At 39.9% G+C, this 121896-nt stretch overlaps 2 protein-coding genes, 1 non-coding gene and 2 pseudogenes across 13 annotated transcripts; 4 read left to right on the top strand and 1 right to left on the bottom strand.

Annotated features, from left to right (window-relative positions):
* The first annotated feature begins 2176 nt into the window (after positions 1 to 2176).
* LOC118637731 (SLAM family member 6-like) lies at positions 2177 to 44832 on the top strand. 11 transcript variants are annotated; one of them, XM_036273279.1, is made up of 9 exons: positions 2177 to 2339; positions 9408 to 9508; positions 35640 to 35963; positions 39611 to 39874; positions 40321 to 40422; positions 40764 to 40796; positions 41675 to 41754; positions 43246 to 43320; positions 43930 to 44832. In XM_036273279.1, the coding sequence occupies exons 2-9, from the start codon at positions 9409 to 9411 to the stop codon at positions 43948 to 43950; spliced, it is 999 nt and encodes a 332-aa protein (XP_036129172.1). In that variant the 5' UTR covers positions 2177 to 2339; position 9408; the 3' UTR covers positions 43951 to 44832. The 11 variants fall into 11 exon arrangements, with proteins under 11 accessions (XP_036129172.1, XP_036129171.1, XP_036129170.1 ...); XM_036273278.1 differs by having other exon boundaries at positions 9360 to 9508; XM_036273277.1 differs by having other exon boundaries at positions 9331 to 9508.
* Positions 11281 to 11387, bottom strand: LOC118638097. Its single transcript, XR_004961054.1, has one exon. It is a non-coding gene; the product is annotated as a U6 spliceosomal RNA (small nuclear RNA).
* An 18334-nt stretch (positions 44833 to 63166) lies between the features above and the next one.
* Positions 63167 to 65156, top strand: LOC118637580 (integrator complex subunit 9-like). The gene is given in 2 exon segments (XM_036273153.1): positions 63167 to 63753; positions 63755 to 65156. Coding segments are annotated over 2 exon segments (1962 nt in total). The 5' UTR covers positions 63167 to 63193.
* A 13254-nt stretch (positions 65157 to 78410) lies between these two features.
* Positions 78411 to 79751, top strand: LOC118637723 (annotated as a pseudogene).
* A 4864-nt stretch (positions 79752 to 84615) lies between these two features.
* LOC118638032 lies at positions 84616 to 85490 on the top strand (annotated as a pseudogene).
* Positions 85491 to 121896: the final 36406 nt, after the last annotated feature.

Raw genomic sequence — 121896 nt, 5'->3', positions numbered from 1 at the left:
ACCTCAAAAAATTAAAAATTGAACTGCCATTTGACCCAGTGATCCCACTTCTATGAATATACCCTAAGAAGCCTAAAACACCAATCAGAAATAATATATGTACCCCCACGTTCATAGCTGCACTATTTACAATAGCTAAGATCTGGAAACAGCCCAAGTGTCCATCAGTAGACGAATGGATAAAAAGCTGTGGTACATATACACAATGGAGTACTATGCAGCTGTAAGAAAGAAAGATCTCTTATCCTTTGAGACTACATGGAGGGACCTAGAAAGTATTATCCTAATCAAAACAAGCCAAACAGAGAAAGACAAGTATCATATGATCTCGCTTATTTGTGGAATATAATGAACATATCAGTCTGAGGAATGGGATAGTCCCAGATACGTGGAAGTGGGGTACAGACTGACAATTCTCAAAAGAGGGGGAGAGATAAACCACAGAACTTATATGCATGTATGCATGAACAATGGACATGGACAACAAAGCTGGGGACAGGGCAGGGAGGGAGGGGGATGGGGGAATCAGTGGGGGGAAAAGGAGAAACATCTGTAACAAAAATAAATTAATTAATTAAAGAAAAAAAACTTTTCTTCCTCTTCTTTGTGTTCACAGTGTCTAAATGAACCTCAGATTGTCAAAAAAAAAATTCAGTGGATTGCCCTGGCCAGTTTGGCTCAGCGGTTAGAGCGTCGGCCTGCGGTCTGGAGAGACCCGGGTTCGGTTCCCGCTAAGGGCACGTACTTCGGTTGCAGTTTGTCCCCGGCCCTGGTTGGTCGTGCGGGTGGCAGCCACTCGATGTGTCCCTTCACGTCGATGTTTCTTTCTCTCTCTCTCTCCCTTCCTCTCTCTCCCTTCCACTCTATCTGTACAAAAAATGGAAAAATATCCTTGGGTGAGGATAAAAAAAAAAAATTCAGTGGATTAATTATTATGAACATGAAGCTTATATTTTTTGGTAGATAATGCTGCTAAATCAATTTCGGAAGATAGGTGCATGTTTATAACAGGTATCTTATCTTCTCTACATGGTATCACTTATTCTATGCATTTGTAAATTTTCATTAACAAAGCATTTTCCACAAATTTTACCTTGTGAGTGCTTGAGAAATGAGACTACCGGCTCCATTTCAGGTGGTAAACACACAAAAAATATTTAAAATATAATATTCTTTTTGTGTCTTTGTTTCATTTTTCATAAACAAAGAAGATATACAGTAAGTAGCTGAAACAGCAAAGGCTCTATCGACAACATGATAAGGGCTCTGTGTAATTTGAAAACTCAGGCCCTGAGAGAGACCAAGGGATTGTGGGTAATAAGGCAGCGAATAAGGAAATGGAAGTCTGACATGAGAGGGATAACTAGCACCCTGAAAGAGGATGAAAAAACTAGAGACAGGGAGATACCAGAAACAAGAAACCAGAGACAGCAGAAGCATATGATAGAAGTAGGGCAGGGAGTTCAGCCTTGATCAATAGAAAAATTGGGCCCTTAAACCTGTGCTTCGGGGTCCATCTCCCTTCAGACCAGTTTGTCCCATTCATCTTTTCATTCTTAGCACCCCATCACACAAGCCAATGCCTAGTAGAACTTAATAAATATTTGTTGAACTGAACTTGGACTGGGACCCAGATATAGGGAGAAGAAAAGATGTCCTAGAAACCACTTTCAGAGTCTGGGTCTAGGGAATTGGAGAATCTGGGTCAACCAAAGAGCCACCTAGAGGAAAGGTAAAATGACCTGACTTTTCTTTTCTTTTCTTTTTTTTTTTTTTAACTTTATTGATTTTAGAGAGAGAGGAAGGGAGAAGGAGAGACAGAGAGAGAAGCATTAATGAAAGAGAACATCGATTGGCTGCCTCCTGCATGCCCCCATTGGGGATTTGGCCCACAACCTGGGCATGTGCCCTGACCAGGAATCAAACCGGCAACCTCTTAGTGCATGGGTCAGTACTCAACTACTGAGCCACACCAGCTGGGCAAAAGACCTGACTTTTCAATGAAGAGAATGAGACTGTGGTTCTCTCAGATACGAGGGTGCAGGGCCTCCAGATGTTTCATAAAACCCTGAGGAAGTGACTTGCTATGAGGTGGTATGTAAGGTAGCAAATGGAAACATCTAGATCTGAAACCACTTCCTTTACTCATTGTTTATCAAAGAAGCGCAAGGTCTGCTCTGAGCAACTCTTTGCAGATGTACTTGGGCTCCCAGCTCCCCAGCTACATCTTTTTATCTGTTTTTGTTGTTGTTGTTTAACTGAAATTGAACCACTAACCGGAAGAATTTCAGAGCCCTGTGTAGACACTCTGTAAGCTGATACAGGAACTACTTGAGAAGGTAAAAACAGGTTTTGATTGTGTTTTTTCATTGTCCTCTGAGGTTCTGGAATATTTTATTTAATTTACTCTCCCTTTGCCTGAAATGCCTTAAATATTATTGTGATTATTTTATAAGTGTCTTTCTTTCTCCTTTAGATTATGAGCTCCATCAGGGTACAGATTATGTCTGGTTTGGCTCACCATTTGTATCCAGAGTGCCTGACCCTGTACAAGTTACAGAGAAAGTCCTCAATGTTTAATATTTTGATTAATTAATGAATATATTACAGTTTGCAAAGCCTTTAACTGGCTTACCTGGAATGCGACAACCCTTTGGCACCTATCTAAGTAACAAAGGTATTTCCTCCAAAGTATATTATCTTAAAAGGTTTCCAAACTTTGCGTAAAATGCAGAGGAAATATATCAACTTCATTTCCTGTGCAGGACACATAGTTAAGAGTTAGAAAACACAGAGAAGAGTTAACACTGTAAGTCTAAGACTGCTATCCTTTGAAAGGTATGCTTACAAGGTTGGCCCTTGACTAGTGCCTGGGAACTTGGAGTTTGGGAGAGTTATATCATTCCCTGATAAGAGTGGTTCACTGAACTTAAACTATTTTTACAAACAATTTGTTTTGTAATAAATATCTACTTTCCCTCAGAGATTCTGAAATTTTGGTACATGCAAAACAGAGAGTACATACATTACTGACTGTTAATAAAAACCCTGGAATCCTAGGTGCAGATAAGCTTCCTTAGTAGACAACATTTCACACATCTTATCATGACATGTTGCTAGAGAAATTAAGCATATCCTGTGTGACTCCACTAGAAGAAGACGCTGGGAAACTTATATCTAATTTCTTCTGCACACCACTCCGGGTCCCTTTTGCTGAATTTACTTTATTTCTATTCACTGTAATAAATCATAGCCAGGGATATGACTATAAGCTGAATCCTATGAGGTTTCCCAGCAAGTCACTAAACCAGAAAGTGGTCTTGAAAACCCCCAACACAACTCCTGAATGGTTTTACGGTCTGTCCATCTTTTCTTCTTTCATCCACCAGTAGCTACATCAATCTAAGCCACCACCATCTCTTACATAGACAACAGCACTTTACCTCCTGCAGCCAAACTTGCTCCAGTCCAATCCATTCTCTACACCACAGCCAGAGTAATCTTTCCAAAACACAAATATGATAGTGTCATCTCATGGCAGAAAGAATCAATTAACTTCTCTGATGTATATCTTTATAATAGTTCATAAATTGAAAGTTTATAACTAGAAAAACTTTTTTTATTGTTGAAAGTATTACAGATGCCCCCCCCCTTTTCTCCCATTTAACCCCCTCCTCCCCACTCCCACTTCCCTCCTGCTTTCCCCACCTACTATCTGTAGTTTTCTGAGAACAGGCCTTTTACCTCCTGGGTTATGTTTATTCCTAAGTATGTTTTGTTTTGTTTTTGTTTTGTTTTTTACTGCAATAATAAATGAGATTGTTATTTAGTTTGTTTGTTACCCTTTCTGAGTGTTCTTTTAGTGTACAAGAATGCCATTGATTTATGGATGTTAATTTTGTATCCTGCTACTTTGCTAAGTTCATTTATTAAATTTAGTAGATTTTTGATGGAGTCTTTAGGGTTTACTATGTACAATATCACATCATCTGCAAATAATGACAGTTTCACTTCCACCTTTCCAATTTGGATCCCTTTATTTTTTCTTCTTGTCTAATTGCTTCGGCTAATACTTCTAGTACTATGTTAAATAAGAGTGGTGACAGTGGGCATCCCTGTCTTGTTCCTGTTCTTAAGGGAAATGCTTTTAGTTTTTGCCCATTGAATTGATGTTGACCATAGGTTTTTCATATATGGCCTTTATTATGTTGAGGTATGATTCCTCTATTTACACTTTGCTGAGAGTTTTTATCAGAAATGGGTGCTGGGTATTGTCAAGTGCTTTTACAGCATCTACTGATATGATCACATGATTTTTATCTTTCATTTTGCTTATGTAGCGTATTACATTTATTGATTTGTGAATATTGTACCAGCCTTGAATCTCTGGAATGAATTTGACTTGGGCATGGTGAATAATTTTTTAATATATAGCTGGATCCAATTTGGTAATATTTTGTTGAGGATTTTGACATCTATGTTCATCAGAGATATTTGTCTGTAGTTTTCTTTCTTAATAGTATCTTTATCTGGTTTTGGAATTAGGATTATTCTGGCCTCATGAAAAGAGCTTGGAATTCTTTCCTCTTGAATTTTTTGGAATAGTTGGAAGAGAATGGGTATTAGTTCTTCTTTGAATGTTCAGTAAAACTCCCCTGTAAAGCTGTCTGGACCTGGGCTTTTGTTGCTGGAAGTTTATTGATTACAGCTTCAATTTCTTTAGTTGTTATTGATCTGTTCAAGTTTTCTGTCTCTTCCTGGTTCAGTTTTGGGAGACTGTGTAATTTTAGGAATTTGTCAGTTTCACCTTGGCTGTCCAATTTGTTGGCGTATAATTGTTCACAGTATTTTCTAATAATCCTTTGTTTCTGTGGTATCGGTTGTTACTTCTCCTGTTTCATTTCTCATTTTCTTTTCTTTTTTTCTTGGTTTTTTGTTGTTGTTGTTGTTGTTGTTGTTTTTGTTGTTTTTTTTAATAGAGCAGGAGGAAGAGAGGGAAGAAGAGAGTGAGAAAAAAACATCGATGTGAGAGAGACACATTGACTGGTTGCCACCTACATGACCCCAACCGGGGCTGGGGACAAACTGCAACTGAGGCACGTGCTCTTAGCAGAAACTGAACCTGGGACACTCTGGTTCACAGGTCGACACTCTAACTGCTGAGCCAAAATGGCCAGGGCTCATTTCTCATTTTCTTTATTTGACTTTTTTCTCTTTCGTATTTCTGTGTTGTCAGGTCTTACTTCACCTCTTTTGTTCTGATTTTATTTATTTGGGTCCTCTTTGTTTCTTGATGACTCTGGCTAAAGGTTCATCAATCTTGTTTATCTTTTCAAAGAACCAGTTTTTTGTTTCATTAATTTTTTGTTATTTTTTTAGTCTTTATGCCATTTATTTCCACTCTGAACTTTATGATTTCTTTCCTTCTACTTGCTCTGGGTTTTTCTTTATGTTTACTTTCTAGTTCTTTCAGTTTTAGGATTAAACTATTAAAAATTGAACTTCCCTGCCCTGGCCGGTTTGGCTCAGCGGTTAGAGCGTGGCCTGCGGTCCGGAGAGACCCGGGTTCGGTTCCCACTAAGGGCATTTACCTCTGTTGCAGTTTGTCCCCGGCCCTGGTTGGTTGTGTGGGTGGCAGCCACTCGATGTGTCCCTTTCACATTGATGTTTCTCTCTCTCTCTCTGTCTTTCTTCCTCTCTCTCCCTCCCACTCTATCTGTACGATAAATGGAAAAATGTCCTCGGGTGAGGATAAAAACAAAACAAAACAAACAAAAATTGAACTTCCCTCTCAGGACTGTTTTGATGCATCCCATAGATTTTATGTTGTTGTGTGTTCATTTTCATTGACTTCCAGGAAGTTTTGTATTTCTTCCTTGATCTCCTTTGTAATGCTTTCATTGTTTAATAACATACTATTTAGCCTCCATGTGTTTGAATGTTTTTGAGTGTTTTTATTATAATTGAGTTCTAGTTTCATGCCATAGTAATCTGAGAAAATGCTTGATATGATTTCAATCTCCTTGAACTTATAGAGACTTAGTTTGTGTCCTAACATGTGGTCTGCTTTGAGAATGTCCTGTGTATACTTGAGAAGAAAGTGTATTTTGCAATTTTGAGGTGTAATTCTCTCTAAATATTTATTAATTTATTTGATCTCATGCATCATTTAAGGACTTTGTTTCCTTGTTAGTTTTTTTGTCTAAAGAATCTATACAGTGATGTCAGTGAGGTGTTGAATTCCCCCTGCTATGATTGTATTGCTATTGATTCCTCCTTTGAAGTACTCCTGAAGTTTTAAAATATATTTTGGTGCTCCTGTATTGGGCATATATATATATTTACCAAGGTTATATCCTCCTGTTGGATAGATCCTTTTAATATAACATAGTGGCCTTCTTTGTCTCTAGTTATAGCCTTCATTTTGAAGTCTATTTTATTAGATATGAGAATTGCTACCCCAGGTTTTTTCTTTTTTTTCTTTTTGATTTTAAAGAGAGGGAGAGAGAGATAGAAACATCAGTGAGAGAGAACATCAGTTGGCTGCCTCCTGCATGCCCCTCACTTGGGATTTGGCTCACAACCTGGGCATGTGTCCTGACTGAGAATCAAAACGGCAACCTCTTGATGCATGGGCCAATACTCAACCACCGCGCCACATCAGCTTTTTTTTTTTTTTCCATTTGCTTCAAAAAAATGTTTATTTCCCTTTACTTTCAACCTGTGTGAGTCCTTTGTTGTGAGGTAGGTCTCTTGTAAACAACATATATATGAGTGATGCTTACTTATTCATTCAGCTACTCTGTGTCTTTTGATTAGAGCATTTAATCCATTTACATTTAAGGTTATTATTGATATGTACTTATTTATTGCCATTTTTATTTATTATGCCTATGTTTCTCTATATATTTCTTCTGCTTATAACTGCAGTTCTTTTAACAGTTCTTGCAATGCTGAGTTAGTGCTCATATATTCCCTTAGCCTTTTTTTTGTCTGAGAAACTCTTTATTTTACCTTCTATTTTGAATGATAGCCTTGTAGGATAGAGTAGTCTTGTGTTCAGATCCTTGTTTTTCATTACCTGAATACTTCATGCCATTCTTCTCTGGCCTGTAGTGTTTCTGTTGAGAAATGAGCTGAGAGCCTTATGGGGACTTCTTTATAGGTAGCCTGTTGCTATTCTCTCACTACCTTTAAGATTTTTCTTTGTCTTTTATTTTTGGCATTTTAATTGTGATGTTTCTTGGTGTGGGCCTCTTTGAGTTCTTCTTGTTTGTGGCTCTCTGTGCTTCCTGAACTTATGCCTTTTTTTCTTCACCAAGTTAGGAATTTTTTCTGCTGTTATTTCTGCAAATAGATTCTCTAACACTTGCTCACTTTCTTTTTTTTTAGTAATGTAGATGTTGTTATGTTTCATGTTTTCCTACAGCTCTCTTAAACTGTTCTGTTTTTCAATTATTTTTCTTTTTGGTTCTCTGATGTGTGTGTGTGTATGTGTGTTTGTTTGTTTTTTCTACCCTGTCTACTAATTCACTTATCCAATCTTAAGCTTCCTCTAATCTGCTGGATATTTCTTTCAATGTGTTCTTTATTTCTGGTATGTTATTCTTCAGTTCTGCTTCTGTTGTTTTTCATTTCCAGGTGGTTGATTTTTATTGTTTCTATATATTTACTCAAGTTGTTGAGCTTTCTCATAACCATTACTCTGAATTCTGCATCTGAGAACTTGCTTTTCTCCATTTCATTTAGCCATTCTTCTGTAGAATTCTCTTGTTGTTTCCTTTGGGATTTGTTTCTTTGTTTTACCATTTTGGATGTCTCAGCAGAGTTTGGAGCCTTCCAAAATCTCCCTGTGAGTACTGATGTTGCACAGATTGTGGTTCCCTCTCTTTGGTTTGGATGAGTATGGAAGGGACCACACTGAACACCAATGGCTAGTCTTACTTTGCTGGGTAGAGTCACAGGCCAGGAAAAGATTAAATTATCCAACAGCCTTTGCCTGAAGGCTAATTTTTAGCCTCTGTTACTTAATATGCCCCAGTTTGAAGCCCTCAGCTGAATAAAAAATCCCTCAGGTGGGTAGAGTAAGAAGATTTCCAGCAGGTGGGGCAATTGCTTTCCTCCAGGCTGAAGCTGCTCTGAGAAGAAAATGTTTTCTGCAGCAGGAGTTAATGACTCAGCACTGGAGCCCAGGCAGCAACCTTCTCATCTCTGACCCCAGATCCTAAAAACCCAATGACCAATGGCCATGAGCCAGGCCTAAGTGTCAGAGTGCCCAGAACTTTGTCTTTGCCTGCAGTCTGGCTGATAGTCTCTGGCAGTTAATATGCCTTGGACTGTGCTTCTCCTAGCTGGGTAGGGCTAAATTTTTAAGGGAGGGGCAGTTGCTTCTCCCTAAGGTCACTCTGATGTGAAGGAGATACTTGTGAAATATAGCTACTGCCATGTGGGGGAGTGACAGCATAGGGCTCCTGATGACCTCCTTCCCAGCTCTCTCCCCAAAGCCATGAACCCCTGGCTCTCCTCATGCAGCTCCAGTCCAGTTTGACCTCCTCTGCCAGAGCCCAAGGTGAGTGGCTGCAGCTGTAATTTAGTGCCCCGCCCTTCAGGAAAGTGCTGATGTTCACATCGCCTCTCCTTGCCAGAAAGAACCTCTGCTCTGGTGATTTTCTCAAGCAGGCATTATGTGGGCACCTTTCCCTGTTCCACCACTCTGTGCTGGGGAGCCGGCTTGTGGTTTAAACCCCCAACTTCTCAGAGGAAGCTTTTCATAGCAGAAAGCCCAGAGCTGCTGTCTATAGGAACCCACCTAGCCCTCTCATGCCTCCACACCTCCTATCAGTCTCAATTTGGGATCCTATTTACATCCCTGGTTATAAGGGTTCTCTCCAGCTGCTCATCAGTTGGTTCTTCCAGATGTCTTGTGTTTGTTTTAGTTGTAATTACAGTTTGGTCCTGGAAGATGGTCTGTGTAGCTTTCATTTATTCCACCACTATTCCTCAACCCCCAAGTCCAAATATACTTGAGAATATTCTTATAAATCATAATACTATCTCAGGTAATGAAAACACTTTGGAAATTGGTTAAGTTGGTGGTTGTACAACATGTGAATATAGTTAATGCCACTGAATTATATAGATAAAAACACTAAAATTTAGGTTATGCAATCACAGTGTATTTTGGTTATTTTTTCACAATAAAAAATGTTTTAAAAGCATATAGATGGAAAGCAAAAAAATTCAAATCATACTGCACTCTTAAGGTTTTGGTACTTTGCTCAGAAAAAAGTAGTAAGTAGAATAATAATAGAATTAAGACTGTTGGTTTAGCCTGAACAAACTTACCACACCTCTAAGAGGAAAAGGAAGAAGAAGTTTCAGTAAGAAGCCCTTTCAAATGACCTCAGAATGAAGTTCGCTGAAATGAAGTCTCCAGCACCAGTCTCTCATTCGAGGAGCATGATCTCGCTGTTGCAGTTTCTCACGCTGGTCGTCGGCCTTCACCCAGGTAAATGCCTGTACAAACCCATGTAGTCACCGAGTAACTCCCTGGTTTTTTACAGCTTGTTCAATCTCTATCACCTATGTAGAGGCGTCTGCCTGTGTCTCCGTGAAAGATCTGTGAGGGGCTCACGGATCTGCTTGATAAGCTACTATCTCGGTTCTCTCGCGCCACAACACCTCCTCTCAACTTAGCAAAATGGTTTAGTTACCATCTCAAATTGTGTCTGCTGCATCTAAGGTAATTGTCTTCAGGGGTATGGGAAATGAGCTTTTCTAAGACAAGACTCTTCAGGGTTTATCGCCAGCATGGTGTAGAATAAGAAGCACTAAGATTAGGAAAATAAATAATTTTGCCCAATTAGCTACTGTCTTGCTGTGTAACATCAGGTACATTCCTTATTCTTCCTGGACCTCAATATTCTCATATAAAATATTGAAAATCTATGAATCAGTTTAGCCAATATTTCTAGGCCCAACAAAAAACACTAGAAATAGTCATCTTAGTTTCTGTTTACTATATTTTTTTTTTTTAAAAGAGAGAGAGTTCTCCAGCTCTCTCTTCCTTGGTCCAGCAATACTTTATATGGCAGAGAAAAAGAAATAGCTAGCTGATCATGCCTGCTTTTCATCTCCTGCTATTTATTATGTATAAAAGATAAAGTTGTATGTCATATTTGGATAGCCTCAAGTGATTCATTGGAGCCAAAGTGTAGGATTCAGGGACATATGGGGCAGAAGACAAGACAGGAAAGCTAAGCCAGAACTAGCCCAGGGTAGAGATAACTAGTTAATATTCTCTGAGTATCTATTCTGCTTGACCACTGGGCCAAGCACTATACACGCATTATATATGTGCCTAAACCCCATGACAGTCTTATGAGTCTGTACTATTATTATCTCCATTTTTACATGAGGAACTATGATGATTTAAATAACTTGCCAGATTTTATTAGCTAGCAGGTGGCAGGCCCTTGTAATAGTTCTGAGAAACCATGAGAGTTGAACAAACATGGCAGCAGCTTAAGAGAAAAAAGGACAAAAGCAAGAATCACCACAAATGTAGAATTAACTGGCAGTGGAAATGAGGGGAAAGGTGAATTCATTAAGTCATTCTATAAATATTCATTAAGTACTTACAGAATGCCTGGCACTGTTCTGGTTTTTGGTGATACATCATGAACAAAGCAGGCAATAATTTCTGCCTTCATGAAGTTAACATTTGGCAGGGGAGACTGACAGTAAACAAGATAAATAAGTGAAATAATACATTGTATAGTGATAAATGATAAGAAGGAAAGAGGATGGTGCAGGGTGGGACAGTGAAATTTCAGAGTAGCAAAGAAAGTGTCAAAGTTGGGGGTGGGGGACAGGAAGCAGACATGGAGAGGATGTTGAATTTAATAAAATCAGTCTTGAAAACAAGCATGAAGGAACATGAGGATGCTCACATTCTCTTGAGTGGTTTAAACACCATAACTTGATTCTTTTAGAAAATTTAGCTGGAAAGATGAACGTGTTGAGAAATAATCCCAATAGGTATAATCAGAATCAGGCATCCTCATGCTCTGGGCAAATGAGTCTCATTTGTCTCTCAGTCATTCTTTCTAGATGGGAGGTTATCAAATGTTAGTTAACATGCATACAAATTACTAGGAAATCTTATTACGTATAATGCTAATTCTGAGGCTAAGATTCTGCATTTATAACAAGCCTCCAGGTAACCTCAATGCTACTCCATGGACCTCACTTTGTTTTTTGTTTGTTTTTTGTTTTTTTTCTTATATGGAATGCGTCACGAATTTGCATGTCATCCTTGCACAGGGGCCATGCTAATCTTCTCTGTATCGTTCCAATTTTAGTATACGTGCTGCCGAAGTGAGCACATGGCCCACACTTTGAGTAGCAATGTTCTAGATTTTGTGGGACTTAAATCACATTGGGGCTAGAGGGATGGAAAAATGGGAAACAATTCTCTGAATGTGTTTGCAAGAAGAGGACACAGGTAAGTATTCTGCTGTCCAGGAGAAAACAATGGTTGGGAATGAAGGCGGAGCCAGTACATGTGGGCTAGCAAATGATTCTGAGGTTTTGAGTGAAAACCTGCAAGCTCCTCTGCTAAGGGATTGTAATCCAAAGACTTTCCCCTGAGCAGCATTATCTACTTACCAATCACCCATGCTTTCTTTTGTTTTCTTCGATTTTTGATATATCTTTTTTTTAAAATAATTAATTTATTTTTGTTACAAACATTTCTCCTTTCCCCCCCACTGATTCACCCATCCCCCTCCCTCCCTGACCTATCCCCAACTTTGTTGTCCATGTCCATTGATTCATGCATATCAATTATGTGGTTTATCTCTTCCCCACCACCCACTCTTCTGGGGATTGTCATTCCATATCCCACTTCCAAGTCTCTGGGACAATCCCATTCCTCAGACTGTTATGTTCATTATATTCCACAAATAAGTAAGATCATATGATACTTGTCTTTCTCTGTTTGGCTTGTTTTGCTTAGGATGATACTTTCCAGGTCCCTCCATGTAGTCTCAAAAAATAAGAGATCTTTCTTTCTTACAGCTGTATAGTACTCCATTGTGTATATGTACCACTGCTTTTTTATCCATTCGTCTACTGATGGACACTTGGGCTGTTTCCAGATCTTAGCTACTGTAAATAGTGCTGCTACAAACATGGGGGTACATATATTCTTTCTGATTGGTGTTTCAGGCTTCTTAAGGTATATTTCTAAAAGTGGGATCACTGGGTCAAATGGGAGTTCAATTTTTAATTTTTTGCGGTAACACCATAGTGTTTTCCATAGTGGCTGCACTAGTCTGCATTCCCACCAGCAGTGTACTAGAATCCCCTTTTCTCCACACCCTTGCCAACACTTGTTGTTTGATGATTTGTTGATGGTGGGCATTCTGACAGGTCTGAGGTGATACCTCATTGTTGTCTGAATTTGCATCTCTCTGATGTTTAGTGATGTTGAGCATTTCTTCATATGTCTCTTAGCCATTTGAATGGCCTGTTTGGAGAGGTGTCTATTTAGTTCTTCTTTCCATTTTTTAATTGGGTTCTTTCTCTTCCTTTTGTTGAGTTGTATGAACACTCTCTATATATTGGAAATTAACCCCTTATCTGCTATATCCTGGGCAATTATGCTCTCCCATAGAGTGGGTTGCCTTTCCATTTCGATGATTGTATCTTTTGCTGTGCAGAAGACTTTTAGTTTGATGTAGATCCATGTGTTCACATTCTCCTTTGTTTCTGTTGCCTTAGGTGATGTATTGGTGAAAATTCTGCTGCATATGATGTCTAAAATTTGAGGCTTACATTTTCTTCTAGGATTTTTATGGATTCATGAGTCACATTTAAGTCTTTTATCCATTTTGAGTTTATTCTTGTGTAGGGTGTAAGTTGATGGTCTAGTTTCATTTTTTTGCATGTAGCTGTCCAATTTTTCCAACACCATTTATTAGAAAGGCTGTTTTTACTCCACTGTATGCTCTTGCCCCCTTTGTCAAATATTAATTGAGCATATTGCCTTGGGACCATTTCTGGGTTCTCTGTTCTGTTCCACTGGTATACATGCCTGTTCATGTGCCATTACCAGACAGTTTTGATTACAGTGGCTTTGTAGTATAACCTGAAATCGGGTAATGTGATCCCTCCAACTTTGTTTTTCTTTCTCAAGACTGCTGTGGTTATTTGAGGTCTTTTTTGGTTCCATATGAACTTTTGAAGTATTTGTTCTAGTTCTGTGAAATATGTCATTGGTATTTTGATGGGGATTGCATTGAATTTACAGATTGCTTTGGGTAGTATGGACATTTTAATGATGTTAATTCTTCCAATCCATGAACAAGGTATGTGCTTCCACTTTTTTATATCTTCCTCTATTTCTTTTTTCAATGACCTGTAGTTTCTGCAAATAGGTCCTTTATTTCTATGGTTAGGTTTATTCCTAGGTATCTTAATATTTTTGCTGCGATGGTAAATGGGATTGTTTTTTCAGTTTCTCCTTCTGTGAGTTCATCATTGGTGTATAAGAATGCCATCGATTTCTTGACATTAATTTTATATCCTGCTACTTTGCCAGATTCATTTATTAAGTCTAGTAAATTTTTGATGGAGTCTTTGGGGTTTTCTATGTATAGTATCATGTCATCTTCAAATAATGACAGTTTCACTTCCTCCTTTCCAATTTGGATCCCTTTTATTTTTCCTCATGTCTGATTGCTGTGGCTAAGACTTCCAGTACTATGTTAAATAAGCGTGGCGAAAGTGGCCATTCTTTTTTTTTTTTTTTTCCATTTTCTACATTTATTTTATTTATTTTTTTTTTTTCTGAATCTTTATTGTTGGATGTAAAATGTATTACAGATGTTCCACATTTTTCCCCCATTGACCCCCTCCTCCCCACTCCCGCCCCCCTCCCACCTTTTCCCACACTACTGTCTGTGTCCATTGGTTATGCATATGAGTTTTTTGGTTTATTTCTTCCCACCCCCCCAAACCCCTTTCCCTTTGAGGTTTGTCAGTCTAGCAATGAATTTGTGCTTCTTAATCCCTTCACCTTTTTCACCCATTCCCTCAACCCCCTTCCCAACTGGCAACCAACAAAATGTTCTCTGTTATCTATGAGATTGTTTCTGTTCTACCTATTCATTTTATTTGTAGATTCCATTGTTGATAGATATGTATTCATTGCCATTTTGTTTGTTCATACATTTTATCTTTTTCTTCAAAAAGACCCTTCATCATTTCATATAATAACGGTTTGGTAGTGATGAACTCCTTTAGCTTTTTCTTGTCTGGGAAAGGTTTTATATGTCCTTCGATTCTAAATGACAGCTTTGCAGGATAGAGTAATTTTGGTTGTAGGTTCTTGGTTTTCATCACTCTGAATGTTTCTTGCCACTCCCTTCTGGCCTGCAAAGTTTCTTTTGAGAAATCAGCTGATAGCCTAATGAGAACTCCCTTGTAGGTAACTAGCTGCCTTTCTCTTGCTGCTTTTAAGATTCTCTCTTTGTCTTGAACCTTTTGCATTTTGATGATGATGTGTCTTGGTGTGGGCCTCTTGGGGTTCATCTTGTTTGGGACTCTCTGGGCCTCCTGGACTTTTATGTCTGTTTCCTTCACCAAGTTAGGAAAGTTTTCTGCCATTATTGTTTCAAACAGGTTTTCAATTTCTTGTTCCCTCTCTTCTCCTTCCGGCACCCCCAAGATGCGAATGTTGGCATGCTTGAAGTTGTCCCAGAGGCTCCTTACACTATCCTCATTTTTTTGAATTCTTTTTTCTTTTTGCTGTTCTGATTGGGCATTTTTTGCTTCCTTATATTCCAAATCGATGGTTTGCTCCTTGGATTTATGTACTCTATTATTGAAGCTGTGTAAATTATTATTTAGTTCAGTTAATGCCTCCTTCAATTCTAACTGTGTATCCATGATTTCTAACTGGTCCTTTTTTATGCTCTTGAGGCCCTCCCTAAGTTCACTGAGGTTCTCACTAAGTTCATCGAGCATCCTTATAAGCAGTATTTTGAACTCAGTATCTGTTAGGTTGCTTATCTCCCTTTCGCTTAGTTCTTTTATTGGGGTTTTGTTCTGTTCTTTCATTTGGGACCTGTTTCTTTGTCTCCTCATTTTGGCTGCCTCCCTGTGTTTGTTTCAGTGTGTTACTTAATGAGAGGTATGGGGCTCGCTGAGACCCAATGCTGCTCGTTTCAAAGAATTTAGGAATAACCTGAAGCAGGATCCAAGACAGGCCAATCCTATGGTTAAGCAAGTGGCAACAGCTTGGGTGGGCTTGAAAGTTGGGTGGGGCGGGGCAGGGTGGAGCCTCAGGGAGTCAGCAGGGCGGGGCTCCCAGTGTGAGCCAGGTTGCTAGAGTCCCAGATATGGAGACTGTCTGCCGCCCCAGGGAAGGGCTCACCAAAGGAACAAAGGCCTCTTAGAGCACGTTTGTCCCCGAGAAAGCCCCCTCTCCAGCCCTCGCTCCAGTGCCAAACAGCTCAGTTCTTCCCTGTATGTCCCTGGCGCCCCTCGAGCTGCCTCCCCTCCAAGCTTAGAGGGAGAGAGACTGATAAGTCCGTGCACGGGCCCTTTAGGGAGCTGCCTGGGGCTCCAGCCGCTTCAGCTTCCCTGAGCCTCAGTTTCCGCTGGTTTTTCCAGCCAGAAGTTATGGCGACTTCTCTTCCTGGCACTGGAACCCTGAGTGGGGCACCTGGTGTGGGACAGGGACCCCTCAGTCCTCAGGAAGGACCTTCCCAGCCGTGGGAGCCTCCTGATTTTTATCCGCCACACTTGGGTGTGGGACCAGCCCGTCGCGCCGCCACAGCCACCGCTGCTGCTGCCTCCCCTCGCGCCGCCGCCCCTCCTACCAGTCTGGGTGTGGCTGCTTTTTTAAATTCCGTAGTTGTAGGACTTCCATTCAGCTTGATTTCAGGCGGTTTTGTATGATGTTTGTTCTGTAGTTTAGTTGTAACTTTGATGTGGTTGTGGGAGGACGCGATACCATGTTTACCTATGCCGCCATCTTGACCGGAAGTCGGCATTCTTGTTTTGTTCCTGTTCTTAAGGGAAATGCTTTTAGTTTTTACCCATTGAGTATAATGTTGGCTGTAGTTGTTTCATATATGGCCTTTATTATGTCGAGATATAATCCCTCCATTCCCAGATTGCTGAGCGTTTTTATCAGAAATGGGTGCTAGATTTTGTTGAATGCTTTTTCAGTGTCTATTGATATGATCGTATGATTTTTATCTTTTATTTTGTTTATGTGGTATATCACATTTACTGATTTGTGAATACTGTATCAGCCTTGCATCCCGGGATGAATCCCACTTGGTCATGGTGAATAATTTTTTTTGGTGTATTGCTGGATCCGATTTGCTAGTATTTGGTTCAGGATTTTGGCATCTATGTTCATCAGGGATATGGGTCTGTAGTTCTCTTTCTTTGTAGTGTCTATTTCTGACTGTGGAATTAGAATTATGCTGGCCTCATAAAACGAGTTTGAAAGTCTTCCTTCTTCTTGAATTTTTTGAAATAGTTTGAGGAGAATGGGTATTAGTTCTTCTTTGACTGTTCGGTAAAATATTCCCGTGAAGCCGTCCGGGTTTAGGCTTTTGTTTGCTGAGAGAGTCTTGATTACACCTTCAATTTTTTTTGTTGTTATTGGTTTGTTCAAGTTTTCTATCTCTTCCCAGTCCAGTTTTGGGAGACTACGTGTTTCTAGAAATTTGTCCATTTCACTTAGATTGTCGAATTTGTTGCCATATAATTGTTCATATTTGTCAATGATCCTTTGTATTTCTTTGGTGTCAGTTATTATTTCTCATGTTTCATTTCTGATTTTCTGTATTTGGGTTCTCTCTCTTGGTTTCTTGGTGAGTCTAGCTAAGGGTCCATCAATCTTGTTTATATTTTCAAAGAACCAGTTCTTTGTTTTATTGATCCTCTGAATTGATTTTTGGTCTCCATGTCATTTATTTCTGCTCCGATCTTTACTATTTTCCTCCTTCTACTTGCTCTGGGACTTTCTTTTTGTTTGTTTTCTAGTTCTTTGAGTTATGAGATTAGATAGTCTATTAGAAATTTTTCTTGCTTCTTGAGGTAGGCCTATAGTGCTATGTACTCCCCTCTCAGAACTGCTTTCGCTGCATCCGATAGATTTTGTGTTGTTGTGTGTTCATTTACATTGGTTTTCAAGACGTTTTTAATTTTTTCCTTGATCTCCATCATAACCCATTCATTGTTCAGTAACATGCTATTTAGCCTCCATATTTTCAAATGTCTGTGCATGTTCTTGTTGCAGTTGATTTCTAGTTTCATGCCATTGTGATCTGAGAAGATGATTGATATGATTTCAATCTTTTTGAAATTGTAGAGACTTATTTTGCCCCCTAACATGTGGTCTATCTTTGAGAATATCCCATATGCACTTGAGAAGAATGTGAATTCTGCAGTTTTGAGGTGTAATTCTCTGTGGGTATCTATTAAATCTTTTTGATCTAGCATTTCCTTTAGAGTCTGTGTTTTCTAGTTAATTTCTTGTCTAGAAGATTTGTCCAGTGATGTCAGCAGGGTATTGAAGTCCCCTGCTATGATTGTATGCTATTGATTTCTCCTTTGAAGTCCTCCAAAAGATTTTTAATATATGTTGGTGCTTCTAAATTGGGTGCATATATGTTTACCAGAATTATATTTTCCTGTTGGATAGATCCTTTCAATATAATGTAGCGGCCTTCTTGTCTCTAGTTATGGCCTTCATTCTGAAATCAACTTTATCAGATATGAGTATTACTACCCCAGCTTTTTTTCCTTTTTGTTTACTTGAAAGATTTTATTCCATCACTTTGTCACTTTCAACCTATGTGAGTCTTTTGTTGTGAGGTGGGTCTCTTGTAAACAACATATATGTGAGTCATGCTTTCTTATCCAGTCAGCTACTCTGTGTCTTTTTTTTTTTTTTTACAAGATGAAAAACTCTTTACTTATTTTTTTGTTACAGATATTTTACCTTTTTACAACATTGGCACACCCCACCCCACCCCACCTCTGCCCCATCCCCGGCTTAGTTGTCCATGTCCATTGGTCATTCATACATGCATATAAGTTCTGTGGTTTATCTCTGCCCACCCCACCCCACCCCCTCTTCTGAGGTATGTCAGTCTGTGCCCTACTTCCATGTTTCTGGGTCTACTGTATTCCTCAGACTGTTATGTTCATTATATTCTGTATATAAGTGAGATCATGTGGTATTTGTCTTTTTCTGCTTGGCTTCTTTCACTTAGGATAATATTTTCCAGGTCCCTCCATGTCGTCTCAAAGGATAAGAGATCTTTCTTTCTTACCGCTGCATAGTACTCCATTGTGTATATGTACCACAGCTTTTTTATCCATTCGTCTACTGGTGGACACTTGGGCTGTTTCCAGATCTTAGCTATTGTAAATAGTGCTGCTATGAACATGGGGGTATATATATTCTTCCTGATTGGTGTTTCAGGCTTCTTAGGGTATATTCCCAGCAGTGGGACCACTGGGTCAAATGGGAGTTCAATTTTTAATTTTTTGAGGTAGCACCATATTGTTTTTCATAGCGGCTGCACCAGTCTGCATTCCCACCAGCAGTGTATTAGAGTCCCCTTTTCTCCACACCCTTGCCAACACTTGTTGTTTGATGATTTGTTGATGGCGGCCATTCTGACAGGTGTGAGGTGATACCTCATTGTTGTTTTAATTTGCATCTCTCTGATGATTAGTGATGTTGAGCATTTCTTCATATGTCTCTTGGCCATTTGTATGTCCTGTTTGGAGAGGTGTCTATTCAGCTCCTCTGCCCATTTTTTAATTGGGTTCTTTGTCTTCCTTTTGTGGAGTTGTATGAGCACTCTATATATATTGGAAATTAACTCTTATCTGATACATCATTGGCAATGATGTTCTCCCATACAGTGGGTTGCCTTTCCATTTTGATGATTGTTTCTTTTGCTGTGCAGAAGCTTTTGAGTTTGATGTAGTCCCATGTGTTCATTTTCTCCTTTATTTCTGTTGCCTTAGGTGATGTATCAGTGAAAATTCTGCTCCGTATGATGTCCGAAGTTTTGTTGCCTACATTTTCTTCTAGAATTTTTATGGATTCACGGGTCACATTTAAGTCTTTTATCCATTTTGAGTTTATTTTTGTGTATGGTGTAAGTTGATGGTCTAGTCTCATGTTTTTGCATGTTGCTGTCCAATTTTCCCAACACCATTTATTAAAGAGGCTGTCTTTACTCCACTGTATGCTCTTGCCACCTTTGTCAAATATTAATTGAGTGTATGGCCTTGGGTTCATTTCTGGGATTTCAGTTCTGTTCCACTGGTCTATATGCCTGTTCTTATGCCAGTACCAGGCTGTTTTGGTTACAGTCACTTTGTAGTATAACCTGATATCTGATATTGTGATCCCACCTACTTTGTTCTTTTTTTTTCAAGATTGCTGTGGCTATTCGGGGTCTTTTTTGGTTCCATATGAACTTTTGAAGTATTTGTTCTAGTTCTATGAAATATGTCATTGGTATTTTGATGGGGATTGCATTGAATCTATAGATGGCTTTGGGTAGTATGGACATTTTAATGATATTAATTCTTCCAATCCATGAACAGGGTATGTGCTTCCACTTTTTTATATCTTCCTCTATTTCTTTTTTCAATGACCTGTAGTTTTCTGCAAATAAGTCCTTTACTTCTTTGGTTAAGTTTATTCCTAGGTATCGTAATTTTTTTGGTGCAATGGTAAATGGGATTGTTTTTTCAGTTTCTCTTTCTGTGAGTTCATCATTGGTGTACAAGAATGCCGTCGATTTCTTGACGTTAATTTTGTACCCTGCTACTTTGCCAAATTCATTGATTAAGTCTAGTAGATTTTTGATGGAGTCTTTAGGGATTTCTATGTATAATATCATGTCATCTGCAAATAATGACAGTTTCACTTCCTCCTTTCCAATTTGGATCCCTTTTATTTTTTCTTCATGTCTGATTGCTGTGGCTAAGACTTCCAGTACAATGTTAAATAAGAGTGGCGAAACTGGACATCCCTGTCTTGTTCCTGTTGTTAATGGAAATGTTTTAGTTTCTGTCCATTGAGTATGATGTTGGCTGTAGGTCTTTCATATATGGCCTTTATTATGTCGAGATATGATCCCTGTATTCCTACATTGCTGAGCGTTTTTATCAGAAATGGATGCTAGATTTTGTCGAATGCTTTTTCAGCATCTATTGATATCATCATGTGGTTTTTATTCTTCATTTTGTTTATGTGGTGTATCACGTTTATTGATTTGCGAATATTGTACCAGCCTTGCATCCCTGGAATGAATCCCACTTGGTCATGGTGAATAATTTTTTTGATGTATTTCTGGATCCGATTTGCTAATATTTTGTTCAGTATTTTGGCGTCTATGTTCATCAGGGATATTGGCCTGCAGTTTTCTTTCTTCGTAGTGTCTTTTTCTGGTTTTGGAATTAGAATTATGCTGGCCTCATAGAATGTGTTTGGAAGTCTTCCTTCTTCTTGAATTTTTTGAAATAGTTTGAGGAGAATGGGTGTTAGTTCTTTTTTGAATGTTCGGTAAAACTCCCCTGTGAAGCCATCTGGGCCTGGGCTTTTGTTTGCTGGGAGAGTCTTGATTACCTCTTCAATTTCCTTAGTTGTTATTGGTCTGTTCAAGTTTTCTATCTCTTCGGGAATAGATTTGGGAGACTGTGTTTCTAGAAATTTGTCCATTTCACTTAGATTGTCGAATTTGTTGCCATATAGTTGTTCATAGTAGTTGTTAATGATCTTTTGTATTTCCGTGGTGTTGGTTGTTACTTCTCCTCTTTCATTTCTGATTTTGTGTATTTGGGTTCTCTCTCTTTGTTTCTTGGTGAGTGTCGCTAAGGGTCCATCAATCTTGTTTATCTTTTCGAAAAACCAGCTCTTTGTTTCATTGATCCTTTGAATTGTTTTTTTGGTCTCTATGTCATTTATTTCTGCTCTGATCTTTACTATTTCCTTCCTTCTACTTGCTCTGGGGTTTTCGTTTTGTTTGCTTTCTAATTCTTTAAGTTGTGAGGTTAGACAGTCAATTAGAAATTTTTCTTGTTTTTTGAAGTAGGCCTGTAGTGCTATGAACTTCCCTCCCACAACTGCTTTCGCTGCATCCCATAGATTTTGTGTTGTTGTGTGTTCATTTTCATTGGTTTCCAGGAAGTTTTTAATTTCTTCCTTGATCTCCTCGGTGACCCATTCATTGTTTAATAACATGCTATTTAGCCTCCATGTGTTGAAATGTCTTTGCATGTTCTTGTTGCAATTGATTTCTAGTTTCATGCCATTGTGATCTGAGAAGATGCTTGATATGATTTCAATCTTCTTGAACTTGTAGAGATTTAGTTTGTGTCCTATCATGTGGTCTATCTTTGAGAATGTCCCATGTGCACTTGAGAAGAATGTGTATTCTGTAGTTTTGGGGTGTAATTCTCTGTATATATCTATTAAATCCATTTGGTCTAGTGCTTCATTTAGAGTCTCTGTTTCCTTGCTAATTTTTTGCCTCGAGGATCTATCCAATGCTGTCAACGGGGTGTTGAAGTCCCCTGCTATGATTGTATTGTTGTCGATTTTTCCTTGGAAGTCCTCCAGAAGATTTTTAATATATTTTGGTGCTCCTATATTGGGTGCATATATGTTTATCAAGGTTATATCTTCCTGTTGGATAGATCCTTTCAATATTATGTAGTGGCCGTCTTTGTCTCTAATTATGGTCTTCATTTTGAAATCTATTTTATCAGATATGAGAATTGCTACCCCAGCTTTTTTTTAGTTTCCATTTGCTTGGAAAAATTTTTTCCATCCCTTCACTTTCAACCTATGTGAGTCTTTTGTTGAGAGGTGGGTCTCTTATAAACAACATATAGATGAGTCATGCTTTCTTATCCAATCAGCTACTCTGTGTCTTTTTATGGGGGCATTCAATCCCTTTACGTTTAAGGTGATTATTGATATGTACTTATTTATTGCTATTTTTGTTTAGTGTGGTTCTATTTTTCTTCCCATTTCTACTGCTAATTACAGCAGTCCTTTTAACATTTCTTGCAGTGCTGGTTTGGTGCTAATGTATTCCCTTAGCCTTTTTTTGTCTGGGAAGCTCTCTATTTGATCTTCTATTTTGAATGATAGCCTTGCTGGGTAGAGTAGTCTTGGATTCAGATTCTTGTTTTTCATGACTTTGATTACTTCATGCCATTCTCTTCTGGCCTGTAGTGTTTCTTGTGAGAAGTCAGCTGAGAGCCTTATGGGGTTCCCTTTGTAGGTAACCTGTTGCTTCTCTCTTGCTGCTTTTAGGATTCTCTCTTTGTCTTTAATTTGTGGCATTTGAATTACTATGTGTCTTGGTGTGGGCCTGTTTGGGTTCTTCTTACTTGGGACTCTCTGTGCTTCTTGAACTTGAATGCCTTCTTCCTTCACCAAATTAGGGAAGTTTTCTGTCACTATTTTTTTGAATATATTCTCTATCCCTTGCTCATTTTCTTCTTCTTCGGGGACTCCTATGATGCGAATATTATTACGTTTCCAGTTGTCCCATAGTTCTCTTAAGCTGTCTTCCTGTTTTTTAATCGTTTTTTTCCTTTTGTTTTTCTGATTGGTTGATTTTTTCTACCCTGTATTCTAATTCACTGATCCAGTCCTCAGCTTCCTCTACTCTGCTTTTTAAACCTTCCAATGTCTTTTTCATTTCTGATATGTCATTTTTTATCTCTTCTTGTTGGTTTTTAATTTCCAATTGGCTTATTTTCAGTGTCTCTATGTCCTTACTCATGCTGTTCAGCTTCCTCAAGATCATGGCTCTGAATTCTAGCTCTGTTAACATGCCTAATTGCTCCACATTGATCTCATCTTCGGTGGAGGTCTCTTGCTCTTTCATTTGGCTTCTGTTTCTGTGTTTCACCATTTTGGCTATCACTGTGGGCTTTGGAGCCTGTCAAGTTTTCCCTGTGGGTGTTGGTGTTCTGCTGTTTGTGGCTCCCTCTCCTGTGTTTAGAGGAGTGAGGGAGGACCCATGTTGAACACCACTGTCAAGTCTTACTTTCCTGGTTAAAGTTGCCAGCCCAGGAAAGGTACTGTTATCCTCTAGCTTTTTGCCTGGAGGCTAGCAGTCTAGGTTACTTGATGAGTTTTGGGTTGTCACTTGATTGAAAAGCTCCCTCTTGTGCTTAGCACAAGGGGATTTCCCGAGGGTGGGGCAGATGCTGGTTGTTAGTGAGCCTCAATTAGCACTTCAATGGCCCACAGGGTGGGGTTGGATCTCCGAGGGAGGGGTTGCTGCCTCTCTCAGAGCCCTGGGAAGGAGCAATGTGGCCACCGTCCTGAGTTGCTACACTCAGCCAAAGCTCTGAGCACCCTCCAGATCCCGAATGTCCCGACACAGCTCCAGTCCAGTCTGCCCTCCCTCTGCCAGAGCCCAAGGTGAGTGGCTGTGGCTGTGGCTGTTTCAGCCTCTGTCCCGGCTCTTCGTTGTGGAGCCGCCTGGGAATGTAACCCGAGGGCGCTGCTCCCAGCTAAGGCCACTGCTCCCAGCTAAGGCCGCTGCCGAGCAGCCGACAGTGGGCTCCCAGCCCCCGTCTCAGGCCTTCGCAAGCCTACCAGGATGGAGTCAGTGTCCCTCGTTATATGGTCCTCGCAAGCTGCTTTTCTGTTGGTTTTTCCCGTTGATTTGTCTGTTATAGTTGTAATTCCAGTTTGGTTCTGGGAGACGGTCTTTGTAGCTTCCGTTCACTCCGCCACCATTTTTCCTGCCTCCTACTCTGTGTCTTTTTACCAGAGCATTCAAACCATTCACATTTAAGGTGATAATTGATATGCATTTATTTATTGCCATATTTGTTTAGTGTGGTTCTATTTTTCTTCCTATTTCTCCTGCTAATTACAGCAGTCCTTTTAGCATATCTTGCAGTGCTGGTTTGGTGTCAATATATTCCCTTAGCCTTTTTTTGTCTGGAAAGCTATTTATATGACCTTCTATTTTGAAGGATAGCCATGCTGGATAGAGTAGTCTTGGATTCAGATTCTTGTTTTTCATGACCTTGATTACTTCATGCCACTCCCTTCTGGCCTGTAGTGTTTCTGTTGAGAAGTCAGCTGAGAGCCTTATGGGGTTTCCTTTGTAGGTAACCTGTTGCTTATCTCTTGCTGCCTTTAGGATTCTCTCTCTGTCTTTAATTTTTGGCATTTAATTACTATGTGTCTTGGTGTGGGCCTGTTTGGATTCTTCTTACTTGGGGCTCTCTGTGCTTCTTGAACTTGAATGGCTTCTTCCTTCACCAAGTTAGGAAAGTTTTCTATAACTATTTCTTCAAATATATTCTCTAATCCTAGCCCATTTTCTTCCTCTTTGGGGACTCTTGTGATGTGAATGTTATTACCTTTCCAGTTGGCCCACAGTTCTCTTAAGCTGTCTTCCTATTTTTTGTTTTTGTTTTCTTAATTTTCTCTTGTTTGTTTTTTTTTTTTTTCCATATTCCCCCGAGAACATTTTTCCATTTTTTGTTCAGACAGAGCAGGAGGGAGAGAGAGGAAGAGAGAAAGAGAGAAACATTAATGTGAAAGGGACACATCAAGTGGCTGCCAACCGCAAGACCCAACCAGGGCCGTGGAGAAACATGCCCTTAGCAGGAACCAAACCCGGCTCTCTCTTGACCACAGGCTGATGCTCTAACCGCTGAGCCAAACCAGCCAGGCTGTCTTCTTGTTTTTTAATTTTTTTTTCCTTTTGGTTTTCTGATTGGTTGTTTTTTTTTCTACCCGTCTTCTAATTCACTGATATGGTCCTCAGCTTCCTACTCTTGCTAGTTAGTCCTTCCGACGTGTTCTTAATTTCTGCTAAGTCATTCTTCATTTCCACTTGGTTGATTTTCAATGTTTCTATATCTTTACTCATGGTGCTAATGTCCTTACTCATGCTGTTGAGCTTCCTCAAGATCATGGCCCTGAACTGTACCTCTGATAATTTGCTTAGCTGCTTTTCATTGATCTCATATTCGATAGAGCTCTCTTGTTCTTTCATTTGGGATTTGTTTCTTGGTTTCACCATTTTGTCTATCTAAGTGGGTTTTGGAGCCTGCCAAATTTTCCCTGTGGGTGGTGGTGTTCTGTTGTTTGTGTCTCCCTCTACTGTGTTTGGATGAGCCTGGGTGGGCCCACATTAAACACCACTGTCAAGTCTTACTTTTCTGGGTAGATTTGCAAGCCCATGAAAGGTTCAGTTATGCTCTAGCTTTTTTCTGGTGGCTAGTAGTCTCAGTTACTCAGTGCCTTGGAATGTAGCCCTTGTGTTCTGCATAGGAGGATTTCCAGATGGTGGGATAGAGGCTGGTTATTAATGAGCCTCGGTTCACATCTTTGCCTCACCTGGGAAAGGCTGAATCTCTGAGGAGGGGAGGGGCTGCTGCTTTTCCCCACAGCTCTTGGAAGGAGCACACTGGCCACTGTCCTTTGTAGCCACAACCCAGCAAATCCTGGGTGTCCCCACAGAGTTCTAGTCCAGTCTGCCCTCCCTCTGTCATAACCCCCAGGAGAGTGGCTGTGGCTATTTTAGTGCTCTGTCCTGGCTCACTGCGCTGTTGAGCAGGCTTGGTCTTTATTCCCCAAGGGCACTGCTCACAGCTAAGACTGCTGATGTCCATGGGTTCCCAGCCCGCCATCTTCTTGCACCTCTGCAGATCCTACCAGTGTCCCTGGTCATAGGGTCCTTTCCTGCTGCTTTTCTGTTGCTTTTTTCTGAGGATTTGTCTTTATTTTAGTTGTAATTCCCATTTGGTCCTGGGAGATCTCTGTGTAGCTTCCATTCACTCCACCTCCATTTTCACATCCTCTATGCCTATCTTGTGCACAGCTGGGTCGCACAGGCCTCTGTGGTGCTTCTGCACCCTGCAGGTTCTGCAGGTAACTGGATTGCACAATCCCTTTGGGGACCCAGCTCTATGCCTATCTTATGGGCTGCTGGGTCACACAGGCCTTTCTGGTGCTTCAGCACTCCACAGGTCCCACAGGTAACTGGATGGTATAGTCCCTGCTGGGTTGCACAGGCCTCTCTGGTGCTTCAGCACCCCACAGGTAACTGGATCGCATAGTCCCTGCTGGGTTGCACCAGCCTCTCTGGTGCACCAGCACCCCACAGGTCCCACAGGTGGGCAGCTGGATCACACCAGTCCCTCTCAGGCCCTGGCTTCCCACCTTTTTTATATATATATATCTTTATTGTTGAAAGTACTATTACAAATGTTCCTCCCTATTCCCTTTCACATTGAAAAACCCATCCCTACTTCCCACCCCCCTCCCACTCCAGAGTGCCTTCACCACATTGTTATCAGTGTCCATTGGTTATGCCTATGTGCATATTCTTAGGTTTTTCTATTTCCACTCCCCCCCCCCCCCTCTTTCCTTTGAGTTTAGTCAGTCTGTTCCCTACTTTCATGTCTCTGGATCTATTTTGTTTAACAGCTTAATTGTGTTCCTTATATTCCACAAACAAGTGAGATTGATATTTGTCTTTCTCTGACTGGTTTATTTCACTTAGCAGGTCCCTCTATGTGGTCTCAAAAGTTAGTAGATCTTTCTTTCTTATAGCTGCATAGTATTTTATTGTGTATATGTACCACAGCTTTTTTAAACTACTCATCTACTGATAGACACTTGGTCTGTTTCCTGATCTTAGCTACTGCAAATAGCGCTGCTAAGAACATAGGGGTACATAAATTCTTTCTGATTGGTGTTTCTGACTTTTTAGGATATATTCCGAGTAGTGAGATCAGTGGGCCAACTATTTGTGCTTTCTAATGTTTATTCTTGCTCACCACAGGTGGAGGGTTGTTTTACATTTTGTCATTATCCTCAAGTACAGCTGTCTTTCTGCCTCTCAGAATCTGCCATTTGTACCACTCTGACCTCCAGCCTTCCATGCCTTACAGTTTTCATCCACATTGAGCTTCAGCTGTGTCTCTATCCACACTCAGACTCTTTTTCTTTCTTTGTTTTTCATTAAAATGAAATTCAAAAAACAAAATGATAATTTTAAAGTGTACAATTTAGCAGCATTTAGCAAATTCACAATGTTGTGCCTCCACAACTTACATCACTCCAAAACATTTACATCATCGCAAAAGGAAACCTTTTTACCATTAAGCAATCACTCCACATTTCTCTTTCCTCCCAGGACTCCAGAAATACCAGTCTACTTTCTGTCTCTATTAGTTTACCTATTCTTGATATTTTGTATAAATAAAATCATACAATATGTGACCTTTTGTAGCTTACTTCTTTAACTTAGTACAGTGCTTTTGGAGTTCATTCATGTTACATCATCCATCAGTAATTCATTCCTTTTTATTGCTGAATAATATTCAATTGTATATATTACTACATTTTATTTATCCATTCATCTATTAATGGAAATTTGTACTGTTTCCACCATTTCACTTATGTGAATAGTACTGTTATGAAGATTTGTGTACAAGTATTTGTTTGAGTACCTGCTTTCAATTCTTCTGGGTATATACCTAGGAAAGGAATTACTAGATCACGTGATAATTCTATGCCTAATTTTTTGAGGAATCATTAGTTTTCCAAGGTGTTGTACCAGTTTATATTTCTACCAGCGTTGTATAAGGGTTCTAATTTCTCCATATCCTTACCAACTATTTTCTAATTATTATCATTACTACCATTTTAGTAGATGTAAAGGTATCCCATTGTGTTTTTTATTTGCATTTCCCTAATGACTAATAATGTTGAGCATCTTTACATGGGTTTATTGGCCATTTGAATTTATACCTTCTTTGGAGAAATGTCTGTTCAAGGCCTTTGCTCATTTTAAATTAGATTTTTTTGACTTTTTGTTGTTAAATTATAAGAGTTCTTTAAATAATCTGAATACTAATACCTTTTTAGATATATGATTTACAAATATTTTCTCCCATTCTGTTTTCTTTTCATTTTTTTGATAATGTCCTTTGATGAACAAATGATTTTTTTAATTTTTATGAAGTCCAATTTATCTATTTTTTTGTTGTTGTTGCTCATGCTTTTGGTGTCATATCTAAAAATCTATTGCCAAATCCAAGGACATAAAAATTTAAACCCATGTTTTTTTCAAAGAGTTTTATAATTTTAGCTCTCATATTTAGGTCATTAAAAGATTTTAAATTTTTGTTTAGTGGTGAGTTAGTGGGTTCAACTTCACTCTCTTGCATGTAGATAATCTAGTTGTCCCAGCACCATTTGTTGAAGCAACTTCTTTCCCCATTTAATGATCTTGCCACTGTTGCCAAATATTCATTGTCCATAAACAATGGGTTTATTTACGGACTCTCAGTTCAATTCCACATAGATATCTATATATCTATCCTTATAGTCAGCACCACACCATTTTGATTACTGTAGCTGTATAAATTTTGAAGTTAAGCTCTGGCCAGTTGGCTCAATGGTGAGAATGTTGGCCACCCAAAGAGTCCTGGGTTTGATTCTGGTCAAGGGCACATACCTCTGTTGCGGTTCATCCCTGGCCCCAGTTGGGGTCATGCGGGTGGCAGCCAATAGATGTGTCTTCTCTCTCTCTCTCTCTCTCTCTCTCTCTCTCTCTCTCTCTCTGTTTCTCCCCCCCTCCCACTCTGTCTGAAGATAAGTGTAAAAGTATCTTCAGGTGAGGATTAAAAAAATTTTGAAGTCAGGAAGTATGAGTTCTCCCATTTCGTTTTTCTTTTTCAGTATTGCTTTGGCTATTTGGGGCCCCTTAAAATTCCATATAAATTTGAGAATTGTCTTCTCCATTTCTGAAAAAAAATTAATAAGTATCATTGGAATTTTATTAGAGATTGCATTGCTCTGTAGATTGCTTTGGGTAGTGTTGCTATCTTAATATTAAGTCTTCTGATCCATAAACATAGGATGTTTTACATTTATTTTTTCTTTAATTTCTTTTAGAAATGTTTTATACTTTTTAGTGTAAAATCTTGAATCTCCTTGGTTAAATTATTCCTAGATATGCTATTCTTTTGTATGCTATTGTAAATGAAATTATTATTTTTTAAGTTTTTATTTATTTATTTATTTATTTTTATCCTCACCCGAGGACATTTTTCCATTTTTTTGTTCAGATAGAGTGGGAGAGAGACAGCGAGAGAGAAACATCAACATGAAAGGGACACATCGAGTGGTTGCCACCCGCATGACCCAACCAGGGCCATGAACAAACCGCAACCAAGGTACGAGCTCTTAGCAGGAACCAAACCCGGGTCTCTCTGGACCGCAGGTTGACACTCTAACTGCTGAGCCAAACCGGCCAGGGCTAAATGGAATTATTTTAATTTCCTTTTCAGACTGTTCATTGCTAGTGTGTAGGGCTACAATTTATTTTTGTATATTGATCTTCTATTCTTCAACTTTGCTAATTCATTCATTAGCTCTGGTGATTTTTTGTGTGTGAATTCCTTAGGATTTTCTATCTATAAGATAAGAATAATTTCACTTCTTCCTTTTCAATTAAGACAACTTTTTTTTTTCTGCCTAATTGCTCTAGCTAGAATTTCCAGTACAATGTTGAAGAGAGTGGTGGAAGCAGGCACTGTTATCTTGTTCCTGATTTTTGTGGAAGGCCTTCAGTCTTTCATCCTTGAGTAGAATGTTAGCTGTGGGCTTTCAAAATGACTTTTATCAAGGTAAAGAAGTTCCCTGCTAATCCTAGATTCTTAAGTGTGAAGTGGTTTGGGATTTTGTTAAATACTTTTTCTATATTGATTGGGGTGACTGCATGTCTCTTTTCTTTAATTATATTAATGTGATATGTTGCATTGATTGTTTTTCATATGTTGAACCACTCTTGCATTCCTGGGATAAATTCCACTTGGTCATGATGTATAATCCTTTTACAGTGCTCTTGGATTAAGTTTGTTGGTATTTTGTTGAGGATTTTTACATCAATATTCATAAGGGATATTGGTCAGTAGTTTGCTTTTGGGGGAGAGGGGAGATGTCTTTGACTTTGGTGATGCTAACCTCACAGGATGAATTAGAAAGTGTTTTCTTCTCTTATGTTTTTGGGAAGAGTGTGAGAAGCAGTGGTGTTAATATTCTTTAAATAGTTGGTAGAATTCACCAGTGTAGCCATTTGGTCCTGGGCTTTTCTTTACCAGTAAATAGTTGATTACTGATTTAATCTCTTTACTTGATACAAATCCTCTCAGATTTTCTATTTATTCTAAAGTCAGTCTTGGTAATTTCTTTCTAGGAATTTTTCTAATTCATAGTATTCTCTTATAATCCTTTTTTATTTCTAGAAGGTCTACAGTAATGTTCACGCTTTCATTTCTAATTTAGTAATTTTAGTATTCTCTATTTTTTCCTAATTAATCTACTAACTGAATGTCGAATTTGTTAATCTTTTAAAAGAACCAAATTTTGGTTTTGTTGATTTCCCTACTTGTTTTCTATTCTCTGTTTTGGTTATTTTTGCCTGATCTTTGGTATTTTCTTTGGGGCTTTGGGTTTATTTTGTTCTTCTTTTTCTAGGTCCCTAGAGTACAAAGTTAGGTTATTGGTTTGAGACGTAGCTTTTTTTTTTAATGTAGACATTTACAGCTATAATTTTCTCTCTGAACATTATTTTTCATTGTGTCCTTTAAGTTTTGGTATGTTGTACTTTCATTTTCACAATTCTGCCCTGTTTTTCTTCCTTTCTCTATTAAATCTCTTTAAAAAATCAGCCCCAACCATCCTTCTGAACTTGTTTCATGCTGAGCTGAAACAGCCTACTATGTCCCTCTTTCTTATGGACAGGCCTAAACCAGTCCCCTAGGTTAGAAATCCAAAAGTTTCTCTGACTTTTCTCTGGTTTTCAAAATCAACTCAGTCCGACCTTTCTCTTCTCCTTTCTAAAACACTGTTTTCTTTATACCTTCCCAATTTTAAAAAATGCTCCAAGCTTTGTAATACCTTTCAAAAATTATTCAGTAATCATTTAAGACACTACATTCTAATCTCAGTCTGATTAGCATTCACTGAGTCCCTTGGGTCAGGTTCTGGGACCATAAAGATCTAAGACATTATTTATGTTCCCAGAAGCACATCATCCAATGAATAAAACATACCCCAAATGTCTGCTGAATTGGCATCTTCATCAGAAAATGAGCAGGACCTCTGCACCACCTTCATGCCCCAAGAGGTCTCCCAGTGACTTATAAGGGTCTCCAAAGGGATGCTTCCTATGGGCCACCTAAGCAGCCTCAAGATGCAGTCATAAGGCATCTTCCCAATTCGTAATCTCCTCTTCTGTTTCTTGTCCTTCATACCTGCTGCCAGGAGAGCCACTTAGAGTAAACATCAATGGCCTGCTTACTTGGATAACATCAACATCTATGATAAGGATCCTGGCACCAGGACATTCCCAGACCTAATTTCAGGGAAAGTAAAAGGTCTTCTTATGTCCTCTGGGCCACACCACATCACCTGTGTCCCATCCCAAAGCAGCTATCCTTGTGTCCAAAGACTCACAGAGGAGCTTTTGAACATTTACAGTAACTTCTGACCTTTACCTTCTTTAAGCACAGTGGCTCAAATCTTTTTTACCCTTAGACCTAAAGAGAACTAGTCTATCATGGTCTTCTCCTCCTCTACCCACTTCTCCTATTCTCCCACTACAAACTCCTTTCTTATCATCCTTTACCAATACAAACCTCCCACAAATATAAGCAGAGGAAAACAGATATTTGAGCTCATCCTTGAAGGATCAATAGGAGTTCACCTCTTGGAAAAGGTGGGGAAGAGTATTTCAGACTAAGAAAATAACTCAACAAAGAAGAAGTAGGGCATTCTTGGAAGAATCACAAATAATCAAACAATGGAAAACCTCTTGTTTTTATTCAAAACCCTGCTACAATGTTTTCTCATCTGTAAAGTGTTTCCTGACAACCCTCAACTCTCCCTGACCATCATTCTCACTGTGTGTGCTCTCATGGAGCACATACCTCTATCAGATCAATATTTATTGAGCTAGAAATTGTACTAGATGCTAAGAATACAGAAATAACAAACATAATTCCTACCATCAACATTATGGAATGGAAAAGAAAACAATCTCAAAATTTTAACAAAGAGAAAGAAGTACTTGATATTGAGTGCACAGGGTAAAATTAGTGGTTTGTGGGCAATGTGGAGGCAAGCTCTATCCTAGATCAGTCAAGGCCTAACTCACCGCACCATAACTATTATCTACTAATCAGACTCCTCTACCTCATGCTTAGCCCAGAGGACCAATATGTCTTATTCATACTTGTATTCCCAGTCTTCAGCCCAGAAACTGGTATATAAAAGGAATCTAGTAAATACAGTCTGAATTCCATAATTTCTAAAACTTTACTCACTAAATTGGCATACAACTGAGTAAATACTAGAATAACTTTTTAAATAAACAAATAATTGCAATCTATAGAAAAAGAGGAACCTTAAAAGAATATGTTAGATGAGGGAGGAACAGTTTTCAGGAGTCCTTGACTCCTTACAAAAAAGGAATTGGTACCTAATATCTTAGACAAAGAACCTTCAAAAGAAGGGATGAAACTCTGTCCATTTACTCAACAACTATGCATTGAATACTTACTGTGTGCCAAGCACTGTTCATAGGTGTTCACAATAATGGATAAGACAAACAAAAATGTTTGCTTTCATGGATTTTACTCTCTAGTGGAAGGAAAAAAGAATTTTAAAAAACCAAATATACAAATTATAAAGTATACTAGATAGGAAGTATGATGGAGAAAAACAAATTCAAAGGCAGCTGAGTGTATAAAGGTAAGGGCTGGTGATGAAAGAAGAGTGGACACAGAAGGCCTCTCCGAGAAGGAATATGTGCATTAAAGACCTATGGAGACAGAAGAGTGAGACACACGGACGCCTGGGAGAAGCACAATCCCAGGCTGAGAGAATTGCAAATGTACCAACCCTGGACATCTCAAGGAATAGCAAAGCCAGCATAGTTTGAGAAAAGTGAACATAGGGAACAGTTATGGGAAATTAGGTAGAAGGAAGAAAAAAAAAAAAAACCATTTTGGTTTGTATAGGTCATTGCCATTATTTTGTTTTGGTTTGGTTTTTGTTGTTATTTTAATAAAATTTAACATACAGAGAGAAAACTACAAATCTAGTGTCAGCTTGATGAAATACTATAAAATAAATACATATGTGTATACAGACACAGGTCAAGAAGTAGAACATTATGAGCACTCCAAAATCCCCCCTTTATGCTCCTTCCTTCTTGCCATCTCTTCCTCCTCTTCAAAGGTATCGACTATTTTGATTTCTAACAGCATAGATTTGTTTTGCCTGTTTTTTTACTTTAAATAAATGGAATCATACCATTATATTCTATTTGTATCTGATAGCTTTTTTTCCCTCAAGATTTTGCTTGTGATGTTTACTCATGTGGTTTCAAGATGGAAGAAGGGTCAAGATGACAAATAACAGCATGTCAAAGTGCTGATGGGAAAGATGTGGTAAGGAGGTGGTATTGATGATGGCAATGTTAGTGTGCCTGGCTTCCAAATGACAATTCAGGAAAGAAGGAGCTCACAATGGAGCTGAGTGTCAGGATTCCAAGAGATAGTTCCTCTCCCACTCAGATCCTCTCCTTAGAATTAAGAGATCTCAAGAAGGTTGAGGTCATGCTTATAGTTATTTATTGATTGATTCATTCAAACAGATACTACTTTGTGTTGGGCACAGTGCTGAAATACAAAGATAATTAAAGCATGATTGGTTAGACAAACAAGTAAACAGAGGGCTATAAAAGTGTGTAATAGGTGCTAAGTATTTGGCAAAGGATGCTAAGGAAGCATCTTTAAAAATCTTTGTGACTATTTCACCTCTTTTTGCTTCAATGTTCTCTGAGATAAGCTCTAGAGAATATGGCCATTATATGTTCCTTTGAAATAATATTTATTACTTTTATGTTTATCTCTTCTACTAGACTGTAATCTATTTTAGAAGATACTTCTTGTATCCCAAAAAGAGCACAAAGTAATTGCAGTCAAAGTAGTTGAGTTCCTGCCCTGGCCGGTTTGGCTCAGCAGTCAGAGCATCGGTTTGTGGTCCAGAGAGACCTGGGTTCGGTTCCCGCTAAGGGCATGTACCTCAGTTGCAGTTTGTCCCCAACCTTGGTTGGGTCGTGTAGGTGACAACCACTCGATGGGTCCCTTTCACATTGATGTTTCTCTCTCTCTCTCCTTCCCACTCTATCTGAACAAAAAATGGAAAAATGTCCTCGGGTGAGGATTAAAAAAAAAAAAAGTAGTTGAGTTCCCTGGGAAAACTCCTAGTTAACTACTCTTGTGCCTCAGTTTCTTTATCTACAAATGGAGATAATAACATCCATCCTACCTACTCAGAGAAATTGTTGTCAGCATCAAATGAAGTAATGTATAAAAAGAACTGTAAATTCTAATTATTAGTCCTCTAACAAGTCCACATGGTAGGTAATCAGTAAATGTTGAGCTTTAATTATACATTATCAACAAATACTTGTGGTTTTGGAGTCTGTGGCAGGGAGTTGATGTAGTTCCCTGTCCCCCTCCACCTCATGCCCAGAGAAAGAACTCAGAGGCTGGGGTCAGATAGTGTGTATGACCCAGAGTAACCAGCCAGTGTGAGAGAGCAACCTGGGCCAGGATCATCTGGGCCAACTGCCCATTAACCAAGAGTGCCAGACATTTTGTTGGGGTGGAGACTTTCTTTTTTTATTATTTTTTTTTTATTAATTAATTTTTGTTACAGATGTTTCTCCCTTTTCCCCCACTGATTCCCCCTTCCCCCTCCCTCCCTGCCCTTTCCCCAGTTCGTTGTCCATGTCCACTGTTCATGCACACATGCATATAAGTTCTGTGGTTTATCTCTCCCCCACCTCCCCCTCTTCTGGCGATTGTCAGTCTGTACCCCACTTCCACGTCTCTGGGACTACCCCATTCCTCAGACTGTTATGTTCATTATATTCCACCAATAAGTGAAATCATATGAAACTTGTCTTTCGCTGTTTGGCTTGTTTCATTTAGGATGATACTTTCCAGGTCCCTCCATGTAGTCTCAAAGGATAAGAGATCTTTCTTTCTTACAGCTGCCTAGTACTCCATTGTGTATATGTACCACTGCTTTTTTATCCATTCATCTACTGATAGACACTTGGGCTGTTTCCAGATATTAGCTACTGTAAATAGTGCTGCTATAAACATGGGGTACATATATTCTTTCTGATTGGTGTTTCAGGCTTCTTAGGATATATTCCTAGAAGTGGGATCACTGGGTCAAATGGCAGTTCAATTTTTAATTTTTTGAGGTAACACCATATTGTTTTCCACAGTGGCTGCACCAGTCTGCATTCCCACCAGCAGTGCACTAGAGTCCCCTTTTCTGGGGTGGAGACTTTCTGATAGTTCATTTCAACAGTTTTCCTAAGCTTTTTCCTCTTCATCCTTTCTCTGGGCTTCAGTAGAGAGCTGTAATAGATCAGCAGAGTTACAGGGAAGAGTGCAGGGGAGTCATAGCAGTTTCCCTTCTGTGTTTACAGGGAACACAGTTTCAGAAACCAGCACAACCACATTGCTGGTGACAGGGGTGCTTGGGGAGTCGGTTATTCTTCCCCTGAAGTTTCCTGAAGGAAAGCAGAGCCGCTCCATCACCTGGCTTCATGATGGAACATCTATCATTTTCATACTGACAGAGGAAAAAAAAATCCAGGTGACTGATCCACAGCGGGAAGATCGACTGAATGTCACCCAGTCCTACTCCTTGCAGATCAACAACCTGACAATGGCAGACAGCGGACCTTATCGTGCCCAGATAACCACAACGACCTCCAGCGAGATTTCCAATTACAGTCTGGAGATCTTCAGTGAGTCAAAGCTTGGGGTTTAGTTATGTATAGACTAAGAAATATTACATATTCTAATTCTATATGACTGCAAATAGGTGCTGTAGCCTAGTGGTAAAAAAAAAAAAAAAAAAGTGTGGCATTTGGAGCCAGAATGAGGTCCAGATGTAAAGCAACTCAGTAGCCTCGCTCAGCCAGTTAGTTGACAGAGCTGAGACTAGAACCTAAGTCTTGTGACTCCCAGCCCAAAATCACCTCACTCCCCCTCACACTATAAAATGGTCCCTTGCAACTACAAATGTAGAGGAAGTAATGGAAGTGAAATATCTATGATTTCATTGCCATGTGCGTTACATGCATTTCTCATGTAATCCTCATAAAATCTCCATGAAGTAGGTACTATTTTTACCCCTGAGGCACAGCATCAGTTACAGCAACACCCTCTGCAATCACAGAAATAGTAAGTGGAAGAGCTTCCCATGTAACTAGCTGGTACAATGCCTCCCTTTACACACAGGCTCATCTGACCCAGTAGTCAACATACAGAACAGTGATCTATGTAAAGCATGTTCTATAAGGACGAGCTTAAAAAGAGAAATGTCTTTTCTATCAAGTTTGAATAATTGACAAAACAATATTTTCCCCAGACAGCTCATGTCCTCAACATAAAATTATGAAAACTATAATGACACAGTTTGAGTCAATGTCAGAAAAAAAAAATCCTTCTAGCAATCAGTGACGCCATGAATGACAGGAATGCTTATCTTCCCAGAGTAACCATGGTCACATTACCTCTTTCTCTTCCCTGTGCTTTCTCCTCTTCTGTCGATCTCAAATATCTTTCTGCTTTTCTCTTATAAAGCCACTTATTGGATTTAGGGCCTACCCAGATAGATAATCCAGAATCATCTCATCTAATTCAGTTACATCTGCAAAGAACTTATTTCCAAATAAGATTCTGGGAACTAGAATATCTTTGGGAGGAGGTGTTTAGCATTCAACCCACTACAGGCAGAATCACTCGGGGTAATCAGTGATCATCAAGGCAGTGCTAGGACCCTGGAGGGAAGAGACACATCTAGTGGAAAGTCTGATAACAGACCTCATGCCAGGCTTGTAGAGACAACATTCTTCTGCCACCATTCAGAAGACCAAGCATGACTTCTTCAACAACGACACTCCTAGGGCTCAATGTCCATCCCTTCTCAGGCTCTTTTAAAGTATCTCTCCTGCGGCCAATGTTCTCTCTCATCGATGTTTCTCTCTCTCTCTCTCTCTCTCTCTCTCTCTCTCTCTCTCTCTCTCTCTCCCTCTCCCTTTCTCTCTCTCTAAAAATCAATAAAGTAAATATACATATATATATAAAGTACCTCTCCTTCAAAGGCATATACACCAACATGTTTTACAATAGTACAAAGAAGTTTCAAGGTATAAACTATGTAGGTTTTTTAAAAAACATTGACCAATTACTTCAGGCACCAGGCTAGAGATGGAAAGGATTTTATCTTGCAGGCCAAGATCAATTAATTGGGAGTAACTGCCTAGAGTTCATTGTTAAGAAAGATGTTGAAGCCATGTTAAGTTTATTCATTGAGTCAACGATATTTGTTGACTATGAACGATGTACAAGTAACTGTTTTAGGCACTTCAAATATATCAGTGAATAAAACAGACAAAGATCCCTGCCTTCATGGAGTTGACGTTCTGTGTGGGGAATAAGAGGAGGTAATAATGCATGTAATGTATAAACAAATGGTGACACATGTAAGAAAGCCATGAATGCTGTGGAGAAAAGAGAGATTAGAACAGCATAAGGAGTATCAATAGTGTCAACAGGGAGCAGGGATCAATTTTATTTAGAATGGTCATACTAAGCTTCATTGGGAAGATGACATTTGAGCCAAGACCTGTTAGAGGCGAGGGAGTAAGCCATGACTACATCTGGATGAAGAACATCTAGTACATGCACTCTCTTGTACCTGGCATATTCAAGGAACATCAAGAAGCAGAGTGGGGAGAGAGTAACAGGAAATGAGATTTAGTAAGGCTCTGAGAGCCAGCATAAGGTCTTTGGCTTCTAAATCTCAGTGAAATTGAGAACCACCAGAGGGTTTTAAAGAGAAGTAATATAATTTGACTTACTTGCTTTAAAGATCCCTTGGCTGCTCTGTTGCAAAACAGATGGTAAGGAACAAAGGTGGAAGCCACTGCAACAATTCATGCAAGAGATGATGCTGGCTTAGACCAGGATGGTAGCCAAGGAAATAGTGAGAAGTGGTTGGATTCTGGATATTCTTGGCTATTGGATGAAGTTGTTATTGACTAAGGTGGGGAGGCTGCAGATGTAGCAGATTTTAGAGAGAAAAGCAGGGATTCTTTTTAACATATTGAGTTTGAGATACACATTATTTCTAAGTGGAAATGTCAAGTAGGAAGTTAAATACTCATCAAGTGGAAAAAAAGTAATATGTAATAAGATAGCTTTTTGAGGTTAGCTATGAAGTCTGAGGAAAATGTGACATTCATGCCAAATATTTGCCATTGCTGTGCTAGGCGCTATCTCATTTAATCATCATAATTATCTAAGAAGTAGGTATTATTGCCCAGTTCTACAGAGGCTTAAAGCAAGTAACAATGTATTTATGGTCATGTAGCCAGTAAATAACAAAATAATGATTCTAACCTAGGTTCCTACTCCAAATCCAACATGCTTGATGTTATATAAAAGCTCCATTCTGGCAAGATAGGTTCCACCAGTCCTACTCAGTTAATTAAACTTAAAGCATTCATTCCTCTGTCTCTTCTAATCAGACAGTTGGAGTCATTCTGTTGTTTACTGGATCACCTTAAGCCAAGTCTAGGTCAATGATCTTTTCTGTATTTTTCTTATGTCCCCATTGATCCATAACTACTGACATCTCACTAGCCAGTATTTTCTGGTCTTTGCTATCAGAAATTTCTGCAGTAAATGTTTCCTCAAATGCTTGGATATATTGCACTTCTTTGCTGCCCAGAATAACTAGCTTGCCCTCTCAGTTTCTCTGCTTCTTTCTTCCCTAATTTTTTGGTTCTCAACATGTCTCCTTCTGTCTTGCAGACACTCTACTTCAGAGTCTCTTTGTCACTATTTGAGCCAACATTAGATATAATGAGGACCAGGGTTCCTGTAGATTTGTGGGAAATATGGTTCCCCAGGGAAGATAAGCTTCCATCTTCCACTCCAGCTAGGGAATTCTGATTATGGAGGAAACAGGGCTCTTATGCCTGGTTCTGGTTTTTGACCTGGCTAAGGTAGGGCTGGCCCTCCAGCTTAGTCTTCAAATTGTTTTTACACAAGACGCAGAAAATAACAGATAGAAAAGACCCCAGGAATGAAATGAAGTGCGGAAAAATAAACAACCAGCTCCAAATCACCCAACTAGTTGGTGGTAACCTCAGTGTTTCACTATTCATTTCTCACACTGGCTACTCTGCCTCATAGTGATGTCCCTTATCATTTGTTCACCCCATACCTTGATCCCATCAATTAGGCAACATAAAGAAAACTATTTACAAAGTATATAGCAGAGTATCAGGTGGAATACAGAAACATTGAAGGGAAGGACATTTCTCACAGAGGCCTGAGCCAAGCCGTTTATTCTTAATCCAGATCTTTTCTCTGCACTCAGGACGACTGAGGAAGTTACAAGTGGCCAATCGCACTCAGCTCCTTGAAAATGGGACCTGTGAGATCTACCTGGCCTGCTCTGTGGAGAATCTAAATGACCATATATCACTCTGGTGGCAGGTCCCAGGAAACACAACTCTAGAGGAAGCAAACCTCACTATCTCTTGGAACCCCAAGAATTCCAATGAACAGACCTACACTTGCATAGCTAACAACACTGTCAGCAATGCATCCTTCTCTTTGTCTACTCAAAGTCTCTGCAAAGGTAACACTCTCTTAGGTCTCTCTAAGGGCCTTGAGCAGCTGTGGGGTGTGGCATGACCAAGTCCTACATGATTCCCAAAACAGCAGTTCAGTAGGAGGCAGCCAAAGATTCTGGGAGAAGGCAGACACCCTCTGATGCTCTGTGCCTCTCACTACCCCCAGAGGTCTCACCTTTCTCCCCCAGCCCCCTCCAACACACCCAGAGCCCAAGAGCAAAGTCCTTGAGAAGGCAGAATCATTTCCTTCTCCTGGCTATACCAGGCTCTTCCCTGCCCCATCTCCCACTCCCAGATATTCTGCCTAGAGCCCCCATGCTTCTGTGTATAGATGAACCCACCCTGCCCTCAAAAGTGGCCTAGAAGAGGTTAAGTGTAGGTTCTGAGAAGAACACTGGGCCTTACGCAACTTTTTTTTTTCTTAAGTGCAACTTTTTTTTTTTCTTTTCAGGTGTTTTTGATGAAAAAAATCAATATCTTAGTATCCTGTGGATTCTACTGGTTCCTTTGCTCTGTATCACATGCTTAATCATTCGGAAGAAAAAAGTATCAGGTTTCCTTCTTTCCTGCTTGCCTCCTCTCCAAAGTTTCAGAAACTTCAAGATAGGGGTTCCCTTCACCTGTCTTTTAGAAGACAGGAAAAGAGAGGGAGGGTTCAAATATTGGTTCAGCTAGTCCATTGGGACAACACCAATAGACCGCATACCTGCTAATTTTCCTGAGAAATGTGTCCCTCTAGGAAATGTAGGACCCATCCTCAGGACCTGCTTACTCTTCTCTTTCTGGTCCCCTCCTACCATATCCTCTAGAGAGACACCAATGGGGGTGGATGGTTGGAAGGTCTCTCTCATTTCAGTCACAAGTTTCAATTTACCTGATTTTTTTTTTTTTCAGATTCTTTTTCTACTCAGCAAACCCAGAGTTCTGGTAAGCTTCCAGACTCAACTCCCAATCATAAAACTGATGGGAAAAGCCAAATTGAAGAAGATGGGGTCCAGTCACAGGGCTGGATAATGAGAGAGGGTGGAGTCAGAATGTCATTACTCAGATGGACTAGGTGACACAAGAAGAGACCCTGTAACTGCACGAGTTTGTCCCCTGTTGGGACCTACAGGGTCCCTTCCAAGCATGTGAACCAGTCACTGACACAATTTCTTAGAATGAGATTAGGGTCATTCTTCACCCTCCTGATGGAAAAACTAAATGCCAGTGAAAGGACTCATAGCCTGTCCATTATCATCCAGCAAGTCCAGGGCAAGAATAGGATTAAAGTATCAAAGGCCCAAAGACAAACTGCCTGACCCCATCACTCCTTATCCAATCACTTCCTGTATAATTTTGTGCCAAGTCAATTAAATTTTCTGAGCCTACAGTTCCTCATCTCTAATATAATCAAACCCAACTTAAGGATCTCTGGAAAGTTTAATTACATGTACGTAAAATATCTGGCTCCATTGTGCTGGCCAGTGAGGTTCTCTAGCTCTTCTATATGCACTACTATTTTGGTCCTAGGAGCTTCCTTGCTTGTATGTGAATTCAGCAGGAAACTCTAAAATTTTAGGATACTCAAGACTATATACCCCCAACAGATGAGATCAGAAATAGATCATGTGACTGAGAAGTTTTTTATTCAACCTAGAATTCCAATGACTGTAAAAAAAAATGAATGAACCCTAAGGAAGGGCAATGCCTGCATCTCCAACAACTGCATCTTTAGGGCTAGAAAGTCCCATGGGGTAGGCAAGGTACAGGGAAAGCAGACTCAAAGTGCTTCTGCAACTGACTGTGCCTCCCTGTATTTATAGTGGAGACCCCGAGGAACTCAGAGTATGCTCTAGCCTCTACAGAGAGTACTGTGTATGCTCAGGTCACTCATCCAAACATGGTGAGTCATTTCAGCTTTTTACTCCATCATTAGCATTGTTTTTACAGTCATTATTCACAAACATGTCACCACAATCATCTGACTAAACCAAATGGTGTATACCATTAAAGAGAGGAGAAGGCAGCTGTAGGAGCTGCAGAGTTCTATGTGAAACCATTCCAGCCCCAACCACTCTCACCCCAATGGACTGTTTACTCATACCCTTCTTTAGACTGTTCTTTAACTGCTTAATACATTAGTAAGTTTGGTCCCTGCAGCTTAACCAGCTGCCTGAAGATGAAAATTATGCCTTCCTCTCTCTTCCCCTATGTCTTATCATGGCACTCAGGAAATGCTTACTGAGTGGATCCAAGTTCAATTAAGTTTGGGAGTTTCCAAAAGAGAAAATTCAGTAGCAGGGCACTTCTCACCCCGGATGTAGGAAAAATGGGGGTGCTCAAAAGCAGTCTCTCAAAAGGAGAAAGGGGCAGGAATTTGCAACTCCTCCACAGTAGAGGACACTAAAGGCATGAGCAGCCCTCAATTCTCCCCACCCCTCTAGCAACATAACTGGATGACTTTGGTTAGGCATCAGCAATTCCCACCATCTGCAAGAACCACGTTTCTAAAGAACACTCTACGTCTTAGGAGGCCAGTTTCTATGTCCTCTGAAAAAAGCCCAAAGAACTCATCATTCTCCAGTGGATGGAAGGAATAGTCTAGCTAGAAATCTTGGATCCCCTCATACAGCCCCTCACAGGTGTTTGCAAAGCAGGCTCCTTGAAGAGAGGGAACATGAAGGGAAACTCTTAACTTCTTCAGAGATTTCTATTGTCTTCCTCATTTCCTCTTGAAGACCAGATGAATCACTCTCAACAAACCAAGAAACTAATCTGCAAATTTAACTTTTTCTTTACTATAAAATTATACTTTGGAGAGTTTCCAAGGTTTTGATAATACCCTAAATATTCCTTAATTTATTTTAAATGTCAAAACCTCTGAGCAAAGGGGACTTTTGCTGTTATTGCTAAACTTTGTATTCCAAGCAGAGCCACTCTTAATACCAGATGTTTTTCCTACTCTACCAGTTCCCCCTGCTTGAGGAGAACCCAATGACTTGATGACCAGGCAGTTAGAACTACAGGAACAAAATGGATCAGGCAATACCTTCCAGTAATAGCCAGTGAAGATCTGAAAGAAAAGACAGTAGAGTTCAGGACAAGAATGTTTCCTTTTCTTCACACTTGCCAAGAAAATCACCCTTCTGTTTCTCTTCTGGTTCTTGATCCCACTGGTTTGCTATAGTGTGCTTCTGTTTGAGGCTCAGAAAATGCCACTAACCTTTCTCATGTTTGAGAGCTGGTGGTGTTTAGTCTCCAGCTCCTCCTGCTAAACATTCCCTCACCTTCCTCATGAAGAACTTTGTCACACTACCTTTCCCTGGGAATATATTTTTTTGAATGTGTATCTCTTTGTCCGTGTGAGCCAAATGGGTATGATTACTTTTTACAGAGAACAGAAATCCCAATACCCGTGAAAACCAGTGATTTCTCCACAATCTACTCCACAGTTCATCAATTCAACCAGGTAAGCCCATGATTGCCCCCATGTTCTTACATTTTCACCTCTCTCATCAGACCTATGACTTTTCAAATAAAATAAACATTAAGAGGCATTTTATTGATAAATAAATACCAGTAGAATACAGAAAGTCTCAGGATATTACCAAAACACATCCAAAAAATTATCTTGTATTAGAATCACCACACATATCTGAGTTTTCAGCATACTTGTTTTTTAATGTAATTCTGCCTTATGCTATCAATATCCTTATCTGCCTTCTAGCGACCTCTAGACCTTCTCTGTAATCATGGAGGTCGGTCTAGGGCTCTGGTTCTTATTAACCTACTTCATTTTCCTCTTTTTCCCATTAAAGTAAACTCATTTCTTCCAGGGAAACTGTTCGTAACATCATCTAAGTTGCTGAAAGGTCTCAAAAGAATTCAGAAATGACACATCTTCTCCTGATCCCATGAGAGACAACAAAACTTGATTTCTGCCTGGAAACTAAAATTAAATATCTAGGATTATGACTTCCAGTCCTTCAGACTTAAGTCTGCTTACCTATGTCAAACATTTAAGGAATCACATGATTTGTAGCCTGTGATCCAAACAACGTTTTCTAATCTGCTTCAGGACAAAACATGCTTCAGATGACATGCCTGGATATTGACTTTCTCTGGGATAACTAAATAAATGGAGTTATGGTTGACAGAGACTATGATTCAGAAGACAACCACATGTCTCCTTTTAGAAAGCAGCAGAATTGTGACTCATTTTGGAGAGAATACAATGTGTTGGTTATGTGTGTTGTCTCTGGAGTCGGATGGATCCATGCTCAAATCATGTACTAGACATATCCCATGGAACATACTGCCTAAGCTCTTGGAGCTTTGTTCTCGCAGACTGAAAAAGAAGGATGGTGATACATCAGCCCTATTACTCAAACCAGAAACCTGAGTTATCTTTAACTTCACCTTCTCTATCACCAGACCCTTTCGACTCTACTTCCAAAAATATATATCTTAAACCTATCTGCTTCTTTGCAAATCTTCAACCACCATCCTATATCTAATCATCATCATCTCTAACCTGAAATGCTATAAACTCTGAACAACTCTCCCCAACTTTTGCTCTTATCTCCTTCTACTCTGTTCTCCAAAAGACAGCCAGATTAATATTTTTAATATAAATCAGATCTTTCACCAGCCTGCTTAAAACTCTGCAAGCTTTCCCCATGTACTCAGAATGAAACTGCATCTTCTTGGCCCTGAATGGTATGGCCCATCTTCAGCCTCAGCTATCATCACTCTCCCACCACTCTCTCTATTTGTCTTCCCTGATCTTTTAACTCCTCCATTAAAGGAAATAGTTCTCTGTGGTAGAGTTATTCACATCTGCCTTAAGGCCCTTCCTCTGCCCACCTGGCTCCTCCTTCTTCTTTAGGTCTCAGCTTGCATATGTCACCTTCTGAAAAGGACCTTCTCAGACCACTCTATCTGAAGTGCCCTCCCCATTATTTGTCACACCTCTATGTCATTTACCATATGTCAATAAATATTTATTTTTATCTATTTGATGTCTGTTTCTCTTACTATACCATAAGCATTCCAGGAACAGGGACCATAATGATCTTATTTATTACTGTTTCCCTAGAACCTAGCACTGTATCTACCACATAGAAAATGTTCAACAAATATTTTAAATAAATAAATGAATATGTAATAAAATTTTGTGAGAATTAAATAAGACAATGTACCTGAAGCCTTTAGCATATTGCTTAGCCCATAAAAAAGCTCAATTAATGTTAGCTATTATTGTTGTTGTTATTGTTCTTATTAAATTACATTCTCCTGCACTGACAGATTTTCTCACAAAACTTCAAAAAATAAGAAAGGAAAGAGGATATATTGCCTGAGTCCTATTTTCCTATCATTTCCTACAATTTCTCTGCTCAAATTATCAAATTTTATTTTGTATAGCTTTTGAGAAATGTTCTTCTTCCCCTGGGAAGAATACTCTGATTTTGTTTGTGGAGGGTGGGGGGTTGGGAGGGGGGATTAAAGATATTTTAATGTGTTAAAAAAACAACAACACTTGACTGAGGTATAGCTGACATATCAAAAACTACATATTTAATGCATACAACTTGATGAGTTTGTAGATAAGTATATATTTGTGAAATCATGACCACAGTCAATACTATAAACATATCCATTACCTCCGAAAGTTTTCTCTACATGTTTTATTTTTTTAATTTGTAATTTTTTGTGTGTGATAAGAATACTTAACATAACATCTACCCTCTTAGCAAATTTTTAAGTATACAATACAATATTGTTAACTATAGGTATATGCTGTACAGTAGATCTCTGGGACTTATTTCTCTTGCATAACTAAAATTTTATAGCCTTTGACCAACACCATTTTTATTCCCCCTCCACTTATCCCCTGGTCACCACCATTCACTCTTTGCTTCTGTAAGTTTAACTATTTTAGATTTCTCCTATAAGTAGGATCATGTAGTATTTGTGTGTGTGTGTGTGTGTGTGCATGCGTGTGTGTGTGCGCGTGTGTGTGTGTGTGTGTGTGTGTGTCTGGCTTATTTTACTTAATATAATGTCCTCCAGTTTCATCCATGAATTTTATTTTTTTTGGATATATATATTCAGAAGTGGGATTCCTAGATCATATGCAAATTCTTTTTTTTTTAATTACTAATATATTTTATTTAGTACAATTTGACCAAAGAAAGAAAAAATAAAGAGATCCATTAAAAGAAAATAGTGAGGACAGGAATGAAGGTTAGAAACACAGAACTGAAGGGTGAGGAAATGAAGACTGTGAAATGCTGTGTTGCTCAGTAGAGAAGTGCCAGCCACATGTGGTTACTGGGCACCGGAAAATTCTATTTTTTTTTTTTTTATCCTCACCCGAGGACATTTATCCATTTTTTGTTCAGATAGAGTGGGAGGGAGGGAGAGAGAGAGAGAAACATCGACGTGAAGGGACACATCGAGTGGCTGCCACCCGCACCACCAACCAGGGCCGGGGACAAATTGCAACCGAGGTACGTGCCCTTAATGGGAACCAAACCCGGGTCTCTCTGGTCCGCGGGCCGACGCTCCAACCGCTGAGCCAAACCGGCCAGGGCGGAAAATTCTATTTTTTAAGGAAACCTCATACTGTTTTCCACAGCAGCTGTACCAATTTATAGTCCCACCAACAATGTGCAGGAGTTCCCTTTTCTCACCTGCACTTGTTATTTATTTGTTTGTTTGTTTATTTATTTATTTATTATTTATTTATTATTGTATAGCCATCGTAACAGGTGTGAGGTGATATTTCATTGTGGTTTTGATTTGCACTACCCTAGTGATTAGTAATGTTGAGCACCTTTTCATATACTTGTTGGTCATTTCCATGCTTTCTTTAAATGAATTTCTAGTTATATCTTTTGCCCATTTTAAATTTGGGTTATTTGTTTCTGTGCTATTGAGTTTTGGAAATTTCTTATATATTTTGGATATATATGATTTTTTTAGAGAGAGAGAGGAAAGGAGAGGGAGAGAGAGAAACACTGATGTGAGAGAGAGAACATCAATCAGTTGCCTCCTCTATGCACCCCTACTGGGGGTCAAACCCACATTCTGGGAATGTGCCCTGACCAGGAATCAAACCAGTGACCTTTTGGTGCATGGAACAATGCTCAACTGAGCCACACTGGCCAGGGTTACATTTCACATATTAATATTTTATCAGGTGTATGGTTTGCAAATGTTTTCCCCCATTCCATAAGTTGCCAATTCATTTTGTTGTTTCCTTTGGTATGCAGAAGCTTTTTAGTCTGATGTCATTCCACTTGTCTTTTTCTGCTTTTGTTGCCTTTGCTTTTGGTGTCAAATTCAATCATTGCCAAGGCCAATGTCAAGGAGTTTTCTCCTATGTTTTCTTCTAGAAGTTTTACAGTTTCAAGTTTTATGTTTAAATTTTTAATCTGTTTTGAGTTAATATTTATGTATAGTATAAATCAAGAGCCAAATTTTATTCTTTTCAATGTGGATATACAGTTTTCCCAGTATCATATATTGGAGAGACTATCTTTTCCCCATCGTATATTCTTGGCATCTTGTCAAAGATTATTTTACCATATAGTCAAGGATTTATTTTGGGGTTCTCTAATCTATTTCTGTTGGTCTCTAAATCTGTCTTATTTCAGTACCACACCATTTTAATTACTGTAGCTTTATAATAAGTTTTGAAATCAGGATGTGTGAGCCCTTCAACTTTGTTCTTTTTGAAGATCATTTGGGCCGTTAGGGTTCCTTAAGATATCACATGAATTTTAGAATGAGTTTCCTTTTTCTATTAAAAAAACAAACAAACAAAAAACATTGTTAGGACTGATAGAGATTGCATTGAATCTACAGATTACTTCGGGTAGTATGAATATTTTTAAATTAGTAATTCTTCCAATCCATAAACACAAGATGTCTCTTCACTAATTTGTGTCTTCTTTCCTTTCACAATGTTTTCTAGTTTTCAGGGTACAAATATTTTACCACCTTGGGCCCTGGCCGGTTTGGCTCAGCGGTTAGAGCGTCAGCCTACGGTCCTGAGAGACCCGGGTTCGGTTCCCGCTAAGGGCATGGACCTCGGTTGCAGTTTGTCCCCGGCCCTGGTCGGTTGTGCGGGTGGCAGCCACTCGATGTGTTCCTTTTACATCGATGTTTCTCTCTCTCTCTCTGTTCCTCTCTCTCCCTCCCACTCTACCTGACAAAAAAAAAAAAAAAATGGAAAAATGTCCTCGGGTGAGGACAAATATTTTACCACCTTGGTTAAATTTATTACTAAGTATTTTATTCTTTTTAATGCTATTGAAAATGGAACTGTGTAGGGTTTTTTTATTTCCTGCTGACTCTTTTGGCCTGCCGGGGGTCATTGCAACACAATGAACTACAAGCAGACACTGCTTGAAGTGAGGGAGAGCATCGCAAGGGAGCAAATGCTCCAGATCTCTGGATGCAGCTCAATTTATTTGCAAAGTGGTTCCCTAGGTTACTTGGTGTTTTAAGTCCTTGAGATTAGGTATCTGCTGACTTTACAGCCAAGCCCGGCATACTTCCTGTGTCTCGCTGTTTCCAGCGGAGATACATATGTTCATGCTCGGGCAATGAGCCCATTGGCACTCTCAGGGTGGCTCTCCAAACCCAGTTCACACCTTATCTATTCACACATATACTTTACACTCAGGGTGGCGTTTTAACCCTTTGTCACACATACCCAATCTATTCACATTTATACTTTGATCCTTGGTTGGCCAGGCTATAAGAAGGCATACCTCAAGGTTATATTTTGTTCATTCACCGAACCCCCAACCCTACACTTTCCTTTTCAGATAGTTTGTTGATTATGCATAGAAATACAACTAATTTTGTATGTTGATACTGCATCCTAAAATTTTACGAATTTTGTTTATTAGTTCTAACAGTTTTTTGGTGAGGTCTTTTGGGATTTCTACATATAAGATCATGTCATCAGTAGACAGAGATAATTTTACTTCCTCCTTTCCACCTGGGATGGCCTTTATTTTTATTTACTTATTAATTTTTTTTTTTTTTTTTTGCCTAATTACTCTGGCTAAAACTTCCATTACTATGTTGAATACAAGTAGCAAAGACAGTCATTTTTGTCTTTATGTCCTAACTGTAGAGGAAAAGCTTTCAGTTTTTCATCACTGAATGTGATGTTCACTGTAAGTTTTTTATATATGGCCTTCTTGTGTTAAGATAAGTTTCTCTATGTCTAATTTATTGGGGGCTTTTATCAGGAAAGGGTCAAATTTTGTCAAACACTTTTTCTGCATCTGTTAAGATGACCATAAAGTTCTAGCCAAGATGGTAAATGTGTTACTCACCTCCTCCCACAACCACATCAAAATTACAACTAAAATACAGAACAATCATCATTCAGAACTAAAAGGTCTGAGCTGGTGGGAGATCAGATCCATAATGCAAGGCCAGTGTAGAAAAAAAATGGCTTTATTGCATGTGCCTGAGTGCAGGTAGGCTGAGCCGAGAAAGGCCCAGCCTCAAATTAGGGTTGGGGTGTCGGTTATATATCCTACTTTTAGCTTCCAGCAGTTCCTGCTGATGTACTTTACCTGGCCCATTGTCCATCTTAAAGTAGGGCTGGTCTGGTATCTTGTTAGGCATATGTTGGGTTATCCATTGCCTTGGGTACAATCCAGATAAACCTTATTTCATACTCAACAAAAGGCTGAGCCAAGGTCATGCAAGCAACACAATTTTCACAGTTTCCACCTTTTGCAAACTTTTATCTTCACCATTTAAAATATTACTAACCCTTTTATTCCCACCTTATAATGATGATAAAAAAAAAAAGGGAAGCCCTGGCCGGTTTGGCTCAGCGGTTGGAGCGTCGGCCTGCGGTCTGGAGAGACCCGGGTTCGGTTCCCGCTAAGGGCACGTACCTCGGTTGCAGTTTGTCCCCGGCCCTGGTTGGTCGTGCGGGTGGCAGCCACTCGATGTGTCCCTTCACGTCGATGTTTCTGTCTGTCTCTCCCTTCCTCTCTCTCCCTCCCACTCTATCTGTACAAAAAATGGAAAAATATCCTCGGGTGAGGATAAAAAAAAAAAAAAAAAAAAAAGGGAAAATGGGCAAAGTTTCTCTTTGTCTGCCCCCTGCAGGTGTGGGGTCATTGTGGACTCCTAAAAAGAACTTGTTAGATAACTTCTTGGGGAATGGGGTGATAGGGTCCTTTTACCTGTGCTAGAACACCTTGTCCAACTGTCTGGTTGACTAAAATTTGCAGTTGATTTTGTACAAACCTAGTAATCAGGCACAAGGGGCCCTATGAAGAGGAGTAGCCAGGTTCGTTTAGGCAAGGCTGCTTCTATACTTGTCCAGGTAGATTGGGCTAGGTGATCATGACTAAATTCCTTTAGCCACTTGGCATTATATAGAATTTGTTGTGTCCTTTTCTCAACCTGTCCAGTTGAGTTAACATAGAAGCAACAAGATGTATTTGCTATCATGCATACACCCCCTTCTTTGGCTAGTAAGTAATCTAGTGCAATGTGATTATCTATTACCATGCAGGCAAGAGAGTTAAGGGATTTTGAAAGAAGCTTGAAATTTTCACCTGTATCTCTACCTATATTTTCCATGGTGGTGGTTATGTGTTTTGCTGTTATGGGATTATAATTTCTCCCACGAGGCCCACAGTGATGATTGCAGCTATGACTCTTGCTATGAGGAGTCTGACTTCCCTTTTTGCCCTATGATGGCTTCTGGGCTCAGGGCTTGATGAGGTTGAATTAGGGATGAAAGAATGGATTAAGGTATTGGCTGGGGTGACATACTGTACCGTCCATAAGCCACTTTGTTTTCTGGGTTTAGGCATTGAATAGCAATTCCCCTCCTGGGGATTGAAACATCAATCCTGAAAACATCATTCCTGCTGGTAGGCAAAGCAGCCCAGTCATATTTGGACCTAGAAAGGTGTTTGATAGACTCTTAGTAAGGCTCGAAAGATTAAACCATGACAGAGGGAGGAGAGGGCTAGTACTGCCACAGAACTACACCCTGGATAGTGACTAATTTCCCTGGTATGATTTTTTTGGTATTGCATCAAGTCCCTCTGAGCTTGCACATATAACTTTTCATTGCAGGGGTTAGGCATATTATGAATAGTTAGTTTACAGACACCCCTCGTAAAGTTATAGTGAGAGATATTATACATGGTGCCTGCTTTCACAGTCTGTATTTGTACTGAGAATCAAGATCAAGGGAACTTTTGCCCTTCTACTCCATGGGAGGTTTCTGTCCTCCCTGAGATTGCCTTAGGACACCTGCATTATTGATTGACAGGTGTACCATCCCAGTTAAATTCCCCACCTAGTGCTGTCCCCAGAGCAGGTGATGCCCAGCCTGCACAGCCTAGCTCATGGTGCCAGAAATGACAGCCCCTCGGGGCTTGCCCCCACTCCCTTGTCTCACTGGGTCAGTGAAAAAACAATAATAGTGGTATTTCACTGGAGGCTAGCAAGCCAGTGGACCCCACTCTACCCTTTTGAGGGGGCAGAAGGGCGCCAGGGGGGTTATGTTAGGAGACAAAGCAGATTCTTGGAGGAGACATGGTAAAGAATGAGAGTGGTTGGAGGGGAGAGAAGGAGTAAAGGTTAAAGTAGCATGGAGTTTATTTAGATAGAATGTCCCACCCCAAAAAGGCTGGTAATGCAAGAAAAGACTGGAGAAATGTATAAGGGCCTAAGGAATAAGTAGTGAGTGTCTAGTTGCCCTGGGTTGCAATATTTGGCCATCAGTTCCTACAACTGAAACCCCAGAGTGTTGAAGAGGTTCCCTGAACTTGGGGAGGGCAGAGTAGGTTGCCCTGGTATCAACTAAAAATGAAATTGGGAGGACTTCCGGTCAAGATGGCGGAGTAGGTAAACTTGGTATCGCGTCCTCCCACAACCACATCAAAGTTACAACTAAACTACAGAACAACCATCATTCAAAACTGCCTGAAATCAAGCTGAATGGAAGTCCTACAACTACGGAATTAAAGCAGCAGCCACATCCAGACTGGTAGGAGGGGCAGAGGCCCGAGGGGCGGCGGCGGCTGCGGCGGCGGCGGCGGCTGCGGCTGCGGCGGTGGCGCGACGTCCCACACCCAAGTGTGGCGGATGAAAATCAGGAGGATACCTCGGATGGGAAGGTCCTTCCTGAGAACTGAGGGGTCCCCGTCCCACACCAGGTGCCCCGCTCAGGGTTCCAGTGCCAGGAAGAGAAGTTCCCATAACTTCTGGCTGGAAAAACCAGCAGGAACTGAGGCTCAGGGAAGCTGAAGCGGCTGGAGCCCCAGGCAGCTCCCTAAAGGGCCCGCACATGAACTTATCGGACTCTCTCCCTCTAAGCTCGGAGGGGAGGCAGCTCGAGGGGCGCCAGGGACATACAGGGAAGAACTGAGCTGTTTGGCACTGGAGCAAGGGCTGGAGAGGGGGCTTTCTTGGGGACAAACGTGCTGTAAGAGGCCTTTGTTCCTTTGGTGAGCCCTTCCCTGGGGCGGCAGACAGTCTCCATATCAGGGACTCCAGCAACCTGGCTCACACTGGTAGCCCCACCCTGCCCCACCCAACTTTCAAGCCCACCCAAGCTGTTGCCACTTGCTTAACCATAGGATTGGCCTGTCTCGAATCCTGCTTCAGGTTTTTCCTAAATTCTTTCAAACGAGCAGCATCTGGTCTCCGCGAGCCCCATACCTCTCATTAAGTAATACACAGAAACAAACACAGAGAGGCAGCCAAAATGAGTAGACAAAGAAACAGGTCCCTGGTTGGTTGTGCGGGTGGCAGCCATTCGATGTGTTCCTTTCACATCGATGTTTCTCTCTCTCTCTCTCTGTTCCTCTCTCTCCCTCCCACTCTAACTGAACAAAAAATGGAAAAATGTCCTCGGGTGAGGATAAAAAAAAAAAAAGAAAAAGAAACAGGTCCTAAATGAAAGAACAGAACAAAACCCCAAGAAAAGAACTAAGCAAAATGGAGATACGCAACCTAACAGATGCTGACTTCAAAATACTGCTTATAAGGATGCTCGATGAACTTAGTGAGAACCTCAGTGAACTTAGTGAAGGCCTCAAGAGCATAAAAAAAGGACCAGTTAGAAATCATGGATACACAGTTAGAATTGAAGGAGGCATTAACTGAAATAAAGAATAATTTACACAGCTTCAATAATAGAGTGTGTAAATCCAAGGAGCAAACCATCAATTTGGAATATAAGGAAGCAAAAAATGCCCGATCAGAACAGCAAAAAGAAAAAAGAATCCAAAAAAATGAGGATAGTGTAAGGGGTCTCTGGGACAACTTCAAGTGTGCCAACATTCGCATCTTGGGGGTGCCAGAAGGAGAAGAGAGAGAACAAGAAATCGAAAACCTGTTTGAAACAATAATGGCAGAAAACTTTCCTAACTTGGTGAAGGAAACAGACATAAAGTCCAGGAAGCACAGAGAGTTCCAAACAAGATGAACCCCAAGAGGCCCACACCAAGACACATCATCATCAAAATGCAAAAGGTTCAAGACAAAGAGAGAATCTTAAAAGCAGCAAGAGAAAGGCAGCTAGTTACCTACAAGGGAGTTCCCATTAGGCTGTCAGCGGATTTCCCAAAAGAAACTTTGCAGGCCAGAAGGGAGTGGCAAGAAACATTCAGAGTGATGAAAAGCAAGAACCTACAACCAAGATTACTCTATCCCACAAACCTGGCATTTAGAATTGATGGCCATATAAAAACTTTCCCAGACAAGAAAAAGTTAAAGGAGTTCATCACCACCAAACCATTATTATATGAAATGTTGAAGGGTGTTTTTGAAGAAAAAGATAAAAATATATGAACAAACAAAATGGCAATGAATACATATCTATCAACAATGGAATCTACAAACAAAATGAACAGGTAGAACAGAAACATTCTCATAGATACAGAGAATATTTTGTTGGTTGCCAGTTGGAAGGGGGTTTGGGGGAATGGGTGAAAAAGGTGAAGAGATTAAGAAGTACAAATTCATTGCTAGACTGACAAACCTCAAAGGGAAAGGGGTTGGGGGGTGGGAAGAAATAAACCAAAGAACTTATATGCTTAACCAATGGACACAGACAATAGTGTGGGAAAAGGTGGGGGGGGGGTGAGGAGGATGGGGTCAATGGGGGAAAAATGTGGAACATCTGTAATACATTTTACATCCAACAATAAAGATTTTTTTTAAAAAAATTAAAAATAATAAAATAAAATAATAATGAAATTGGCCTACCTGCTGCCATCAGAATTACCCGAAGCTCAGAGTTTGAGGTGGCATTTGTTCCTGGGCACCTTCAGTCCTCAGCCACAACACCAATCAGATCAAGGCCTGGATTGCCCCTTCTGCCAGTTCGAAGAAGGGATGAACACCAACTCTGCGCAGTCTGTCTGCAGTCCAACTTCCAGTAGGGTCCTCCACACTAAGGACATGCTTAGGCAGTGGTCGAGGATTGGGATATTGCCTCACCCAATGGCCAGTCTGATTGCACTTACAGCAGAGACCTAGGGGTCCACTCTGCTGATCCTGGTGGTACCCTTCTTCTGTCCCCTGAAGGGGGTTTGCTGACCCCTTTGATTAGTGGGGGGAGGCAAGCATTTGGAATTCTGCTATTCTTCGCTGTTTAGCCTCTTCATTGCGATAACTAAACACTTTAAAGGCTAGATTTAGAAGTTCCCATTGAGGGGTTTGAGGGCCATCTTCCAGTTTTTGTAACTTTCTCCTAATGTCCTAAGGAGCTGACTGAGAGATAAATCTCAGGCTTAAAATAACTGTACCTTCTGGGCTTGAGGGATCTAAGTTAGTGTATCATTTCATAGCCTCTGTAAGGCAGGATAGAAAGGTTGCAGGGTTTTCATTCCTTTCCTGGATTATTTCAGAGTAAAGGATCCTAGTCTTTTATTTATTTGGGACAGATCTGAGTGAGAGAAAGGGACATGAGCTTTGACAACCCCTACAACTCCCACTGCTTCTCTCAGGGGGCATTCTAAAGTGGGGGCCAAGGTAGGGGATGGATAGGGACCAGAGATGGTTCCTGGTCAATCCTGTGTGTGAGGGAGTCATTTTGGGGGTAGAGCTGGAGTAGAAGGTTCAGGGTAGGGTAGGAGGCCCATAGAGGGGCTGGAGGAGGAGGTGTTGGAGCGAGATCATCTGGGTCAAAGGAGGAACCAGGAGAAGTTAGCACACTGTCTTCAGACGGAGGTTTGGGAGGATTAAAGTGGAGTAGAGAGATTTGACAGAAAGAGCAAGAATCGCATAAAGAGGGTGTGATCTGAGTGCAAAGGGGCCTGGTTGTAAGAAACCTCAGACCATTTTCCTTGCCTTTGACAGAAATTGTCTAGGTCAGTAGAAAGTGCTGTTCTTAGGCAACTGTGACCTATTGTCTAATTTGTACTGAGGCCACGCAGTGTTTCAGTAAAAAATGAGTCGCTTGGGATGTAAGTCCTGAGCGAGCCCTAGGGTTTGTAGATTTTTTAGGAGACATCCTAGAGGTGTTGTACCATGTTGTGGTGTGAGATGTTGTGGCCTAGCAGTCCGACGAATACACTAGTGGAAGAAGAAGGTGTCCCCGATTCTCCCCTAGAGTAGAGAGTCGTGCAATTCACATATATCAGCATTCCTAGATATATGGTGAGCTGAGGAACCTGATTCCTGAGGAGCGTGTCCTGCCCAGCATTGGATTTCAAGAGGGATGATCACACAGGTGTGACTGAGAGACCTGGCTCTCATGTCCCAGACAAGGGATAAGGAGACAGCCTGGAGAATCAGACTGGTAGGCAGAAAAAAACACTCACCAGTGAATTAGTGTCCAGTGTTGATGCTGGATCGGCAGGAAAGGTTGGAGGTCCAGTATCCAGCTGAGGATATGATCGATCCCAGTCCAACAGGAGGCCTGGAGGACTCCGGAGGCCCACCGTTGTCCCCTATGCAGGATCCTCACAGACCTCCTGGGTTTCAGCACCAAATAAAAGGTCTGAGCTGGCGGGAGATCACATCCATGACGCAAGGCCAGTGTAGAGCAAAATGGCTTTATTGCATGCATCTGGGTGCAGGCAGGCGGAGCCAAGAAGGGCCCAGCCTCAAATTAGGGTTGAGGTGTTGGTTATATATCCTACTTTTAGCTTCCAGCAGTTCCTGCTGATGTACTTTATCTGGACCATTGTGCACCTTAAAGTAGGGTTGGTCTGGTATCTCATCAGGCATCTGTTGGGTTATCCATTGCCTTGTGGACAATCTAGATAAACCTTATTTCATACTCAACAAAAGGCTGAGCCAAGGTTATGTAAGCAACACAGTTTCCACAGTTTTCGCCTTTTGCAAACTTTTACCTTTACCTTTTAACACATTACTAACCCCCCCCCCCCCATGTTCGTAGCAGCACTATTTACAATAGCTAAGATCTGGAAACAGCCCAAATGTCCATCAGTAGATGAATGGATAAAAAAGCTGTGGTACATATACACAATGGAGTACTAGGCAGCTGTAAGAAAGAAAGATCTCTTATCCTTTGAGACGACATGGAGGAACCTGGAAAGTATTATCCTAAGTGAAACAAGCCAAACAGAGAAAGACAAGTATCATATGATCTCACTTATTTGTGAATATAATGAACATAACAGTCTGAGGAATGAGGTAGTTCCAGAGACTTGGAAGTGGGGTACAGGCTGACAACCCCCAGAAGAGGAGGTGGGGGGAGAGATAAACCATAGAATTTATATGCATGTATGCATGAACAATGGACATGGACAACAAAGCTGGGGACAGGGCAGGGAAGGAAGGGGGCGGGGGGAATCGGTGGGGGAAAAAGGAGAAACATCTGTAACAAAAATAAATTAATTAATTAAAAATAAATAAATAAATAAAACATTACTAACCCTTTCAAGAACCACCTGAAACCTAGCAGAATGGAAGTCCTACATTTAGGGAATTAAAGAAGAAGCCACATTGAGACTGGTAGGAGGGGTGGAGATGCTGAACAGGCTGGTCTCACACCCATGCATGGCAAATAAAAATTGGGAGGGATATCTCAGTTGTGAAGGTCCTCTCTGAGGAGCAAGGGGTCCCAGCCACACACCAGGCCCCCCAGCCCAGGGTTCCAATGCCAGGAACAAAAGTTCCCATAATTTCTTGCTACAAAAATCAGCAGGGATTGAGGCTGACTAAGATAGAGGCCTCTGGAGTCTCAGGCAGTTCCTCTTAAAGGGCCCATGCACAAACTTACTCAGACTCACTCCCTCTGAGCTCCAGCACTGACACTGAAAGTTGAAAGGCAACAAAGACATAAGGGGTAGAAATGAATTACTTGGCATCAGAGAGAGAGCTGGAGGGGCCGCTTTCTCCCTGACAGAAGTGTTGGCACAGACCGTTATTTCTTTTTTGAGCCCTTCCCCCACAGAGCCAGCAGGCAGGCACCATATCTGAGTCTCCATCAACCTAATTCACAATGGTTGCCCATCCTGGTGATTCCCTGAGGCCCCACCCCACCCAACTTGCAGGCCCATCCAAGCTGTTTCCACTGACTTTTCCATACAAAGGGTCTATCTTGGCTCATGCTTCAAATTTTTAAAAAATCTCTCAAACAAGCAGCATCAGGCCTCAGCATGTCCCATACCTCTTGCTAAGTGGCCCCAGGCCCTGCACTAGCAGAAACTGGCTTTGGTTCACAACTTGGCCTCACCTTAGTACCTCCAAACCCAACATGGACAACAAGTAGCAGTCATCCGCAGATAGCTTTGTAGCTCATGCCAGTTGGCCCCAGGCTGATCTTGGCCTGCACCTCCAGGAAAACCCCAGAGCAAGTACACCTAGTGGACAACTTCAATGTCAAAACACAACCACCCAACTACTTCCAGAAGCAAACTTGCCCAGCTGGTGTGGCTCAGTTGAGCATTGACCCATGCACCAAGAGGTCACTGGTTTGATTCTTGGTCAAGGCACATGCCCAGGTTATGGGCCCAATCCCCAGTGGGGGGCATTCAGGAAGTGGCCAATTGATGTTCTCTCACATTGATGTTTCTATCTCTCTTCCTTTCTCTAAAATCAATAAAGAAAAACATTTTTTTAAAAAGAAGAAGAAGAAGCGCCCTGGCCAGTTTGGCTCAGCGGTTAGAGCGTCGGCCTGCGGTCCTGAGAGACCCGGGTTCAGTTCCCACTAAGGGCGCGTACCTCGGTTGCAGTTTGTCCCCGGCCGTGGTCGGTTGTGCGGGTGGCAACCACTCGATGTGTTCCTTTCACGTCGATGTTTCTCTCTCTCTCTCTCTCTGTTCCTCTCTCTCTCCCTCCCACTCTACCTGAACAAAAAAAGGAAAAATGTCCTCGGGTGAGGATAAAAAAAAAAAAGAAGAAGAAGAAGAAGAAGCAAACTTAGCAGACACCAAAGCACTGCTGAAGTAAGTCCTGCTTTGTGGGGTGGGCCCCTGCACAGCTGATCTTCCACAGTGGTCAGAATTAGTGGTTAATGGTTACAGCCAGTCCTTGCAGCTGATCAGCCTAGGGGTAAATCCCTCACATTGATGTGCCACTAGTAATCAACTACACGAGGAAAGTGTACATGGCTCATATGGGAGATGTACATCAAGTGCCAAGCTTGGGTGATTAAAGAGGCTGTGCCACTGGACCCTATCAAACACCTTCTACATTAAGCCACTCTACCAAGCCTATGAGATGGAGCAGCTCTATATAATACATAGAAACAAACACAGGCAGGCTTCCAAAGTGAGTAGACAAAGAAACATGTCCCAAATGAAAGACCAGAACAAAACTCCAGAAAAAGAACTAATCAACAGTAACCTACTAGATGCAGAGTTCAAAACACTGGTCATAAGGATGCTCAATGAACTTAGTGAGAACCTCAGCAGCATAAAAATGGACCAGTCAGAAATGAAGGAAGCATCCCTGGCCTGTTTGGCTCAGCAGTTCAGAGAGACCCGGGTTTGGTTCCTGCTAAGGGCATGTACCTCAGTTGCAGTTTGTCTCCGGCCCTGAATGGGGTCGTGTGGGTGGCAGCCAGTTGATGTGTCTCTCTCACATAGATGTTTCTCTCTCTCTCTCTTCTTCCCTCTCCCTCTATGAAGATGAATGCAAAAATGTCCTCTGGTGAGGATTAAAAAAAGAAAAGATAAGAAATCAAGGAAGCATAACTAAAATGAAGAATACTTTACAGGAATCAACAGTAGAGTAGATGAAGCCAAGAATCAAATCAGCTATTTGGAATATAATGAAGTAAATAACACCCAATCAGAACAGCTAAAAAAAAAAATTTCAAAAAAGTGACTATAGTGTAAAGAGCCTCTGGGATTACTTCAAGCACATCAACATTGGCATCATGGGGATGCCAGAAGGAGAAGAGAGACAGCAAGAAACTGAAAACCTGCTGAAAAAAATAATGACAGAAAACTTTTCCTGACCTGGTGAAGGAAATAGACATATAAGTCCAGGAAGTGCAGAGACCCAAACAAGAGGGACCCAAAAAGGGCCACACCAAGACACATGATAATTTAAATGCCAAAGGTTAAAGACAAAGAGAGACTCTTAAAAGCCACAGAAAAAAGCAGTAAGTTACCTATAAAGGAATTTCCATAAGACTGATTTCTCAACAGAAACTTCTCAGGCCAGAAGAGATTGGCAAGAACTATTCAAAATGTTGAAAAGCAAGGACCTACAACCAAGACTATTCCATCAGCCAAGCTATCATTAAGAATTGAAGGACAGATAAAGTACTTCCCAGACAAGAAACAGCTAGAGAAGTTTATCACCACCAAACCAGTATTATATAAAATGTTAAAGGGTCTTCTTTAAGAAGAAAAAGAAACAAACAAAAAAAAGATTTAAAAATATAAACAATTGACTTCTGGTCAAGATGGCGGCGTAGGTAAACGCAGTATCTCGTCCTCCCAAAACCACATCAAAGCTACAACTAAACTACAGAACAATCATCATTAAAACTGCCTGAAATCAAGCTGAATGGAAGTCCTACAACTATGAAATTAAAGCAACAACCACATCGAAACCGGTAGGAGGGGCGGAGGGGCGAGGGGCGGAGGCGCGACAGGCTGGTCCGACACCCACATGTGGCAGATGAAAATCAGGAGGATACCTCGGCTGGGAAAGCCCTCCCTGAGGACTGAGAGGGTCCCCATCGCACACCAGGTGCCCCACTCAGGGTTCCAGTGCCAGGAAGAGAAGTCCCCATAACTTCTGGCTGGAAAAAAACAGCAGGAACTGAGGCTCAGGGAAGCTGACGCGGCTGGAGCCCCAGGCAACTCTTTAAAGGACCCGTGCAGGGACTTATCAGACTCTCTCCCTCTAAGCTTGGAGGGGAGGCAGCTCGAGGGACACCAGAGATATACAGGGAAGAACTGAGCTGTTTGCATTGGAGCGAGGGCTGGAGAGGGGGCTTTCTCCAGGACAAACGTGCTGTCGGAGGCCTTTGTTCCTTTGGTGAGCCCTTCCCTGGGGCAGCAGACAGTTGCCATAACTGGGACTCCAGCAACCTAGCTCACATTGGTAACACCACCCTGGTGATTCCCTGAGGCCTCGCCCCACCCAACTTTCAAGCCCACCCAAGCTGTTGCCACTTGCTTAACCATGAATTGGCCTGTCTTGGATCCTGCTTCAGGTCTTTCCTAAATTCTTTCAAACAAACAGCATCTGTTCTTAGCTAGCCCCATACCTCTTATTAAGTAATACACAGAAACAAACACAGGGAGGCAGCCAAAATGAGGAGACAAAGAAACAGGTCCCAAAACTAGACCATCAACTTACACCCTACACAAGAATAAATTCAAAATGGATAAAAGACTTAAATGTGACTCATGAATCCATAAAAATCCTAGAAGAAACTGTAGGCAACAAAATTTCAGACATCATATGCAGCAGAATTTTCACTGATCCATCACCTAAGGCAATAGAAACAAAGGAGAAAATGAACACATGGGACTACATCAAACTCAAAAGCTTCTGCACAGCGAAAGATACAACCATCAAAACGGAAAGGCTACCCACTGTATGGGAGAGCATCATTGCCAATGATATATCAGATAAGGGACTAATTTCCAATATATAGAGAGTGCTCATACAACTCCACAAAGGAAGACAAAGAACCCAATTAAAAAATGGGCAGAGGAACTAAATAGACACCTCTCCAAACAGGACATACAAATGGCTAAGAGACATATGAAGAAATGCTCAGCATCACTAATCATCAGAGAGATGCAAATTAAAACAACAATGAGGTATCACCTCACACCTGTCAGAATGGCCGCCATCAACAAATCATCAAACAACAAGTGTTGGCGAGGGTGTGGAGTACACTGCTGGTGGGAATGCAGACTGGTGCAGCCACTATGAAAAACAATATGGTGTTACCTCAAAAAATTAAAAATTAAACTTCCATTTGACCCAGTGATCTCACTTCTAGGAATACACCCTAAGAAGCCTGAAACACCAATCAGAAAGAATATATGTACCCCCATGTTTGTAGCAGCACTATTTACAATAGCTAAGATCTGGAAACAGCCCAAGTGTTCATCAGTAGGCAAATGGATAAAAAAGCAGTGGTGCATATACACAATGGAGTACTACGCAGCTGTAAGAAAGAAAGATCTCTTATCCTTTGAGACTACATGGAGGGACCTGGAAAGTATCATCCTAAGTGAAACAAGCCAAACAGAGAAAGACAAGTATCATATGATCTCACTTATTTGTGGAATATAATGAAGATAACAGTCTGAGGAATGGGGTAGTTCCAGAGACTTGGAAGTGGGGAACAGACTGACAATCCCCAGAAGAGGGGGTGGTGGGGGAGAGATAAACCACAGAACTTATATGCATGTATGCATGAACAATGGACATGGACAACAAAGCTGGGGACAGGGCAGGGAGGAAGGGGGAGGGGGAATCAGTGGGGGGGAAAGGAGAAATATCTGTAACAAAAATTAATTAATAAAAAAAAAGAAAAGAAACAGATCCCAAATGAAAAAACAGAACAAAACCCCAAGAAAAGAACTAAGCGAAATGGAGATACGCAACCTAACTGATGCTGAGTTCAAAATACTGCTTATAAGGATGCTCAATGAACTTAGTGAGAACCTCAGTGAACTTAGTGAGGACCTCAAGAGCATAAAAAAAGGACCAGTCAGAAATGATGGATGCACAGTCAGAAATGAAGGAGGCATTAACTGAAATAAAGAATAATTTACACAGATTCAATAGTAGAGTACATAAATCCAAGAAGCAAACCATCGATTTGGAATATAAGAAAGCAAAAAATACCCAATCAGAACAGCAAAAAGAAAAAAGAATAAAAAAAAATGAGGTTAGTGTAAGGAGTCTCTGGGACAACTTCAAGCGTGCCAACATTCGCATCTTGGGGGTGCCAGAAGGAGAAGAGAGAGAACAAGGAATTGAAAACCTGTTTGAAACAATAATGGCAGAAAACTTTCCTAACTTGGTGAAGGAAACAGACATACAAGTCCAGGTAACACAGAGAGTCCCAAATAAGATGAACCCCAAGAGGCCCACACCAAGACACATCATCATCAAAATGCAAAAAGTTCCAGACAAAGAGAGAATCTTGAAAGCAGCAAGAGAAAGGCAGCTAGTTACCTACAAGGGAGTTCCCATTAGGCTGTCAGCGGATTTCCCAAAAGAAACTTTGCAGGCCAGAAGGGAGTGGCAAGAAACATTCAGAGTGATGAAAAGCAAGAACCTACAACCAAGATTACTCTATCCCACAAACCTGGCATTTAGAATTGATGGCCATATAAAAACTTTCCCAGACAAGAAAAAGTTAAAGGAGTTCATCACCACCAAACCGTTATTATATGAAATGTTGAAGGGTGTTTTTGAAGAAAAAGATAAAATATATGAACAAACAAAATGGCAATGAATACATATCTATCAACAATGGAATCTACAAACAAAATGAACAGGTAGAACAGAAACATTCTCATAGATACAGAGAACATGTTGTTGGTTACCAGATGGGAGGGGGTTGGGGGAATGGGTGAAAAAGGTGAAGGGATTAAGAAGTACAAATTCATTGCTAGACTGACAAACCTCAAAGGGAAAGGGGTTGGGGGGTGGGAAAAAATAAACCAAAGAACTTATATGCATAACCAATGGACACAGACAATAGTGTGGGAAAAGGTGGGAGGGGGCGGGAGTGAGGAGAAGGGGGTCAATGGGGGGAAAAATGAGGAACATCTGTAATACATTCTACATTCAACAATAAAGATTTTTTTAAAATATGAACAATTAGAGTCCAGTGACTGGTGTTGAACAGCCCAAAGTCCAGTATGAAACTGTATTGTCTGTCGGGGCACCCAACCTTACCATGCAATGTGCTCAAATTCAAATCAACCACCATTATGTTGGACTGTGGACTGGACATGACTTCCACCCTCAATTTTCTTCCTTTGCCACTTGTTCAAAGTCCCAGGATGTCTAATCTTCCCAGCTGGTCCCTAAAGGATGGAAATGTTTTCTTGGACAAGGAGCTAAAGGAGTGCTCGGGTCACATATTTGTGGATTCTGTGCCGGAATTCTGTTTGCCAGAGACGGAGCTGTCTACGGTAGATGTGATCCTGATCTCTAATTATCACTGCATGATGGCACTGCCCTATATCACCGAGCATACCGGCTTCACAGGCACAGTGTATGCCACAGAGCCCACCGTTCAGATCGGCAGGCTTCTCATGGAAGAGCTGGTGAATTTCACTGAAAGAGTACCCAAGGCTCAGTCTGCCTCCCTGTGGAAGAATAAGGATATTCAGCGGCTGCTGCCCTCTCCTCTCAAGGATGCCGTGGAAGTATCCACCTGGAGAAGATGCTATACAATGCAAGAGGTGAACTCCGCCCAAAATCCAGCTACTGGGATATTCTCAGAAAATTGAGCTTTTGGGTGCAGTCCAGGTGACTCCTCTCAGCTCTGGCTATGCCCTTGGAAGCTCCAACTGGATTATTCAGTCCCATTATGAGAAAGTATCTTACGTCTCTGGATCCTCCTTGCTTACCACACATCCACAGCCCATGGACCAAGCGTCTCTCAAAAACAGCGATGTTCTCGTCCTGACAGGCCTTACTCAGATTCCCACCGCAAACCCCGACGGCATGGTGGGAGAATTCTTCAGTAACCTGGCACTGACAGTCCGGAATGGAGGAAATGTGTTAGTTCCCTGCTACCCTTCTGGCGTGATCTATGACCTCCAGGAGTGCCTGTATCAGTACATCGAATCAGCCGGCCTCTCCAGCATCCCCTTCTACTTCATCTCCCCTGTGGCTAACAGTTCACTCGAGTTTTCCCAGATTTTTGCTGAATGGCTTTGTCACAACAAACAGACTAAGGTGTATCTCCTAGAACCACCTTTTCCTCATGCAGAGCTCATTCAGACCAACAAACTGAAGCACTACCCCAGCATCCACGGCGACTTCAGCAACGATTTCAGGCAGCCATGCGTGGTGTTCACTGGACATCCTTCCCTCCGGCTTGGGGACGTGGTCCACTTCATGGAGCTCTGGGGAAAGTCCAGTCTCAACACTGTCATATTCACAGAACCTGACTTCTCATACCTGGAAGCACTGGCGCCCTACCAGCCCCTGGCCATGAAGTGCATCTACTGCCCCATCGATACACGGCTGAATTTCATCCAGGTGTCGAAGCTGCTCAAAGAAGTGCAGCCCCTGCACGTGGTCTGTCCTGAGCAGTACACACAGCCGCCCGCCTCACAGGCCCACAGGCTGGACCTGATGATCGACTGCCAGCCGCCACCCATGTCCTACCGGCGGGCCGAGGTCCTCGCCCTGCCCTTCAAGCGGCGCTATGAGAAGATCGAAATCACCCCGGAGCTTGCAGATTCGCTGGTGCCCATGGACATTAAGCCTGGCATTTCCTTGGCAACTGTTTCGGCTGTGCTGCACACTAAAGATAACAAGCACGTTCTTCAGCCCCCACCCGGGCCCGCCCCACCCACAGGCGGTAAGAAGAGAAAGCGGGTGAGTGACGACATCCCGGACTGCAAGGTCCTGAAGCCCTTGCTGAGCGGCTCCATCCCAGTGGAGCAGTTTGTGCAGACCCTGGAGAAGCATGGCTTCAGTGACATTCAAGTGGAGGACACTGCCAAGGGCCACGTCGTCCTGCTCCAAGAAGCCGAGACCCTCATCCAGATTGAGGAAGATTCAACCCAAATCATTTGTGACAACGACGAGATGCTCAGGGTGCGACTACGGGACCTTGTCCTCAAATTCCTACAGAAGTTCTGAATGGAACAGCCGAAGAACGGCTCAGTTGTGCCTTCGTAGTGGGCTCTGAGACCTGGCAGGCACGGCCAGCACTCCTGACTCGGACTTGTAGCACTGGTCCAGGCACGGGCTTTTGCTTCCAGCTTTAGACTCTCTGTTTCCCACTCTCTCTCGAGTAGCCAGGACGTGACACAGCAAGCCGGGCAGCATGAAGGACAAAAGCAGTTTTCCAAGAGGTTAGTGGTGGGAGGGGATATAAAAAGGTGTCTGACTTCTTGTCTCAAGTGGCCAGTGTCTGTTCTCATGGCGTCGCAGGCCTCGGGCCGGGAACTAGTAGTTTTGTTTTACCTGCTCTCGACCGTGCTGCACCTGATGAGAGAGAGACAACCCCCAAAATATTGGTAAAATGAACCCATTGGTCTGTATTTTATATTGTGAGCCCATTTTGTTAATAAAACTTATTTTTTATAGAAAAATAAAAAAAATAAAATATGAACAATTAAATTGCTGTAAATACACATTCATCAACAATTGACTCTTTAAAAATAATAATAAAATAAATTAACAAGCAGAACTAAAACAGACTCATGATACAGAGAACACTTTGATGGTTGCCAGATGAGAAGGGGCTGGGGAATTGATGTAAAAGGTGAAGGGGTTAAGAAGTACAAATTGGTTGTTAGAGAATAGTCATGAGAATGTAAAGTACACCATAGGAAATATAGTTAAAAGTATTCTAATAACTATGTATGGTGTCAGATGGGTACGAGATTTGTTGGGACTTATTAAGTCATGTAATGTCTAATCACTGGGCATACACCTGAAACTAATATAATAATGTATGTCAACTAGTTGAAAAAAAATTTAATGATTTTTTAAATATATGATCGTGTAATTTTTGTCCTTAATTTAGTTAATATGTTGCATCACATTGATTGATTTGGGCATATTAAATCATCCTTGTATTCTAGGGATAAATCCCACTTAGTCATGGTGTATGATCTTTTTAATGTGCTATTGAGTTTGGTTTTCTAATATTTTATTGAGGATTTTTGCATCTATAGTTTTCAATTTTTGTGGTGTCTTTTTCCAGTTTTGGTACCACAGCGAGGCTGGCCTCATAAAATGAGCTCAGAAACGTTCTCTCGTATTTTTTGGAAGAGTTTAAGAAAGATGGGTATTAATTTCTTCATTGAATATTTGGTAGAATGCATCTGTGAAGCCATCTGGTCCTAGGCTTTTTATTTATTTATTTAATTTTTTGGTAGGGGTTTAGGTGTTTTATTACTGATTCAATCTCCTTATTTCTTATTGGTCTGTCAAGCTTTCTGTTGCTTCATGATTTGGTATTGGTAGGTTGTATGTTTCCAGAAATTTCTCTATTTTTTTCTAGGTTGTTCAATTTGTTGGCATATATTTTTCATAATAATCCCTTATTATCTTTTTTATTTCTGTTGCATGAGTTGCAATATCTCCTCTTTAATTTTGTACTTAATTTATTTGGGTCTTTATTTTATTTATTTTATTTTATTTTTAGTTTAGCTAAGGATTTATTAATTTTGTTTATTTTATCATAAAACTAACTGTTTTGTTGATTTTTTCTATTTTCTATTTTATTTATTTCTGCTCTAATATTTATTATATTTTTTTCTTGTATTTTTTGGGCTGTTTGTCTTTTTTTCCTAGTTCCTTCAGATTTAATATTAAGCTTTATTCAACATTTTATTTCTATTTTTTATTTTATTTATTGTTGAAAGTATTACAGATATCCCCCCTTTTTCCCCATTGACCCCCTCCTTGCCATTCTCATCCTCTTCCTGCCTTCCCCAGCCTACTGTTCATGTCCATTGGTTAATTTCTCTTCCCACCCCTCCCACCCCCTATCCCTCTGAGGTTTGTCAGTCTGTTTCCTACTTCCATGATTCTGGATCTCTTTTAGTTGACAGCTTATTTTGTTCATTATGTTCCACAAATAAGTGAGATCATGTGTTACTTGTCTTTCTCTGACTGGCTTATTTCACTCAACATAATACTCTCCAGGTCCCTCCAGGTCATCTCAAAGGGTAAGAGATCTTTCTTTCTTACAATTGCATAGTATTTTATTGTGTAAATGTACCACAGTTTTTCTATCCACTCATCTACTGATGGGCACTTGGGCTGTTTCCAGATCTTAGCTATTGTAAATAGCACTGCAAATATTCTTCCTGATTGGTGTTTCAGGCTTCTCAGGATATATTTCAAGAAGTGGAAACACTGAGTCAAATGGCAGTTTCATTTTTAATTTTTTGAGGAAACATTATATTGTTTTTTATAGTGGCTGCACCAGTCTGCATTCCCACCAGCAGTGTACTAGAGTCCTCTTTTCTCCACACCATTGTTGGCACTTGTTTGAGGATTTGTTGATGGTGGCCATTATGGCAGGGGGAGGTGATACCTCATAGTCATTTGAATTTGCATCTCTCTGATGATTAGAGATATTGAGCATTTTTTTGTATGTCTCCTGGCCATTTTTATGTACTGTTTGGGGAAGTGTCTGTTCAGGTCATCTGCCCATTTTTAATTGAATTGTTTGTTTGTTTTCCTTTTGCTGAGTTGCATAAGTACTCTACGTATTTTGGATATTAACCCCTTATCCAATGTATCATTGGCAAATATGTTCTCTCAGAGAGTGGGTTCCCTTTTCATTTTGATGGTGATTTCTTTTGCCATGCAGAAGCTTTTAAGTTTGATGTAGTCCCTTTTATTATTCTTTTCTTTTGTTTCTCTTGCCCTAGGTGATGTGTCTGTGAAAATTCCACTACATATGATGTCTGAGATTTTTCTGCCCACATTTTCTTCTAGGGTTTTTATGGTTTCACAGGTTACATTCAAGTCTTTTATCCATTTTGAGTTTATTCTTGTGTATGGTGTAAGTTGATTGGTCTAGTTTTATTTTTATTTTTTTGCATATAGGTGTCCAATTTCTTAGCACCATTTATTGAAGAGATTGTCCTTTCTCCATTGTATGCTCTTGCCTCCTTTGTCAAATATTAATTGTGCATACTGTCTTGGGTCAAGAGCTGGGTTCTCTGTTCTGTTTCATTGATCTGTATGTCTGTTCTTTTGCCAGTACCAGGCTGTTTTGATTGTGATGGCTTTGTAGTATAACTTGATATCTGGCATTGTGATCCCTTCTACTTTGTTCTTCTTTTTAAAAATTGCTGTGGCTATTTGGGTTCTTTTATGGTTCTACATAAACTTCTGGAGTTTTTGTTCTAGATCTGGGAAATGTGCCATTGGTACTTTGGTAGAGATTGTATTGAATCTGTAAATGTCTTTGGGTAATATAGACATTTTAATGATGTTGATTTTTCCAATCCATAAACATGGTATATGTTTACACGTTTTTATATCTTCTATCTCTTTTCTCAATGTCCTGTTGTTTTCTGAGAACAGGTCTTTTACTTCCGTGGTTAAGTTATTCCTAGGTATTTATTTTATTTTTTTATTGTAATGGTAAATGGGATTTTTTGTTCTAGTTTGTTTGTTTCCCTTTCTGAGTGTTCATTATTGGTATATAAAAATGCCATCAATTTCTGTATGTTAATTTTGTATCCTGCTATGTTGCAAAATTCATTTATTAAATCTAGAAGAATTTTGATGGAATCTTTAGGGTTTTCTATGTACAATATCATGTTGTCAGCAAATAGTGACATTTTCATTTCTCCTTTCTGATTTGGATCTCGTTTATTTTCTCTTGTATAATTGCTGTGGCTAAGACTTCCAGTACTATATTAAATAAGAGTGGCGTAAGTGGGCATCCCTGTCTGGTTCCTGTTCTTAAGGGAAATGCTTTTAGTTTTTGCCCATTGAGTATGATAGCTGTAAGTTTTTCATATATGGCCTTTATTATGTCGAGATATAATCCTTCTATTCTATTCCCACAATGCTGAGCATTCTTATCAGAAATGGGTGCTGGATTCTGTCTAATGCTTTTTTTAGCATCTATTGATATGATCATGTAGTTTTTATCTTTTATTTTCTTTATCTGGTGTATCACATTTTATTGATTTGTGAATATTGTACCAGCCTTGCATTCCTCAGATGAACACCACTTAGTCATGGTGAATAATTTTTTTAATGTATTTCTGGATTTGATTTGCTAATATTTTGTTCAGGATTTGGCATCTATGTTCATCAGGGATATTTGCCTGTAATCTTCTTTCTTTGTAGTGTCCTTTTCTGGTTTTTAAATTAGAATTATGCTGACGTCATAAAACGAGTTTGGAAGTCTTCCTTCTTCTTGAATTTTTTGAAATAGTTTGAGGAGAATGAGTGTCAGTTCTTTGAATGTTCGGTATAACTCTCTCGTGAAGCCATCCGAGCCTGGGCTTTTGTTTACTGGAAGTTTATTGATTACATCTTCAATTTCCTTAGTTGTTATTGGTCTGTTCAAGTTTTCTGTCTCTTTCCAGTTTAGATTTGGGAGACTGTAATTTTAAAAATTTGTCTATTTTTCCTAGATTGTCCAATGTGTTGGAGCATAATTGTTCATAGTATTTTTAACAATCCTTTTTATATTTGTGATGTCAGTTGTTACTTCTCCTTGTCTATTTCTGATTTTGTTTATTTGGGTCCTCTTTTTGGTTTCTTGGTGAGTCTGACTGAAAGTCCACCGATCTTGTTTATCTTTTCAAAGAAGCAGCTCTTTGTTTCATTAATTTTTTGAATTTTTTTTTTAATCTCTATGTCATTTATTTCTTCTCTGACATTTACTATTTCTTTCCTTCTACTTGCTCTGGGTTTTTATTATTATATACTTTCTAGTTCTTTAAGTGGTAGGGCTAGATAGCCAATTAGAAATGTTTCTTCTTTCTTGAGGTAGGCCTCTAATGCTATAAACTTCCCTCTTAGGACTGCTTTCACTGTGTCCCATAGATTTTGTGTTGTTGTGTCTTCATTTTTATTGGTTTCCAGGATTTTTAATTTCTTCCTGATCTCCTTGGCAACCCATTCACTGTTTAATAATATGCTACTTAGCCTCCATGTGTTTTTGAGTGTTTTTGTTGTAAGTGATTTCTAGTTTTGTGCCATTGTGATCTGAGAAGATGATTGATATGATTCCAGTCTTCTTGGACATATAGAGACTTGGTTTTTGTGCTAATATGTGGTCTGTCTTTGAGACTGTCTCATTTGCACTTGAGAAGAATGTGAATTATGCAGTTTTAGGGTATAATTCTCTGTAGATATCTATTAAATCTATTTGATGTGGTACATCATTTAGAACCTGTTTCCTTGTTAATTTTTTGTCTAGAGCAGTGGTTCTCAACCTGTGGGTCACAATCCTTTTAGGGGTTGAATGATCCTTTCACAGGGGTTGCCTAAGACATAACAGTAGCAAAATTACAATTATGAAGTAGCAACAAAAATAATTTTATGGTTGGGAATCACCACAACATGAGGAACTGTATTAAAGGGTCACAGGATTAGAAGGTTGAGAACCACTGGTCTAGAGGATCTATCCAGAGATGTCTGTGTGATGTTGAAGTCCCCTGTTTTTATTGTATTGTGGTCAATTTCTCTTGGGTAGTCCTCCAGAAGTTTTAAAATATATTTTGGTGCTCCTATATTGGGTGCTTATATGTGTACCACGGTTATATCCTCCTGTTGAATAAATTTTTTCAGTATTATGTAGTGGCTTTCTTTGTCTCTATTTATGGCATTTATTTTGAAGTTTATTTTATCAAATATGAGTATTACTGCCCCATCTCTTTTTTCCTTTCCGTTTGCTTGGAAAAATGTTTTCCATCCTTTCAGTTTCAATCTATGTGAGTCTTTTGTTGTGAGATGAGTCTCTTATAAATAACATATATATCAATCATGCTTTCTTATCCATTCAGTTACTCTGTCCTTTGATTGGAGTGCTTAATCCTTTTACATTTAAGGTTATTATTGATATATACTTATTTATTGCCATTTTTATTTATTATGTTTCTCTCCCTATTTCTTCTGCTTATTACAGCAGATCTTTTAACATTTCTGCAGTGCTAGTTTGGTGCTAATATATTCCCTTAGCCTTTTTTTTTGTCTGGGAAGCTCATTATTTCACCTTTTATTATGAATGATAGCCTTAATGGATAGGTTAGTCTTTTACTATGGGGGCTCCTTTGTAGGTAACCTATTGCTTATCTCTTGCTGCTTTTAGGATTCTCTATTTGTCTTTAATTTTTGGTATTTTAATTATGATAAATATTAGTGTGGGCCTCTTTGGGTTCCTCTTACTTGGGTCTCTCTGTGCTTCATGAACTTGTATACCTTTTTTCTTTGCCAACTTAGGAAAGTTTTCTGTCACTATTTATTCAAATATATTCTCTAACCCTTGCTCATTTTTTTCTTCTGGAACTCCTAAAATGCAGATGTTGTTACATTTCATGTTGTCCTACAACTATCTTCCTGTTTTTTCATTTTGGTTCTCTGGTTGAGTGATTTTTTTAACCCTATCTTCTAGTTCACTGATCCAATCCTAGGCTTCCTCTACTCTGCTGGTTATTCCTTTCAGTGTGTTTTTTGTTTTTGCTATGTCATTCTTCATTTCAGCTTGGTGGTTTTTCATTTCCAATTGGTTGATTTTCATTGTTTCTACATCTTTACTCATGCTGTTGAGTTTCCTCATAATTATTACTCTGAATTCTACCTTTGATAATTTGCTTAATTCCATTACATTTATTCCTTCTTCTGTAGAATTCTCTTGTTCTTTCATTTGGGATTTGTTTCTTTGTTTCACCATTTTGGTTGTCTTCATGAGTTTTGGAGCCTGCCAAATTTTCCCTGTGGGTGTTTGTGTTCCACTGATTGTGGCTCCCTCTATTAGATTTGGATGACTGTTGGAGGGCCCACATGAAGCACCATTGTCAAGTCTCACTTTCTTGGGTAGGTTCACCAGCCAAGAAATGATTCAGTTACTTTATAGATTTTGCCTGCAGGCTATTAGTCTTAGTTGCTTAATGAGCCTCAGGTTTTAGCCCTCAGCTGAATAAAAATCCTTCAGGTGGACAAGGTAAGAGAATTCACAGCAGGTGGGGCAATTGCTTTCCCCTGAGTTAAAGTTGCTTTGATAAGAAAGTGGTTTCTGAGATGTGGATTGTTGGCTCAGTGCTGTCCCCAGAGCCACAAGGTGGTGTTAAATTCTCAAGGGAGGGGCAGTTGTTCCTCCCCCAGACTAAAACAGTGAGCTACTTGACATATATTGCTGCTGAAGCCATAGGGTAAGGGTTCAGCTCAGTCCTCAGAACCAAGACCCCCCAACACTCTGAGCCTGGTGCAAATTTCAAGAGGCTTTTTCCCCCTCCTTGCTTGCTGGTAGACTCTAGCTATTAATGAGCCTCAATTTGCATTTCTCCAGCTGGGTGGTGTTAAATTCCTGAGGGAGAGGCCATTGCTTCTCCCCAGAGCTCTGGAAAGGGGTTCTTTGAGTAAAATAGTTACTGTCCTATGGGTGGGTGATTCAACATAAAACTCTTGGTGTCCTCCTTCCCAGCTCTCTTCCCAGTGCCATGAATGGGATTCTCTTCACACAGTTCCAGTCTGCCCTCCTGCTGCCAGAGCCCAAGGTGTTATATGGGAGCCTTTCCTAGCTCTGCCACTTTGTGCTAGGGGCCCACCATTCTATGCTTGGAGCCAGCTTGGGGTTTTAACCCCTGACTTCTCAGAGGTAACTCCTCCCAGCTAAGACAGCCCTCAGCCCTGCCTGTGGGCAGCCAGCCAGCCTTCTTGTGCCTCTGTAGCTTCTACCAGGCTCCATTTCATGTCCTGTTTCCATCCCTGGTTATAAGCATTCTCTTTATTCAAGACTTTTAAAGTGTAGGCACTGCCCTAGCCAGTATGGCTCTGTTGGTTGGAGTATCACCCTATACATTGATAGGTTGAAGGTTCAATTCTTGGTCAGGGCACATACTTAGGTTGTGGGTTTGGTCCCCAGTTGAGGCAGGTATGAGAGGAAACCAGTTGATGTTTCTCTCGTGTGTGTGTGTGTGTATGTGTTCTCTCTCTATCTCTCTCTCCCTCTACCTCTCCCTTCCTTTCTCTAACAAAATCAATAAACATATCCTTGGGTGAGGATTTAAAAAATAATCAAGTGTAGGCATTTATTGCTATAAAATGTCTTCCTATACTGCTTTTGTTGCATTCTGTAAGTTTTGGTATTTGTGTTTTTGTTTTCATTTATCTTAAAATATTTTCTAATTTTCCTTTGAATTATGTGTTAATCCAATCATTATTCAAGATTCTGTTGTTAACTTCCATACATTTGTAAAATTTTCCATTTTACTTATGTTGTTGATTTCTAGTTTTATTCCATTGTGGTCAGAAAAAATACTTAGAATTATTTAAATCTTCTCAAGTTTGTTAATAGTCATTTTGTGACAGTGTGTGAACTATTCTAGAGATTTATATGCATTGAGAAGAATGTGCATTCTACTGCTGTTGGGTGAAATGTTCTGAATATGTCTCTTAGGTCCATTTAGTTATAGTGTTGTTCCAGTCTTCTGTTTCCTTATTAATTTTCAATCTGGATGTTCTATTCATTACTTAACATGGAGTTTTGAAGTATCCTACTGTTATGTATTGTTATTTATTTCTCCTGTTAGATATGTCAATGTTTGCTTTATATATTTAGGTGCTCCAGTGTTAAGTGCAATATATTTTTATTATATTTTCCTGCTGAATTGACCCTTTCATCATTTATATAACTTTCTTTATCTCCTACAACTGCCTTTGACTTAAAGTCTATTTTGTCTGATGAAGTATAACAACCCCAGCTCTCTTTTGGTTTCCATTTACATGGAAGATCTTTTTTTCATTCCTTCACATTTAGCCTATAACTACTTAAGTTAATCTTCATACAAAAAAACTCTACATTTAGAGGGATCATATCTCAATATAATAAAGGCCATATACGACAAACCTAAAGCCAACAAACATCATACTCAATGGGCAAAACCTAAAAGTGTTTCCCTTATGAACAGGAACAAGACAGAGATGCCACTTTCACCACTCTTACTCAACATAGTACTGTAAGAACAAAGTACAGTGATCAGACAAGAAGAAAAAATAAAAGGCATCCAAATTGGAAAGGAGAAAGTAAAACTGTGATTATTCACAGATAACATGATATTATACATAAAAAACCCTAAAGACTCACCAAAAAAAACTACTAAATTTAATAAATGAGCCCTGGCCAGTTTGGCTCAGCGGTTGGAGCTTCGGCCTGAGGTCCAGAGACACTCGGGTTCGGTTCCCGCTAAGGGCACGTACCTTGGTTGCAGTTTGTCCCTGGCCCTGGTTGGTCGTGCAGGTGGCAACCACTTGATGTGTCCCTTTCACGTTGATGTTTCTCTCTCTCTTCCTCTTTCCCTCCAGCTCTATCTGAACAAAACATGAAAAAATGTCCTCGGGTGAGGATAAAACAAAAACAAAAAAATTTAATAAATGAATTCTACAAAGTAGCAGGATACAAAATTAACACCCAAAGATCTATGACATTTTTATACACCAATAATAAACTATCAAAAAGGGAAAGTAAAATAATCCCATTTACCATTGCAAAAAATAATAATAATAAGATACCTAGGAATAAACTTAACCAAGGAGGTAAAAGACCTGTACTTGGAAAACTACGTGATGTTGAAAAGGGAGTTAGAGGAAGTAACAAACAAGTGGAAACATGTACTGTGTTCATGGATTGGAGAGATTAACACCATTAAAATGTCCATACTACCCAAAGCAATCTATAGATTCAATGCAATCACTATTAAAATACCAATGGCATATTTCACAGATCTAGAACAAATGCTCCAAAAATGTATATAAAACCAAAGAGGATCCCAAATAGCCACAGCAATCTTGAGAAAGAAAAACAAAATTGGAGGGATCACAATACTGGATATCAAATTATACTAGAAAGCCATTATAATCAAAACAGCCTAGTACTGGCACAAGAACAGGCATATAGATCAATAGAACAGAAAAGAGACCCCAGAAATCAACCCAAGCCATTATGCTCTTTGATATTTGATAAAAAAGGCAAGAGCACACAATGGAGTAAAGACAGTCTCTTCAATAAATGGTGTTGGTAAAATTGGATAAATACATGCCCAAACTGGCCAGTGCCAAATAATTTTATTTTTAAGGAATTGTTATTTAGTTATTCATTTATTCAGTAAACACTTAGTACTCAAATTTAAAATAAGTCACTACCTCAGAGAAGCCTTCCTTGATTCACCCTACCTAGATAAGTTTCTCCCAAATATTCTATAATTATTTCTTTAATGGTTTATCAAGTATTTAGAGTATCTATTTATTTTATTTTAGAGAGAGAGAGATAGAAACATCGATGTGAGAAAGAGACATCAATGTGAGAGAGAAACATGATTGGCTGCTCCTGTACACTCCACACTGGGGATCTAGCTTGAAACCTGGGCATGTGCCCTGACTGGAAATTGAACCAGGACTTCTAGGTCCATGGGATAATGCTCAATCTACTGAGCCACACCAGCCAGGCCTAAGTATTTAGAGTATCTATTTTGAATCAGGCACTATTCTGAGTGCTAGGAATATAGTGAAGAAAGAGACTAAATTGAATGTAGAGTTTAGTGGGGGATCCAGGTAAGAAATTTGTATAGAAATAATGTCTTTTTCAATCATGAGCCATGTTATGTGAAAATAAGAGTAAGAACACAGAATGAAGTGGGGTGGGGGGGCTTGAAGCAATTCTAAGTAGTAAAGTATAGGAAAGCCTCTTTGATGAGATGAGATTTCAGTGTAGATGTGAATAATGAGAAGAAGCAAGTCACATAAAGACCTGGGAGAAGAGATCTCCACAAAGAGAGAGCACGTGTAAAGACCCTGAGGTGGTAAAGCTTGACAGGTTCAAAGACACTGTCAATATATCTAAAGATTTCCTTCATAGCACTTATCACAGGCTATAATCATATATTCATTTGTATTTACCTATTTATATCTAGCACATATTTGTTTAGTCCCTATTATCCCCAGGATTCCTGAGGACTAAAACCCTTTCTATCTTGTTAAAGGTTTATACCTCGTACATGACACACAGTGAACAGTTAAATGTTTACTAAATGAATAAATAACTAAATAACAACTCCTTAAAAATAAAATTTTTCGTAAGATTTATTGTTGAAGAGGTACTTTTTGCTTTCTAAATATAAAATTATAATATTTACTATGCTTTTTCAAACTACATTTTCTGCTTTCTATTCTAAGCAGGCTCTTTTTCTGCACCCTTTCTCCCTTTCTTTTCTAAGAAGTTAGATGTTCAAGTTACTTTACCCTTTGTCTTAAATTACCCTATGATTTTACCCTACAATTTGGATTGCTATCAGATCCTGAGAGGGGCTTTGATAGAGATATTCTCCTTTTCTTGGTTCACTAGGAAATGAATGAAAAGAGAGAAAAACAGAATTTAAGGTGAATATGGAATAACCAGGAGGTGTCCAGTTAGCAGAATCTGGTGAAATAAATCTATTTTGGGACAGGAATCATAAGAGAAGCCAAAACAAGGAGAGTTAAGGAGGAGCTAGAAAGACAGAAAAGACTACGATGGTGCAATGTACTAAAGCTAAAATGAGGGAACTTAAAAAAAAATCTTTGTTGTTGAAAGTATTACAGATGTCCCTCACTACCCCCCATAGCTTCCCTTCTCCTGGTTCCCAGCCCACCCTAAGCCTTCACCACCCTATTGTCTGCCTCCATGGGTAATACATATATGCATGTATGTTCCTTCATTACTCTCTTCCTGCTCCCCGTTCCCTCTGAGATCTGTCATTCTGTTCCATGTTTCCATGTCTCTGTTTCTCTTTTATTCATCAGTTTATTTTGTTCATTAGATTCCATGTACAAATGAGATCATGTATTACTTGTCTTTCTCTGACTGGCTTATTTTGCTTAGCATAATACTCTCCAGGTCCCTCCATGTCATCTCAAAGGGTAAGAGATCCTCTTTTCTTTTTTTTTTTGGTATGTGCCCCTAGCGGGAACCGAACCCGGGACTCTCATCTGCAGGTCGACGCTCCAACCACTGAACCAAGCTGGCCAGGGCGAGATCCTCCATTTTTACAACTGCATAGTAGTCCATTGTGTAAATGTACCACAGCTTTTTTACCTACTCATCTACTTGGGTTGGTTCCAGATGAATAGCACTGCTATGAACATAAGAGTGCATATATTCATTCTGATTGGTGTTTTGGGATTCTTAGGGTATATTTCTAGGAGTGAGATCACTGGGTCAGTATCTATGCTTCCCTTTTTTTCACATCCTTGCCAGCACTTGCTGTTTGTTGATTTGTTGATGGCGGCAATTCTGGCAGGTGTGAGGTGGTACCTCATTGTTGTTTTAATTTGCATCTTTTTTATATTAGTGACTTAGAGCATTTTTTCATATATCTGCTAGTCATTTCTAGGTCCTGTTTGGAGACATGTCTATTCAGGTCCTCAGCCCTTTTTTTAAGTTGGGTTGTTTTTCTTCCTTTTGTTGAGTTGTATGAGTATTTTATATATTTTGGAAATTAACCCCTCATCAGATGTATCATTGGCAAATATGTTCTCCCAAACTATGAGTTCCCTCTTTTTTTTTTTTTGGTTAATCCTTACCTGAGGGTATTTTTCCTTTTTTTAATTTTTTTTAGGTAGAGTGAAAGAAAGGTGAGGGAGAGAGAGAAAAAAACATTGATGTAAGAGAGACACATAGATTGGTTGCCTCCTGCATAACGTTGACCATGGCCAAGGAGTTCATAATATAAAAAAGCAATAGGTTGACTATGGCAAAAAAAAAAAAAAAAATGAGGCCAGAAAAGAGACAAATGAACTGGGAAAAAATGAGTGCATCATTAAGCTAGAGATATTTATGAAGCTTATAATTTGTGTGGAGAAATGACACAAGATAGAAGGATAAAACGCTGTGATCAAAAGACAGAAATAAAAGTTTAATATGCCCTGGCCAGTATTGCTCAGTGGTTAGAGCATCGGCCTGTGGTCCAGAGAGACCCAGGTTCAGTTCCCGCTAAGGACATGTACTTTGGTTGCAGTTTGTCCCCAGCCCTGATTGGGTTGTACAGGTGGCAGCTACTAGATGTGTCCCTTTCACATCGATGTTTCTCTCTTCCTCTCTCTCCCTCCCACTCTATCTGAATAAAAAAATGGAAAAATGTCCTCTGGTGAGGATGAAAAAAAAACATAAAACGTTTAATAGTTCAGAGAGGTAGAGCAGTCCTAATGATAATGGGCAAGGTCTCGTTTGTGGATATAGAAGAGAATGTAAAAATAAAGATCTGAGTCAAGAAGAGTAAGTAAGTGCTAGATCAAGATGATCAAGGATAGATTTGTATCTTTAAGGCATTAAACTAGTAAAACAATTATGATACCTGCATTATTATCTATTACAGTGTAATAAATTATGGCAAAATTTAGCAACTTGAAACAACAGACATTCATTACCTCGCTTGGTTTCCAAGATTTAAAAATTCAAGAATTGCCTCGTTGCCCCCACCCCAACCCTGCAACCACCCAGAGGCTGGTGCCAGCAACAACTGCAACCCAGCCCAGCTCCCACCCTCAACCACTGGGCCCTGAGTGCCACGGAATCCTTGGTGCTGAACAACCTCTGTGTTCTGGCACTGCTCCTTCCTGAGCAGCCCAGGACTGCCTGGAAAGGGGTGGCTGCGCTGGGACTGGCTACAGTGGTGCTGGGGACAGTTGTCCAGTGTCACATGCAGCCCAAGCGGCGCCAGCAGCTGCGACAGGTGGACACTGCTGCACAGCTCTAGACCTCCCCAGTCAAGTCTTGCAAGGGGGTGGTGGTGAGCAAGGCTGAGTGCATTCCCTTTGGTCTGTGCAGCAGCCACCTTCAGGAGAAATTTTGGCTGGTGATCAATCAGGCAGGGAACATGGTGACTGCTCACCAGGAACCCTGCCCGGTCCTAATTTCCCTGACCTGGGAGTGGGGGGGACTCCCTGACTCTCAGTGCAGCCTACACAAAGGACCTGCTGCTGCCCATCAAGACACCCACCACAAGCACAGTGTTCAAGTGCAGAGTACAGGGCCTGGAGACTGAGGGCAGGGACTGTAGCAAGGCCCTGGCCCAGTGGATCACCAGCTGCCTGAAGACCCAGCCCTACTGCCTGGTGTATTTCAAGCCTCAGATGCAACCGAGGAAGCCCCAGCAAATAGAGGGCACATTCTGGCCCACAGACCATATTGCTTGATCTGATGCCAGTCCACTCTTGATCCTTTCTGAGACTAGAGAAGAAAGTAATTTCAGGCCCAATATTGTCGTTTCTGGTTGTGGCATCTATGCAAAAGATTTGTGGAAGGGGCTTCTCATTGGTGATGTGGAACTGAAGATGATGATGGCTTGTTCCAGGTGCATTTTAACCACAGTGAACCTGGACACCAGTGTAAGCAGAAAGGAGCCGCTGGATACCCTGAAGAGTTATCATCTGTGTGACCCTTCTGAACAAAAATTATATGAAAAATCGCTTCTCTTTGGACAGTATTTTGTTATGAAAAACCCAAGGACAATCAAAATGGGAGACCCTGTGTACCTACTGGGCCAGGAATAGGAATAACAGGTCCTTGAGTATCAGATAAATGTCCTCAGAAATGCCAACACTTGAAGTACAATGTTTTGGAACTGACCCCTCTGCATTTTTTTTTATCTGTGATTTCCAAGTCTTTCCTCTTTTGTACTTCTTTGTGTCTTGATACTTCCAGGGTCCTGGTGCTCAAAGCAAAAAAATAGAGTCTCAGTAACTAAGTAGGACTTCAAAAAGTCACTTAAATGACAAGATTCTAAAAGCTCTATGTTTAACAATGATTGTGGAATAATTCTTTCTCCTTCTTCTTTATTCATCTACCCAGAGTGCTAACCTCCATCATCTCATTACCACTCCTTAGGGAAAGAGAAAAAAAGATAAAGAGGAAAAGTGGGCAAGTGAGAGGAATGTTCTGGAAGGTTTTATTACCACATGCATGGAGTGTACAATGAAAATTAAATAGCTCCCCAGATAAGGCTGGAATATCACTTTGCTTCTCTCCTCAAACCCCAGGTGAGCTCTTGAAAGGGCTTAAAAAGCATGGCTTTAAGGAAATACTGAAGAACCATGGGTCTTATCAGATCTTGCTCTGTTGCTTCTCAGGGTCCATGATGATTTGACAAATGCTGCATAACATGCAGTGCCTCTGGATTGTGAGACAGCAGAAATGTTAGGCTGAAAACCAACTCATGAGAGCAACATCGCTGCCACACTCTGATGTGAAATGAAATGTGTGTAAAGCAAGACCAACAAAAACGTCTTCACCGTGAAACAAAATATCAAAAAAATCCATTCGTGATCCAAAACTTCTCCTGACATATGAGTGAACAGTAGCACTAGAGAGGGGGGAAACCTTTAGTTTGATGTTTGTCTGAGATGCTGTTTGATGTTGCCCAGGAAATAAATTATGGCACCCCTCTTTAGAATGTTTTAAAGGAATTAGGGTACCCTCCAGGTGTTCACTGCTTCTCTGCCAGAGTCATATGTTTTTCTACAAGGGTGGCTGTTCTGTCACAGTGTCCTCCTGGATCTTTACTAATCCCATCAATTTATGACTGGGTTCAGGGTGAGAAACTTTGGAAGTCCACAGATGAGAAGAAACATGATTGTGTGGCTTGAAATAAACCACCAAAGGCCTTTCATAGGAAAATAGGAAAGCATAGGTCAGTTCATTTAAAAACCAATGTCTGGGGGAGAGGGAGAATGGCAGCAGATTGAATGGAAGCTACACTGACCTCCTCCCAGAACCAAACTGGAATTACAATTAAAATATAGAAAACTCATCTGGAATAACCAACTGAAGACCAGCTGGTGAGAACCCTTATAACCAAGGACATAAAGAAAAGCCCACACTGAGTCTGGTAGGAAGTATAGAGGTGTGAGAAGGCTCACACAGGCTGTAGCTGAAGTTCTGGAGAGATATCCCAACTGTGGTAGGTTCCCCCTGAGAAATATGGAGTTTAAACCCCACACTGGGCTCCCCAGCTCAGAGTAGCAGAACTGGGAAAGGTGCCCACATAACACCTGGCTGTGAAAAATACCAGTGTAGAGGTTCTATCCAGCAGGGAGAGATGCTGGAAACATGGGCACCCTCTTGAAGAGCCAATGCACTAAATTTGTCTATAGCTATTCACCTTGGGCTTCAGCAGAGGGAGGGCTGAGTGGACTAGAGCTGTGTGAGGAGAGCCTGGTGTTCAAGGTGCTGGGGAGAGAGCTGGGAAGAAAGCCATCAGGGACCCTATGCTGAGTCATTCCCCCATGCTGCAGAGCCATCTTTCTCAAGCCGAGTTAGCTTTAGCCCATGTGGAGGTTGGAGGGGCTGCCCACCCATTGGAATTTCTCTCACCCCATCCAGTGGGGGAATTTACATCTAGCAGAGCACTACAACCTGGGGCCCATTAAGTGATCTGAGTCAAACAGCCAGCCTGCAGGCAGAGACAGGTCTCTGGGTGCTTTGAGTCTTTTGCCCAGCTGGCAGACATTGGGATTCATGACTCTGGGGACCAAGCTGTGAAGGCTGTTGTCTGGGTCCCTGAACTGAGACATTACCCTACATTACAGAAGCCATCATTCTCAGGCAAAGTTTTCCTATCAAAGCACCGTTATCCCAGGGGGAAGCAATTGCTCCACCACTAGAAATCCACCTGCTGGAGCCCCTCCAACCTCCAGCAGAGGGCTACAAACTGAGAGGCTTATTAAGTGATTGAGACTAACAGTCAGCCTGCAGGCAGAGGTAAATCTCTGGAAGATTTGAGTCTTTGCCTGGCCTATGACTCTGCCCTGAGAGAGTAAAACCATACCTTAGTGTTCAGCTTGCTCATTTTCAAACTAGCAGAAGAAGCCAGAAACTGCAGATCATTAATATGGCCATGGGGATATTTTGGAAGGCTCCAAACCCTGCTGAGACAGCCAAAATGGTGAAACAAAGAAACAAGACCAAACAAAACTTGTCCAGAAGAAGGGCTAAATGATATGGAGATAAGCAAGTTATCAGATATAGAGTTCAGAGTAATGATTATAAGGATACTGAAAAGCATGACAAAAGACATAAAAACAATAGAAAGAAACCAAAAATAAAATGAAATAAAACAATAAAAATGAATCAGGAATGAAAAACAACCAATTGGAAATAAAAATTAAATTTAAAAATCAACCAATTGGGAATCAAGAATGACATAGCAGAAATAAAGAATACACTGAAAGGAATAAACAGAAGATTAGAGGAAGCTGAGAACTGAATCAGTGAATTAGAAGACAGGGTAGAAAAATCACTCAATCAGAGAACCAAAAAGAATAGAAAATTAAAAAAACAGGAGGACAGTTTAAGAGAATTGTGGGACAATATGAAATGTAACAACATCTGCATCATAGGAGTACCAGAAGAAGAAGAAAGCGAGCAAGGGTTAGAAAATTGCTGGAAGAAATTATGGCAGAAATCTTCCCTAATTTGGTGAAGAAAAAGTCACACAAGTTCAGGAAGCAGAGAGTCCCAAGTAATAAGAACCTAACGAGGCTCACTCCAAGACATATCATAATTAAAATGCCAAAAATTAAAGACAAAGAGACAATCTTAAAAGCAGCAAGACAAAAATCAATGGGTTACTTGAAACATATTTCCCATAAGGCTCTCAGCTCATTTCTCTACAGAAATGCCACAGGCCAGAAGGGAATGGCATGAAAAATAAGGATCTGAAACCAAGACCACTCTATCCAGAAAGGCTATCATTCAAACTAGAAGGTGAAATAAAGAGCTTCTCCGACGGGGGGACGGGGAGGCTAAGGAAATATATGAGCGCCAAACAAGCATTGCAAAAAAAATAATAATAAAGGGACTGCTGTAACAGTAACAAGAAACAGAGAGAGAGAAACATAAGCATAATAAATTAAAATGGCAATAAATAAATACCTGTCAATGATACCCTTAAATGTAAATTGATTAAATGCTCCAATCAAAAGACACATGGTAGCTAAATGAATAAGAGAGCATTACCCAGCCCTGGACAGTTTGGCTCAGCAGTTAGAGCATCAGCCCACAGACCAGAGTCCCAGCGGTTCCCACTAAGGGCACGTACCTCAGTTGCAGTATGTTCCCAGCCCTAGGTGGGGTTGTGTGGGTGGCAACTAGTCGATGTGTCTCTTTCACATTGATGTTTCTCTCTCTGTCTTCCCCCATCTCTCCCTCCAGCTCTATCTGAAAATAATTGCAAATATGTTCTTGGGTGAGGATAAAAAAAAGAAAGAAAGAAAGAAAGCATTACCCATTTATATACTGTCTACAAGAGACCCACCACAGAACAAAAGACTCACACAGGATAAAGTGAAGGGATAAAACCCTCAAGGCAAAGGACTCAAAGTAACTCTCTCTCTCTCTCTCTCTCTTTCTCTCTCTCTCTCTCTCTCTCTCTCATAAGCCTGCACCTTCTGCACCTTTCCCCACCTCCTGCTTCCCCCAGGCACATTTTTTTTTTTTTTTTGCCTTTCTTCTTCTAAGCTCCAAGGGCCTTTCTTTTGTCTCTAAAACTTGTTTTCTGAGCCTACATAGCCCAGCTGGCTCACCTCTTCCATGACTCATTTCTACCTCCATGACACTCTAAATAAACTTCGCCTTGCATTTGAGTCTTGACTCTGAATTCTTTCTTAGCCAAAATTCAAGGACCGATGTCTAACATCTGATGCCGCTCACCATTGACAGTATTACCTAAATTGTCTTATTTAATTATTTTTTACATACTTAAAGATTTGAGGAAAAATACCAGATCCTATAGCATAACACAGAAGAGGAAAACAATTAAAATTGAGTCATTTAAATCACTGTCCTCAAAGTCCCATGGTCATCTCTACACAAGGACTATCTTCTTGGGTATCATTTTTTTTAAGTTCTGGCATGTACCATTCCTGGGAGCTCATTCTCTCTCTCTCTCTGTCCTTTCAAAGTTTCCGGGTCCCCAAAGCTATCCCAGAAGCTATTCCTATAGGTTCACATAAGCCAATAAAAATGTTAGGAATTTAGCAATCTCATTGTTAAATATAGACATTATTAAAAACTAAATTATATAAGCTTAGACTTAAGTAAATTATATTTTATAAAGTAATTAGTTGGTGCTCAGCTGGCAGCCTGGGGCAGAAGACTGCAGCAAGGAGTGGCTACCTGCTGTGGGCCATGCAGCCTCAGTCTCAGTCCTGTGGAGGCAGCAGTGGCCAGCATGTGGCTGGAAGGAGCAGGAATGGTGTAGTACCATAGCTGTATGAATTTGGCACCACTCCAGGGCAACCTCATGGTCCTAGCACAGAAAATGGTGACTGTGAAAACATGATAGGGAAGTTGTCTCTTCATAAATAGCACTTCATGCAGTTTTCTTCACTGGAACACAGAAGAGTATTACATGACACCATGAGATATCTGACAAAAAAGACATCAAGGATGTACTGGCAGTGATCCAAACACCTTGTTGTGGAACAACCTTTTTAAGAGATCTTGGCACTAATGGGCTAATTTCCTGTACTGAGTATCTTTTCTTGCTTACAATCTTCACTATACTCCAAAGTAGGTAAAGTTGACTTTAAAATGCCAGATGCAGATGGTGATAAGATGGTTGAGAAAGGGGAGTATTTTTAAGCTGCAGAAGATCATAAGTAAACAGGATATCTTGAGGAGGATAGCCAATAAAACAGAATGCCAGAAACCAACAATAAAAGAACCTGAAATTAACATAACCCTTCAGATACTTCTTTTGAAAAATGGGAGAAAGAAAACTTCACAGAATTTCACAAGTTTATGGAAAATCTACAAATGGAGGTCCAAGAAATGGAGTTCTTTCAGTTCTCTAAAGGTTTGAGTTTTATGAGAAAAGAAGACTGTAGAATGACGTTTGTTTGTTTTTTGTTTTGTTTTGTTTTTTCACTAACATTGAAAATAAAGACAGTTTATTGGGAAAATGTAAAAGAGAAGTTGTCAGCAGGAGAGAATGTTAGTTGGAACAAATTCAAGTCATTTCATCATTGCTCAACTCACATAGATGACTTTGCTATTGCTATGCAATATTTAATTGAGCTCATTGCCCTGTCAGATTAGCAGAGTTTAAGAGAGCTGTGAATGTGGCAACAAGACAGGAGCTCTCAAAGAATATTTTGGACACTGTCTTCAAGACCTTTGATTTGTATGGTGATGAATGTCTTAGTCACAGAGAACTTCTTGGTATGTTTTAAAAAAATAAGATGTGTCTGAATTTATGGGTACCACAACAACTAAGTGTACAAGAATACTGAAAATATAAAAGAAGTCTGGAAACAAGCTGGAAAGGTTTTTTTAGAAAAAGATCATGTGGAAATTTTATTGCTCTAAATGTCAGAATTTGGGATTGTTTAAAGTACCAGATGTTTATCTTCTTAAGTCTTCATTGATTTCCTTTGTAACATAAATATGCCTTGTATTTGCTTTCTGATTTAATACTTTCTTAGTAATATTTCATTAACAAACCTAGTAGAAATAAAAAGAAAGTATTTTTTATAAAACAGGTACGGTGTTCTGTCAGAAGGCCTAGAATTGAAGTAATGCCTTATACTTTGATAAAATGGAAAACCCAGTTATTCACTGACTTCTTAGATACAATAACACAATATGCTCTCTGGAGGGGTCAACAAATACTTAAAGAAGCAAGTAATTGATATACAATGCCAGTATCAATTCTACAAGTCCTGATATTACTAGTAGGAAAAATTAACATTTCAGGTTTTCTTGTGTGTATATCTTATATCTCCTAGACTTCTTATATATTTTATTCCAGTTAACAATATGTTAGTTGTCTTTGAAATAACATAAAAATTTCAATATTCTGGTGAAAATAGAGGCAGAGTGAATGGCAGCTGCACAGAAAATCTCCCAGGACCAAATGGAAATTACAAATGAAATAAAGACAAATCCTCAAAAAAAAGCAACAGTAAAGCAGTAGAACAAAATCATATAACCTGGGACACTGGTAGAATATGCAGAGATACGAGAGGGTGGCGGGCTGGGAACCCAGGGACAGAAGCAGTCTTGGCTGTGAGCAGCACCCTTGGGGAATAAAGACCAAACTCTCTCCACAATGCAGAGAGCCAGGACAGAGCTCTAAAAGAGCCACAGCCACTAACCTCAGAGCTACAGCAGAGGGAGGGCAGACTGGGCTGGAACTCTGTGGGGACACCCAGGATTTGGAGGACACTCAGAGTTTTTGCTGAGTTGTGGCCACAAAGACGGTAGCCCGTGTGCTCCTTCCCAGAACTGTGAGGAAAAACAGTAGCCCTCTCCTCAAAGAATCAACCTTTCCCAGGTGAGGCAAAGAAATGCAAATTGAGGCTCATTAACAACCAGCTTCTATCCCACCCTCTGGAAATCCTCCTACGCAGAACACAAGGGCGACCTTGCAAGGCACTGAGTAACTGAGACCACTAGCCTCCAGGAAGAAGCTAGAGCATAACTGAACCTTTCTTAGGATTGCAAATCTACCCAGAAAAGTAAGACTTGACAGTGATGTTTAATGTGGGCCAGCCAGGCTCATGCAAACCCAGTAGATGGAGTCACAAACAGCAAAACACCAACAACCACAGGGAAAATTTGCCAGGCTCGAAACCCAGTGAGATAACCAAAATGGTGAAACCAAGAAACAAATGCCAAAGAAAAGAACAAGAGAACTCTAACAAAGATGAGATCAATGAAATGTAGCTAAGCAAATTATCAGAGGTAGAGTTCAGAGCCATGATCTTGAGGAAGTTCAACAGCATGAATAAGGACATCAGCATCATAAGTAAAGATATAGAAACGTTGAAAACCAACCAAGTGGAAATGAAGAATAACATAGCAGAAATTAAGAACACATTGGAAGGACAAACCATCAGAGTAGAAGAAACTGAAGACCATATCAGTGAATTAGAAGACAGGTAGAAAATTAAACCAATCAGAAAACAAAAAGGAAAAAACAATTAAAAAACAGGAATATCGCATAAGAGAACTGGAAGACAACTGGAAACTTAATAACATTTGCATCATAGGAGTCCCCAAAGAGGAAAAAAATGGGCTTGGATTAGAGAATATATTTGAAGAAATAGTTACAGAAAACTTTCCTAAATTGGTGAAGGAAGAAGGCATTAAAGTGCAAGAAGCACAGAGAGCCCCAAGTCAGAAGAACCCAAACAGGCCCACACCAAGACACATAGTAATCAAAATGCCAAAAATTGAAGAAAAAGAGAGAATCCTAAAAGCATCAAGAGATAAGCAACAAGCTACCTACAAAGGAAACCCCATTAGGCTCTCAGCTGACTTCTCACAAGAAACAGTACAGGCCAGAAGGGAGTGGCATGACGTAATCAAGGTCATTAAAAAAAAAAATCTGAATCCAAGATTACTCTACCCAGCAAGGCTGTCATTCAAAATAGAAGGTCAAATAAAGAGCTTCCCACAAGGGAATACATTAGCACCAAACCAGAACTGCAAGAAATGTTAAAAAAAAAAAAAAAAAAAACAGCTGTGATTAGTAGAAGAAATAGGAAGAAATATAGAATCAAACTAAACAAAAATGTCAATAAATAGGTACATATCAATAATCACCTTAAATGTAAATGGACTGAATGCTCCAATAAAAAAGACAGAGTCGCTGATTGCATAAAAAGCATGAGTCATCTACATGTTGTTTACAAGAGACCCACCTCACAACAAAAGACTCACATAGGTTGAAAGTGAAAGGATGGAAAAAAATTTTCCAAGCAAAAATAGCTGGGGTAGTTAATACTCATATCTGATAAAACAGATTTCAAAATGAAGACCATAGCTTGAGACAAAGAAGGCCACTACATAATATTGAAAGGATCTATCCAACAGGAAGATATAAACTTGATTAATATATATGCACCCAATATAGGAGCACCAGCATATATTAAAAATCTTCTGGAGGACTTCAAAGGAGAAATTGACATCAATATAATCATAGCAGGGGACTTCAACACCCCGTTGACACCACTGGATAGATCTTCTAGACAAAAAATTAGCAAGAAAACAGTGACTCTAAATGAAGCACTAGATCAAATGGCTTTAATAGGTATCTACAGAGAATTACATCCCAAAACTACAAAATTGACATCTTCTCAAGTACACATGGGACATTCTCAAAGGTAGACCACAGGATAGGACACAAACTAAATCTCTACAAGTTCAAGAAGATTGAAATCATATCAAGCATCTTCTCAGGTCACAATGGCATGAAACTAGAAATCAATTGCAACAAAAACATGCGAACACATTTGAACACATGGAGGCTAAATAGCATGTTATTAAACACTGACTAGGTTACCATAGAGATCAAGGAAGAAATTAAAAACTTCCTGGAAACCAATGAAAATGAAGACACAACAACACAAAATCTATGGGATGCAGCAAAAGCAGTTCTGAGAGGAAAGCTCATAGCACTACAGGCCTACCTCAAAAAACAAGAAAAATTTCTAATTGTCTAACCTCACAACTTAAAGAACTAGAGAGCAAACAGAAAGAAAACCCCAGAGCAAGTAGAAGGAAGGAAATAGTAAAGATCAGAGCAAAAATAATGACATAGAGACCAAAAGAACAATTCAAAGGGTCAATGAAACAAAGAGCTGGTTTTACAAAAAGATTAACAAGATTGATGGACCCTTGGCTAGACTCACCAAGAAACAAAGAGAGAGAACTCAAATACACAAAATCAAAAATGAAAGAGAAGTAACAACTGACACCACAGAAATCCAAAAGATAGTCAACAACTACTATGAACAATTATATGGGAACAAATTCAACAATCTAAGCAAAATGGACAAATTTCTAGAAACACACAGTCTCCCAAAACTGGATAGGGAAGAGATAGAAAACTTGAAGAGACCAATAACAACTAAGGAAATTGAAGATGTAATCAAGACTCTCCCAGCAAACAAAAGCCCAGGTCTGGATGGATTCTCGGGTGAGTTTTACCGAACATTCAAAAAAGAACTAACATCCATTCCCCTCAAACTATTTCAAAATATTTAAGAAGAAGAAAGACTTCCAAACTTGTTTTATGAGCCCAGCATAATTCTAATTTCAAAACCGGAAAAAGACACTAAAAAGAAAGAAAAATACAGGCCAATATCCCTGATGAACATAGACGCCAAAATCCTGAACAAAATACTAGCAAATTGGACCCAGAAATTAATCAAAATAATTATTCACCATGACCAAATGGGATTTATCCCAGGGATGCAAGGCTGGTACAATATTTGCAAATGAATAAACATAATACATCACATAAACAAAATAAATAATAAAAACCACATGATCATATCAATAGACGCTGAAAAAGCATTCAACAAAATCCAGCACCCATTTCTGATAAAAAACACTCAGCAATCTGGGAATAGAGGGATCATATCCTGACATAATAAAGGCCATACATGAAAGACCTAGGCCAACATCATACTCAATGGGCAGAAACCAAAAACATTTTTCTTAAGAACAGGAACAAGACAGGAATGTCCATTTTAGCCACTCTTATTTAACATCGTACTGGAAGTCTTAGCCACAGCAATCAGACATGAAAAAATAAAATCAAAGGGATCCAAATTGGAAAGGAGGAAGTGAAACTGTCATTATTTGCAGATGACATGATATTATACATAGAAAACCCTAAAGACTCGATCAAAAATCTACTAGACTTAATAAATAAATTTGGCAAAGTAGCAGGATACAAAATTAACATCAAGAAATCGACGGCATTCTTATACAACAATGAAGAAGTCACGAAAGAGAAATTGAAAAAACTTTACCATCGTGGCAAAAAAAATTAAGATACCTAGGAATAAACTTAACCAAAGAAGCAAAGGACCTATTTGCAGAAAACTACAGGACATTGAAAAAAGAAATAAAGGAAGATATAAAAAAGTAGACGCACAAACTTAGTTCATGGATTGAAAGAATTAACATCATTAAAATGTCTATATTACCCAAAGCAATCTATAGATTCAATGCAATCCCCATCAAAATACCAATTACATATTTCACAGAACAAGAACAAATACTTCAAAAGTTCATATGAAACCAAAAAAGACCCCGAATAGCCACAGCAACTTTGAAAAAGAAGGACAAAGTAGGTGGGATGACAGTACCAGATATAAGGTTATACTATAAAGCCACTGTAATCAAAACAGCCTGGTACTGGCACAAGAACAGGCATATAGACCAGTGGAACAGAACAGAGAACCCAGAAATGGACCCAAGGCAATATGCTCAATTAATATTTGACAAAGGTGGCAAGAGCATACAGTAGAGTAAAGACAGCCTCTTTAATAAATGGTGTTGGGAAAATTGGATGGGTACATGCAAAAAAATGAAACTAGACCACCAACTTACACCATACACAAGAATAAACTCAAAATGGATAAAAGACTTAAATGTGACTCAGAAATCCATAAAAATTGTAGAAGAAAATGTAGGCAACAAAATTTCAGACATCGTACGCAGCAAAATTTTCACTGATACATCACCTAAGGCAACAGAAACAAAGGAGAAAATGAACACATGGGACTACATCAAACTTAAAAGCTTCTGCATAGCAAAAGAAACAACCACCAAAATGGAAACGCAACTCACTGTATGAAAGAACATCATTGCCAATGATACATCAGATAAGGGGTTAATTTTCAAAATATATAGAGTACTCATACAGCTCAAAAAACGAAAGACAAAGAACCCAGTTATAAAATGGGCACCTCTCTAAACAGGACATGCAAATGGCCAAGAGACATATGAAGAAATGCTCCACATCACTAATCATCAGAGAGATACAAATTCAAACAACAATGCGATATCACTTCACACCTGTCAGAATGGCTGCAATCAATAAATCATCAAACAAGTGTTGTCGAGGGTGTGGAGAAAAGGGGACTCTAGTACACTGCTGGTGGGAATGCAGACTGGTGCAGCCACTATGGAAAACAATATGGTCTTACCTTAAAAAGTTAAAAATTGAATTTCCATTTGACCCAGTGATCCCGCTTCTAGGCATATACCCTAAGAAGCTGAAACACCAATCAGAAAGAATATATATACCCCCATGTTTGTAGCAGCACTATTTACAATAGGTAAGATCTGGAAACAGCCCAAATGTCCATCAGTAGACAAATGGATAAGAAAGCTGTGGTACATATACACAATGGAGTACTTTGCAGCTGTAAGAAAGCAAGATCTCTTATCCTGTGAGACGACATGGAGGGACATGGAAAGTACTATTCAAAGTGAAACAAGCCAAGTAGAAAAAGACTAATACCACATGATCTCCCTTATATATGGAATATAATGAACATAACAATCTGAGGAATAGGGGAGACCCAGAAACATGGAAGTAGGGTACAGACTGACAACCCTCAGAAGAGGACATGGTGGGAGGTGGGAAGTGATAAACCACAGAACTTATATGCATGTATGCATAACCAATGGACATGGACAACACATCTGGGGATGGGGCAGTGGGGGATGGGGAAGAGGGTGTAATGGGGTAAAAGAAAAAGGAGAAACATCTGTAAGGAAAATAATTTAAAAAAAAAAAACAACAGGAAGATAGCTTAAGAGAACTGTGGGACAACTGGAAACGTAGTAACATTTGCATCATAGGAGTCCCCAAAGAGAAAGAAAATGGGCTAAGATTAAAGAATATATTTGAAGAAATAGTTACAGAAAGTTTTCCTAACTTGGTGAAGGAAGAAGGCATTCAAGTGCAAGAAGCACAGAGAGCCCCAAGTCAGAAGAACCCAAACAGGACCACACCAAGACACATGGTAATTAAAATGCCAAAAGTTGAAGAAAAAGAGAGAATCCTAAAGGCAGCAAGAGATATGCAACAGGTTACCTACAAAGAAAACCCCATAAGGCTCTCAGCTGACTTCTCAACAGAAACACTACAGGCCAGAAGGGAGTGGCATTAAGTAATCAAGGTCATGAAAAACAAGGATCTGAATCCAAGACTACTGTATCCAGCAAAGTTATCATTCAAAATAGAAGGTCAAAGAGCTTTCCAGACCAAAAAAAAAAAGGCTAAGGGAATATATTAACACCAAACCAGCACTGCAAGATATGCTAAAAGAACTGCTGTAATTAGAAGAAAAAATGGGAAGACAAATATAACCACACTAAACAAAAATGGCAATAAATTAGTACATATCAATTATCACCTTAAATGTGAATGGTTTGAATGCTCCGATAAAAAGACACAATAGCTGATTGGATAAGAAAACATGACTCATCTATATGTTGTTTACAACAGACCCACCTCACAACAAAAGACTCACATAGGTTGAAAGTGAAGAGATGGAATAAAATCTTTCAAGCAAATGGAAAAAAAAAAAAGCTGGGGTAACAATACTCATATCTGATAAAGTAGATTTCAAAATGAAGCCCATAACTGAAGACAAAGAAGGCCACTACATAATATTGAAAGGATCTATCCAACAGGAAGATATAACCTTGATAAACATATATGCACCCAATATAGGAGCACCAAAATATATTTAAAAACTATTGGAGGACTTCCAAGGAGAAATCGACAACAATACAATCATAGCAGGGGACTTCAACACCCCACTGACATCACTGGATAGATCCTCTAGGCAAAAAATTAACAAGGAAACAGAGACTCTAAATGAAGCCCTAGATCAAATGGATTTAATAGATAACCAAAGAGAATTACACCCAAAACTACAGAATTCACATTCTTCTCAAGTGCACATGGGACATTCTCAAAGATAGACCACATGTTAGGGCACAAACTAAGTCTATACAAGTTCAAGAAGACTGAAATCATATCAAGCATCTTCTCAGATCACAATGGCATGAAACTAGAAATCAATTACAAGAAGAACATATAAAGACATTTGAACACATGGAAGCTAAATAGCATGTTATTAAACAATGAATGGGTCCCCGAGGAGATCAAGGAAGAAATAAAAAACGTCCTGGAAAACAATGAAAATGAAGACACAACAACACAAAATCTATGGGATGCAGCGAAAGCAGTTCTGAGAGGGAAGTTCATATCACTACAAGCCTACCTCATGAAACAAGAATAATCTCTAATAGATTATCTAACCTCACAACTTAAAGAACTAGAGAGCAAACAAAAAGAAAATGCCAGAGCAAGTAGAAGGAAGGAAATAGTAAAGATCAGAGCAGAAATAATGACATAGAAACCAAAAGACCAATTCAAAGGATCAATGAAACAAAGAGCTGGTTTTTCTAAAAGATAAACAAGATTGATGAACCCTTAACTAGACTCACCAAGAAACACCAAATACACATAATCAGAAATGAAAGAGGAGAAATAATAACTGACACCACGAAAATACAAAGGATTGTTAACAAATATTATGAACAACTATACGGCAACAAATTTGACAATGTAAGTGAAATAGACAAATTTCTAGAAACACACAGTCTCCCAAAACTGGATTGGGAAGAGATAGAAAACTTGATCAAACCAAAAACAACAAAAGAAAATGAAAATGTAATCAAGACTCTCCCAGCAAACAAAAGCCCAGGCCCGGACAACTTCAAGGGGGGATTTTATTGAACATTTAAAGAATAACTAATACCCATTTTCCTCAAACTATTTCAAAAAATTCAAGAAGAAGGAAGATTTCCAAACCCATTTTATGAGCTCAGCATAATTCTAATTCCAAAATCAGAAAAAGACACTACAGAAATAGCAAACTACAGGCCAATATTCCTGATGAACATAGATGAACAAATTCCTAGCAAATCGAATCCAGAAATATATCAAAAAAATTATTCACCATGACCAAGTGGGATTCATCCCAGGGATACAAGGCTGGTACAATATTCGCAAAGCAATAAATGTGATACACCACATAAACAAAATGAAAGGTAAAAATCATATGATCTTATTAACAGACGCTGAAAAAGCTTTTGACAAAATTTAGCACCCATTTCTGATGAAAACACACAGCAATGTGGGAATAGAGGGATCATATCTCGACATAATAAAGGCCATATATGAAAGACCTACAGCCAACAGCATACTCAATGGGCAGAAACTAAAAGCATTTCCCTTAAGAACAGGAACAAGATAGGGATGCCCACTTTCACCATTCTTATTTAACATAGTACTGGAAGTCTTAGCCACAGCAATCAGACATGAAGGAAAAATAAAAGGGATCCAAATTGGAAAGGAGGAAGTGAAACTGTCATTATTTGCAGATGACATGATACTATACATAGAAAACCCCAAAGACTCCATCAAAATTATGCTAGACTTAAGAAATGAATTTGGCAAAGTAGCCGGATACAAAATTAATGTCAAGAAATTGATGGCATTCTTATACACCAATGATGAAGTAACAGAAAGAGAAACCAGAAAAACAATCCCATTTACCACTGCAGCAGAAAAATTAAGACACCTAGGAATAAACTTAACCAAAGAGATAGAGGACCTATTCGCAGAAAACTATAGGTCACTGAAAAAAGAAATAAAGGAAGATATAAAAAATTGGAAGCACATACCTTGTTCACGGATTGGAAGAATTGACATCATTAAAATGTCTATACTACCCAAAGCAATCTATAGATTCAATGCATTCACCATCAAAATACCAATGACATACTTCTCAGAACTAGAACAAATACTTCAAATGTTCATATGGAACCAAAAAAGACCTTGTATAGCCACAGCAATCTTGAAAAAAAAAAAGAACAAAGTTGGAGGGATCACAATACCAGATTTCAGGTTATACTACAAAGCCACTGTAATCAAAACAGCCTGGTACTGGCACAAGAACAGGCAGATAGATCAATGGAACAGAATAGAGAACCCAGGAATGGACCCAAGACAATATGCTCAATTCATATTTGACAAAGGGGGAAAGAACATACAATGGAGTAAAGACAGCCTTTTTAATAAATGGTGTTTGGAAAATTGGACAGCTACATGCAAAAAAATGAAAGTAGACCACCAACTTACACCATACACAAGAATAAACTCAAAATGGATAAAAGACTTAAATGTGACCCGTGAATCCATAAAAATCCTAGAAGAAACTGTAGGCAACAAAATTTCAGACATCATACGCAGCAAAATTTTCACTGATATATCACCTAAGGCAACAGAAACAAAGGAGAAAATGAACACATGGGACTGCATCAAACAAAAGCTTCTGCACAGCAAAAGAAACAACCACCAGAATGGAAACGCAACCCACTGTATGAAAGAACATCATTGCCAATGATACATCAGATAAGGGGTTTATATCCAAAATATAGAGTGCTCATACAGCTCAACAAACTGAAGACAAAGAATACAATTAAAAAATGGGCAGAGGAGCTGAATAGACACCTCTCCAAACAGGACATACAAATGGCCAAGAGACATATGAAGAAATGCTTAACATCACTAATCATCAGAGAGATGCAAATTAAAACAACAATGAGGTATCACCTCACACCTCTCAGAATGGCTGCCATCAACAAATCATCAAACAATAAGTGTTGGCGAGGGTGTGGAGGAAAGGGAACTCTAGTACACTGCTGGTGGGAATGCAGACTGGTGCAGCCACTATGGAAAACAATATGATCTTACCTCAAAAAGTTAAAAATTGAACTTGCATTTGACCCAGTGATCCCACTTCTAGGAATATACCCTAAGAAGCCTGAAACACCAATCAGAAAGAATATATGTACCCCCATGTTTGTAACAGCACTATTTACGATAGGTAATATCTGGAAACAGTCCAAATGTCCATCAGTAGACAAATGGATAAAAAAGCTGTGGTGCATATACACTATGCAGCTGTAAGAAAGAAAGATCTCTTATCCTTTGAGAAGACATGGAGGGATCTGGAGAGTATTATCCTAAGCAAAACAAGCCAAGCAGAAAAAGACAAATATCATATGATCTCACTTATTTGTGGAATATAATGAACATAAGTCTGAGGAATGGGGTAGTCCCAGAGACGTGGAAGTGGGGTACAGACTGACAATTCCCAGAAGAGGGGGCTGGGGGGCAGAGATCAACCACAGAACTTATATGCATGTGTGCATGAACAATGGACATGGACAACAAAGCTGGGGACAGGGAGGGGAGGGTGGGAGATGGGGGTATCAGTGGGGGGGGGGGAAGGAGAAACATCTGTAACAAAAATTAATTAATTAAATAAATAAAAAATTTTTTTAATATTCCTCCTGGAAACAGAATAAAGTACTTACAAAGATACAAAAAAAAGAAAAGTAGTAGGTACTCAAATTGCATCATTTCCTAATTAATTTACTGTACTTTACTATTTTATGCTATTGAGATTTTTCACATGTATTGTTTGTGGCTAATGGAAATACCATTATATAATGGTACATGTCTTTATGCAAATTTTTCTATAGATATGGACATGTGCTACAAATTGGGGGTTGTGTTTTTTGTTTGTTGTTTTTATTAGACAGGTGGTTGTTAAACATTACCAGCACACCATTTCCTCTCCCCGCAGAAGAAAACTGAAACACACTTGTTACTACTCCATTATCCACAACAATTTAAACTCTTATTTAGTCACAGTAGATCTAAGCTCTGGGGTCTAGATCCAAACAAAGAGGCCTATTGAGGAGCTTTCCACTGCTCGGATAACTTTTACCACACCCATATTTGCGACTGTTGACAAAATTCTTTGTAATGCATTTACAGATTTTTTACTAATCTTGTTTTCTTCAATAGGAACTATTGAACACAAGTATTTATTATGAAAATAGCTTAAGAGACTTTAAAGTGAAAGAAAAGGATGTAGAAGTTTGTCGTGATTTTGGAAAAACTGAATACCCTCACAGGAGACTCTGAGTTGTTGAAGGAAAAATCCTAAACATAAAGCTAACAGAAATTCTCCTTTCTGTGAGAGGGATAATAAAAGTGAGGACAGCACCCCTTTCTGTGGTTTGACTCATTTCCTATTTTAATTCTTCCTGTTTGTACTTGGTTTCTCTACAGATTATTTGTTGAGTCTTTGACTTTCAAGCTTATATCCCCTCCCAGGTCATGAGTACCACAGCCCTGGTATCAGGGTGATTGCTAAAGCACTTAGATGTTTAAAGGTGTGAGAAAACCAGAAATGACTTATAAATTTGCAAACTTTCCAGTCACTGTGTCCCTATCTGACTAAACATGGAGATACTATAGTAGGCAGTTAGACACATGAGCAGAGCAAGGACGATGGGCCAGCTAGAGAAGGTCACCAGGGTGGAAACCGGGGGTGCCTAGCAAAGGACAATTTTAGGGTGGGACCTTGCCCCCAGGGTTACCCCCCCCCCCCAGAATATCACTGGTCATGCAGTTTGGAACCCCTGACCTTTCTTCCCTAGAGATAACATCTAGGCCTCGGTTATATTTCAGCGCCAGGCCCAGAAAACAGCACAACCAGACCTGCACCCCATGGCTGACCTCAGGATCAGCTGCACTGGATAATGAACCCCTGCCCTGGTGCTGAACAATCAGTCAGTGGCGACCTAGACCCTGAAAGGACACACCTGGAAAGCTGCTGAATATTCCATTGAGATTTTCTCTTGAGACCTCCCCTAAAATCTCCACCCTTAAAACCCTTAGGACAGAGGACCCAGTGAGCTCTTCCTCCCAGGAGAACACCTAAGCCTTTCCCTACACCTGCACCTTCCCCATTCCCCCAGGCACATCACTTTTACCTTCCTGGCTTCTAAGCTCCTAGGGCCCTCCCTTTACCTCTATAACTTGTTTCCTAAACCCATTTCCTCTACAAATTACTTCTACCTCTGTGATTTTCCAAATAAATGTTCTCTCATAGTTTGAGTCTTGGCTCTGAATTCTTTCCTAGACAGAACTCAAGTACTGAGATTGCTGAGCCCAGGTCTGCTCTGACCCCACTGAGCTAACCCTCAGTGCTGTTCCCACCGCCCACATTATGGTACCACCACTCAAATTGTGACTGGGCTTGTATGGCAGCATTCCAGAGGAGCCCACCCAGGACCACCTTGCAGACCCAGACCAGTGCTAGATACCAGTAGGGACCCATTGTGCCCCACCAGCTCCTCACTTTGCATGGAGCAAATTTGGGTGAGCTTCTTCGAAATCCAGACCTCCCTGTATAAGGTAAAAAGCTGAATTCTTTTCAAATTCTTTTTTTTTTAATCCTCAAGGTGGATCTAAGGGTTAGGAGTTGGCAGACCCTAGGCTATAGATAAGAATCAAAATAACTAAGGACAGGAGCAAATAAATGGATGGCTCCTTTTTTAACTTCGGCTTTTCAATTGGAATGGCTTTCTAATGGTCTAAACAAAGCCTTTTGCTAGATAAATGAGAGCCTAAACTCATTCGGCTTCAAAGCCTAGAGAAGGCTGACAGGATTTTCCCTTAGGGCCTGAGGTGCTGTCTCTGTTTAGCCAGCCCAGCTAACATACATAGGTCACCAGGAATCTTCTCTGACCACGTCTGTGTTCCCTGTCTTTTTTTTTTCTTTTCTTTATTGACTTTAGAAAGAGAGGAAGGGAGGGGTAGAGAGAGATAGAAACATCAATGAGAGAGAACATCGATTGATTGGCCACCTCCTGCTAGCCCCCCACTGGGGATTTGGCCCACAATCTGGGCATGTGTCCTGACCCGGAATCAAACTGGTGACCTCTTGATGCATGGGTCAACACTCAACCACTGAGCCACATTGGCCAGGCTGTGTTCCCTGTCTTTTAAAACACCTCTTCTGTATACTCCCTAGTGCCCCTGAAGCCAGGAAACAGGACCACCCTCAACTCCTCTTTTAACCATCTTTTTAAAATTTCCACCTTCTATGAGAGCCACAGGGAAAACTTAACAGGAATTCTCCTTTCCCTTTGAGGGAAGGCTGCTCTCTCTCTCTCTCTCTCTCTCTCTCTCTCTCTCTCTCTCTCTCTCCTAGGCCTCCTAAAGGACCAGAGCTTTGGGGAACATGAAAAGCAGGGCAGCCCTGGCCGATTTGGCTCAGCGGTTAGAGCGTCGGCCTGCGGTCCGGAGAGACCCGGGTTCAGTTCCTGCTAAGGGCACGTACCTCGGTTGCAGTTTGTCCCCGGCCCTGGTCGGTTGTGCGGGTGGCAGCCACTCAATGTGTCCCTTTCACATCGATGTTTCTCTCTCTCTCTCTGTTCCTCTCTCTCCCTCCCACTCTACCTGAACAAAAAATGGAAAAATGTCCTGGGTGAGGATAAAAAAAAAAAAAAAAGAAAAGCAGGGCAATAGGTCACTAGCTTGATAAGCGGAGAATAGAGTTATAGGATGAGTTTTCTATCTGAGGCCACAGAAATATTAGTCACTCCTTGTATGGATAAACACAATAAGAGAGACCTCTGGTAAAGCCAGCTAAGTCCAGAGGCAGAAAAGCAGACGCTTTGCTTGGGATTAGCTTTGTGTAGAGTGGAATCCATCTATCTGCGCAGAGTATGTCCATCATTACAGTGTCCAGCATCACTGGGACTGTTGGTAAGTCTGCCCTCAGAGCACAGAGTATGCACTCCACACCCGGGTGGTTCCTGGGCAATAGGGAACCTGCCCTACTCTGGCTCTCAGACCACAATTGGAAACTGGTTTTATGTGTCCTATTGTAAAGGAATTAGATTCTTATTGGATTTATGCAAATAAACAGCAGTTAGAGCATCAGCCTTCAGACAGAAGGGTAATAGGTTCAATTCCAGTCAAGGGCATGTGCCTGGGTTGCAGGTTTCCCCGGCCCAGCCACGGCTGTGTGAGAGGCAACCAGTCGATGTGTTTCTCTCAAAATTAATGTTTCTTGCTCTCTCTACCTCTCCTTTCCCCTCTTTCTAAAAAGAAAATCAATGGAAAAATTTTAAAATAAAAAAGAATTGCCAAATTCTGCCACGCCCGTGTGGCTCAGTGGTTGAGCATCAACCTATGCACCAGGAGGTTGCCGGTTGAGTCCCAGTCAGGGCACATGCCGGTTGCAGGATCGGTCTCCAGTAGGGGGCATGCAGAGGGCAGCCAGTCAATGGTTCTCTCTCACATCAGTTTCTATCTCTTTCTCCCTCTCCCTTCCTCTCTCTCTAAAAATCAATACAAATATTTTTTAATTAAAAAAAAAAAAAAAGAATTGTCAAAAGCAGGAGGGATCAGGTAGGGAGAAAAATATATAATTTACCAAATGGCTTTTAGAAATATCTCCTTATATATGAACAGCAAGAGGAAAACAAAGTGGGAGAAAAAAACACCTCTAACTCTCTATTAACTTACTTTTGGTCTTTAAATTTACTTATTTAGTTAAAGTTAGCTTATTTATATTATTTTCTTTTAAGATGTATTGTCACAAACCTTCTATAACTTTTATAAACTGTTTTACAACTTTCGCAAATCTTCTTACCCATGCTGAAATAACCAGGTGTAGACCTCAGCTACTGCACATTTATAATTAGGATGTTGGTTAAATCACTCTGAAAGTACTTCCTGTCCTAACTGCCTGTGATCTGTGAGTGTAACTGAATTTTTTGTCTGTGACCAACATGCCCTTCTCAATCTGACTAGTTATCACTAGGGAAATTCCCACAATACCCAAAATAGTCATTATTTCCCACCCCCATCCACCCTCCTCCCAATCCCCACCCCCATCATTGTTGTCTATATCCATTGGTTATGTATGCATACATGCATATAAGTTCTTTGGTTTATCCCAAAATAGCCATTTTTTTTCCTCACCCGAGGATATTTTTCCATTTTTTGTTCAGGTAGAGTGGGAGGGAGAGAGAGGAACAGAGAGAGAGAGAGAGAAACATCGATGTGAAAGGAACACATCGAGTGGCTGCCACCTGCACAACCGACCAGGGCCGGGGACAAACTGCAACTGAGGTATGCGCCCTTAGCGGGAACCGAACCCGGGTCTCTCGGGACCGCAGGCCGACACTCTAACCACTGAGCCAAACCGGCCAGGGCGCAAAATAGCCATTATTTTATAACTAAAAAATTAAAATTTGACAATATGAATGGACTTTGAGGGTGCTATGCTAATTAAAATAAGTCAGAGAAAAACAAATACTGTATGATCTCACTAACACATATAATTTTTAAAAAACTCATAGATACAGAGAACAGAGAGAACAGGTTAGTAGTTGGCAGAGGTGGGAGATGGGGTAAAAAGTAAAATGAGTACAGGGGGTCAAAAGGTACAAACTTTCAGTTATAAAACAAATAAGTCATGGAAATGTAACGTATAGCATGGTGACTATTGTTAAAAAATACTGTATTGTATATTTGAAAGCACTAAGAGATTAGATCTTAAAAGTTCTCATCACAAGAAAAAAATTTGTAACTGTATCATGATGGATGTTAACTAGACTTACTGTGGTGATTATTTTGCAATATATACAAATATCAAGTCATTATGTCTACAACTGAAACTAATATGTTATATGTTAATTTTATATCAATTTTTAAAAGTTAAAATTAATAAATGTTAAGTTTGAAAATCTTTTCAAATTTTATATAACATATAATATCCTTGCAAAGACAAAACTATAGAAACAGAGAACGAAACAGTGGTGGCCAGTGTTTGCAGTTTGATCACAAATGGGCAACACAAGAAAATTGTTCCATATCTTTGTTGTAGTGGTGGTTATGGCTGTATACGTTTGTAAAGCCCATAAAATTATATACCACAAAGAAAAAAATTTGGTATGTAAATTTAAAACTAAACAACCCTGGCCGGTTTGGCTCAGTGGTTAGAGCATCGGCCTGTGGACCAATAAGTCATGGGTTCAATTCCAGTCAAGGACACATACCTCAGTTGCAGTTTGTTCCTGGCTCTGGTCAGGTCATGTGGGAGGCAGTCAGTCGATGTGGCTCTATCACGTCGAATTTTCTCTCTGTCTCTCTCTCTTCCCTCCCTCCCACTCTATCTGATAATAAATGGAAGAATATCCTCAGGTGAGGAATAAGAAAATTAAAAAATTAAGCCCTGGCCAGTATGCTAAGTGGTTAGAGCATCAGCCCACAGACCAAAGAGTCCCAGTGGTTCCCGCTAAGGGCACATACCTTGGTTGAAGTTTGTCCCCAGCCCTTGTTGGGGTTGTGTGGGTGGCAACTAGTCGATGTGTCTCTTTCACATCGATGTTTCTCTCTCTGTCTTCCGCCCTCTCTCCCTCATGCTCTATCTGAAGATAAATGCAAAAATGTCCTTGGGTGAGAATATTTAAAAAAATAAAAATAACTAAATAATTTTTAAAGAATAACTAAAAAGTTGCAGTAGTAATTCACATTTATTTTTTAATGTTTAAATAATTTTAATATATTCTAGATAATTTTCCAAGCACTAAATTTAACTTATTTGAATATGTTGCCTCTGAAAAATACCCCAATTTTTAGTGTATACTTTAAACATATGGAATGTATAATGTAAAATAAGTACATTGGTTTAAAAATATAAAAGTGTTAGCCACAGCAATCTTGAAAAAGAATAACAAAATTGGAGGGATCACATTACCAGATTTCAGATTATACTACAAAGCCACTGTAATCAAAACAGCCTGGTACTGGCACAAGAACAGGCATATAGACCAGTGGAACAGAACAGAGAACCCAGAAATGGACCCAAGGCAATATGCTCAATTAATATTTGACAAAGGTGGCAAGAGCATACAGAGGAGTAAAGACAGCCTCTTTAATAAATGGTGTTGGGAAAATTGGACAGCTATATGCAATAAAATGAAACTAGACCAACAACTTACACCATACACAAGAATAAACTCAAAATGGATAAAAGACTTAAATGGGACTCGGAAATCCATAAAAATTCTAGAAGAAAATGTAGGCAACAAAATTTCAGACATCATACGCAGCAGAATTTCCACTGACACATCACCTAAAGCAATAGAAACAAAGGAGAAAATGAACACATGGGACTACATCAAACTCAAAAGCTTCTGCACAGCAAAAGATACAATCATGAAAATGGAAAGGCTACCCACTGTATGGGAGAGCATCATTGCCAATGATATATCAGATAAGGGACTAATTTCCAATATATAGAGAGTGCTCATACAACTCCACAAAAGGAAGACAAAGAACCCAATTAAAAAATGGGCAGAGGAATAAAAAAAAATTAAAAAAAAAAAAAAAAGCCCTGGCCGGTTTGGCTCAGCGGTTAGAGCGTCGGCCTGCGGTCCTGAGAGACCTGGGTTCAGTTCCCGCTAAGGGCATGTACCTCGGTTGCAGTTTGTCCCCGGCCCTGGTCGGTTGTGCGGGTGGCAGCCACTCGATGTGTTCCTTTCACATCGATGTTTCTCTCTCTCTCTCAGTTCCTCTCTCTCCCTCCCACTCTACCTGAACAAAAAATGGAAGGGTGTCCTCGGGTGAGGATAAAAAAAAATTAAAAAAAAAAAAAAAAATGGGCAGAGGAACTAAATAGACACCTCTCCAAACAGGACATACAAATGGCCAAGAGACATATGAAGAAATGCTCAACATCACTAATCATCAGAGAGATGCAAATTAAAACAACAATGAGGTATCACCTCACACCTCTCAGAATGGCCACCATCAACAAATCATCAAACAACAAGTATTGGCGAGGGTGTGGAGAAAAGGGGACTCTAGTACACTGCTGGTGGGAATGCAGACTGGTGCAGCCTCTATGGAAAACAATATGGTGTTACCTCAAAAAGTTAAAAATTGAACTTGCATTTGACCCAGTGATCCCACTTCTAGGAATATACCCTAAGAAGCCTGAAACACCAATCATAAAGAATATATGTACCCCCATGTTTGTAGCAGCACTATTTACAATAGCTAAGATCTGGAAACAGCCCAAGTGTACATCTGTAGATGAATGGATAAAAAAAGCTGTGGTACATATACACAATGGAGTACTATGCAGCAGTAAGAAAGAAAGATCTCTTACCCTTTGAGACTACATGGAGGGACCTGGAAAGTATCATCCTAAGTGAAACAAGCCAAACAGAGAAAGACAAGTATCATATGATCTCACTTATTTGTGGAATATAATGAACATAACAGTCTGAGGAATGGGGTAGTCCCAGAGACATGAAAGTGGGGTACAGACTGACTATCCCCAGAAGAGGGGAGGGCAGAGATCAACCATAGAACTTATATGCATGTGTGCAGCAACAACAGACATGGACAACAAAGCTGGGGAGAGGGCAGGGAGGGAGGGGGAGGAGGGAATCAGTGGGGGGGAAAGGAGCAACATCTGTAACAAAAATAAATAGATTAATTTAAAAAATATATATATATATGTATATATATATATATATATATATATATATATATATATATATATAGCCCTGGCCAGTTTGGCTCAGCGGTTAGAGCGTCAGCCTGCGGTCCGGAGAGACCCAGGTTCGGTTCCCGCTAAGAGCATGTACTTCGGTTGCAGGTTGTCCCCGGCCCTGGTTGGTCATGCGGGTGGCAGCCACTCGATGTGTCCCTTCACATAGATGTTTCTCACTCTCTCTCCCTTCCTCTCTCTCCCTCCCACTCTATCTGTACAAAAAATGGAAAAATATCCTCGGGTGAGGATAAAAAATATATAGATAGATAGATATATATAGATATATATAGATATAGATATAGATATATAGATATATATAAGTGTGTGTCTTTAAGAGACTTTTTAAAAGAGATTTATTGAGGTATAAATTACATGCCATAAATTTATCTTTTTTAAGTGTACAGCTCAATGATTTTTATTAAATATATAGTTGTACAACCATCACCACAGTCCAATTTTAAAACATGTCTTCAAACTAAAAAATATTTCTCATGCTGTTTAAAAAGACTTCCAAAAAAAAAATAGGAGTCAACTTTATGATAAATTTGCTAATACACAATCACCACACTTTCAGAGTTATAAAATTCTTAAAACCAGTTAGCTCAAACTTTCATCTCATGCTCAGATTCTTCTCCTTCTGGTGCCCCTATAATGTGGGTGTTGTTACATTTTATATTGTCCCAAAGTTCTCTTAAACTATCCTCCTGCTTTTTAATTTTATTTCTCATTGTTGCTCTGATTGGGTGATTTTTTCCTACCCTGTCTTCTAATTCACTGATTCTGTCCTCAGCTTCTAATCTACTGTTGATTCCTTCCAGGGTATCCTTTACTTCAGCTATATCATTCCTCATTTTCAATTGATTCTTATTGATGGTTTCTACCTCTTTTTTTTTATGCTTATGAAGTTCCCACTAAGTTCCTTATGGTTCTCATTAAGTTGCATGTAGTTCTCACTAAGTTGTTTGGGCATCCTTATAATCAGTACTTTGAACTCTATATCTGATAAGTTGCTTGCCTCCAATTCACTTAGTTCCTCCTTTTCTTTCATTTGGGGGTTGTTTCTTTGTCTCCCCATTTCAGCAGGTCCAGTCTTCCAGCACACTGGGTCAGGTGTACCTGGTCACAACAACAGGTCCATGCATCTGGCAGCATCAGGTCCTGGTGGGGTCTTGTCTTCTGGGGGCACCAGGTCAGGCACTCCTGGTTACAGCAGCAAGTCAGTGTGTCTGGTGACATCAGGTCATGGCTGTGGGGCCAGTTGTGCCATGTCAAGGCAGCAAGGCCAGGTGTCTGGGAGTGCCAGGTCAGGCACGCTGGGTTGCAATAGCAGATCCATGTATCCTTACACTCTGCATCAAGGCGGTGGGTGTTGAGCACTCCCATCAAGGTGGTGGCTGCAAAGCAGAAAAAGACAAATACCACATGATCTCACTTATATATGGAATATAATGAACATAACAGTCTGAGGAATACAGTAGACCCAGAAACATGAAGTAGGGCACAGACTGACATCCCTCAGAAGAGGGGGTGGGGGAGTGGGAGGGTGGGAAGAGATAAACCACAGAACTTATATGCATGTATGCATGACCAATGGACATGGACAACTAAGCCGGGGACGGGGCGGAGGTGGGGTGGGGTGGGGGGTGCCAATGGGGTAAAAAGATAAAATATCTGTAACAAAAAAATAAATTAAAAATTCATAAAAATAAAAAATAAAAAGGTGGTGGCTGCAGGCTACTGGTGTCAAGGCAGCACCCTGCATCAGGATGGTTGGTGCAGCATGCTCCACATCATGGTGGTGGGGGTGGACGCTCTGTGTCAAGGTTGTGGATACAGGCTGCCCATGTCAAGGCAGCAGGTTTCAGGCACTCCACATCAAAGCAGCATGTGCTGGGCACTCTGAGTCAAGGTGGCAAGCACAGCCTGCTCTGAATCAAGGCCACAGGACTGGTTGGTCATCCAAGGGCACCAGTTCAGGTACACCGGGTCATAGCATCAAGCCCATGGGACCAGGGAATAAGGTCATAACAACTGGGCTGCACTTACCTGCTTTGACCTCAGAGCCTGGGTCACAGACCCTCCCCACAGCCTCCTCCAGGAGAGAAACTTGTTGGTCCTCCAAAATGGCACACTCTCCAAGCTTAAGAGGGGAGAAGCACTTGGCGGAGCGGCACATGGTGGCCACCAGCAGCTCCTCCACCAGGAGTGCCCAAACTACCTACCCAGGATTCCCACACCAACAGGAAGCTGCCCATCCACACTCACACCCACACATGCTCTCTCACACACGTTAACCCATTCTTACTCTCACCCTCATTGTGGTCCTGCCAGCCACCGTGTTCATCAGGTTGTTTTTGTCTTGAGATGAGAACTTTTGAGATCTACTCTTTTTTTTTTTTTTTTTTTTTTTTCAGTTTAAATCATTAAACAGAGTTGCTGATACTACAATCTACTTCATGTCTATCTTTTTGTGTTTCTGAGGTTGAAATGTTTTTCTTTGATGAATTGAAGGGATTTAACAACATAACTCACCTTGAGCACATCAAGATCTACTACTTTAACTGGATCACATCTTTCATCTCAGAAGCTCCAAAAACTTGAGACATTCTGGGCAGGGTCAGAGAGAATACTTGTATAAATAAGATGTCGAAGGTGACATACAGAAAGTCCTCCTGACACCAGATATGCCTTTCTTTTCCCTTCCTTCATATGACTCAGTCCTGGCCATGAGTTGTGTAGGACTGATGGAATGGATGTTGTGCATAGAAGCATGAGAGCTCTGGCTCCCTGTGAGAGCATTCTCCATGTCTTCTGGTGGAAAGTTCATCCTAAGTGGGGGTGAAAGTAGGATTTTTTCAACTTCACCATCCTTAGAGAGAAGAGATCTCATCGTGTTGTTCTGGGCCCAGCCATCTGGCCCAGGGACAGTAACTCCATGGTTGGAGAGGCAAATTCAGCAGGGCAGGACCCTGGATGGAGCCCTGCAGATGATGCTCAGCCCACCACCTTGACACTAACTAATTAGCAATTAGTTGGACACAGTTTCCTGTTTGAAGAGGAGGCTCTTTCTGATCAAAAAGGTTTTGTGCCTCACCCTTTCAAGCAGAAGGTTTGCCATGGAGCTAAAATGACATTTTTTAAAAGAAACCTTCCATGATAGCCCCCCTCAGCTAGGTTCATATTTTAAGGTCCTCATAGCCCCCATACTCCTTCATTACATTCATCACATTTGAAATTATGTGATCAATATTTGTTTGTAAACAAAGACCACATTTGTATTATTCATTGCCATATCACCAATACCTAACATAGTTTCTGGCACACAGAGGGTGCTCAACAAATATCTGTTGAATTACTAAATGAATAGAAAACACTGGACACAGATAAGGCAGCTTTCAGAAACATCAACTACATGATTATTATAATACTGAAGTTTGTATAGTAATCACAACTTGGGCAAAGAAACAAGATGGTATTGATAAATTATTGATATATGATGATAATTCACTTTCATTCTATACCCATAGCAATTATTGTAAGTATTGAAGTACAGTAAGCCATCTTATCTGAAACTCTCTAAACTTAGTAAAATTCCTGAATTCTTCTGTTCTAGTGATCATGTTGACAAGAAATTATGGCCAAAAAATATTCATATTGTGACTTCTTTAGTTTCTGTAGCCTTTAGTGATAAAGTCTAACCAGCTTGGCTTCTTTTTAGTATCATTATAAATGTCTCATTGGATCAGTTAAGAGGCACACTGACCTGCTTTTGCAAAAACTCTACAAATAAAGCCATCTCACAACATATTTAAGAGTTTCACAAATGACAAGTTGATACAGATGGTACAAACTTGTAACATGAGCAATGACTTTGCCAAGCTATTTACTACAGTCATAAAATCTAGATCTCTTAACAATTTTGATCTCTTAGATCAAGTATTTTAGTGTTAAGGCATGTTTGGGCTCCTCAAATTGTCATAGAAACACAAAGCTTCTTTTAGAGCTTTGCTACTCAGAGAACAGAAGCAGCAGCAGTACTTGGTGCTATGGACTGAACATGTCCCCCAAAAATTATATGTTGAAGCCCTAACTCCCAAAGTGATGGTTTTGGAGTTGGGGCTTTTGGGAGGTAATTGGGTTTAAATGAGGTCATGAGGGTGGAAATATCTTGTAAGAAGAGGAAGAGAGACCAGAGCTCTTTCTCCTTCTGCCATGCAATGATACACTAAGAAAGCTGTCAGTCTGCAAGCCAGTAAGAGGATTTGCACCAGAACCTGACAATGCTGGCACCCTGATCCCAGAACTGTGAGAAAATATATTTCAGCTATTTAAGCCACCCAGTCTGTGGTATTATTTTATTTTATGGCAACCTGAGCTAAGACATAGTGGCGCTTGTTAGAAATGCTGAATCTCAGACCCTACCCAAGACCTGTTAAATCAGAATTTGCATTTTTATAAGATCTTCAAGTGATTTTCATACTTGTTATATGGCAAAACTAAAGTTTGGGAAACTCTACTTTGGGAACTTACTTCAAGATAGAATAAAAACTACATGGACACTCAATCCCAGGATGCAGTTTCCCTAGCGTCAAATTCCTCAATACACTCACAGCCAGAAGTACTGCATTACTGACCAGTCCTTAAAAACAAAACCTTCAGGTTCAGCTTTCCATGCTTCCTTTTTAATTCAATTTCAGCTTTGAGGCTAATGGTACCATGTTAAAATATAAGTAAACAGGCAGAACACAAGCATTCATTTGACAACAGGTGACAGGATTTTTTCAGCTTTATGGAAGTATAATTGACAAACAAAATGTTATATATTTAAAGTATACAACATAAAGACTTGATATATGTATACTTTGTGACATGATTACCACAATCAGGTTAACAGATCCATCAGCTCACATAGTTATCTTAGTGTGAGAATGCTTAAGGTCTACTCTCTTAGCAAAGTTTAAGTAGAAAGCAGTGTTATTAACCAGTCACCATGCTGTACATCAGAACCCCAGAGCTTGTTCATCTCATAATGGAAAGCTTATACCCTTCAACAACAGTTCTTTATTATAAAAAGTATCCCCATCAACCTCACCCTAAAATCAAACATTCATATATTGGAAAGAACAAACTTGAAGAGGATTCCAAAAATGGCGGTGGAGTGAATGGAAGCTACACAGACCGTTTCCCAGGACCAAACTGGAATTACAACTAAAATAAAGACAAATTGAAGCGAAAAAGAAACAGAAAAGCAGCTTGCGAGGATCGTGTAATCAGAGACAGTGACTACATCCTGGTAGGATAGTGGAGGCACGAGATGGGGGCTGGGAGTCCACAGACAGCAGTGGCCTTAGCTGTGAGCAGCACCCTTGGGTTAAACTCCCAAGCAGCTCCACAGCTCAGAGCCAGGACAGATGCTAAAATAGCCACAGCCACTCACCTTGGGCTCTGGCAGAGGGAGGATGGACTGGACTGAAACTGGGGGGGGGGGGACACTTTATTTTGCAGGGGGCTCACAGCTGTTGCTGAATTGCAGCCAAGCAGAATGGTGGCCATTTTACTTCTTTCCGGGGCACTGGGGAAAGGCAGGGCTCCTCCCTCGGACATTCACCCCCAAAGTTTTCTACTTAAACTTTGCTAAGAGAGTAGACCTTAAGCATTCTCACTATACTCACACTAAGGTGGGCCATTGAAATGCAAATTGAGGCTCACTAACAACCAGCATCTGCCCCACCCTCAGGAAATCCCCTTACACTGAGCACCTGAGGGAGTTTTTCATTCAAGTGAGAACGCAAGGCTCTTCAAGTAACCACTACTGTTGCCTCCAGGCAAAAAGCTAGAGGATAACTGTACCATTCCTGGGCTAGCAACTCTAACCAGGAAAGTAAGACTTGGCAGTGGTGTTTAATGTGGGTCCTCCCTCACTGATCCAAACCCAGAAGAGGATGTCACAAACAGCAGAAAACCAATATCCACAGGGAAAATTTGGCAGGCTCCAAAGCCCACTGTGAAGCCAAAATGGTGAAAAACAGAAACAAAAGCCAAATGAAAGAACAAGAGACCTCTACCAAAGATGAGATAAATGTGGAGCAGTTAAGCAACTTAACAGAGCTAGAATTCAGAGCCATGATCTTGAGGAAACTCAACAGGATGAGTAAGGACATAGAGATGTTAAAAATCAACCAATTGGAAATTAAAAACTACGAAGAAGAAATCAAGAATGACATAGCAGAAATAAAGAACACATTGGAAGGTCTAAACAGCACAGTAGAGGAGGCTGAGGACTGGATCAGTGAATTAGAAGACAGGGTAGAAAAAAATCAACCAATCAAAAATCCAAAAGGAAAAAAAACAATTAAAAAAACAGGAAGACAGCTTAAGAGAACTGTGGGACAACTGGAAATGTAATAATATTCATACCATAGGAGTCCCCAAAGAAGAAGAAAATGAGCAAGGGTTAGAGAATATCTTTGAAGAAATAGTGACAGAAAACTTCCTTAATTTGGTGAAAGAAGAAGGAATTCAAGTTCAAGAAGCACAGAGAACCCCAAGTAAGAAGAACCCAAACAGGCCCACACCAAGACATATAGTAATCAAAATGCCAAAAATTAAAGACAAAGAGAGAATCCTAAAAGCAGCAAGAGAGAAGCAACAGGTTACCTACAAAGAAAACCCCATAAGGCTCTCAGCTGACTTGTCACCAGAAACACTACAGACCAGAAGAGAATAGCATGAAGTAATCAAGGTCATGAAAAACAAGGATCTGAATCCAAGACTACTCTACCAAGCAAGGCTGTCATTCAAAATAGAAGGTCAAATAAAGAGCTTCCCATAAGGGAATACATTAGCACCAAACCAGCACTGCAAGAAATGTTAAAAGGACTGCTGTAATTAGTAGAAGAAATAAGAAGAAAAATATGATCATAGTAAACAAAAATGGCAATAAATAGGTACATATCAATAATCACTTTAAATGTAAATGGACTGAATATTCCAATAAAAAGACACAGAGTCGCTGATTGGATAAGAAAGCATGATCCATCTATATGTTGTTTACAAGAGACCCACCTCACAACAAAAGACTCACGTAGGTTGAAAGTGAAGAGATGGAAAAAAATCTTCCAAGAAAACACTGTGGTAGTAATACCCATATCTGATAAAATAGATTTCAAAATGAAGGCCATAACTAGAGACAAAGAAGGCCACTACATAATATTGAAGGGATCTATCCAACAGAAAGATGTAACCTTTGTAAACATATAAGCACCCAATATAAGAGCACCGAAATATATTTAAAATCTTCTGGAGGACTTCAAAGGAGAAATCGACAGCAATACAATAATAGCAAAGGACTTCAACACCCCGCTGACACCACTGGATAGATCCTCTAGACTAAAAATTAGCAAGGAAACAGTAACTCTAAATGAAGCACTAGACCAAATGGATTTAATAAATATCTATAGAGAATTACACCCCAAAACTACAGAATTCAGATAATCTCAAGTGCACATGGGACATTTTCAAAGATAGACCACATGTTAGGGCACAAACTAAATCTCTACAAGTTCAAGAAGATTGAAATCATATCAAGCATCTTCTCAGATCACAATGGCATGAAACTAGAAATAAATTGCAACAAAAACATGCAAAGACATGTGAAAACATGGAGGCTAAATAGCATGTTAATAAACAATGAATGGGTTACCGAGGAGATCAAGGACGATATTAAAAACTTCTTGGAAACCAATGAAAATGAACACACAACAACACAAAATCTATGGGATGCAGCAAAAGCAGTTCTGACAGGGAAGTCCATAGCACTACAGGCCTACCTCAAAAAACAAGAAAAATTTCTAATTGACTGTCTAACCTCACAACTTAAAGAACTAGAAAGTAAACAAAAAGAAAACTCCACAGCAAGTAGAAGGAAGGAAATAATAGAGAGCAGAGCAAAAATAAATGAAATAGAGTCCAAAAAAACAATTCAAAGATTCAATGAAACAAAGAACTGGTTCTTCAAAAAGATAAACAAGATTGATGGACCCTTGGCTAGACTCACCAAGAAACAAAGAGAGAGAACCCAAATACACAAAATCAGAAATGAAAGAGGAGAATAAACAACTGACACCACAGAAATACAAAAGATCGTTAACAACTACTATGAACAATTATATGGCAATAAATTCGACAATCTAAACAAAATGGACAAATTTCTAGAAACACATATTCTCTCAAAACTGGACCAGGAAGAGATAGAAAACTTGAACAGACCAATAACAACTAAGGAAATTAAAGAGGTAATCAAGAGACTCTCCTAGAAAACAAAAGCCCAGGTCCGGATGGCTTCACGGGGGAGTTTTACCAAACATTCAAAAAAGAACTGAAACCCATTCTCCTCGAACTATTTCAAAAAATTCAAGAAGGAAGACTTCCAAACACGTTTTATGGGGCCAGCATAATTCAAATTCCAAAACCAGAAAAAGACACTACAAAGAAAGGAAACTACAGGCCAATATCCCTGATAAACATGGACACCAAAATCCTGAACAAAATACTAGCAAATAAGATCCAGCAATACATCAAAAAAATTATTCACCATGACCAAGTGGGATTAATCCCAGGGATGTAAGGCTGGTACAATATTCGCAAAACAATAAATGTGATACACCACATAAAATAATGAAAAATAAAAACCACGTGATCATATCAATAAATGCTGAAAAAGCATTTGATAAAATCCAGAATCCATTTCTGACAAAAACACTAAGCAATGTGGGAATAGAGAGATCATATCTCGACATAATAAAGGCCATATATGAAAGACCTGCAGCCAACATCATACTCAATGGGCAGAAACTAAAAACATTTCCCTTAAGAACAGGAACAAGACAGGGATGCCCAATTTCGCCACTGTTATTTAACATAGTACTGGACGTCTTAGCCACAGCAATCAGACATGAAAAAGTAAAATAAAAGGGATCCAAATTGGAAAGGAGGAAGTGAAACTGTCATTATTCGCAGATGACATGATATTATACAGAGAAAACTCTAAAGACTCCATCAAAAATCTACTAGACTTAATAAATGAATTTGGCAAAGTAGCAGGATACAAAATTAACATCAAGAAATCGACGACAGACTTCCGGTCAAGATGGTGGCATAGGTAAACGCGGTATCGCGTCCTCCCACAACCACATCAAAGGTACAAGTAAACTACAGAACAACCATCATTCAAAACCGCCTGAAGTCAAGCTGAATGGAAGTCCTACAACTACGAAATTAAAGCAGCAGCCACATCCAGACTGGTAGGAGGGGCAGCGATGCGAGGGGCAGGGGCTGTGGTGGCGGCGGTGGCGGCGGTGGCGTTGCGACGGGCTGGTCCCACACCCAAGTGTGGCGGATAAAAATCAGGAGGCTCCTGCAGTTGGGAAGGGCCTTCCTGAGGACTGAGGGGTCCCTGTCCCACACCAGGTGCCTGCTCAGGGTTCCAGTGCCAGGAAGAGAATCCCCATAACTTCTGGCTGGAAAAACCAGCGGGAACTGAGGCTCAGGGAAACTGAAGCGGCTGGAGCCCCAAACAGCTCCCTAAAGGGCCCACGCAGGGACTTGTCAGACTCACTCCCTCTAAGCTTGGAGGGAGGCAGCTCGAGGGGCACCAGATACACACAGGGAAGAACTGAGCTGTTTGGCACTGGAGCGAGGGCTGGAGAGGGGGCTTTCTTGGGAACAAACGTGCTGTAAGAGGCCTTTGTTCCTTTGGTGAGCCCTTCCCGGGGGCGGCAGACAGTTGCCATATCTGGGACTCCAGCAACCTAGCTCACACTGGTAGTCGCGCCCTGCTGACTCCCTGAGGCCCCGCCCCTGCCCACCCAACTTTCAAGCCCACCCAACTTTCAAGCCCACCCAACTTTCAAGCCCACCCAAGCTGTTGCCACTTGCTTAACCATAGGATTGGCCGGTCTTGGATCCTGCTTCAGGTTTTTCCTAAATTCTTTCAAACGAGCAGCATCTGGACTCAACGAGCCCCATACCTATCATTAAGTAATACACTGAAACAAACACAGGGAGGCAGCCAAAATGAGGAGACAAAGAAACAGGTCCCAAATGAAAGAACAGAACAAAACCCCAATAAAAGAACTAAGCGAAAGGGAGATAAGCAACCTAACAGATACTGAGTTCAAAATACTGCTTATAAGGATGCTCGATGAACTTAGTGAGAACCTCAGCAACCTAACAGATACTGAGTTCAAAATACTGCTTATAAGGATGCTCGATGAACTTAGTGAGAACCTCAGTGAACTTACTGAGAACCTCAGTGAACTTAGGGAGGGCCTCAAGAACATAAAAAAGGACCAGTTAGAAATCATGGATACACAGTTAGAATTGAAGGAGGCATTAACTGAAATAAAGAATAATTTACACAGCTTCAATAATAGAGTACGTAAATCCAAGGAGCAAACCATCGATTTGGAATATAAGGAAGCAAAAAATCCCCAATCAGAACAGCAAAAAGAAAAAAGAATAAAAAAAAATGAGGATAGTGTAAGGAGCCTCTGGGGCAACTTCAAGCGTGCCAACATTCGCATCTTGGGGGTGCCGGAAGGAGAAGAGAGAGAACAAGAAATCGAAAACCTGTTTGAAACAATAATGGCAGAAAACTTTCCTAACTTGGTGAAGGAAACAGACATAAAAGTCCAGGAAGCACAGAGAGTCCCAAACAAGATGAACCCCAAGAGGCCCACACCAAGACACATCATCATCAAAATGCAAAAGGTTCAAGACAAAGAGAGAATCTTAAAAGCAGCAAGAGAAAGGCAGCTAGTTACCTACAAGGGAGTTCCCATTAGGCTGTCAGCTGATTTCTCAAAAGAAACTTTGCAGGCCAGAAGGGAGTGGCAAGAAATATTCAGTGATGAAAACCAAGAACCTACAACCAACATTACTCTATCCTGCAAAGCTGTCATTTAGAATCGATGGCCATATAAAAACTTTCCCAGACAAGAAAAAGTTAGAGGAGTTCATCACTACCAAACCGTTATTATATAAAATGATGAAGGGTCTTTTTGAAGAAAAAGATAAAATGTATGAACAAACAAAATGGCAATGAATACATATCTATCAACAATGGAATCTACAAACAAAATGAACAGGTAGAACAGAAACATTCTCATAGATACAGAGAATATTTTGTTGGTTGCCAGTTCGGAGGGGGGTTGGGGAAATGGGTGAAGAAGGTGAAGGGAAATCATTGCTAGATTGACAAACCTCAAAGGGAAAGGGGTTGGGGGGGTGGGAAGAAATAAACCAAAGAACTTATATGCATAACCAATGGACACAGACCATAACGTGGGAAAAGGTGGGAGAGGGGTGGGAGTGGGGAGGAGGGGATCAATGGGGGAAAAATGTGGAACGTCTGTAATACATTTTACATCCAACAATAAAGATTAAAAAAAAAAAAATACCAATGACATATTTCACAGAACTAGAACAAATAGTTCAAAAGTTGATATGGAACCAAAAAAGACCTCGAATAGCCACAGCAATCTTGAAAAAGAAGGACAGAATAGGTGGGATCACAATACCAGATATCAGGTTATACTACAAAGCGACTGTAATCAAAACAGCCTGATACTGGCACAAGAACAGGCATATAGACCAGTGGAACAGAGCAGAGAACCCAGAAATGGACTCAAGACACTATGCACAATTAATATTTGACAAAGGTGGCAAGAGCATATAATGGAGTAAAGACAACCTCTTTAATAAATGGTGTTCGAAAAATTGGACAGCTACATGCAAAAAAAAAAAAAAAAAAAATGAAACTAGACCATCAGCTTACACCGTACACAAAAATAAACTCAAAATGAATAAATGACTTAAATGTGACCCATAAATTCATAAAAATCCTAGAAGAAAATGGAGGCAACAAAATTTTGGACATCATACACAGCAGAATCTTCACTTACCTAAGGAAACAGAAAAAAAGAAAGAAATGAACACACGGGACTACATCAAACTCAAAAGCTTCTGCACAGCAAAAGAAACAAGCACTGAAATGGAAAGGCAACTCACTGTATGAAAGAACATCATTGCCAACGATACTTCTGATAAGGGGTTAATCTCCAAAATACAGAGTACTCATACAACTCAACAAAAGGAAGACAAAGAACCCAATTAAAAAATGGGCAGAGGAACTAAATAGACACCTTTCCAAACAGGACATACAAATGGCCAAGAGACATATGAAGAAATGCTCAGCATCACTAATCATCAGAGAGATGCAAATTAAAACAATGAGATATCACTTCACACCTCTCAGAATGGCTGCCATCAACAAATCATCAAACAACAAGTATTGGCGAGGGTGTGGATAAAAGGGGACTCTAGTACGCTGCTGGTGGGAATGCAGACTGGTGCAGCCACTATGGAAAACACTGTGGTGTTACCTCAAAAAATTAAAAATTGAACTTCCATTTGACCCTATGATCCCACTTCTAGAAATATACCCTAAGAAGCAAGCCTGAAACACCAATCAGAAAGAATATACGTACCCCCACGTTCATAGCAGCACTATTTACAGTGGGAAACAGCCCAAGTGTCCATCAGTAGACGAATTGATAAAAAAGCTGTGATACATATACACAATGAAGTACTATGCAGCTGTAAGAAAGAAAGATCTCTTATCCTTTGAGACGACATGGAGGAACCTGGAAAGTATTATCCTAAGTGAAACAAGCCAAGCAGAAAAAGACAAATACTACATGATCTCACTTATTTGTGTAATATAATGAACATAACAGTCTGAAAAATAGGGTAGACCCAGAAACATGGAAGTAGGGTACAGGCTGACAACCCTCAGAAGAGGGGGTGGTAGGGGGAGGGAAGAGATAAACCACAGGACTTATGTGCATGTATGCATAACCAATGGACATGGACAACAAAGCCGGGGACGGCGTGGGGGCGATGGGGAGGAAGGTGTCAATGGGGTAAAAAATGAGAAACATCTGTAACAAAAATAAATTTTTTTTTTAAATGAGAGAAAAAAAAAAAAAGAACAAACTTGAAAAGGAACTTGAAAGGAATGAAAATTGCAACTAAGTTAAACCACAGTAAAATCTACTCATGCACATTTCCAGCTGTCAGTGTTGATGGACCACCAGGCCCTTCACTTCCTCTTCACCTGGTTTTATCAGATTTTCAAGCTCCCCAGTAATACATTTTAAGAGATGCAGGGAAAAATAGCATACACTTTCACTTTTTTTCTGAATCACAGAAAACTATGCTATTACTTTTATTACTAGACCTATATCTAGAACTAAGTAAGGTTATGTTTGGTTTTCGTTTAGTTTTGTTTTTTAGTTGACTTTTTTTCTTTTCAGGTTTATTGAGTTACAATTAACATACAGCATTGTATAAATTTAAGGTGTACAGCATAATGAATTGATCTACACATATTGTGAAATGTTGCCACTATAGGTTCAGTTAATATAAATAATTTCACATACATACAACAAAAAAGAGAGAGAAAATTATTTTTCCTGTGATAAGAATTTTCTGGATCAACTCTCTTAGTAACTTTCAAATATCCCATACAACAGTGTTAACTATAGTCATCAGGTTGTGCATTATATCCCCAATACTTATCTAACTAGAAGTGTGTACCTTTTATTTCATTTTTATTAATTAATTTATTTTTGTTACAGATGTTTCTCCTTTTTCCCACAGACACCCTCCTCTCTATCTCCCCCCAACCTCCCCAAGCATTGTTGTCTATGTCCATTGCTTATGCATATATGCATATAAGTTCTTTGATTTATATCATCCCTCCACCACCACCACCACCCAACCACCCCTCTCCTTTGAGGTTTGTAAGTCTAAACCATACTCCTTTCAATGTCTCTGGGTCTAATTTGTTCATCATCTTCTTTGTTCATTATATTCCACAAATAAGTGAAATCATGTGGTATTTGTCTTTCTCTCATTGGCTTATTTTGGTTAGCATAATACTCTCCAGATCCCTCCATGTCATCTCAAAGGATATGAGATCTTTCTTTCTTATAGCTTCATAGTGTTTCATTATGTATATGTACCACAGCTTTTTTACCCACTCATCTGCTGATGGATACTTGGGCTGTTTCCAGATCTTAGCTATTGTAAATAGTGCTGCTATGAACATAGGGGTACATATATTCTTTCTGATTGGTGTTTCAGGTATCTTAGGCTACATTCCTAGAAGTGGGATTGCTGGGTCAAATGTCAGTTCCATTTATAATTTTTTGAGAAAACACCATAGTGTTTTCCATAGTGGCTGCACTAGTCTGCATTCCCACCAGCAGTGTGCTAGAGTGCCCTTTTCTCTACACCCTTGCCAGCACTTGTTGTTTGATGATTTGTTGATGACAGCCATTCTGGCAGGTGTGAGACCATACCTCACAGATGTTTTAATTTGCATCGCTCTGATGATTAGTGATGTTGAGTGTTTTTTCATATGTCTCTTGACCATTGGTATGTCCTCTTTGGAGAGGTGTCTATTTATGTCCTCTACCCATTTTTTAATTGGGTTCTTTGTTTTCCTTTTGTTGAGTTGTATGAGTACTCTATATATTTTGGAAATCAATCTCTTATCTGATATATCATTGGCAATTATGCTCTCCCATAGAGTGGGTTTCCTTTTCATTTTGATGGTTGTTTCTTTTGCTGTGCAGAAGCTTTTTAGTTTGATGTGGTGCCATGTATTCATTTTTTCCTTTGTTTTTCTTGCCTTTGTATCAGGCATTGTATCAGTGAAAATTTTGCTGCATGTGATTTCTGAAATTTTGTTGCCTCCATTCTCTTCTAGGATTTTTATGAATTCATGAGTCACATTTCAGTCTTTTAGCCATTTTGAGTTTATTCTTGTGTGTGGTGTAAGTTGATGTTCTAGTTTCATTTTTTTGCATGTAGCTGTCCAATTTTCCCAACACCATTTATTAAAGAGGTTGTCTTTACTCCATTTTATACTCCTGCCACCTTTGTCAAATATTAATTGAGCATAATGTCTTGGATCAATTTCTGGGTTCTCTGTTCTGTTCCATTGATCTATCTGCCTGTTTTGTACCAGTATCAAGCTGTTTTGATTACAATGGCTTTGTAGTATAACCTGATCTCTAGTATTGTGATCCCTTCTACCTTGTTCTTTTTTAAGATTGCTGTGGTTATTTGGGTTCTTTTTTGGTTCCATATGAATTTTAAAATATTTGTTCTAGTTCTGTGAAATATATAATTGGTATTTTGATGAGGATTGCAATGAATCTATAGATTGCTTTGGACAGTATGGTCATTTTAATAATGTTAATTCTTCCAATCCATAAATAAGGTATATGCTTCCACTTTTTGATATCTTCCTCTGTTTCGTTTTTCAATGACCTGTCGTTTTCTGCAAATAGGTCCTTTACTTCCTTTTATTTAAATTTTTTTCTCTATTTATTGATTTTAGAAAGAGAGAGAAAGGGAGATGGAGAGAGATAGAAACATCGATGAGAGAGAACATCGATTGGCTGCCTCCTGAATGCCCTCCACTTGGGATTTGGCCCACAACCTGGGCATATGCCCCGAATGGGAATTAAACTAGTGACCTCTTGGTGCATGGGTCGATGCTCAACCACTGAGCCACACCAGCCAGACAAGTCCTTTATTTGTTCGGTTAAGTTTATTCCTAGGCATCTTAATTCTTTGCAGCAATGGTAAATTAGACTTTTTTGTTTGTTTTTCTTTCTGTAAGTTCATTATTGATGTATAAGAATGCCTTCGACTGCCATCAACAAATCACCAAACAACAAGTGTTGGAGAGGTTGTGGAGAAAAGGGGATTCTGGTACACTGCTGGTGGGAATGCAGACTGGTGCAGCCACTATGGAAAACAATATGGTTACCTCAAAAAATTAAAAATTTAACTGCCATTTGACCCAGTGATCCCACTTGTATGAATGAATATACCCTAAGAAGCCTGAAATATCAATCAGAAAGGATATATGTACCCTTATGTTCATAGCAGCACTATTTACAATAACTAAGATTTGGAAACAGCCCAAATGTTCATCAGTAGACAAATGGATAAAAAAGCTATGGTACATATACACAATGGAGTACTATGCTGCTGTAAGAAAGAAAGATCTCATATCCTTTGAGATGACATGGAGGGACCTGGAGTATTATCCTAAGCGAAACAAGTCAAGCAGAGAAAGACAAATATCACATGATCTCACTTATTTGTGGAATATAATGAACATAACAGTCTGAGGAATGGGGTAGTCCCAGAGACATGGAATTGGGGTACAGACTGACAGTCCCCAGAAGAGGGGATGGGAGGGAGATAAACCACAAAACTTATATGCATGTATGCATGAACAATGGACATGGACAACAAAGCTGGGAACAGGGTGGGGAGGGAGTGGAAGGGGGTAACAGTGGGGGTAAAAGGAGAAACATCTATAACAAAAATAAATTAATTATTTTTTTAAAAAATAATGCCTTGGATTTCTAGATGTTAATTTTGTATCCTGCTACTTTGTCAAATTTGTTTATTAAATCTAATAGATTTTTTATGGAGTCTTTAGGGTTTTCTATGTACAATATCATACAATATCATAGCATCAGCAAATAATGACAGTTTCATTACCTCCTTTCCAATTTGGATCCCTTTTGTTTTATCTTCATGTCTAATTGCTGTGTCTGACTTCCAGTACTATGTTAAATAAGAGTGGTGAAAGTGAGAACTCTGTCTTATTCCTCTTCTTAAGGGAAATGCTTTTAGTTTTTGCCCATTGAGTATGATATTGGCTGTAGGTTTTTCATATATGACCTTTATTATGTCAAGATATGATCTCTCTATTTCCACATTGCTCAGTGTTTTTATCAGAAATGGGTGCTGGATTTTGTTGAATGCTTTTTCAGCATCTATTGGTATGATCATGTAGGTTTTATCTTTCATTTTGTTTGTGTGGTGTATCACATTTATTGATTTGCAAATATTGTACCAGCCTTGCATCCCTGGAATGAATCCCACTTGGTCATGGTGAATAATTTTTTTAATGTATTGGTGGATCTGATTTGCTAATATTTTGCTATGGATTTTGCATCTATGCTCACCAATTATATTGACCTGTAGCTTTCTTTCTTTGTAGTGTCTTCTGGTTTTGGAATTAGAATCATGCTGGCCTCATAAAATGAGTTTGGAAGTCTTCCTTCTTCTTGAATTTTTTTTAATAATTTAAGGAAATTGCATGTTAGATCTTCTTTGAATGTTTGGTAAAACTCCCCTGTGAAGCCATCCAGGCCTGGGCTTTTGTTTGCTGGGAGATTCTTGATTACATTATCAACTTCCTTAGTTGTTATTG

The sequence above is a fragment of the Molossus molossus genome, unplaced genomic scaffold, assembly GCF_014108415.1.
Source record: "Molossus molossus isolate mMolMol1 unplaced genomic scaffold, mMolMol1.p scaffold_m16_p_20, whole genome shotgun sequence".
In the NCBI taxonomy this organism is placed as follows: Eukaryota; Metazoa; Chordata; class Mammalia; order Chiroptera; family Molossidae; genus Molossus; species Molossus molossus.
This window is presented reverse-complemented; position numbering and strand designations above follow the sequence as displayed.

Bases quoted from the DNA above. Each gene is read 5' to 3' on its own strand.
- LOC118637731 (XM_036273279.1), top strand. From the start codon at position 9,409: ATGAAGTTCGCTGAAATGAAGTCTCCAGCACCAGTCTCTCATTCGAGG. The intron at 35,964-39,610 runs GTGAGTCAAAGC...CTCTGCACTCAG, and splicing joins TTACAGTCTGGAGATCTTCA to GACGACTGAGGAAGTTACAA. The intron at 41,755-43,245 runs GTGAGTCATTTC...TACTTTTTACAG, and splicing joins AGGTCACTCATCCAAACATG to AGAACAGAAATCCCAATACC.